The sequence below is a fragment of the Schistocerca cancellata genome, chromosome 10 (assembly GCF_023864275.1).
Source record: "Schistocerca cancellata isolate TAMUIC-IGC-003103 chromosome 10, iqSchCanc2.1, whole genome shotgun sequence".
Classification (NCBI taxonomy): Eukaryota; Metazoa; Arthropoda; class Insecta; order Orthoptera; family Acrididae; genus Schistocerca; species Schistocerca cancellata.
Window position 1 is genome coordinate 39,222,327 of NC_064635.1, and position 144,179 is coordinate 39,366,505.

The window sequence follows — 144,179 nt, forward strand, 5'->3', positions numbered from 1 at the left end:
TAGCCTTAATAAGCACTTCAAAAGCTGAATTAATCAGGATGATGCAAAATTATTACAAAATAGCTGAGATAACTGGACTTCATGTGAATGAAGAAAAGACAGAATATCTAGTCATAAGTAAAAAACTCCAAAAGAATACACCACTGACCGTAAATGGTCTCACTTTCAAGGCAGTTGACCACTTCATGTACTTAGGGAGTCTTTTTAGCAGAGACAATAGAGCAGAAATAGAAATAGACGCCCGTCTAGCAGCAGCTAATAGAACTTTTTACAGCTGTATCAAAATTTTAAGGATGAGATCACTTAGTACTGAATTCAAAATCCGTTTTTATCAGTCAACTATTGTACCAGTAGCATTATATGGATGTGAAGCTATTACATTCAGGAAAAAAGATGAAGAAAAACTGTTGATATTTGAAAGAAAAATACTAAGAAAAATATTTGGACCAATCTTCGATGAAAATGTCATGGAGTGGAGGATAAGGAAAAATGAAGAACTACGGGAGCTGTACAAACATAGTACCATTGTGGAAATGTTAAAGAAGAGAAGACTGAACTGGGCAGGTCATGTAGCAAGGATGCCGGAGAACAGACTACCCAAAATAGCATCCACTAAGAAATTAGAAGGAAAGAGAAGAAGAGGAAGACCTCGAATTAGGTGGATGGAGAATATCCGGGAAGATGCAGCTAGGATGGGCATCAACTCTGATTGGACAACAATTTCCCTGGATAGAAATAATTGGAAGAGGCTCGTAGAGCAGGTGTATGGTCGATAAGGCCTTAGCCACGTGTAAAGGAAAGGAGACTTCTCTTTGCCAGAATGCCTTTTTTTGCCATAGCGAGTCTGCTTTTGATGTCCTCTTTGCTCCGTCCGTCATTGGTTATTTTACTGCCAAGGTAGCAGAATTCCTTTACTTCATTGACTTTGTGACCATCAATCCTGATGTTAAGTTTCTCGCTGTTCTCATTTCTACTACTTCTCATTACCTTCGTCTTTCTCCGATTTACTCTCAAACCATACTGTGTACTCATTAGACTGTTCATTCCGTTCAGCAGATCATTTAATTCTTCTTCACTTTCACTCAGGATAGCAATGTCATCAGCGAATCGTATCATTATATCCTTTCACCTTGTATTTTAATTCCACTCCTGAACCTTTCTTTTATTTCCATCATTGCTTCCTCGATGTACAGATTGAAGAATAGGGGCGAAAGGCTACAGCCTTGTCTTACACCTTTCTTAATACGAGCACTTCGTTCTTGATCGTCCACTCTTATTATTCCCTCTTGGTTGTTGCACATATTGTATATGACCCGTCTCTCCCTATAGCTTACCCCTACTTTTTTCAGAATCTCGAACAGCTCGCACCATTTTATATTGTCGAACGCTGTTTCCAGGTCGACAAATCCTACGAAAGTGTCTTGATTTTTCTTTAGCCTTACTTCCATTATTAGCCGTAACGTCAGAATTGCCTCTCACGTCCCTTTACTTTTCCTAAAGCCAAACTGATCGTCACCTAGCGCATTCTCAATTTTCTTTTCCATTCTTCTGTATATTATTCTTGTAAGCAGCTTCGATGCATGAGCTGTTAAGCTAATTGTGCGATAATTCTCGCACTTGTCAGCTCTTGCCGTCTTCGGATTTGTGTGGATGATGCTTTTCCGAAAGTCAGATGGTATATCGCCAGACTCATATATTCTACACACCAACATGAATAGTTGTTTTGTTGCCACTTCCCCCAATGATTTTAGAAATTCTGATGGAATGTTATCTGTCCCTTATGACTTATTTGACCGTAAGTCCTCCAATGCTCTTTTATATTCCGATTCTAACACTGGATCCCCTATCTCTTCTGAATCGACTCCTGTTTCTTCTTCTATCACATCAGACAAATCTTCACCCTCTAAGAGGCTTTCAGTGTATTCTTTCCACCTATCTGCTCTCTCCTCTGCATTTAACAGTGGAATTCCCGTAGCACTCTTAATGTTACCACCGTTGCTTTTAATGTCCTGGGGCTACTCTGTAGCAATTATGGATGTGTGGGGTGTCGCATTGCCTGCTGGAATTGTCCAAGTTTTTCGGAATGAGCAATGGATGTAGGTGCTCAGACAGGATGCTTACGTACGTGTCACCTGTCAGAATCGTATCTAGACTGTGAGGGGTCCATTATCACTCCACTGCATACGCCCCATACCATTACAGAGCCTCAACCAGCTTCAACAGTCCCCTGCTGACACGCAGGGTCTATGGATTCGTGAGGTTGTCTCAATACCCAGATATGTCCATCTGCTCGATACAGTTTGTGACGAGACTCGTCCGACCAGGCAACGTGTTTCCAGTCATCAACAGTCTTGACGGGTCCAGGCGTGGCGTAAGAGGAGGAGGAGATTAGTGTTTAACGTCCCGTCGACAACGAGGTCATTAGAGACGGAGCGCAAGCTCGGGTGAAGGAAGGATGGGGAAGGAAATCGGCCGTGCCCTTTCAAAGGAACCATCCCGGCATTTGCCTGAAGCGATTTAGGGAAATCACGGAAAACCTAAATCAGGATGGCCGGAGACGGGATTGAACCGTCGTCCTCCCGAATGCGAGTCCAGTGCGCTAACCACTGCGCCACCTCGCTCGGTGCGTGGCGTAAGGCTTTGTGTCGTGTCATCAAGAGCACACTAGTGGGCCTTCGGCTACGAAAGCCCATATCGATGACGTTTCGTTGAATGGATCGGCGTAGCATTGACATTTGCAGCAATTTACTTAAGGGTAGAACTTCTCTCATGTTGAAAGATTCTCGTCAGTGCTGGTCCCGTTTTTGCAGGATCTTTTTCCCGCCGCAGCGATATCGGAGATTTGATATTTTAGAGAATTCCTTATATTCACGTTACACTCGTGAAACGGTCGTACCGGAAAATCCTCACTTCCTCGCTAACTCGGAGATGCTGTGTCCCTTCGTTCGTGCGCGGACTGTAACACCACGTTCAAACTTACTTAAATCTTGATAACCTGCCATTGTAGCAGCAGATCTATTAACTGTGTCGGACACTTATTATTTTGTATAGGAGGGTTCCGAACGCAACGAAATATCCTGCCGGTTTACATATCTCCGTATTTGAATGCGCACGCCTATACCAATTTCTTTGGCTCTTCAGTGTATCTACACCATGGAAAACCATTAAACAAAACCACAATTCTATTTAGATCAGTACAAGGGGTCTTACTTACGCAACATGTGCAATACGTCGTAAGTGATGTGGCATACAATCGAAAAGTCATCCCACATATCAAGCCATACGTGAAATGTTACACTAAAATCCAGTCTAAGAATGAAAACATCCACATAGACGCTCATAAACACGTCTTAACAAGCATGAACGGCAACACTTCCACGTCGGTCTCAGCCTGAAGTCAGCTGTCATGATTTCCACAAATGGGAAAGAAACCTGAGAATCTTTTAGATGACGATCAGTTTGGTCCTAGGAAACTTTGGGGTTGATACAGTGAAAGCAAGACTGAGGAATAATCAAGACAAGTTAACAGGATTTCTCGGCCTGGAAAAAGCATTCGACAGTGTAGAATGGTGCAAGAAGATAAAAATTCTGCGAAAAATACGGCCGCGCTACAGCGAAGTACGGGTAATATACAATATGAACAAGAATCCAGAGAGAAAGATAAGGCTGGAAGGCGAAGAGGAAAGTGCTGGGATAAAAAAGTGTGTAAGAAAATTTAGTCATCGAGGAGCCATTATGGAAAGAAGAAAGGCTCAGGAGTGGAATAAAAATGCAAGGTGTAAGGATTCGCTGATGACATCGCTCTCCCCGGTGAGAGTGAAGAGGAACTGCGTGATCTGCTGAATGCAATGAACAGTCTAATGAGTACAGAGTATGGACTGAAAGTAAATCGAAGAAAGACGAATGTAATGAGACGTAGCAGAAATGAGAACAGCGAGATACTTAACATCAGGACTGATGGTCACGAAGTTAAGGAATTCTGCTACCTGGGCAACAAAATAAACATTGACGGAGCAAGGAGATCCTCAAAAGCACACTAGTACTGGCAAAACGGGCATTCTTGGCGAAGAGAAGTCTACTCTTATCAAACATAGGCCTTAGTCTGAGGAAGAAACTTCTGAGAATGCACGTTTGGAGTACAGCATGGCACAGAAGTGAAACACATACGTTTGGAGTACAGCATTGCATAGAAGTGAAACACGCACTGTGGGAAAATCGGAGCTGAAGAGATTCGAAGCATTAGAGATGTGCTGTTACAGCTAATGATTGAGGAGGTTCTGCGCAGAACCGAAGAAGAAAGGAATATGTGGAATACACTGATAAGGAGAAGGAACAGGATGGTAGGACATCTGTTAAGACATAAGGGAATAACTTCCACCGTTCTCAAGGGAGCTTTAGAGAGTAAAAACTATAAAGGAAGACAAAGATTTGGGTACATACAGAAAATAATTGAGGAAGTACGTTGCAAGTGCTGCTCTGAGATGAGAAAGTTGACACAAGAGAGAAATTCGTGGTGGGCCGCATCAAACCAGTTAGAAGACTGGTTTCTAGTGAGAATATATTCAAAGATAACATGGGTAATTGTCGATATCGTATATCTTTGTGTAGTTCATGCTCAACTTGAGTTCCAATAACTGTAAGTTGATCTACCAATAACTACGCGGCCGTATGTCAGGTTACGAGACCGGCCCCTCTACTTCTCAATGAAGTAGCTCCTCAGTTTGCCTCACAAGGGCTGAGTGCACCCCGCTTGCCAACAACACTTGGCTTACCGGATGGTCACCCATCCAAGTGCTAGCCCAACCCGACAGCGCTTAATGTCGGTGATCTGACGGGAACCGGTGTTACCACAAGGTTCAAGAACGACTTAGCGTTTTAATAATATACTACGTAAATAATCTTAGTTTTTTCCCAAGGATGAGAGAGTCTTTAAAATGTTCAAAAAATGGTTCAGATGGCTCTGAGCACTATGCGACTTAACTTCTGAGGTCATCAGTCGCCTAGAACTTAGAACTAATTAATCCTAACTAACCTAAGGAAATCACACACATCCATGCCGGAGGCAGGTTTCGAGCCTGCGACCGTGGCGGTCGCTCGGGCCCAGACTGTAGCGCCTAGAACCGCACGGCCACTCCGGCCGGCAGTCTAAAATGTAATACATGTATTATTGGTATAGAAACACATCATTGTAGTGTGTGTGGGTGTGGTATGAGGTTTACGGGCGCTAAACAGCGTGGTCATCAGCGCCCACCCATCATTGTAGTCAAATAAGGTAAATGTGTGCAACGCTTGCTATACACTCATTCATATAAATGCGGTAGTATGACTGTAGAAGGAGCCTTTCACTTCTTTTAAACGTCCTTTACATTTTGCATTTAATGGTTTCAATACAGTGGCGGCAAATGACTTTTTTCGACAGGGAACTTTGAGTATGCCCCAAGAGGTAACGTCACGAAATGGCAACGTTGTCAGTCCTCTATCTTTTGGAGATGTGTTCACTTAGACAGCGTGGTCGGTGTTTCCTCTTTGAATATACAGGGTGAGTCACGTAACGTTACCGCTGGATATATTTCGTAAACCACATCAAATACTGACGAATCGATTCCACAGACCGAACGTGAGGAGAGGGGCTAGTGTAATTGATTAATACAAACCATAAAAAATGCACGAATGTATGTTTTTTAACACAAACCTACGTTTATTTAAATGGAACCCCGTTAGTTTTGTTAGCACATCTGAACATATAAACAAATACGTAATCAGTGCCGTTTGTTGCATTGTAAAATGTTAATTACATCCGGAGATACTGTAACCTAAAGTTGACGCTTGAGTACCACACCTCCGCTGTTCGATCGTGTGTATCGGAGAGCACTGCAACATACATCGCGTTTCTACAGAATGATCTGCCAACGTTGCTCGAAAATGTCCCACTGGAAACGCGTCGACGTATGTGGTATCAGCATGATGGTGCACCTGCACATTCCGCAATTAACACTAGGCTGACCCTTGACAGGATGTTCGACGGGCGTTTCATAGGACGTGGAGGACGCATAAATTGGGCAGCCCATTCTCGTGATCTTACACCTCTGGACTTCTTTCTGTGGGGTACGTTAAAGGAGAATGTGTACAGTGACGTGCTTACAACCCCAGAGGATATGAAACAACGTATTGTGGCAGCCTGCGGCGACATTACACCAGGTGTACTGCGGCGTGTACGACATTCATTACGCCAGAGATTGCAATTGTGTGCAGCAAATGATGGCCACCACATTGAACATCTATTGGCCTGACATGTCGATACACACTCTATTCCACTCCGTAATTGAAAACGGAAACCACGTGTGTACGTGTACCTCACCCCTCATGGTAATGTACATGTGCGTCAGTGAAAAAGACCAATAAAAAGGTGTTAGCATGTGGACGTAATGTGCTGTTCCAGTCTCTTCTGTACCCAAGGTCCATCACCGTTCCCTTTGGATCACTACGTAATTCGGTACTCTCCGATACACACGATCGAACAGCGGATGAGTGGTACTCAAGCGTCAACTTTAGGTTACAATATCTCCGGATGTAATTAACATTTTACAATGCAACAAACGGCACTGATTACGTATTTGTTTATATGTTCAGATGTGCTAACAAAACTAACGGGGTTCCATTTAGAAAAACGTAGGTTTGTGTTAAAAAACATACTTCCGTGCATTTTTTTAATGGTTTGTATTAACCAATTACACTAGCCCCTCTCCTCACGCTCGGTCTGTGGAATCGATTCGTCAGTATTTGATGTGGTTTACGAAATATATCCAGCGATAACGTTAGTTGACTCACCCTGCATATCGGGAAGTGAGGACTTACGTGAGGAGCCGCACGGACCAAAATGGAGACTGCGGCTTTCCTTGACGGAAGAACAGCTTCTGGGTACGGTCACGAGTGCCAAACATTCCGTCGCTTCCTGCAAGCTGAAGTCCGCTCTTCGTTCTGCCACAGCTTGCTTGTGTCTCACAACTGAGCCGCAGTTCTGTCGACGCGTAATGGCTGAGTAGTGATGCGCCTGTCGGGTCAGATGTGTGTGCTGTTGCTGGTGCTGCAAGCTTCGGCAGACAGCACTTTGGTCCTCCAGTGTTTCTGCCACCATCCCGAACTCCTGAGCGACCGCGGCATTATCACTACGGAAGCGGACTCTGACGTCAGGAGTTACTGTGACGGTAAGTACCCTTTGTTTCTGCAGGTGCCGTGTTCCTACTCTAGACAACTCTCTGCACTTTTCTTTTTCGGGGGCATCTTCCCTCTGACTGATTTGACGCGTTACGTACAACTTCTTCGGAGCTTACTACGCACCAATTGCGCAATGCGTGTGATTTATTTAACACATGTATCGGGACTACGTTATCGCTTTATGAAGTACTAAGGGTGATTTTTTCCACCGTGTACAAACTCTAGGGACTGATCGACGAAAGATGAAACGTCCCCTTAGAACATTTATACACGACTGTGCTTAAACTGACACACAATATTTTTTTAGCGCAACGCAAACTGACTTTCAGAAATCCCTACAAGGGAACTCCGCCATCTCTCTCCCCACATCCACCACTGCTGGCGGCTCACCTCCAACTGCACAACGCTACGCGCTGTTCACATCCAGCTGCCGCTGCCCCAACACTACAATGGCAGACAACAATGCAAACTAGCCACAGACTGCACACAGCACAGCCAGTGATTTTCATATAGAGCGCTACGTAACGTTGCCAATAAGAAAACATAAACAGCCTACTTACATAAAGAAAACATAAACAGCCTACTTACATAGCCCCCATGCTCCCCACAAAAAATTTTACAAATTGTTTTGGCCAGTGGCCAATAATGATTTGATAAAATTTTTCATAATAACAATAACAAAGATATCAAATGCACACACTTATTAATACAATGGTGGTCAAAAGCTACTGGATAACAGCATTGCTGGTTCTAAGGACAATTCCAAAAACTTTGTGAGTGCACAAGTGGTGGTTATGGACTTGCTATATTAACTGCAAGACTCTTCAATGGTCATAGTGCACCCGCACAGTCACAACAGATGGCTGCTGGCCATCTCTACAAGGACTACAGTGGGTCTGCATCTCTGATGACCCACCAATACCATTATCTCTACAAGGACTACAGTGGGTCTGCACCTCTGGTGGCCCACCAATACCACAATCTCTACCAGGACTACAGTGGGCCCGTCCACAATTTCTACAAGGACTGCAGTGGGTCTGCACCTCTGGTGGCCCACCAATACCATACTCTCTACCAGGACTACAATGGGTCTGCTCTGTGATGACCTACCTACCAATCTTCTTCAAAACGTCGAATGACTCTGCTGTGGGTTTGCTCTGTTGTGGCCCATTACCTGTCAGCATGTCAAGAGTCAGCACTGTCTTTCAGTTGGAAGGACAACACTACTTCTTCAAGACTGCATGGAAATCCACTACTTCCCTGTGCATTGTCTTTTACTGCTCAGACTTAAGGTAAATACAGTGTTTGTTCTCAAAAAGATATATATATATATATATATATATATATATATATATATATATATATATATATATATATTGTGTGTCAGTTTAAGCACAGTCGTGTAGAAATGTTCTAAGGGGACGTTTCAAAGAATACGAACCAAAAATGGTTTACTGGAGTTATGTCCGGAAATGCATGGTTCCCGTGCTAGAGACCATTTATTTAATTATACTTTGTTCCAGAGTCTGCTGTCTAAAACGCGCTCTACCACGCAACCACAGTTGCTGTATGCGTGCTTTCCTCCTAGGTGGTGGTACTGCTCCTCATGCATCATGCCCTAGCGCCCTATCCTGCCATAGTCATTGGTAATGTTGTGTCCGATTCACTTCTCTTGTTGACTCACCTTGTGGTGGATGTGATACAGCATTCTACACAATGGGTCCGTATTCGAATAGAGAGCTTGCCGACATGGTGTTTTTGCTTACGGAAAGGCACATGGCAAGGGGTGGCTGGCAGCAAAGCTGTGTAGGAAGGCGTATCCCCGCCTACAACCACCACAGCATTCAATGTTTGCAACAGTGTTTCGCCATTTGTTTGAGACAAGGTCGTTTGAAAAAGCAGGAAATCATGAGGAACGTACCCGAAATGTTCGGACACCAGACTTAGAGGAAAATGTGATTAAGGGGCTCCGGAACGCCCTATACTTGCAATGTTAAAATAACGCTTATAAATTACATCTTTCCTCACAAAGTATTTGAGGTAGGAAGTTGAACTTTTTACAGATTATTTATTGGAATATGGGCTACAACTTAACACAGGGATTTTACAAAATTATAGTTCAGTTATTAAAGATGATTTTTTTTTCAATTGTAATGAAAATTCACAAATTTTTTTTGCAATTTTTTATTTATATATTCAAAAATATACAGTTTATTGGAAAAAGGCTGTGTTAAATTATGCAGAAGGTACTGTGTAACATTTACTAAAAGTTTGAAACACATATGTTCGGAAGATCCTTAGAAAACATGTAATTAGTATGAGAAAATAAAAGTTTTGGGAATCGAGCGACAAAGATTGGATTAACTTTTTAGTGCATTCCAGGTCCATAGGATGGATTATCTTCATCCTCTGTAAACTCCTCCTCCAGCTTCCTCTTGTTCCTCCTCCTGTTTACTCTTGCTTATATTTCTAGACTCTTTACAGCCCTGTCTGCAGCCCGAAGGCGTTCCTTGTCTAAAGCAAGCATCGCTCGTACCATGTTAGAATGTTATTATTGACAGTAATAATACATACCTTTGGCTTTCCAACATTTCTCCTTTTCTTAAAAGCCTTCAGAGGATTTCTAATAACTTTACTTTTACTCATTATTATACTTCAACAAAACAGAGACTCAAGAAACAGAATTAATTACGAATATTTTCGAGATAACGACAGAGTAAATAAACATGAAACAATCGACAATCACACCAGCGATATATATTGAACCATCACAGGTTAGCCACAACACATACTTTATCTCACATCACTAAAATGTACCTGATGAACACGGACGTTAATAATAACACCATTTGAAAGCAGTTTAACAGCGCCACATTGGGTCACGCCCATGTAGAACACATTTCAAAAAAAATTTAAAAATAGTTGTAGTCTTCGGAATTGAATAAATTATATATCTATTAAAAGGTAATAGTCTGCAGATTCAGAAAACGCAAAAAAGTAAAAATTGAACTTTTCATGATTTTGAGCCTTTCCGGAGCCCCTTAAGAGTTTGGAAGGCGACCGCCGTTTCAGTGCTAGGCAGTTGGCGCGCTATTACGAGGTGAACCAGACGACCGTGTGGAACATTCTCCATGACAATTGTTAATACCGTCATCACTCACAGCGTGTGCAGGGCTTACTAGCGACAGACGTTCCACATCGAGCGTAGTTTTGTCACTGGTTTCTTCACCAGGCAACCACGATTCAGGGATTTGTATCATCCATCCTATTCAAAGATGAGGTCACCTTTACGTCGAGTGGTATCTTCAACTTTCGTAACGGTCACCTTTGGGGTAGCATGCAGAACCACTGCGGTATGGTGACACGAACCATCAGCATCGGTACAGCCGGCATGTGTGGGGAGGGATAATTGGTGTAAGTATTTTGGGGCCAGTCTTCCTTACACGTCACCTAACAGGCCGGAACTATCGGCGTTTCCTGTGGGTGACTTTCCCTCCCCTGCTGGGAGAAGTTCCATTGATTGTTCAAAGCGTTTTGTGGCTGCTACATGATGGTGCTCCAACCCACATCGCCGTAAACGTCCGGACGCATCTCAAGTGTGCCTTCCCTGGTCGATGGATCGGACGAGGTAGTCCACTTGCATGGCCTGGTCGTTCATCAGATCTCAACCTGTGCGATTTCTGGTTATGGGGCCATATCCAAAGTACATTTCAGATGAATTACGACCCGTGGCTCTACCCTTCATTCGATCCCTGCGAAACACTACATTTCAGCAGGATAGTGCACGACCGCGTGTTGCAGCTCCTGTACGGGCCTTTCTGGATACAGAAAATGATCGACTGCTGCCCTGGCCAGCACATTCTCCAGATCTCTCACCAACTGAAAACGTCTGGTCAATTGTCGCCGAGCAACTGGCACAATACGCCAGTCACTACTCTTGATTAACTGTGGTATCGTGTTGAAGCTGCATGGGCAGCTGTACCTGTACACGCCATCCAGGCTCTGTTTGACTCAATTCCCAGGCGCATCAAGGCCGTTATTAGGGCCAGAGGTGGTTGTTCTGGGTACTGATTTCTCAGGATCTATGCACCCAAATTGCGTGAAAGTGTAATCACATGTCAGTTCTAGTATAACATATTTGTCCAATGAATAACCGTTTATCATCTGCATTTCTTGTTGGTGTAGCAATCTTAATGGCCAGTAGTATATTAGTATGACGTACCCTCGACCACATAGACATAGTTCTTCGTTGGTGTTCATCTGCTTGCCAAAAAACAAACTTGCGCAGAAAATCGTGTCACCCTCTCGCACAGAAATCGCCCACGGGACTTTCAGTGGCACTCTTGTTTCTAGCTGCTGCCGGCATGATCATCAGCTTGAATCGCAACACGACATGTGATGACGTCATGCGCAACAGAACTTTCAGCACCACTGCCGGAGAGCTGGTGAGAAGAATCGTGCAGAAAGTCATCAGGAAGCCTCGGAAGGACGCATCGGTCCCAGGTCGTGACGTCTGTCATGCTCTGCTATCGAAAATGAAACCTGTTTCCAAACCTAAAGTCAGAACGTTGCTGTGCGAATCTGCGACTACCGAACAAATAGTCCCCTTCGTCCACTGGTAAGTGTTTGTGCAATTCTTTAAAAACAAATCATTGTTTATTTATTACTTTTAGATTACCTGTTGTTGTGGTCTTCAGTCCTAAGACTTTTACCACTACTCTCTAGGCTAATATATTTATTTAATGCTTAATTATCCTGATCAGATTAGGGCCTTAAGGCACCCTCTTACATATGACCAGGAACAACACATACCAAAGACTTCACAAAAACAGTTTACAGTAATGATAGACATAATATTAATAACGATAGTAGTAATAGTTGACACTATCAGTAATAATTATCAATAATAATGATAATGATAGTGATAATAATAATAACAGTGAATGCCATAAGGAATAATTTAGGTTATTTTAGTACATTTGAGTCCATGATTAGATTTATCACGAGTGAAAAGAGTATAGATGGAGAAGATTGAAATGACAGTGAAAATAGGAAACAATAAAATACAAATACAGAACACTGCTAACAAAAGGGGAAGAGGGGGTGGGAGTTGTGGGGTAGAGAGAATTTGTGAGAATAAGTTGCCCATCTGAGTATGCGATAAGAAGCTGTTGTGATAGAAGGTGGACTATTAGCTGTCTTTTGAAGGGGGAAGGTATTTGGTTTCTCTGATATTTTGTGGAAGATGGTTTCAGGGTCGGGTTCATGATACAGAGAATGATTTAGAGAATATGGTAGTGTTATGCGCTGATACATAGAGGATTTTATTGTGTTGAGAGCGGGTGATTCTGCTCTGCTGTTCAGATGGTAGCGTAAAAGTTGTCGATAAATAAGAGGGAGTGCAGTGATTGACAAGATGATAGAGCAAGCATAGGGTGTGATAGTCTCTGCGCTTATCGGAACATAGCCAAGATAATTGTTTGTAGGCAGGAGTGATATGGTCGAGAAAGAGAATGTGACAAATGTATCGTGCACAAGCGTTCATCGCCAGTTGCAGCGTTAGTTTTCGTATGAAAGTCCTTGGAGAACAGCATCACCATAGTCGAGTATAGTGAGTATAAGTGACTCTATAAGCTTCTTTTTAATTCGAGAGGAATCAATTTCTTATACACTCCTGGAAATTGAAATAAGAACACCGTGAATTCATTGTCCCAGGAAGGGGAAACTTTATTGACACATTCCTGGGGTCAGATACATCACATGATCACACTGACAGAACCACAGCACAATGTCGGCACTAGTACAGTGTATATCCACCTTTCGCAGCAATGCAGGCTGCTATTCTCCCATGGAGACGATCGTAGAGATGCTGGATGTAGTCCTGTGGAACGGCTTGCCATGCCATTTCCACCTGGCGCCTCAATTGGACCAGCGTTCGTGCTGGACGTGCAGACCGCGTGAGACGACGCTTCATCCAGTCCCAAACATGCTCAATGGGGGGACAGATCCGGAGATCTTGCTGGCCAGGGTAGTTGACTTACACCTTCTAGAGCACGTTGGGTGGCACGGGATACATGCGGACGTGCATTGTCCTGTTGGAACAGCAAGTTCCCTTGCCGGTCTAGGAATGGTAGAACGATGGGTTCGATGACGGTTTGGATGTACCGTGCACTATTCAGTGTCCCCTCGACGATCACCAGTGGTGTACGGCCAGTGTAGGAGATCGCTCCCCACACCATGATGCCGGGTGTTGGCCCTGTGTGCCTCGGTCGTATGCAGTCCTGATTGTGGCGCTCACCTGCACGGCGCCAAACACGCATACGACCATCATTGGCACCAAGGCAGAAGCGACTCTCATCGCTGAAGACGACACGTCTCCATTCGTCCCTCCATTCACGCCTGTCGCGACACCACTGGAGGCGGGCTGCACGATGTTGGGGCGTGAGCGGAAGACGGCCTAACGGTGTGCGGGACCGTAGCCCAGCTTCATGGAGACGGTTGCGAATGGTCCTCGCCGATACCCCAGGAGCAACAGTGTCCCTAATTTGCTGGGAAGTGGCGGTGCGGTCCCCTACGGCACTGCGTAGGATCCTACGGTCTTGGCGTGCATCCGTGCGTCGCTGCGGTCCGGTCCCAGGTCGACGGGCACGTGCACCTTCCGCCGACCACTGGCGACAACATCGTTGTACTGTGGAGATTTCACGCCCCACGTGTTGAGCAATTCGGCGGTACGTCCACCCGGCCTCCCGCATGCCCACTATACGCCCTCGCCCAAAGTCCGTCAACTGCACATACGGTTCACGTCCACGCTGTCGCGGCATGCTACCAGTGTTAAAGACTGCGATGGAGCTCCGTATGCCACGGCAAACTGGCTGACACTGACGGCGGCGGTGCACAAATGCTGCGCAGCTAGCGCCATTCGACGGCCAACACCGCGGTTCCTGGTGTGTCCGCCGTGCCGTGCGTGTGATCATTGCTTGTACAGCCCTCTCGCAGTGTCCGGAGCAAGTATGGTGGGTCTGACACACCGGTGTCAATGTGTTCTTTTTTCCATTTCCAGGAGTGTATTTCTCTAGAGAGTGAAGTGACTCTGGCACCTTCTCATAGACTGCAATTGCGTATTCACTCCAGTCTAGGGGAGATGGTCCAGAATTATTCCCAAGTTTTTTGCAGAAGAAGAAAAGCTTATTTCTCTGCCGTTTAGGATTAATGGTGGTAGAGGTTTCTGTATTGAAAGGTAGTCTTTTATGAGCGACTAATATTGCTTGTGTTTTAGATGGGTTAAGTTTCAAACCTAATTGCAGAGCCCAGAGCAAGTAATATATGGTATGCAAGTCTCTCCATCTCAGTGAAACTGCGACAAGATTCCACTGAACTTACTTAGCATAGTCAAGCCTTGATCAATCTCTGCAATTATTATTGTTTAAACCTTTGCCCCGCACCTAGCCATTACACAGTGTCATATTACTGTTTCTAAGACTCATTTTTTAGAGGTCTGTGCACCCTAGGCCTCTAGCTTCGGCTCTAGAGATAGCGTCTTTGACTAATAATCAAAAATTCTGTGTCTCGGGTTCGAACTGAGCCAATGCTTAAACTTTTAATTAAATTCATCAGCAATGATGCCCGAAGAGTTCCTGTATATCGAGTCACCTTCGCACTACCAACGGTCTTGTCAAGAAGGCTGTAGGAGCGGACAGAATTTCAGGACAACTTCTTGGCCTCGGGTGAGAACATGTCCCTAAAAGGCGGAAGAATTAGCGACAATCAATGGCATGATGATGTAGAAGGCATCCAAGACAGACAGGAAATGTGGTCTGTGATTGAAAGGAGTCATTGCTAACTCTCCACTGGCAAAAGATTCTGGACTAATCACCCGTCTGGATTTCTGGCAGGGGATTAAAAAGGGGAAATGACTCTGAAGAAAACATCGAAAAACCAACAAAAAAGACGTTCTACAATCGGGGCGTCGAACGTCAAAAATTTGAACGTGCTAGGGAAGCTAGAAAATCCGCAAGGGGAAGTGCTAAGGCTCAATCTAAATGTAGAGGGAATCAGTGAAGTGAGGTGGAAAGAATATGAGAATTTCTGGTCAGATGGTCAGACAAATGTTGGATAATATCAACAGCTGTAGGAGGAGGAGATTAGTGTTTAACGTCCCGTCGACAACGAGGTCATTAGAGACGGAGCATAAGCTCGGATTAGGGAAGGATGGGGAAGGAAATCGGCCGTGCCCTTTGAAAGGAACCATCCCGGCATTTGCGTGAAATGATCTAGGGAAATCACGGAAAACCTAAATCTGGATGGCCGGAGGCGGGATTGAACCGTCGTACTCCCGAATGCGAGTCCAGTGTGCTAACCACTGCGCCACCTCGCTCGGTCAACAGCTGTAGAAAATGTTTTAACGGGAGTAGAATTCGTTATGAATAGGAAGGTGGGGCAGAGAGTGAGTTACTGTGAACAGTTCAGTGATAGGTTTGTCCTCATCACAGTCGCCAGCACACCGACGACAACAACAATAATACAGAGATATATGCCAGGACCACAAGCAGAAGATCATGAGAGAGAGGAGAAAGTAGATGAAGACATTTAACGGGTAATGTACGTGAAAGGAGATGATGTTCAAATAGTCGTGGGGCACTGGAGCAGTGTTGTAGGAGAAGGAAGAATTTGGGGCTGGTAGTAGAAGTAAGAGAGGAGAAAGACTAAATCAGTTCTGCAGTAAATTTCAGCTTGTACGGTCGCAGGTTCGAATCCTGCCTCGGGCATGGATGTGTGTGGTGTCCTTAGGTTAGTTAGGTTTAAGTAGTTCTAAGTCTAGGGGACTGATGACCTTAGATGTTAAGTCCCATAGCGCTCAGAGCCATTTGAACCATTTTGGCAAATGGTGGATCAGTCACAAGGCCTACTGCTAACTTCTCGATGTTAACTGCCTTGCAAGGTATCGCTAATGTATGACACCACAGTAACACATCTGCTGAATTTAGTCAGCTGCACTAAGGCACTTATTGCACATGCTGCAGAGGGTGTGTTTAAAAGCTGGCCTCAGAATGGTGGGGCTGTCAGATCGATTACTGCCAACTTCTCAGTGTGAACTATCTGGTGGGCTATCGAAAGCGCATGAAAACACGAGTAACATATCTGTTGGACTAAGTTGGCTACATGGTGGCACTAGCTGTGGTACGAAGGATGTGTCTCAGAGCTGGCTGTGGCTTGGTTGGGCAGTCATGAGTCACTGGCAACGTCTGCATGTGGAATTACTGGTATGGTGTTGATAGTGGTGAGGTCTGTTAGATTAAGTCGGCTTTGGTGCTAGCGCCACATGCTGCAGAGAGTGTGACTCAGAGCTGGGCATGGAATGGCGGGGAAGTCGCATCAGTAACTGGCATCCTCCCTAAGTGGGCTACCTAACATGGTATCGATAGTGTACGAAACCACAGTAACATATCTATTGGATTATGTCAGTTGCATGGTGACACTAGCTGTGTGTGCTGCACAAGGTATATCTTGGAGCTGGCCATGGATTAGCTGGGTAGTCACACGAGTTACTGCCAACTTCTCTATGTAGACTGCCGGGTGTGGTATCAATCGTTTATGACACCACAGTAACAAATTTGTTGGAAATCAGTTTCGTTGTGATGCTAGTTGCCCATGTCTGGGAGCTGGCTATAGGTTGGCAGCCCAGTCCCATAAGCTATGATGAACGTCTTGATGTTGATAGCCTGCCGTGGTACCAGTAGCTTACGACACACTGTACCACTAGCTATACTTTTTCTTTTACTTTTTTCTTTTAATTGTAAAGATCATCAGCTACTTAGTACCAGCAAGCAGTCGAGTTGACATGGTCCATTAGTTTTCTTTGTGTCCTTGCATTACACACATTAAAATATCGTGCTACCCTTTATTAGACAATTCGTGTTTTAAAATATGTAATGGGTTAATTCAGTAACAAGACTAATACAGTAGTGTTTGGTACACATTTGAGAAAGTTGTAAAACCAGTGTTCTTAGTTACATCAATGATCCAAAACGTTATGGCCACATACCACCATGAAATTGAATGCCACCTAGTGGCGCGATAAGGGAAATGTGGGGGCGTGCTGGAAGGCAATGCCTTCCAAATTTTTATGTGAAAGCTCTTAAAGCTTTTCAAATAAAACCAACGTTTCTGACATTATGCCTCATGTCTTCATATTTATTTCCCTACATAGTTACCGTGGCGATGATCACATTTCTCCCGATGAGATACCAGTTTGTTGATACCATCACTGCGGAAGCTGTTGACGGAGCCATAACTTCCATCGCTCCATCACTGTCATACTGAAGTCTTCGAAGATGTTTCTTAAGATTCGAAAACACGTCAGTGGCTCGAAGACTTCTAAATACGAGGGCAGTTCAATAAGTAATGCAACACATTTTTTTTCTGAAACAGGGGTTGTTTTATTCAGCATTGAAATACACCAGGTTATTCCCCAATCTTTTAGCTACACAACACTATTTTTCAACGTAATCTCCATTCAATGCTACGGCCTTACGCCACCTTGAAATGAGGGCCTGTATGCCTGCACGGTACCATTCCACTGGTCGATGTCGGAGCCAACGTCGTACTCCCATCAATAACTTCTTCATCATCCGCGTAGTGCCTCCCACGGATTGCGTCCTTCGTTGGGCCAAACATATGGAAATCCGACGGTGCGAGATCGGGGCTGTAGGGTGCATGAGGAAGAACAGTCCACTGAAGTTTTGTGAGCTCCTCTCGGGTGCGAAGACTTGTGCGAGGTCTTGTGTTGTCATGAAGAAGGAGAAGTTCGTTCAGATTTTTGTGCCTACGAACACGCTGAAGTCGTTCCTTCAATTTCTGAAGAGTAGCACAATACAGTTCAGAGTTGATCGTTTGACCATGGGGAAGGACATCGAACAGAATAACCCCTTCAGCGTCCCAGAAGACTGTAACCATGACTTTACCGGCTGAGGGTATGGCTTTAAACTTTTTCTCGGTAGGGGAGTGGGTGTGGCGCCACTCCATTGATTGCCGTTTTGTTTCAGGTTCGAAGTGATGAACCCATGTTTCATCGCCTGTAACAATCTTTGACAAGAAATTGTCACCCTCTGCCACATGACGAGCAAGCAATTCCGCACAGATGGTTCTCCTTTGCTCTTTATGGTGTTCGGTTAGACAACGAGGGACCCAGCGGGAACAAACCTTTGAATATCCCAACTGGTGAACAATTGTGACAGCACTACCAACTGAGATGTCAAGTTGAGCACTGATTGTTTGATGGTGATCCGTCGATCATCTCGAACGAGTGTGTTCGCACGCTCCGCCATTGCAGGAGTCACAGTTGTGCACGGCCGGCCCGCACGCGGGAGATCAGACAGTCTCGCTTGACCTTGCGGCGATGATGACACACGCTTTGCCCAACGACTCACCGTGCTTTTGTCCACTGCCAGATCACCGTAGACATTCTGCAAGCGCCTACGAATATCTGAGATGCCCTGGTTTTCCGCCAAAAGAAACTCGATCACTGCCCGTTGTTTGCAACGCACATCCGTTACAGACGCCATTTTAACAGCTCCGTACAGCGCTGCCACCTGTCGGAAGTCAATGAAACTATACGAGACGAAGCGGGAATGTTTTAAAATATTCCACAAGAAATTTCCGGTTTTTTCAACCAAAATTGGCCGAGAAAAAAAAATGTGTTGCATTACTTATTGAACTGCCCTCGTAATAAAACACGTTGTCCTCGACGGTGAGTTATCGTCAGGAGTCTCTGTGTACATAAATGATATGGTGGACTGGATGAGCAGCAATCTGCGACAGTTTTCTGATAACGATGTGGTGCACGGAAAAGTGTAAGCTTCGAGTGACTCTAGAAGGATGCAAGATGACCTAGACGGAACTTCTAGCTGTTTGGAATGGATGACAGCTTCTTCTAAATACACTCCTGGAAATGGAAAAAAGAACACATTGACACCGGTGTGTCAGACCCACCATACTTGCTCCGGACACTGCGAGAGGGCTGTACAAGCAATGATCACACGCACGGCACAGCGGATACACCAGGAACCGCGGTGTTGGCCGTCGAATGGCGCTAGCTGCGCAGCATTTGTGCACCGCCGCCGTCAGTGTCAGCCAGTTTGCCGTGGCATACGGAGCTCCATCGCAGTCTTTAACACTGGTAGCATGCCGCGACAGCGTGGACGTGAACCGTATGTGCAGTTGACGGACTTTGAGCGAGGGCGTATAGTGGGCATGCGGGAGGCCGGGTGGACGTACCGCCGAATTGCTCAACACGTGGGGCGTGAGGTCTCCACAGTACATCGATGTTGTCGCCAGTGGCCGGCGGAAGGTGCACGTGCCCGTCGACCTGGGACCGGACCGCAGCGACGCACGGATGCACGCCAAGACCGTAGCATCCTATGCAGTGCCGTAGGGGACCGCACCGCCACTTCCCAGCAAATTAGGGACACTGTTGCTCCTGGGGTATCGGCGAGGACCATTCGCAACCGTCTCCATGAAGCTGGGCTACGGTCCCGCACACCGTTAGGCCGTCTTCCGCTCACGCCCCAACATCGTGCAGCCCGCCTCCAGTGGTGTCGCGACAGGTGTGAATGGAGGGACGAATGGAGACGTGTCGTCTTTAGCGATGAGAGTCGCTTCTGCCTTGGTGCCAATGATGGTCGTATGCGTGTTTGGCGCCGTGCAGGTGAGCTCCACAATCAGGACTGCATACGACCGAGGCACACAGGGCCAACACCCGGCATCATGGTGTGGGGAGCGATCTCCTACACTGGCCGTACACCACTGGTGATTGTCGAGGGGACACTGAATAGTGCACGGTACATCCAAACCGTCATCGAACCCATCGTTCTACCATTCCTAGACTGGCAAGGGAACTTGCTGTTCCAACAGGACAATGCACGTCCGCATGTATCCCGTGCCACCCAACGTGCTCTAGAAGGTGTAAGTCAACTACCCTGGCCAGCAAGATCTCCGGATCTGTCCCCCATTGAGCATATTTGGGACTGGATGAAGCGTCGTCTCACGCGGTCTGCACGTCCAGCACGAACGCTGGTCCAACTGAGGCGCCAGGTGGAAATGGCATGGCAAGCCGTTCCACAGGACTACCTCCAGCATCTCTACGATCGTCTCCATGGGAGAATAGCAGCCTGCATTGCTGCGAAAGGTGGATATACACTGTACTAGTGCCGACATTGTGCATGCTCTGTTGCCTGTGTCTATGTGCCTGTGGTTCTGTCAGTGTGATCATGTGATGTATCTGACCCCAGGAATGTGTCAATAAAGTTTCCCCTTCCTGGGACAATGAATTCACGGTGTTCTTATTTCAATTTCCAGGAGTGTATGAAAAAAAAGTGCGTTGTTGTAAATGAGCACGAAAAACTTTCTCATAATGCTCGACTACAGAATTAGTAATGTGCTGCGTGACATAGTTGTCTTGATGACACATCTAGGCGTAACGTTATTCCGTATGCTCGGACCCCCGTTAAGACTCTGTAATTGGACATCGTGCCAAACGCTTTTCGGAAATCTAGGAATACAGAACCCGTCTGTTGCTCTCCATCCAGTGTTCGCAGGATATCAAACGAGAAGGATATCAAACGAGAAAAGGGCAAGCTGAGTTTCGCATGGGCGGTGCTATTTAAAATTTGCCCTGATTTGGGTGGAGAAGATATTCGAACTCAATGTACTCAAGAATTTTGCAGTGAACCATTGGTAAGGATGTTGGTCAGCAATTTTAGGGATCCGTTGTTTTATCTTTCCCATATGTAGGAGTCAACTGAGCTTTTTTCCAGCCGCGTGGGACATCGCATTGGGCGTAATATTCGCGGTAAATGGAAACTAAGTACGGAACCAATAGCGTAGAGTACTCTCTGGAAAACCGAAATGGGATTCCATCCATCTCGCTAGCTTTTAGTGGTGTGAATATTCTTCATGTGTTCTTTCAATTGTATATAGAGACCTGAAGATGGTCGGTGCATTGAAACTTATTGTTAAAAAAAAAAATACCAGCAACACTTTGCGTCAAATCACGACGTTTTTCAAGTGTTGAAACTTGTTTATGCCAGCAGAAATTGAGTCACATTTATTTTCCTGTTAGAACAGTGTCTTATTTATGAATATATTGCTACAGGTTGTGTGTTAAAACCAGCAACATATTAGAGGTGTTGGCATTTGCTATTGTACGTTGATGCTTTTCTAAAGGCATTAATAATGTCTGTAATAAATTTTATTGTTCCTGATGTGATTTTTAAGTTCTGTCCTCGCACTCCTGGAGACTAAATCGTAGTACAAATTTTAAAATGATTGCCACATTTTCAGCTAACTTTCTCTCATTGCTCGTTAGCCTCTGCTTACAGGGGCTGGCATAGATATCAGTAGTTCGCCAAGTCCTTTCTCACCCAAGCCACTTTTGACTAGAATGCTAGTAGCGTCATGCTAGGAAATATTTTCTTTTTTGTTTTTAAGGACAAACAAGACAGAATGGGACGAGCAGGACCTTAAAAATGATGACCGAAGAAATTGTCTTGTCGAGCGAGTGCTGGATATCAACAGCCGCATTTCAGAAGCCATTACAAACAACGTTATGTGTTACTATCTGAACAAGGCGGAATTCGACCAGGGCGAAAGTACGATTGCCGCTGGTGAGTATATTCCTACATGATAAAACTTTCTAAGTGTGTGAACTGGTGGCTTATTGTTTACCTAACCAAAGCTGTTCTGAAGCCAATGTTTCCTCTGGGCATCAGGGTGCCTCACTAGGCATGATGCGTGGGAGCCGGCACGTGCGTGCATTCCTTCAAATTCTGAACTGACTTGCCCAGCCATTTAAAATGGAAATTTTCGGTTCGGCATGGACTCAGAACCACAGTCCAACACGGCATTTTCTTATTTAGAAATAATGGCCAGATGAGTACGAAGTGACAATAAACACGAAAAATCATCGGACAGAGCAGAACTGACGTACATATGGATGTGTAAACTGACACTTATACTTTTGACACACTTGTGGTTTTTTGTCCTATCATTGAGGTTCTTCCCTTCCTTTCATTCCTTCCTTCCCCTTCACCATTGTGTTCCATGTCGGAGTGGCATTCTCCAAAATAAAATATGTATATTCTACTCCTGTGGGGTTCCTAAAGCTGTTCCTATCTTCCTGTGGTTCCTCTTGCATTTCTAATTCTTTTCATGGCCTCTGTACACTATCTAACCAAGCAGTCTTCGATATTCTCCCTCTCTTTCTTCCCTACGTTTTCGCTGGCTAACTGCCATCTGTCAGTTGCATTACATGTCCAAACCAGTTAATCTGACATTCTTGTATTCTATCTGCGATGCTTTCTATAGTGTGGATCACTTCCCTGCAGTTGTATTTCTTATGTCGCCACTCCGAGGCATCCTACATTATTTTCTGAGGTAGTTCATTTCTACAACTCTCAGTCTGTTTCTGTGTTTATCCACTCACCTCCCAGTACTCGCATCTGTAAGTTGTTATTTGCCCTGCAGTACTTATACGATCTTCTTGAGTTTCAGTTTATCCTGTAAGACCATAACAAAGAGTTTAGCTTATGGATTGCTGTTTAGCCGTGGACTACCTGTTGCTGTATTTCCCAATTACTTGTTCCATCTTCCGATAGGATGCTGCCCAAATACTTAAATATTTCACGTGCCTTGAAGTGCTAGCCACGCATTATTACGCTTCTACATTTTCTCCACTGTACAGGTATGCTGTCATTTGAAAATTTAGACTGCAAATTCGAAGGAGAAATAGATAAAGAACAGAGTTGTTCAAGTTAGATTACTTTGAACAGAAGATAACTTCAGAGTTCTAGAATGAAATTTTCATTCTACAGCGGAGTGTGTGCTGATATGAAACTTCCTGGTAGATTAAAACTCTGAGCTGGACCGAGACTCGAACTCCGGACCTTTGCCTTTCGCGGGCAAGTGCTCTACCAACTGAGCTACCCAAGCACGACTCACGCTCCGTCATCAAAACTTTGGTTCCGCCAGTATCTCGTCTCCTACCTTCCAAACTTCACAGAAACTCTCCTGCGAACCTTGCAGAACTAGCACTCCTGGAAGAAAGGATATTGTGGAGAGATGGCTTAGCCACAGCCTGGGGGATGTTTCTAGAATGAAATTTTCACTCTACAGCGGAGAGTGCGCTGATATGAAACTTCCTGGCAGATTAAAACTGTGGGCCGGACCGAGACTCGAACTCGGGACCTTTGTGCTCTACCAACTGAGCTACCCAAGCACGACTCCACGCCCCGTCCTCACAACTTTAGTTCCGCCAGTACCTTGTCCCCTACCTTCCAAATTTCAGGCTGTGGCTAAGCCATGTCTCCGCAATATCCTTTCTTCCAGGAGCGCTAGTTCTGCAAGGTTCGCAGGAGAGCTTCTGTGAAGTTTGGAAGGTAGGAGACGAGGTACTGGCGGAATTAAAGTTGTGAGGACGAGGAGTGAGTCGTGATTGGGTAGCTCAGTTAGTAGAGCACTTGTCCGCGAAAGGCAGAGGTCCCGAGTTCGAGACTCGGTCCGGCCCACAGTTTTAATCTGCAGGTAGTTTCATATCAGCGCACTCTCCGCTGTAGAGTGGAAATTTGATTCTAGAAACATCCTCCAGGCTGTGGCTAAACCATGTCTCCACAAAATTTTTTCTTACAGGAGTGCTAGCTCTGCAAGGTTCGCAGGAGATCTTCTGTAAAGTTTGGAAGGTAGGAGACGAGGTACTGGCGGAACTTAAGTTGTGAGTTATTTTGAACTACATAAGTAAGAAAACATGACGTTAAACACACAGTTGTAAGCAAGTATGGGCAGTTCAAAGAGCTCATCCATTGGTTGATATTGCCATGGTGTCCTTGAGATGCCAGTTTCCATAGATTGTTTGACGTGTCAGCACGTGACAGTAGTTGGATTCAAATGATATCTAAATAGGCTTTGAAAGGGCATTTTTCAGCGGATACTGACTGCAGGAGTGTTTTCCATTTCTCGATTAACACTGACCACAGTCAAAGGAGATGGCTTAATCTGCATGCTTCGATCATTTCCTTGAATTCTCCAGGTGTTTCCATCAGCGGCTTTGCGCTCTGTAATCCAGAATTTAAGAGTATTTCTTTCCAGATCGTAACTAATCTGTGCACCAAATTCGGGTGAAATTGTTACAGGGGTTAAAGATGAACTTTTTCCAGTGGCTTTGGACGTGTGCACAAATTTCAGATACATTTCACATACATTTCAATTATATTTCACCTGTATCTCTATCAAATTTCGCCCTGTGTTCTCATTTGAACAGCTCGGTGTTTATGATGTAATGTCTCCCTGACTATGTTGTGCAGATGCATCCAGTGTTATAACCGCTACTGTCTGCGAAACATGTGAGTGGAGTTAGTAGCAACGAAGTAATAAATTCAGACATCTTGCATGATGCTGAACTACCTGTCATACAAAGATACATTTTTCTAGTTACATTCAGCGGCATGTGTGGGCACTGTCTGCGAAATGTGGTGCAAGTAGAATTACTGGTAAAGAAGTAATGAATTAAAACGTCGTACACGATGCCGCAGTTTTTCGCACATCTCACTATTTGACATATTTCCTGAACTACGTCTCCTACAATGACATAATTCTTCGGCTCGCAAATACTGTTAATAGCATAGAAATAATAAATTAACACATAATTTCTGCCTGGCAATTTTAGTGCATAAACAATGCAATTGCAGTAAGTGATAAACTTCTCCCTTTGATCATTTTGTGGGAGTTATCAGCGAAAAACATTTTCGTAGATATTTGACATTATGTACAAACTTCGTTGTAGTTGCATGTCACTAAGTTCTCTCATTCCCAAATAATGGAGACTAAATTATGGGCATTTGCACACTGTGGACTACATTGCTTTTCCATACCCACCCCACGCCTTTGATAGGTAGGAGTTTTTTACACCCACAGAGTTGATTTCCAACCAATAAGAGATATGCATATAAGTTTGATTGAAATCGATCCAAAAATACACGCACACACACACACACACACACACACACACACACACACACACACATATATATATATATATATATATATATATATATATATATATATATATATCTCCTGGAAATTGAAATAAGAACACCGTGAATTCATTGTCCCAGGAAGGGGAAACTTTATTGACACATTCCTGGGGTCAGATACATCACATGATCACACTAACAGAACCACAGGCACATAGACACAGACAACAGAGCATGCACAATGTCGGCACTAGTACAGTGTATATCCACCTTTCGCAGCAATGCAGGCTGCTATTCTCCCATGGAGACGATCGTAGAGATGCTGGATGTAGTCCTGTGGAACGACTTGCCATGCCATTTCCACCTGGCGCCTCAGTTGGACCAGCGTTCGTGCTGGACGTGCAGACCGCGTGAGACGACGCTTCATCCAGTCCCAAACATGCTCAATGGGGGACAGATCCGGAGACCTTGCTGGCCAGGGTAGTTGACTTACACCTTCTAGAGCACGTTGGGTGGCACGGGATACATGCGGACGTGCATTGTCCTGTTGGAACAGCAAGTTCCCTTGCCGGTCTAGGAATGGTAGAACGATGGGTTCGATGACGGTTTGGATGTACCGTGCACTATTCAGTGTCCCCTCGACGATCACCAGTGGTGTACGGCCAGTGTAGGAGATCGCTCCCCACACCATGATGCCGGGTGTTGGCCCTGTGTGCCTCGGTCGTATGCAGTCCTGATTGTGGCGCTCACCTGCACGGCGCCAAACACGCATACGACCATCATTGGCACCAAGGCAGAAGCGACTCTCATCGCTGAAGACGACACGTCTCCATTCGTCCCTCCATTCACGCCTGTCGCGACACCACTGGAGGCGGGCTGCACGATGTTGGGGCGTGAGCGGAAGACGGCCTAACGGTGTGCGGGACCGTAGCCCAGCTTCATTGAGACGGTTGCGAATGGTTCTCGCCGATACCCCAGGAGCAACAGTGTCCCTAATTTGCTGGGAAGTGGCGGTGCAGTCCCCTACGGCACTGCGTAGGATCCTACGATCTTGGCGTGCATCCGTGCGTCGCTGCGGTCCGGTCCCAGGTCGACGGGCACGGGCACCTTCCGCCGACCACTGGCGACAACATCGATGTACTGTGGAGACCTCACGCCCCACGTGTTGAGCAATTCGGCGGTACGTCCACCCGGCCTCCCGCATACCCACTATACGCCCTCGCTCAAAGTCCGTCAACTGCACATACGGTTCACGTCCACGCTGTCGCGGCATGCTACCAGTGTTAAAGACTGCGATGGAGCTCCGTATGCCACGGCAAACTGGCTGACACTGACGGCGGCGGTGCACAAACGCTGCGCAGCTAGCGCCATTCGACGGCCAACACCGCGGTTCCTGGTGTGTCCGCTGTGCCGTGCGTGTGATCATTGCTTGTACAGCCCTCTCGCAGTGCCCGGAGCAAGTATGGTGGGTCTGACACACCGGTGTCAATGTGTTCTTTTTTCCATTTCCAGGAGTGTATATACTACAGGCCATTAAAATTGCTACACCAGGTCGAAATGCAGATGATAAACGGGTATTCATTGGACAAATGTATTATACTAGAATAGAACTGACATGTGATTACATTTTCACGCAATTTGGGTGCGTAGATCCTGAGAAATCAGTACCTAGAACAACCACCTCTGGCCGTAATAACGGCCTTGATACGCCTGGGCATTGAGTAAAACAGAGCTTGGATGGTGTGTACATGTACAGCTGCCCACGCAGCTTCAACGCAATACCACAGTTCATCAAGAGTAGTGACTGGCGTATTGTGACGAACCAGTTGCACGGCCAACATTGACCAGACGTTTTCAGTTGGTGAGAGAGCTGGAGAATGTGCTGGCAAGGGCAGCAGTCGAACATTTTCTGTATCCAGAAAGGCCCGTACAGGACCTGCAACATGCGGTCGTGCATTATCCTGCTGAAATGTAGGGTTTCGCAGGGATCGAATGAAGGGTAGAGCCACGGGTCGTAACACATCTTAAACGTCCACTGTTCAAAGTGCCGTCAATGCGAACAAGAGGTGACCGAGACGTGTAACCAGTGGCACCCTATGCCATCACGCCGAGTGATACGCTAGTATGGTGATGAGGAATACACGCTTCCAATGTGCGTTCACTGCGATGTCGCCAAACACGGATGCGACCATCATGATGTTGTAAACAGAACCTGGATTTATCCGAAAAAATGACGTTGTGCCATTCGTGCACCCGGGTTCGTCGTCGAGTACACCATCGCAAGCGCTCCTGTCTGTGACGCAGCGTCAAGGGTAACCGCAGCCATGGTCTCCGAGCTGATAGTCCATGCTGCTGCAATCGTCGTCGAACTGTTCGTGCAGATGGTTGTTGTCTTGCAAACGTCCCCATCTGTTGACTCAGGGATTGAGACGTGGCTGCACGATCCGTTACAGCCATGCGGATAAGATGCCTGTCATCTCGACTGCTAGTGATACGAGGCCGTTGGGATCGAGCACGGCGTTCCGTATTACCCTCCTGAACCCAGCGATTCCATATTCTGCTAACAGTTATTGGATCTCCACCAACGCGAGTAGCAATGTTGCGATAAGATAAACCGCAATCGCGATAGGGTACAATGCGACCTTTATCAAAGTCGGAAACGTGATGGTACGCATTTCTCCTCCGTACACGAGGCATCACAACAACGTTTCACCAGGCAACGCCGGTCAACTGCTGTTTGTGTATGAGAAATCGGTTGGAAACTTTCCTCATGTCACCGGCGCCAACCTTGTGTGATTGCTCTGAAAAGCTAATCATTTGCATGTCACAGCATCTTCTTCCTGTCGGTTAAATTTCGCGTCTGTAGTACGTCATCTTCGTGGTATAGCAATTTTAATGGCCAGTAATGTATATATATATACGAGGGTAATCCCAAAAGTAAGGTCTCCTATTTTTATATAAGTACATAGACCTGTTCATTTTTACAATGGTTTACATCAGTCTGCACTTGAACATTTAGCTATTTTTCGACACAATCACCATTTCTGTCTATGCATTTTTGTAGACGCTGTGGCAGTTTTTGTACGCCCATGTCATACCAGCTCGCCGCCATGCTGTTCAGAAAGTTATGAACCTCTTTTTTCACCTCGTCGTCGGAGCTGAATCGCTTGGACCACAATTAACGCTGACAGGTACTTTAAGACTCTGAAATATCTGTTGTCTGACTAGATATCCCTGTCTTCTGCCCATTTCACTTCAGTGACTCCCACTTTATCTAGACTGAGCCGTTGCATTTCCATTTACAGATTTTTTTTAGGTTACCTGCCACGTTCAGGCTTCTAACTCCACGCTCCATCTCGTAGAGTGTTATCCCGTCTTTGATTATTTCATCTTTTTCTAATGGTCACCTCCCCCTTGGAAGGCTGCAATCGAAGATCCGAATGGGGGACTAACATGGAATCTTTTGCGAACGGAGAGCTCATCATGACAGTTCTTCAATTGCAGGCCACATACCCTGTGGATACACATTACGTGTCTTTAATGCAATGGCTTCTGCATCCTCATGACTTTGATCATTGATGTTTCTTCCGACTTTTAAGGGCAGTTTCCCACCCCAAAGATAAGAGAGTGCCTCTTTCCGCTCCTCCTCGAAGGCGCTGGCAGAATGAGGGTGACTTCTTATGCCGGAAGTCTTCGGCCACCAGTGCTGTTGATATTTATTAAAATTTAAGCAACGGCAGGATTCGAAACCTGGATTTATCATGTTCTGATTACTAATGAAAGACGCTACCTCTAGACCATGAGTTACGAAAGTGGAGCTATTTGTGATACTACTCCTAGTAAACTGAAGACAAGGGAAAACAAATAGGTGTCTATCTGCAATGGCTTTGCAAAACATGTATCCCTTCAAATATAGTAACCAATGAGGCCTACTTTAAGCAGCAACTTTCGAAGTATTCCTTCACTATCCATGATCTCGCATCGAGCGAATATATATATTCTGAATGCACTGCGACAAAGTTCACAAATGAAGTGACATCATTTCTTCTTCCCTTCATAAGTCAGGCCTTCAGTTAAAACACTGAAGAACTCTGTCTAGGGTGTTACAGGAGGAATGGTCAGTATTCAAGGATAAGATAGGAACTATCATTTATTGCAAAAACAGTCTAGTAAACATGGGCTCTAAAATGCATACTTAACAGCTACGCATTTTTATGGCACTGTAAATACGAATAGCCTTGCATAGGAATGTAATTTTTGTCTTATTCAGCCATGTAAATTGATGGAGAGTTGTATAATGAGTAACCGGAAAGACAAAGATTTTATTTTGAGCACCAACAGATTCACAGAATATACAGGATGTCTCAGGAGGAATGACCAGTATTCAGTGATATGCCAGGAATGATTATTTGAAGTAAAACAGGGCTTTAAACTGCATACCTTAAGAGCTATGAGCACTTGTACGTATTTTCTACGTCAAAGGAAGGAGGAGAGGACGAGACGGACTAGTAGTAGACTGGAATGTAAACATAGGTAGACAGTGCTGGGTACTCAGCTAGTATATGAACCAATCTGGAAGTGATTTGGGGGTAAACAGGATGCGAAACGGCAGCAGCAATGATTGTGACCAGACTGGGCTTGAAGCTGAGCTCAGCTTGGATGATATACAGGGAGGTTCATTGATAGTGACCGAGCCAAATATCTCACGAAATAAACATCAAACGAAAAAACTACAAAGAATGAAACTCGTCTAGCTTGAAGGGGGAACCCAGATGGCGCTTTGGTTCGCCCCCTAGATGGCGCTGCCATAGGTCAAACGAATATCAACTGTGTTTTTTTTTCAATAGGAACCCTAATTTTTTATTACATATTCGTGTAGTACGTAAAGAAATATGAATGTTTTAGTTGGACCACTTTTTTCGCTTTGTGATAGATGGCTCTGTAATAGTCACAAACGTTCAAGTACGTGGAGTAACGTAATATTCAGCCAGTGCGGACGTTATTTGCTTCGTGATACATTACCCGTGTTAAAATGGACCGTTTACCAACTGCGGAAAAAGTCGATATCGTGTTGATGTACGGCTATTGTGATCGAATTGCCGGCGTGTGCTATGTATGCTGCTCGGTATCCTGGATGACAAGTGTCCGGACCGTCCGCCGGATAGTTACGTTATTTAAGGAAACAGGAAGTGTTCAGCCACATGTGAAACGTCAACCACGACCTGCAACAAATAATGATGCCCAAGTAGTTGGTTCCCGGGTTCGATTCCCGGCGGGATCAGGGATTTTCTCTGCCTCGTGATGACTGGGTGTTGTGTGATGTCCTTAGGTTAGTTAGGTTTAAGTAGTTCTAAGTTCTAGGGGACTGATGACCACAGATGTTAAGTCCCATAGTGCTCAGAGCCATTTTGAACCAAGTAGTTCTTTTAGCTGCTGTCGCGGCTAATCCGCACATCTGTAGCAGACAAATTGCGCGAGAATCGGCAATCTCAAAAACGTCGGTGTTGAGAATGCTATATCAACATCGATTGAACCCGTACCATATTTCTATGCACCAAGAATTTCATGGCGACGACTTTGAACGTCGAGTACAGTTCTGCCACTGGGCACAAGAGAAATTACGGGGCGATGACAGATTTTTCTATTTAGCGACGAAGCGTCATTCACCAACAGCCGTAACGTAAACCGGCATAATATGCACTATTGGGCAACGGAAAATCCACGATGGCTGCGACAAGTGGAACATCAGTGACCTTGGCGGGTTAATGTATGGTGCGGCATTATGGGAGGAAGGATAATTGGACCCCCATTTTATCGATGGTAATCTAAATAGTGAAATGTATGCTGATTTACTACGTAATGTTCTACCGGTGTTACTACAAGATGTTTCACTGCATGACAGAATGGCGATGTACTTCCAACATGATGGATGTCCGGCACATAGCTCGCGTGCGGTTGAAGCGGTATTGAATAGCATATTTGATGACAGGTGGATTGGTCGTCGAAACACCATACCATGGCCCGCACGATCACCGGATCTGACGTCCCCGGATTTTTTTCTGTGGGGAAAGTTGAAGTATATTTCCTATAGAGATCCACCGACAACGCCTGACAACATGCGTCAGCGCATTGTCAATCCATGTGCGAACATTACGGAAGGCGAACTACTCGCTGTTGAGAGGAATGTCGTTACACGTATTGCCAAATGCACTGAGGTTGACGGACATCATTTTGAGCATTTATTGCATTAATGTTGTATTTACAGGTAATCATGCTGTAACAGCATGCTTTCTCAGAAATGATAAGTTCACAAAGGTACATGTATCACATTGGAACAACCGAAACAAAATGTTGAAACGTACCCTCGTCCTGTATTTTAATTTAAAAAACCTACCTGTTACCAACTGTTCGTCTAAAATTGTGAGCCATATGTTTGTGAGTATTACAGCGCCATCTACCACAAAGCGAAAAAAGTGGTCCAACAAAAATATTCATATTTCTTTACGTACCGCACGAATATGTAATAAAAATGGGGGTTCCTATTTAAAAAAAACACAGTTGATATCCGTTTGACCTATGGCAGCGCCATCTAGCGGGCCAGCCATAGCGCCATCTGGTTTCCCCCTTCAAGCTAGACAAGTTTCGTTCGTTGTTGTTTTTTCGTTTGACGCTTATTTCGTGAAATATTTGGCCCGGTCAAGATCAATGGACCACCAGGTATACCATTCTATACAGGCACATCTCTCTGCCAGAGTCCATCAGTCATAGTGGCTGGCATTGTTGTGTGCCAGTCTGTCTGTCCATAACCAAGTGTTTTCCGTGGGTAATAATTTGAAGAGTATGCTGAACTGGGCAACAGTCGAACACTCTGTGGGGATAGGCCGGCCGCTGTGGTCTAGCGGTTCTAGGCGCTCAGTCCGGAAACGCGCGACCGCTACGGTCGCAGGTTCGAATCCTGCCTCGGGCATGGATGTGTGTGATGTCCTTAGGTTAGTTAGGTTTAAGTAGTTCTACGTTCTAGGGGACTTATGACCACAGATGTGGGGAGAAGTCGGAAGTGGCCTTGCGTATTTTTGTCGAATAACAACGTCATGGGGACACCGTAGGCGTGCATCGTCCTTGGAACTAAACGTCAGCAGTGTAACTGCTGCTGTCCAAATAACTAGGTATGTGAACTAGAGACGAGGATGAAAATTAGATGCTGTGTGGCTAGAGCCTCCCGTCGGGTGGACCAGTCGCCTGCTGCAAGTCTTTTAAGTTGATGCCACATCGGCGACTTGGTCTTCGATGGGCATGAGATGATCATGAAGACAACGCAACACCCACTCCCTGGTAGGAGAAAATCTCTGATCCGGCTAGGAATCTAACCCGGGCCCCTTGTCGTCCCATTCCGTCGCGCTGACCACTCAACTATGGAGGCGACGAGGTGATTGTGTTGTATGTGCTGTGCACCTCATACCTTCATGGCAGGTTCTGGACTCACATAACGATGATGGATGCAATTTGGCCACGTTCATTCTCCTCAGAACCTCTACAAGTGGGTACGTCCGTCATGGAGCTCTACACAGAAATGGGCTTCTGCTACCGTCTCATGAAAATTCGGAACAGTGGTCGCTGTGCTGACTGTTCGTAATGCATTACCGAGCGAGGTGGCGCAGTGGTTAGCACACTGGACTCTATTCGGGAGAACGACGGTTCAATCCCGCGTCCGACAATCCTGATTTAGATTTTCCTTGATTTCCCTAAATCGCTTGAGGTAAATGCCGGAATGGTTCCTTTGAAAGGACACGGCCGTCTTCCTTCCCCATCCTTCCCTAATCCGATGAGACCGATGACCTCGCAGTCTGGTCTCCTCCCGAAATCAACCCAACTCATAATGCATTAGTTTATTCATGTTGAACTCGAAGGGGGCCATCTGTAGTGATAACTTAGTAGAAGAAGAACTTCTTAGCCCAGATAACTGTAGAAAACTTTATTGTAGATGACCAGTTTCGGCAAAACTATGTTACCATGTTCAGATTTTCATAAAGATTATTACAAACATCTTACGCCATCTAAACGCAAAATCTTTCCATTGAATTTCCAGCTACATAAAACATGAAATGGACGATGGATTGGCACGTCAAAATTAAAATTACTATGTACATCACAATTCCCCAAAACATAGTTCCCATAACACCACACATAATGCCGATCAGAAGACTAACTGTCACAAGCTCAACAGGTGTCGCTGCAGTATGTGGTTTACGTACGTGGAAAGTCAATGGGAAGGTCTTGTGTGTTTCTGACACAAGATGTTTGTATTAATCTATATGAAAATCTGAAAATAGTTTTATCGAAACTGGTTATCTACTATAAAGTTTTTATAGCGATCTCTTGCACTGTCTGTGTGGATACTCGTCTTACTGTGCAACAGGTCTACCAAAGAGACCGCTTACACTACGCTTGTCCGCCCTATTCTGGAGTACTGCTGTGCGGTGTGGGATCCGCATCAGGTGGGACTGACGGATGACATAGAAAAAGTGCAAAGAAGGGCAGCTCGTTTTGTATTATCGCGAAATAGGGGAGATAATGGCACAGACATGATACGTGAATTGGAGTGGCAATCATTAAATCAAAGGCGTTTTTCGTTGCGACGGAATCTCCTCATGAAATTTCAGTCACCAGTTTTCTCCTCCGATTGCGAAAACATTCTGTTGGCACCCACCTACATAGGGAGAAATGATCATCACGATAAAATAAGTGAAATCAGGGCTCGCACGGAAAAATTTAAGTGCTCGTTTTTCGCGTGTGCCGTTCGAGAGTGGAACGGTAGAGAGACAACATGAAGGTTGCAATGATACTTAAATTACGTAACCACTACGGCACCTCACCTCAACCTCTCGATACCAGCAATATTCTACTGTGTTTCTGTAAAATAGTTACCATATTTCTGTAACAACATTCAGATTTGATTTCATTAATGTAGAGGTACTTTGATACATCGATGTGTATATATTGCAATGATTATTCTTATGTGTATTCTTTCTTTTGTCTCTATGATCTTTGACGTACTTGTAACTCTGATTTTTGGGCGCCTAAGCGGTTATTTGAGAGTCAAGCTTTGGTCGTCATGTTAAAAAGACAGTCAGTTTATGAAATGTTAACTTTAACAGTGAGGAAGATATTTTCAAGGATGTTTTATATTGTGAAGTGATGTTTTGGAACGAGTTACGTGATATTGCAACAAAAGTAATAAAAAAGAAGTGTAACTTAAATCCGGTGTGCTGATTACTTTTTTACATCACCATTGTCCTCACTTGCAAAAGTTTATCTTCAAGAATGGTTTATGAAACACATCTATAAAACTTTTGAATATAGCAGAATAACACCTAGGCCTCTTTGCATCCGAGCTTGGAATCATCAGTACCTAGATTTTCGACGATTGAGCCATGAGTTCACAACGAGACCAGGGTGGGAAAGACGAAAAGATGAGTGCCTAGTTTAGCCATTATTTTTTAAAAAATGACTTTATTAACTGTGCTCTAATGACACCTGCCACATAGTATAACTTTGTTGTTGCCCGAAAATGCAATATTTAGCAGCGTGAGCAACACTACAATCATAATTGTTGACCTTTTTTGTGGTAGGGTTGTTAGAAGGTAGTTCATTGAACGCTCTGCCAGGCACTTTATTCTGAATATCAGAGTAATGACGTAGATGTAGATGTAGATGAGACTGTAAACAAGCGCTTCTACTGACACGAGGTGCGTGATGTGGCTGTACGATTCTGTACAGCAGAGTGGGCAATGTATTCCCTGGTGGTAGTCACGTTGAGATTAGATTCTGCATAGCCCTCCTGAACACATATTCCATACTAGCTATTATCCGCGGTTGCCCTCACATATTATAGCCTTCTTTACTGGCCAGAAGCCACCGTTCGGGAAGTTCTGGCGATTGGTGCAACTCTTTTTATCTGGCGCCACTTCGGCGACTTGAGCGTCGATGATAGTAAAATTATGATGATGACAAAATATGCATATCCAAGCGCGAACGGAAAAAGTTCGAGCCGGCCGGGAATCTAACCTAGGTCTCCACGGACAAAGAACGCTAACCGCATGATCACCAACAGTTGACACTTCTGATCACGCGTCTTAGAAACTAAAGTGACGCGTGACGCTCAGTGGCTAAAATGCAGTGAGTTTCCTGCTGATATTAGTATGGACGTACTGCTTAAACACATGGACCATTGTATAAGCATTGTATTCATTACATTCAATCGTATTGTACAGACTGGTCCGAGCACGGGGCTCACAACCCGAACCACACGCCACTGTTAAGCACTGATGAAGGACTGGGCCCTTACTTCGATTGCACATAATTCATTAAGGTCAATCCAACACATTTATTTCAAATAACATAAATGAAGTTACATTTGAATCTGTCTGACATTAAACAGGAATAAACAAAACAATTTCAATATCAGCTGATTTAGTGCGTGAAGCGCGAGTTAAGCCAATAACCAAATGAACTAAACAATTCTCCGTAATTAAAAAGAAAGAGAAAAACAAAATTGAATCAATACACCCCACTAACAAACATCCAAAAAACCTTACAATACTACTCAAAAGAATACACTGAAGTGTGGAGCAGTCATTCACCCGACAGAACACTTCAAAATGAGTTCAATAGCACAGCTGCGTGCCCCAGAAAAATGCAAGACATTAAATGAACTTCATTTGACGAATAACAAATACTCATTAACATTACTCCACTCCTGTTTGAACTGCAGTGTCCCAAAGAAACAGGCGCTTATTTTGAAAGAACAATTTTTTTTATATGTTTAAATTACAGCATTAAGGAATTACGAAAGATGTCCAATCGAAACCCCCCCCCCCCCCCCCCCTCCTTTCAGTTGAGGCACAAATCTTTCTTTTTTCTAGGCGGAGGCTGAGCCAGAAACACAGAATGCCACAAAAACACAGTTTTGCTGTGAAATCCTACAGGACACCCGGAAGCAGTAACAGACAAGTTGTCGGCACCCACAAGTAACACAGGCTAAGAGTCAGACTGGGAGTACATCCTACGAGAACTTGTTCACGCTATGCTCACCACAAACTGTAGACATTCCGGCCAAACATCCGCTTGCGGTGGTTGCCAGAAGGACGAAGCAACCAACAGGACCACGCCGTGCTTCTCACACAGGCACCTCAATCTGTACAAACATCTCGGCCAACACCAACCCCGGACTCCCCTCTAACTACGAGGCTTGGCACAGTTTGTATGAAATGCCTTCCAGGCAACCAGTAACCACCGCAGGAGTTTCACGATTAGCAAACAGCCCCAGCGTAACAGACATCACACATGTGCTTAACGCCCGAGCCACAAGTCCGCCAGTCTCACCCGCCGCCACAAACCGAATGCCTCTCGCCGTCCCGCGCGCCGCAGCCGAAAACGCAAAGATGCTCATGCCCGGGGACGCGCCAAAGATAACAAGCCGATCGGTGATGATCGACCAGCGGTCTGGCTCACAGACCATATCAAACAATGAAGGGATATTCAAAACATAAAGAAGGTCAAAAGCTGAAAACTATCTAGCTTTCTTGAAGAGTAATTATTGTTCTTTATTTCGGGTTATATTCTTCAAATAAACAAATGTGTTGTGCTAGTACTTTCACATTTATAACATTAGCATGGATTCGCATGAATGATGTGTGAGCCTTCGACCATAGATACTAGTAGACTGGCCTTGCTGTGCAGAAGCTATGGGGCTAATGTGGCTCCAACATAAACCACGTGACTGTTGGCAAAACGTGGCGGGATTTCAAATCAACGGTCTGTCATCCTATGTTTGTATCGGATTTTCCCCAATTTTCTCAATTGACTGCCAAACGCTTCCAACAAAAACTACTTTTTTATTTGTGAAAAATTATGCCAGAACTACATTTGACCTGGATTTGTTCAAAGTACCATTTATAAAATCTAACAAATACATCGAACGCCACTCTGGTGGGCAGCGGGACGAAATTACTATAAACTATCAATTATAGTAAAATGTCGTTAAAATTCTTTTAAACAGTAAGAGTGGGCTCGTGTCAAAACTTTAAACATTGTATTCGCCACGTTTCGAGCTCTAGTCACTTATAAAAGAAAATGGGCTATGGGAATTATGTCAACTATAAGTGTCAAAATTGTTTACTTTAGGAGCAGGTCCATTTTAGAGTATCAATTTTAGGTGCCCTTCAAAGGTTCAGTTCCCACTATTTTTACAAAAGTTTAAACTATCAGATTAAAAAAAATGATATTTTAGATGAAAGGTGAGACTTTGCAGTTTCAGAAAATAATTATGGAGCCTAGGTTTAAAAATGACAGACACTGTAAATACAAATTATGGATATACATTGTAAATAATAACTAACCTATCAAAACACTTCTCTGCGAAGTGCTTCGAGCAAAGACGCGTATATGCAAACGGCTTAAAGTTTTTCCGTTTCAGGGTCTGTATCCAAAGCTGCCTTCGGTTTTCATCCTTACGGAACCTATGAGTAGGAACGAGAAACGATTATACTTACTTCTGTAACCGAATTATCACAGATACTTTCCAAAATGTAATATGAGTCTGACTTTACAGCAAAACTTTAATTTACGTGATACTCTATTTCAAGTGTAAAAAACATATAAAAGTTACTTCAGCAGATTTCAATAAACGCATCTGCACTATCAAAGAAACACTTACACATGAAATGTAATGCCATTTCCCCGACAAAACGCTGAGTACAGCCATAAGCGCAACACGAAACAACCATGTTTTGCCAACATTCTTGTGACTTCAGCCCAGAGATGTTGGAGCCACGAAAATGACGTCAGGGCCAGTCTATTATATTTATGGTCGAAGGTGTGAGCACAACCAACACAAACAACAATATCGTGGGATGATAATCCCTAGTCGCAGTACGGCATGAACCACGACAGGTCACGAATTGTTCTTATACGGACGACGAGTGCAAGACTGTATTAATTACTATGGAGCAGCGTGAAGTACCAACTACACAATGATTTGCTTAGTATGCATGTATGTCTAAATTTACTCCAACTGCTCGCAGTTCATTCTGCACAATAGGTATCTTTGTTTCAGAGGTGAAGATACTGTCCGACGACTATCATCAGTACATGACCACACTGGTTCATCACCGCACCGAGTTAATATCATTTGGAATAAACAACACTATGCACAATTTTGTCCCGCTCGCCCTCGAAGGGATTGTAAGTACAAGTGGAGTATTCCGCTCCATGGCAAGTCTTGTGTTACTGTGGCACCTGAACCTTTAATATTAAGCAATAACAATGTTTATTTGTTTAAGAATTTACAGTTGAGCATATATTTATTCCTATTGCTAATATTAAGTAACTACCACCGCGCGGAAGGCGTCCAGCATTTGGTTAACAGCAGCCAACTTCTCATTCGACGGTGGCCACCCATCATGGCACATAGCACAAGGGCCAATAGACAGCAGAGGTTACGTTCTCCCGCCTCCGCAATAACCTATTAAAATAAAGTTCCCTCTCCTCCTTCCTTAACCCTCCGTTGTTCGCGCGGATAACACTCGTCATCCACGTGACTTTCCCGCTCAATTTTGTCTGACAGGGCAGGACTGAGTTCGCGCCATTTTCAGTACCTTTCTGTTAACTCTCCAGGTGTTAGCTCCAATCGTTGTTGGCTTTCAGTTACGAAAGATACATTGTTTATGAAACATTGTTGTAGCCTGGAGGACACTTGTCATCCGTGCGAGCTCTGCTGCCACAATCTGAAACAAAGTCTGTATTACTTTATTGCTTTCCTAGAATCAATCGATATTTTATGTGCTTAAATTTAGACGTATTGAAACTGATTGCAGTTACCTTCCCTGTTACTTAGTATTCTCTTTATATTTAGATTGTGGAAGAGATGTCAAACGCAAAATAACCTCGGACAGAGTTTAGTAGACATCCTAATGTATGATTGAATCTAATTACTTTTGAATACATTAAGGGATGATCAAAGTGTTACAAATATTTACTATTAAAACAGTCTTGATTACAAATTATTTATTACGGTAACCGGTTTCGACCACTACTGTGGTCATCTTCAGACCAATGAGTAAGACCCTCCTTCTGCTGGAGAACCACTACTAAGAGTTGTGATCAAGACTGTTTTTAATAGTAAATATGGTTGAAATTGTTTAACGAGCTGAGTGATGAAGATGCTCACAGTGGTAGCGCTGACCCAAAGACTGAGGATTCTGTTCATGAAATCGGTCATGATTCAGGAACAGAACAAGAAGTGTCAGAAAATGAGTAATATGAATCACAGGAAGAAGTAACTCAAGAGGATGCATTTTTTTAGGGAAAGATGGAATAACTAAACGGAGGAAAAATAAATATCCTACAAATGTTAGAAGCGGATCTTGTAATATTATTACGTATTTGTCTGGACCAAAAAATCAAGCTCTTATAAAAAAAGAGACAGAAATAGAAATTCAGAATTCGTTCTAGACAGAGGTAACAATCTAATTAACAATCGGGACAATGAATGCTAAAATATCGCTCGATATTTGTTGTAATGGGCTTGAAAAACAACAGCAAACGTATAATATGTGCCGTGCGGTGGTATAAGTTCTTTACCAAAGACTAAATGCCGTTAAAAGTCCATTCAAGTCACTCAGCATAGCTCACACGCACGGAAATCGTAATTCCGTGAAATAGTTATTTGGCACACTTTAACTATTAATTCACTATTATTGATAGCTAAAACAGCCTCTGCAATCCAGGAAACCTCTTTTGAAGTTCATTACATGATCGTATGCTATCGCGCTAAATAATAATCAAGTCTTTTCGCTATCTACACCAGAAATATTATTTTTACTTCTGAGCATACACAACGCTGGTAACATTTATTGTTGTCAAACTTCCAGTTAGCCTCGTGAAGACTTCATAAGAGATACGAGAATTTCCATTAAAGTTGCTTGACGATTTTTCCTGTACCTACAAACCTTGAAAATTAGGTACCCGCGTATTTCGTATCCCAAATATCATTATACTTCCTGTGTGAAATTCGTACTTACATTCAGTTACCAACTGACACATATCGCGCAAAACAAATTTGTAACCTTCTCCATTACACATCAGATACAACAGCGTGTACAATTCATCAATTCATTTTATATCAACACATTTTCAGTAAGTAAAATGTAGTCTCGACAATGCCTTTCAGGTAGTCTGCCGCCCAAAAGCCGGAGATTGGTTTCCAGTAGCGCTCGCTATACCCTCTGCTGAGTCGTCAGAATACCATTAGAACATCTTGTTTGAACTCGATCGTGGGTCATTAAACAAATAACAAACAAACGTTCCTAAAACTTCAATTGATATAAAGTCTACAATGGAAAATTATAACTCCTATTTATACTTGCCTGGCGTCGCTCAACGGGACTTATCAGTGTTTAGCACTATTTATCGTAAACACTACGCAAGTGTTTGAATATGTAACAAAAAGTTATCATGCGCTGTATATTCAGAATATTTCAAATAATCATCCTGTAACGCTGTTAATGGGGGACTTTATGAATATCAAACACTTCTCAGATGCCATGATGTTAAACTACGTTGCAATAAGCAAATAAAAGAACCAGTGCAACAAGAAGACTAAAACTACCCGACAATAAAAAAATCGGTGCCTTAATGTAAAAAGTAAATCTGCAGGTGTGGTATGTCATGAGGTCATGAAACATTGCCAAGTCGATTTTTTCACCAAAATATTTTAAAATGGCCGCTTATTTATAGTGAACAGTGCTCAGGCAACCAACTACAAATAAAAAAAAAAAAGAAAAAGAAAAGAAATGTGGTAATAGCCATCGGTTATAGCGAAACAAGACCTTGCCTAGTATGGCGGTGCGGGTCTCCCGCATCGTTCCCCTACGCTCTGTAAAGAAGCATGGGACTCCATGTCACATAGCGAAACAATGTCTGGTTTTCTGGATCGTAATAAAACTGAATTTGAAACTTTTCTTTACCAGCGAGAACTGGCAAATACAAGCTCCATAAATTCTGTCGACTTTTACGTCAAATTTGAAAGAAATGTAGCGTGTTTGAAATGCAGTATTTTACAACATTTTTTGATGTGAATAATGGTTACCGGAACAAACTAAAACAGACACCTGAAACATTAAGAGTCACAGGAGTGAACTAACAGATTTTTCTCCTGTAAATGAGAGTGAAAAAGGAGGACAGTGTATATGATCTATTAATCACTTGCATAAACATTTTTTCATGAATGTTTCATATCTCTACTCCAAATGTTCACTGACTCCTTCTTTCTTTGATCCATGGATATATGAGCAAAAAATACTTTTGGATGGAAGAGTGAGATTGGTGTGTATAATTTTTTACAGTTTACAGCAAGGCATTTCGCAGGTATTAGCCAATTTTTAATTTATTTCATGCAACCACTAATTTAAAATAGAAAGCAACGTGCTACTCTCATTAAAAAATAATGATAAAAGATACAGAATTGAAATGAAAACAAAAAAGAATTGTCAGTAGGGAGATTCGAATCATCACACATTGACGCTATGCATTAAGCCACTGGTGCTTTTGTTAATAAGGGCAATCAAAAATCATGCAATACCAAAAGTGATCTTTTCGAGTCTTTTTGAGAATCTCATCGTACTTCACAATTCATGTATGGAACAGAAGGAGTTGCCTAGAAGAAATGCTTCTAAATTTGAAACTAGCTATACTACCTGTTAAACATTTTATGTTATTGCGCAAAGGATCAAAACTTTATGTTGATGGGCAATGAACTCCTTCATGAGTCATTGAAAGCTTTATAACGTCTAACAAAAGTCATATTTTCTACTAGTGGTGTTCGTATGGACAGTGTTACTCTTCTCAGATTCTGATTTATTTATGACGAATTTCATTAGCGAATTATACTGTGTAGGTGCAGTTATAGTACCGAACCCACTGAAGAGGTACCTAGAACATATATAAAAGTCATTACTCGCAGGGTGAACAAGTGGCTTCAGCCCACAGTTTGCTCATGTAACCCCACCACATTATAGACCTCTTTGTCAATCACAAATCTTTTTAGAGTTCTAGAAATGTCTCCTCTGTTTTGAGGTTTCGTAGATTTATACCCAGTCCTTGTAATAATTTGATACTGATATATTGACACCCTGTTTCAAAAATCTGAAGCCTATTGAAATGAAAGGCACATCAGGTGTTTTCTGTTTCAAGATTTATAGTTATAGGATCAGTTAATGTGGTCACAATGATCTTTTATATATAAAGGGTGGTCCATTGATCGTGACCGGGCCAAATATCTCACGAAATAAGCGTCAAACGAAAAAACTACAAAGAACGAAACTTGTCTAGTTTGAAGGGGGAAACCAGTTAGCGCTATGGTTGGCCCGCTAGATGGCGCTGCCATAGGTCAAACGGATATCAATTGCGTTTTTTATAAATAGGAACCCACATTTTTTATTACATACTCATGTAGTACGTAAAGGAATATGATGTTTTAGTTGGACCACTTTTTTCGCTTTGTTACAGATGGAGCTGTAATAGTCACAAACACAAGGCTCACAATTTTAGATGAACAGTTGGTAACAGGTAGGTTTTTTTTTAAAATTAAAATACAGAACGTAAGTACGTTTGAACATTTTATTTCGGTTGTCCAATGTGATACATGTACCTTCGTGAAATCATTTCTGAGAACGCATGCTGTTACAGCGTGATTACCTGTAAATACCACATTAATGCAATAAATGCTCAAAATTATGTCCGTCAACCTCAATGCATTTGGCAGTACGTGTACGACATTCCTCTCAACAGCGAGTAGTTCGCCTTCCGTAATGTTCGCACATGGATTGACAATGCGCTGACGCATGTTGTCAGGCGTTGTCGGTGGATCACGATACCAAATATCCTTCAACTTTCTCCACAGAAAGAAATCCGGGGACGTCCGTGCTTCAACGACCAATCCACCTGTCATCAAATATGCTATTCAATACCCCTTCAACCGCACGCGAGCTATGTGCCGGACATCCATCATGTTCGAAGTTCATCGACATTCTGTCATGCAGTGAACCATCTTGTAGTAACATCGGTACAACATTACGTAGGAAATCAGCATACATTGTACCATTTAGATTGCCATCTATAAAATGGGGGCCAATTATCCTTCCTCCCATAATGTCGCACCATACATTAACCCGCCAAGGTCGCTGATGTTCCACTTGTCGCAGCCATCGTGGATTTTCCGTTGCCCAATAGTGCATATTATGCCGGTTTACGCTACCGCTGTTGGTGAATGACGCTTCGTCGCTAAATAGAACGCCTGCAAAAAATCTGTCATCGTCCCGCAATTTCTCTTGTGCCCAGTGGCAGAACTGTACTCGACGTTCAAAGTCGTCACCATGAAATTCTTGGTGCATAGAAATATGGTACGGGTACAATCGATGTTGACGTAGCATTCTCAGCACCGTAGTTTTTGAGATGCCCGATTCTCGCGCAATTTGTCTGCTACTGATGTGCGGATTAGCCGCGACAGCAGCTGAAACACCTAATTGGGCATCATCATTTGTTGCAGGTCGTGGTTGACGTTTCACATGTGGCTGAACACTTCCTGTTTCCTTAAATAACGTAACTATCCGGCGAACGGTCCGGACAGTTGGATGATGTCGTCCAGGATGCCGAGCAGCATACATAGCACACGCCCGTTGGGTATTTTGATCACAATAGCCATACATCAACACGATATCGACCTTTTCCGCGATTGGTAAACGGTCCATTTTAACACGGGTAATGTATCACGAAGCAAATACCGTCCGCTCTGGCGGAATGTTACGTGCTACCACGTACTTACACGTTTGTGACTATTACAGCGCCATCTATCACAAATCGAAAAAAGTGGTCCAACTAAAGCATTCATATTTCTTTACGTACTACACGAATATGTAATAAAAATGGGGGTTCCTAGTTTAAAAAAACGCAATTGATATCCGTTTGACCTATGGCAGCGCCATCTAGCGGGCCAACCATAGCGCCATCTGGTTTCCCCATTCAAGCTAGACGAGTTTCATTCTTTGTAGTTTTTTCATTTGATGCTTATTTCGTGAGATATTTGGCCCGGTCAATGGACCACCCTGTGTACATGGAATATTGAAAATTTCAGATCATTAAAAAGAGCTCTGTGGCATTGTTCTTTTTTAGTACGATCAAAATGGTTTTTCTTTGTACTATGAGTCTTATTTTCATTTTTGTCGTTGTAAAACTTCCGCATACTAGGCTTCCATACTGAACATGGTTGAATTACACCATAAAAAAAGGGCACAAGAGCTCTTGATATGCTTTTCTAGGGGATAACTAAAATTAACATATGTGTTGTTTCCAATTTAGCATACAATTTGAGCTGATTGAACAAACACGTCGTCAATAAGTAATCTCTTTCATTAATGCAGATTGTGGCAATTAGCCTTGCGCAGAACTATAAATGTTTCATCTTTCAGTCAGTAATACAAGTTTTTGTACACATATATCGTTCATTAATTTAGAAAAGAAATATATAGCTTCATTAGTGACATCTTGTACAAAATTTCCATTACCTATTCTAATTTTAGTCTGACACTCTGACCAGTGTCATAATGACTATATCTGTGTGCTTCAGCACATACACCACATATTCTCTCCTCGCCTATTTCTTCTTGTACCTTTCCATTTCATTCTTTGCCTGGTTTAGCTTTCTCTTTACAATATCTGTTGTTACATCCAGCCGACTACTTTTAAATTTACCATGTTAAACAATAGTAGAATGCCTTGACCCAAGACAGCCAATTTCAGATTAACCAGCCTCAATTAAAAGTCAATATGTGGTACCAAGTGTCCATTTATGAAGCTTGCAGCTTTCTTTCGGTGGGGAATTATCTTTCTGATGCAACGTTTCGTTACGCTACCCTATTTTCTTAATAAAAGAATCATGTTTAGTTACCTCACGAAAAAATTTTAAAGTGTATTTTGGAGTAGCATGCGAATTCCTTATTAGTTTCTTGTATGATATTCTTTGTAGGAAATTTTGGTGCATGTTGCGCAATCAAACATTGTTTGCTACTGAAACTTGTACAGTATTAGGCAGCTCCACTGTTTAAGTGGTTCAAATTACTATACAATTAGATGCAAACTTTTCGAAACAATTAACTTGAATCATTGCAAGACATCAGAAAACAATTTTTTAAATATTGTATTTACTTCGATACAATGTAATCCGGCTTCGTTGTTATCATCAGCGTAACAAAATTTGTTAAGCTGTTTTTAAAAGTATGTGTGAATTTTTTCCTTCTATTGCAACAATATATTACGTGTGTACGTGTGATTGCCAATAACGATATTTACCAGTGGGTCGCATTCCATCTTTCTCAATGTGCACTTTTTCATAAACTTTTTGATAAAGTGGAAACATTTCCTATTTCATCAAAAAATTTGACAATCTGATAAACTGTTTTACTCTTGCTCATATTAGTCGCAGCGCTCTAAAGACACAAATTTCAATGTCTGCTCCGCTAAATGTTAAATGGACACAGTAAGACCTGTATTTCTGTCTGTAGGGTAGAACATTGCCTAAAGAGCGGCTGCAGGTTTGGGTGAGGCAGATGGGAAAGCTTGCAGACTGGTTCCGTATGAGACTGAATGCAGTGGTGGAAGACATAGTTGCTATAAATGAGGAAATGGACAGAATGAAAGAGGACGCAGTCGACCCAAACCCGGAGCGTTACGCATTTCCGTGAGTATGAAAAGTCTTCCAGGTTTACATTCTCTTTACCAAAATAGCAATGAGTGTGTCATATTTATTTTCTCTTAGATTATTTTTTCCTTAGAGATGATCTCGGAAGATCTGCCATATGGGCGGAGTGAGTGTCTTTGTTTCAAGTAACTTGGCTGCATTATTAACCAACAGACTACTTTTCTGTGCTCAAAATATCGTTGGGATTGTTGTTATTCTGCATGTTTTTTTTTTTTTTTTTGGTCATCAGTCTACTGACTGGTTTGATGCGGCCCGCCACAAATTCCTTTCCTGTGCTAACCTCTTCATTTCAGAGTAGCACTTGCAACCTACGTCCTCAATTATTTGCTTGACGTATTCCAATCTCTGTCTTCCTCTACAGTTTTTGCCCTCTACAGCTCCCTCTAGTACCATGGAAGTCATTCCCTCATGTCTTAGCAGAAGTCCTATCACCCTGTCCCTTCTCCTTATCAGTGTTTTCCACATATTCCTTTCCTCTCCGATTCTCCGTAGAACCTCCTCATTCCTTACCTTATCAGTCCACCTAATTTTCAACATTCGTCTATAGCACCACATCTCAAATCCTTCGATTCTCTTCTGTTCCGGTTTTCCCACAGTCCATGTTTCACTACCATACAATGCTGTACTCCAGACGTACATCCTCAGAAATTTCTTCCTCAAATTAAGGCCGGTATTTGATATTAGTAGACTTCTCTTGGCCAGAAATGATTACACCATTATAATAGCATTTTCGATGAATATCTGTAATTTCTATATAATTAAACCTTAAAAATCATTACGTTTTAAGATTTGGTCACGTGATAGAAAACCCAAAGTTTTACTTGCCGTGAGTCAGAGACGTGAAAACTGTATTACTTGGCGAGTGCGTCGGAAGTACTGCGACACAGCAGATGGCAGATGTGGTTGACCGGATGCGGTTTTGAACCGTCGTCCGCCTGAGTGAGAGTCCAGTGTGCTAACCACTGCACCACTTCGCTCCGTGATCGGCTCCATCACGCAAACCACACAACCACAGGCTCTTATTTGATAATGCCTGGAATTGTGATGCACGGTACTCTGCGACCCCATTTCTATGTCCTGGCATCGGAGCCCATTGGCCATATCCTGGAAAAACTGATGTAAATTTCTAGAACGTCAAGGCGTCTGCTAGCAAATCTGCTTAAATAGCGAAGACGGATTTAAAAGTCTTCCTGCAGCGAATTGACGCATGGTGCAGGGAATGGCAATTGAATCTCAATGTAGACAAGTGTAATGTGCTGCGAATACACAGGAAAGATAGATCCTTTATCATTTAGCTACAAAATAGCAGGTCAGCAACTGGAAGCAGTTAATACCATAAATTATCTGGGAGTACGCATTAGGAGTGATTTAAAATGGAATGATCATATAATGTTGAACGTCGGTAAAGCAGATGCCAGACTGAGATTCATTGGAAGAATCCTAAGGAAATGCAATCCGAAAACAAAGGAAGTAGGTTGTTCGCCCACTGCTTGAATACTGCTCAGCAGTGTGGGATCCGTACCAGATAGGGTCGATAGAAGATATAGAGAAGATCCAACGGAGAGCAGCGCGCTTCGTTACAGGATCATTTAGTAATCGCGAAAGCGTTACGGAGATGATAGATAAACTCCAGTGGAAGACTCTGCAGGAGAGAAGCTCAGTAGCTCGGTACGGGCTTTTGTCAAAGTTTCGAGAACATACCTTCACCGAAGAGTCAAGCAGTATACTGCTCCCTCCTACGTATATCTCGCGAAGAGACCATGAGGATAAAATCAGAGAGATTAGAGCCCACACAGAGGGATACTGACAATCCTTCTTTCCACGAACAATACGAGACTCGAATAGAAGGGAGAACCGACAGAGGTACTCAAGGTACCCTCCGCCACACACCGTCAGGTGGCTTGCGGAGTATGGATGTAGATGTAGATGTAGATGTAGATGTAGATGTAGAACAAGTGATGCTGGCACATGTACAAAAAAAAAAAAAGAAAAGTCTTTTTATTTCGTTGACTCCTGGACAGCCATCAGAGATGACAAACTATACAATCTATAGTCCCTGAAAGCTTTAAATTCATCGGGAGGCTGACCAGCAAAGTGCACAGGTATCGTGCAACATTGCACACAGTGGCACCGCTTTATCTTTTCAGACAAGTGCCGTTGCTGCGTTCAGTTTCACTATGGATGTGTCCATAAGTGGAATCCGGGTAGCACCCATGATAGCAGACCGATCATCTTTGTAACGAGCACCACCTATCGTGGTGGTATGAGGTGCCACTGCGTACACAATCGGATCACCTGTAATTCACATATCCAGTAATTTGGATAGCGGCTGAATGGTCTGTCACCACACCACAGCCATTTCTCAGTCACACATGTTTGAAGCAGCATGGAATGACGTTCCAAAGTACATTATCTTATCAAAAATACCCCACCTCCCCACCCCCACTCCCGACACCCATTAGTGATCTCTATGATGAACTCTGCTGGAGACACTTTAAATGAATTGTCTCAATGCCTTTGGTGGTATGGCCCATTCTTCCTCAAGAGCCAGAACAAGACAAGTTCGTGATCTTGAATGTTGGGGTTTTAACCTCGATGTTCATAATCATCCCAATGGTTTTCCATAGCAGTTCAGGTCGGGATTCTGGTCATTTCATGACAGTCATTGCTGACGTTTCCATCTCCCGTCCACACAAAATTTTTGTGAAATTGGTTAAAGATACAGTATAGTATGACAATAACATATGGCATACAGATCACTTCTTACGCCTTCTGTCGCTTTTGTATTTCCAATTCTCGGTGACACGATTCCCCTACTTCATCAGATTTGCATGGTTTCGGTGCGGCTACACCAAAGACCTCCCTGTTGTGTATCAAACACCCTTGTGGTACAGCTTCTAAGAAGGGTAAACGTAAGAATGTTTCCATGAGAACTGTGACTAACCTGTTTTCATCATCATCCTGTGTAAACTGTTTATGCGCTGGCCACGCTGTTATTGCTCAGTTACATATTTTTTTGCCTCCGATAGTGTAGTCAAGTAAGTAATTTCTGTTAAAGAGCGTTTCATGTCATATTCTTGACTATTTGTCTCAAATAATACATTTGTGCACTAAATCATTCATACTTACGGTTTTCTAATCGTAAATTTGACGACTGATATCTCCTGTTCTAATAGTCCATAGCATCTGCGACTTTTACGCTGTATGTTGAAACGTCCCCTTTAGAACAACTTATACACGACTGTGCTGATAAACCTCTTACACTATTTGCTTTTCAAACAGCTGAGCAAAACTGAACGTACTCAAACATTCACTACAGTGACACACAATATTTTTAGCGCAACGCAATCTGACTATCAAAGATCCCTGCAAAAGAATGGCCCTGAGTAACATTAAACTACACCTTTCAAAAATCACTTACCTCACAAAAATTTTCATTACTCGAACTACTGCAATACAGCGAGCACCACTACTGCCAGCTAAATAAAAGATTCAAACTACGGAAGGCACTAACTACTGATAGGGATAGTTAGCAAATGAAAGATTTTAATAGAGAACAAACAATGTATTTACCTTAATATCATCACAAGTCATAATATATGTAATTTCAAAACTCCGCCATCTCTCTCCTCACATCCACCACTGCTGGCGGCTCACCTCTAACTGCGCAACGCTACGCGCTGTTAACATCCAGCTGCCCCTCGACAATGGCAGACAACAATGCAAACTAGCCACAGACTGCACACAGCACAGCCAGTGATTTTCATACAGAGAGCGCTACGTGGCGGCGGCGTTACCAATATAAGAACCTAAACAGCCTACTTACATAGCCCCCATGCTCCCCACAAAAAATTTTTACAAATGGTGTTGGGCACTGGCCAATACAGATTTGAAAAAAAATTTTTCACAATTACAGTAACAAAGATATAAAATGCACACACTTATTGATACAACGTTGGTCAAAAGCTAAAATTTTCTCACAGTCCATAAAGATAGTCCTGATCATTCATCATAATAGTAATTACAGTTTCTCATTAGTAAAAGAAATTGCACACAGAGGTAGTGGATTTCCATGCAGTCTTGAAGAAGTAGTGTTGTCCTTCCAACGGAAAGACAGTGCTGACTCTTGACATGCTGACAGGTAATGGGCCACAACAGAGCAAACCCACAGCAGAGTCATTCGACATTTTGAAGAAGATTGGTAGTTAGGTCATCACAGAGCAGACCCACTGCAGTCCTTGTAGAAATAATGGTATTGGTGAGTCAGCAAAGGTGTAGACCCACTGCAGTCCTTGTAGAGATGGCCAGCAGCCATCTGTTGTGACTGTGCAGGTGCACAATCACCATCGAAGAGTCTTGCGGACAATATGGCAAGTCCATAACCACCACTTGTGCACTCACAAACTTTTTGGAGTTGTCCTTAGAACCAGAAATGCTGTTATCCAGTCCCTTGCTGAATTAGTAACACACGTGCAAACACTAACAGTCCCAACTTCTCACATAGTGTCCATATAGTATGACCAACAGAAAAGTGTGCAGTGAAATGAATGCTTACAAGTTAATAATATGATGTACTGGTGTCAATTACAATTTTATGACGTAAGAATACAATTACAAAGGTACAAAATACATAATTAAAAACATAACAATACAGATAACATTTGTAGTAATATAGGCTCTTCAAAACAATAGAAATAAACATATACATCAGTGTTACAGGAATTATGACATAAGTAAATACATAAAAGATCAGAATAACTTGCGAAACATCAACTTCGCACATGAGCATTAAAACAAAAAAGAATAAATAATGTCTAAACATCTTTACGAGGTAAATAACATATTATTAATGCCAATTATATTTGAGGAGAACAGTATTCCTCATCATAGTGAATGTAGCTTAATATTAAAAGAAGAAAAAATTCTATGAAACTACACAGAGACAGGAAGAAAACAACTACACAAGGGTACACAAACAGATAGTGGGATAACACAAAAGGAAAGGACAGGGTTTGTTTTCATTGCAGTATTTTGCATGGATATCTCCCTTCGTTCATCATTATTCCCAAGAGTCCTATCTAAGCCTGCTTTCTGTATTCTGTTCACATCCTCTGTCAAAAATAGTTCTTCTCCACTGTACACTACTTTTTTGGCCAAACCATTTTCGTATAGCTTCTCAATGCATTTCTACCAATTCGTCATAACTCATTGTCTTATAGGCTACCCCCTCTTAAGCTAACTTAAATCTACTGAGCTCAGATGCTAAACTAAGGGATGAGGCAATGCAGCAGCATACAACAAATCAACACAAACAGCAATGACAAAAAAATGCCAATTTGCAAAGCAAGCAGCAGTAAATCTAAATTAACAGATAAAATGCAAAATTACAACTAATATGAGCCAATGTGCAGCAACAAGGAAAGCTTAACAGAGTAATACAAAGTTAAATTCAATAACACTATGCCTGGCAAACAGCAGCAACTTATACCTAAACATGACATAGCTCAAGCAGAAAAAATATTACAGTAAAAACAACAATGCAGACAAGGGAAATGTCTATTCACATCTTAATGTCTATGTAATTAAAGTGGTGCACCACAACAACTTATTGTAAAAAGAAATATTACCATGTACTTGAAAAGAAAATTATGTGTTACTGTTACTAGTTCCTTCTTATTGTTCTTTCCTTTCCAAGTGCTCCTTTTTTAAAGAATGTGGATCATAAAATAATTATTTAATAGATCTGTTGACAGAAAGTGTTCACATTAGCAAATGCAATTTATTTTATAAAAGCAATGCTGCAACACAGCTGGAAACCAGATATCAAATGAAATAAGCAATTACGCAAACCAATGCATAAAAATATCATTCAATAGTCATGTGACATTTCGTAAGTCAGTAGCTCTCAACTCTCATAGAAAGACACTTGTCATAATCAGGTGTGCAGATGTACGGATATTTCCCATCAATTCATAAGCATTTCAGTAATTAGCACAAAGTACGAGTAATCATATGTTTTCAGGTAATGAGCATGTAATATTTGCGATGCTTTCTACAAAGGAATGTCAATAGCAAGGTTAATGGAAGTAATGAGGGTGTCACATTTGCAATATTTTCTCTAAAGGAATGTCAATGGCGAGGATAAAGGCCTGCCTCTTTTCTTTTTTTTTCTACCTGTGCTTCCGGAAAGGCACACCATAATGGCTTGTTCTCCAGGTGTTTGACACAGCTGTGTGCCCACGACGCATTACGTGCAGGTGGTCACTTAACTTTCTTACGGAAATATTTACGACACCAGTTTCCGCTACAGTGACAGTCTCATATGAAAATTTCACAGGTCGAAAATTTACGTCACAAGTGTGTAGAAACAAAATCCTATGAATATAACAGTGTCCAAAAAAAATTTTCGCTGGCATTGTGATACATTCACGCATTTACACACACATTTCATAACTCTTAAAGTACGATTCTCGGTTTCCAACATCCTTTTTCACAAGTCAAGAGTCCTTAACTTCTTTCATTATTCATATACATATAAACACGTAATCATATTCCTCATACACTCCTGGAAATGGAAAAAAGAACACATTGACACCGGTGTGTCAGACCCACCATACTTGCTCCGGACACTGTGAGAGGGCTGTACAAGCAATGATCACACGCACGGCACAGCGGACACACCAGGAACCGCGGTGTTGGCCGTCGAATGGCGCTAGCTGCGCAGCATTTGTGCACCGCCGCCGTCAGTGTCAGCCAGTTTGCCGTGGCATACGGAGCTCCATCGCAGTCTTTAACACTGGTAGCATGCCGCAACAGCGTGGACGTGAACCGTATGTGCAGTTGACGGACTTTAAGCGAGGGCGTATAGTGGGCATGCGGGAGGCCGGGTGGACGTACCACCGAATTGCTCAACACGTGGGGCGTGAGGTCTCCACAGTACATCGATGTTGTCGCCAGTGGTCGGCGGAAGGTGCACGTGCCCGTCGACCTGGGACCGGACCGCAGCGATGCACGGATGCACGCCAAGACCGTAGGATCCTACGCAGTGCCGTAGGGGACCGCACCGCCACTTCCCAGCAAATTAGGGACACTGTTGCTCCTGGGGTATCGGCGAGGACCATTCGCAACCGTCTCCATGAAGCTGGGCTACGGTCCCGCACACCGTTAGGCCGTCTTCCGCTCACGCCCCAACATCGTGCAGCCCGCCTCCAGTGGTGTCGCGACAGGCGTGAATGGAGGGACGAATGGAGACGTGTCGTCTTCAGCGATGAGAGTCGCTTCTGCCTTGGTGCCAATGATGGTCGTATGCGTGTTTGGCGCCGTGCAGGTGAGCGCCACAATCAGGACTGCATACGACCGAGGCACACAGGGCCAACACCCGGCATCATGGTGTGGGGAGCCATCTCCTACACTGGCCGTACACCACTGGTGATCGTCGAGGGGACACTGAATAGAGCACGGTACATCCAAACCGTCATCGAACCCATCGTTCTGCCATTCCTAGACCAGCAAGGGAACTTGCTGTTCCAACAGGACAATGCACGTCCGCATGTATCCCGTGCCACCCAACGTGCTCTAGAATGTGTAAGTCAACTACCCTGGCCAGCAAGATCTCCGGATCTGTCCCCCATTGAGCATGTTTGGGACTGGATGAAGCGTCGTCTCATGCGGTCTGCACGTCCAGCACGAACGCTGGTCCAACTGAGGCGCCAGGTGGAAATGGCATGGCAAGCCATTCCACAGGACTACATCCAGCATCTCTACGATCGTCTCCATGGGAGAATAGCAGCCTGCATTGCTGCGAAAGGTGGATATACATTGTACTAGTGCCGACATTGTGCATGCTCTGTTGCCTGTGTCTATGTGCCTGTGGTTCTGTCAGTGTGATCATGTGATGTATCTGACCCCAGGAATGTGTCAATAAAGTTTCCCCTTCCTGGGACAATGAATTCACGGTGTTCTTATATCAATTTCCAGGAGTGTATATGGTGCTACGTAAGTAGGCTGTTTATGTTTTCTTTATGTAATTAGGCTGTTTAGGTTCTTATATTGGTAACGCCGCCGCCACGTAGCGCTCTCTGTATGAAAATGAAATCACTGGCTGTGCTGTGTGCAGTCTGTGGCTAGTTTGCATTGTTGTCTGCCATTGTAGAGGGGCAGCTGGATGTTAACAGCGCGTAGCGTTGCGCAGTTAGAGGTGAGCCGCCAGCAGTGGTGGATGTGAGGAGAGAGATGGCGGAGTTTTGAAATTACATATATTATGACTTGTGATGATATTAAGGTAAATACATTGTTTGTTCTCTATTAAAATCTTTAATTTGCTAACTATCCCTATCAGTAGTTAGTGCCTTCCGTAGTTTGAATCTTTTATTTAGCTGGCAGTAGTGGTGCTCACTGTATTGCAGTAGTTCGAGTAATGAAGATTTTTGTGAGGTAAGTGATTTTTGAAAGGTGTAGTTTAATGTTACTCAGGGCCATTTTTTTGCAGGGATCTTTGGTAGACAGATTGCGTTGCGCAAAAAAATATTGTGTGTCACTTTAGTGAATGTTTGAGTACGTTCAGTTTTGCTCAGCTGTTTGAAAAGCAAATAGTGTAAGAGGTTTATCAGCACAGTCGTGTATAAGTTGTTCTAAAGGGGACGTTTCAATGTATATTTTGTTGGAAAGTGCACCTGGTATGAATGTGATTCGCGCGACAACACATTGTGATTTTCCCTTGTCAGTTATTCCATACAATGTGCAAGTTCTATATAAGAGTCTGAATCGAGTGTATTCAAAAACTAGTTATTTCTCATTCAATTAGAGACACTCTTGAGGATGACATCGTGTTTTATTTTGCAGGCTAGCGCTGCTGAGTGAGCGATTACTGACTTATCATAGACGGCCATTTCCTCTTCAAGAGGCGTTTGGAAAGCAATGTGGAAAGCGGATACCCGAGGGGCCTGAAATGTTGCAGCTGATTGAGACACTGCACATGTATCTTATTATTAACTGGCTCCAGCTAATACCTTACAATCGAGGATTAACCCTATCCAGAGATTTTACAGTTAAAGGTGAGCATACGGTGGAATGAGTTCTTTTCCATTCAAGTCCTATTTGACGGTATCCGTTAAGCTACCAATACCGAGTATCAGGAGTTGAAGCTTTCCTATGAGAAGTTAAGGGTTCAAATGCAGCAATTGACGGAGGTAGTCCCGCGATCATTAATACGGAAGAGAAGAAGACGATTAGACGCAGGTGGGTGGTTATTAAATGCTGTGTTTGGAACAGCAGTCAACGTGGTTGTACTAAGCTTGAACGACACGACAGGTATCGTATAGGAGATGACACAAATAGCAATGATGGAACATGTAACCTCCCCCTCACTTACCGACCTTAATGACAGTGAAAAATGAAACCGCGTGTACCTAATGGGAGTTTTGGAAAAGCAATCGTCCCCGAAGTTAACCTGTCGGTAAAGAGGGAGGAAAGGGTTACATCTAAATGAAAGGAAATGTGCTAATGAAACTGGTGGAAATTAATTTTGAAAAGGGGTAAAGTTAATAAAGAAGGTAAATGTGCAGCCGTTACGTTAACAATTAACTAGCAGTAATTAGGTATTTCAGATTTGGGGGAAATTACGGTCGCCAGTCCTAAGGACAATTACTATAGTAACTGAAAAAGAAAGGTTATTACACATATAATTAGCACTAGAAGCGTGGCAACTGAAGGTTGACACGTGTAGTGTGAAAACTGAAAGTTTGTCAGAAGTAATAAATTTCACTACACCCTGACTTAATTTAGCAAAAGAATTAATAAAACCGGAAAATCGAAAATTAATTTAGTGACTGAAGTTAGTAGTGAGCTTTCTTTCTGAAGCACATCGAAATTCAGTAAAATACGGTTAGTCTTGGTCTACCTCAACAATCATTTCAAAAGCTACTTGAATCTACGCAATTTAGAAATAAGAGATTTAACTTTGAACTTGAATTAAATGATTCTGAACAATAGTAAAATTTAGTACGTACCAAGCTGAGCTGCAGTCACAGGTAAGCTAAAATACGGTAACAAAACTCGCACTCTTAATTTGTGCTTGTGTAATCTAAATATTGTGGCCAGCTATGAATACTTTAACTGAACTTTGAAATTAAAGCATTGAAATCGAATTATAGTACTTTAATGCTGGCGTTTGAATTTCAACGACACTCGGGTTCATTTTGGAAAAGGAAGGGACTCTGCTTGGTAATGCAATTGGGACAATGAGCAACAAAAGTTCATGCTAAGTTGCTGTAATTATAGTGACGAAAATGGAACAGTTTGAAAAGCTGAGGTCTGCCATACAGTTCTAAAACTTTACGTGCGTCCAGTCTTCCTTGTCGGTTGATTGAAGGTTTGAAGCCGTCGGTCGAGGAGGTGGCGACAGTCACTCATTGTCGGCCGTCGCTGTTGCAGAAGCTGGATGTTGGCGCGCCTTCTTCTCGACACGGTCACCAGACGAAACGGGCTCTTGATGTGCGCTAGTTAATGTTTCCCGTCCGCGACACCATGTCAGAAACTATCATCGCAAGTCGATCGCAATTACATGCTGCCAAACCCCGAAAGCGCGGCAACTCGCGGGAGCGTCACACAACACACCTGCTCCACTCGCTACTCCAGCCAGACTCCTTCTGCTCAGCCCGCGCTCCACGCGGCAGAGTTAACACTACCAAAGATCCTACACACTTTGATTCTTCACACGACCTATCGACGTAATCGTTCGATAGCAGTTTTCCCTAGGCAAGACCCAGCGTAAAAATACAAATAATATTTACGAAACAAACCAATTATACATCGACATAAATGCATAAATATACAAATAGTAAAACAATTACAATATACAAAGAGACAGAAATGTCATATCTTGAGGTAACAAAGCAAGGAAAGAAAATAATAGCACAATAGATGGAAATAGGAGGATATGCATTTCCGGCATTACACGTGCCCCACATTGTCTGAGGATGTTCGTGTAATGTAAACAGACTCAGAAAATGTCCCAAAAAAGAAACAGCGGAAATGCATATGCTCAAAACATCAAAATAATTTAGCATTCGTCTAATTAACCATAAACCAATTTTTAGACAATAATAATTGAGTGGAGGCACTCCTAATCTTATTCCACTCTGTCATCTTGCACAAAATAAAACAGGTTGACAACATATTAAAATTCATAGAAAACATAGGAAATGGTTTACCTATTCCAAAATCATTAAAATTCGTAACACTGTAAGAAATGGAATACTATTTGCAAAATTAATCAGAGTACATGGTCATAAAAAACAGGTATATCAAAATACGCAAACTAATGATTAATTACATAGAATACACATTTTTATGTAACCTTTTCATAATTAATTTTCTCGTCATGTCCAATTAACGCTAAACAAGAAAATAATATACAGCAGATCGAAAAAAACATAAATATTGACAGCAGAATTCTTTCACATCAGCTGTCCGGGAAGTAAAGCAACTCCACATTCCGTACTCGCGAGTACAAAGAATGCCGACAGCGGCACAAAAGCACAAAAAACAATTACAATATACAAAGAGACAGAAATGTCATATCTTGAGGTAACAAAGCAAGGAAAGAAAATAATAGCACAATAGATGGAAATAGGAGGATATGCATTTCCGGCGTTACAAACAGGGGACAATGAGTGTTACAAAACAGTGTGGAAACTAACAACAGAATTAGAACAGTACACACAGAGCACCGTAGATACCCTACATAGAGGCTGAAAATATGTGCAAAGTCACCAGAGTGCGCTTGATGAGAGAATGGTAGTAGCGAAGTTACTGAGGTCATTAGCAGACAGTTTGGGGGATGCAAGGATCGAAATTGAAGCGTTGCCATCAATGGGCAACTGAGAGCAACTTGCACAGGAATACAACAAGCACAAAGGGACTTTCCCACAGGGTTGCGCTACGTTGTACCTATAACAGAAAAAATATAATCTTTTTTCATCACACATCTGTTGTTAAAGTTAGCACTGACAAAGCTAATTTTTATATCATCATATAATTTTGGGTAGCAGGCGTAAATGCAAAATATCGATTTATACGATCCATGCATAAGGGAACAATTGACAGGAATGGGGGAAAGAAATACGGTAGAAGAAGAATGGGTAGCTTTGAGGGATGAAGTAGTGAAGGCAGCAGAGGATAAAGTAGGTAAAAAGACGAGGGCTAGTAGAAATCCTTGGGTAACAGAAGAAATATTGAATTTCATTCATGAAAGGAGAAAATATAAAAATGCAGTAAATAAAGCAGTCCATAAGGAATACAAACGTCTCAAAAATGAGATCGATAGGAAATACAAAATGGCTAAGCAGGGATGGCTAGAGGACAAATGTAAGGATGTAGAGGCTTATCTCACTAGGGAGAAGATAGATACCGCCTACAGGAAAATTAAAGAGACCTTTGGAGAAAAAAGAACCACTTATATGAATATCAAGAGCTCAGGTGGAAACCCAGTCCTAAGCAAATAAGGGAAAGCAGAAATCTAATACTTACAATTCCAAAGAAATAAGATGGTGGTAGGTGCGAATATTACCGAATTATCACCTTAATAAATCATCGTTATAAAATAATAACACCAATTGTTCGCAGAAGAATGCAAAAACTGACAGAATCCGACCTCGAGGAAGATCAGTTTGGATACTGGAGAAATATAGGAACACATGAGGCGACACTGACTCTACGACTTAGCTAGGTTAAGGAAAGGCAACCGTACGATTACAGCATTTGTTGACATAGAGAAAGCTTTTGATGATGTTGAATGGAAGACTTCCTTTGAAATTCTGTAGGTAACAAGGATAAAATACAGGGAGCGAAATGCTGTTTACAGGTTATACATAAACCAGATGGCATTTATAAGAATCGAGGTGTATGAAGGGGAAGCAGTATTTGAGAAGGGACCAAGACAAGCTGCAGCCTATCCCCGAAGTTATTCAATCTGTACACTGAGCAGACGGTAAAGGAAACTAAATAAAAATTTAGAGTATGAATTAAAGTTCAGAGAGAAGAAATAAAAAGTTTGAAGTATTCGCTGACATTGTAATTCTATCAGAGGCAGCGAGGCACTTGGAAGAGCAGTTGAATAAATGGACAGCGTCTTGAAAGTAGAATATAAGACGAACATCAACAACAAAATGGAATTATCTCAAATTAAATTAAATGATACTGAGAAAATTAGATCAGCAGACGAGACATTAACAGTAGTAGATTTCACTATCTGAGCAGTAAAATAACTGATGACGGCAGAATTAAAGCGGATATAAACTGTCGACTGGCAGTTGTAAGAAAAGCGTTTCTGAAGAAAAGGAATATGTTAACATCGAAAATAATTTTGAAATGTGGTACTAGTCTTCTGACTGGTTTGATGCTGCCATCCCGAATTCCCCTCCTGCCCCAAGCTCTTCATCTCAAAATGTCACTTTTCTCCACGACTTTTACAGCTTCTTCTAGCACCATGGAGGTTATTCCGTGATGTCTTAATACATGCCCTATCATTCTGTACCTTCTTCTGGTCACTCTTTTCTTCGCCAATTCTGTGGAGAAACTCCCCACTCCTTACCGTATCAGTCCACCTAATTTTCAACATTCTTCTGTAGCAACACATCTCAAATGCTTCGATTCTCTTCTCTTCTGGTTTTCCCACTGTCCATGATACATTACCGTACGATGCTGTGCCCCAAAAGTACATTCTCAGAAATTTCTTTCTCAAAGTAAGACCTATGTTTGATATCAGACTTCTCTTGGCCAGGAATGCCCGCTTTCCCTGTACTTCTTATGTCGTCCTTGCTTCGTCCGTCAAGGATTATTTAGTTCCCTACATAGCAGAATTTCTTAACTTCGTCTATTTCGTGATCATCAAATTTGATGTAAAGTTTCTCCCTAATCTCATTTCTACTGCTTTTTTGTACTTTGGTTTTTTACGGTTCACTCACTGAGGACAGCAATTTCATCAGCGAATCTTATCACTGTCATCCTTTCATCCTGAATTTCAATGCCACTCTTGAACCTTACTTTCATTTCCGTCATTCTTTCTTCGCAGTATAGATTGAACGGTGGAGGCGAAAGGTTACGCCCCTGCTTTACACCGTTCTTAATCCGAGCACATCGTTCTTGGTCACTTTAATCACTGTAATACCACCGGTCACTGTATTACAGTGTCTCAGAGCTCACGTGCCAAGATGTGGCAGATAGTTTTCCCTGTGCGCTGTTCGACAGCGGAACACTAGGGAAATACTCCGAAATTGGTTGTATTCGGACTCTGCTGAGCACTTAGGTGCGAATGAAGTAGTGAGGAAGTAGATGATGAAGAAGCTCTTAGGAAAATATGGCAAGTAGATCTTGAATATAAAAACAAAGAAAACTGAAAATATGATAGCAAGTGGTGACACAGAGCGTAAATTAGGTGCAGGAAATTTTGGTGTTGTATGTTTTTATTGTCTTAAATATCTAAGTGTGACTTCATCTGCCAGTGGAGATACTGAAGAAGATATCAACGCTAAGAGTGGACAAGAAAAACGTTTTATTCCGCCGTCAAATTCAATTCCCTGGAGTAAACTAACAATATTATATGGAAAACTACGTGGAAATCGTATGTATATATATATGTCAGAACTTTGGGAAATAAGAAAGAGAGCCGGCCGGGGTGGCCGAGCGGTTATAGGCGCTACAGTCTGGAACCGCGCGACCGCTACGGTCGCAGGTTCGAATCCTGCCTCGGGTATGGATGTGTGTGATGTCCTTAGGTTAGTTAGGTTTAAGTAGTTCTAAGTTCTAGGGGACTGATGACCTCAGAAGTTAAGTCCCATACTGCTCAGAGCCATTTGAACCATTTGAAATAAGAAAGAGAAAATAAAATCAAATGCTGTACCGTGGAAATGAATTACTGGAGACAAAATGGAGTGTTGGGCCACAACTAAAATGAACAAATAAAAAAAAGTTAGGGAAGTGGCAAGCAAGATAACTGAAGCTAACTATACGAGGAATTAACTACGGAAGAACCATTCAGAACGAAATAGTGATAATATATTACAAATAGAGGGAAAAGGGAAACGGGGTCGCCAATCTAGAAGGTGGGTAGCCTAGGCAACGTACCTGTGGGCTTCTGGAAACCCCAAGAGGGGACTGGACAGACAATAAACTGTGGAGCTTGAAAAGCGACAAAGGGCATTAGCTCCAAATCACTCGTAGATATGTATATATTCATACTTGAAAAGTAAATACACTCTGTTTTATTCTATAAAAATACGAGATGTCTACAAAAATGCCTTTTTTTGAAAGAACTTTATTTATGTGTCTACTGCAACGTTCTCCGTTCAAAATGATCCCAACAGATATAATACACTAATGCCACTACTTTTTACGATTCCTGAAACAGTCCTAATACTCGACCTTTGAGACAGATACTTCTCTCGGTGATGCTTTTTTAGTCTCATCTATGTTTGTAGAATGATTGTGCTTCAAGGTTTCCTTCACTTTCCTTAACAGAAGAGCACATGACGCTATATCTGCAGAATATAGGGACTAGTGCATCATTACAGTATTGATTTTGGCCAATAATCCACAAACAAGCAACGATCTGAAATATACAGGATGTAACAATAGCTATGGTGAAACTTCCAGAAAAACATCGTACATGCAGGAATAAAGCCTGTTAGATGGACATGGATCCAGAAACGCTCTACTTCATTCATTTTTTACTTCTCTTCATAATCATATTATTCATGGGCAACACAACTGATTTCATTCATACTTAACAAACAGGATGCAAAATGTTGTGAAGGAAGTCCCACAAGGTTCCGTTTATGGCCCACTTCTATTGCTTATTATAAACTGTCGAGAATCCTCACGAAATTTTGGAATCCGGCTATTAACAGAAATTGTGGAATCACATCATCAACAAAGACCTTCTGTCAACATTTGGGCTGTAAACCTTAGCGAGTGTTTCTTATCTCACCCAAGCCCAACGGAGAAACTGATTTCTTAGACGATACTCTACCTGTTCTGCTGGAACACGTGCCACTGCTAGCGCGACAAAGCTTGTACTTAACGCTGGAGTTTCTCGTTATTTCAGTGTTAATGTTTGTAGGCTTCTAAATGAGCGATTCCGTGATGGATGAGTGGTACAGGTGGCTTCTACTCTCTTCGGACCTAAACCCACGAAACTTCTACTTGTGAGCAGATTTTAAAGCTCTCGTGTACGGAACCCCGCTGCAAGATGAACTGGGTCTTGATAACCGTATTATGAAAGGCTGTGAAACAATACGCAATTCTCCAGGGATGCTTCAACGCATAAGAGATTTAAGGCGACATACGTTTGACCCATGTACTCTTGCAAACGGAGGACGTTTTGCATATTTAATACTGCGCCGATACGTTATTTTCCGCGTGTTTCCCACAATTAATGTGATGAAAGTTGTAGAAATTGTGCTCTAACACGGAAATGAAGCGTTTTCAAAACAATGTTCATATAATATATTTCCTTCCTCTACATAAGTGTGTCAGAGACTTGATTCTCGCAACATCCGAAATAATTTCATGGCATGAACAAATTGATATGCCAGCATCACCAGCGAGTTCTGTGATTGTGATTCGGCGAACGATCATTGGCATTTTCTTCACTTTTTTCCACGATTACATCGACTGATGATGTGCTGGAGCGTACAGTGCGGTCGTTGTCTTCAGAATCTTCACAGCCTTCCTTGAAACGCTTACACCAGTTGGAAACCCTAAGGTTAATAGTAGCGGACACATCAAAAGCAATGTTTAACGTTACTAAAAGTTTGCTTCCCTTTATTCCGTTCTTACAGCAAAATTTGTTGTAATTTCTTTCACTCATTTTTATGTGGCTAACACTTTTCACATGCTTCAGTTTACCAAAACAGCGACGAAAAGGAATTATGCGAATCCGACTTGTACAACACACGAGAATACAAAGTTCTCGTTAGTTTTTGAACAACCGTTGAATTTCGTTAGTTTTCCTTTTTGATGTAAGACTGGTATGAGTAGTAATGGAATAATAATTATGTGAGTAAACTGGATAATCATTTGATAAAGCTATAAATTATATAGAAATCATGGATGAAGGGCAACTGGCAGATTCCATATTCCTAGGTTCCCGGCAGGCATTTGACACGTTGCCACACTGCAGACTGTTAACGAAGGTACGAGCTCACGAAATAGGTTCCCAGATATGTGAATGACTCAAGGACTTCTAGAGTTCGTTTTTTTCGTATGGTTACAAACCACCGCAGCTGATTTCGTAAATTACACTGTAGGAATTATTGCAACGAGTCACAAGTTTTTTTGAAATGATTTTCTTGTACCATTACTAGTTTCGAGCTTGAGCCTATCGTCAGTTGGTAGCGTCGACTTCTTTGCAAATTTTACATTGCCGTGCTAAGGAATAACAAAGTTTTTGTTATTGCATAGTTTGGAGAAGGTTTTCCATTCGCCTCATAAAATTTAACAAAGTTTTTTTGGTTGTGTAGCTGTACATTGTAGTCACTTCTCAACAGAATATAAATAAATCATTTTGGACACTCAAGATAACTACAAGAACTAAAAACAATCAAACTATTAGCGCACAATATTCGTTGCAACCCTGACACTGTCACTAAGCTTCACAATAGAATTAAACATAATTACAGTAAGAAATAAAGCTCTAAGTCCACATCAAACATCACTTTTGCACAAATAGCTCTTCAAAACTCAGTGAAACATGTCTGCATACCGATCATTGGTAAAGTGTCTTATCGGATTCGAAACTTATTCCGTGCCAAAAATATGAAACTTAGATTTTCCACAAACAAGAAATTTAAAGACAAAATTGTTTCCAACTGAAACTGAAAAACTGAAGTACACGACAGGTATGGCATTTATAAACAAAAATTGTTCTGAAACTTCCTGGAAGATTAAGCCTGTGTGCCGGACCGAGACTCGAGGTCGGGACCTTTGCCATTCGCGGGCAAGTGCTCTACCATCTAAACCACACAAGCACGACTCACAGCCTGTCCTCACAGCTTTACTTCTGCCAGTACCTCGTCTCCTACCTTCCAAACTTTACAGAAGCTCTCCTGCGAACCTTGCAGAACTAGCACTCCTGGAAAAAGGATATTGCCGAGACATGGCTTAGCCACAAGCTGGGGGATGTTTCCAGAATGAGATTTTCACTCTGCAGCGGAATGTGCGCTGATATGAAACTTCCTGGCAGATTAAAACTGTGTGCCCGACCGAGAATCTAACTCGGGACCTTTGCGTTTCACGGGCAAGTGCTCTAGCAACTTTTTATTTTTTATTTTTTAGTACATTTTTTACGCTTCATCCATCTTTTTTTAGCGAACGATCACCTTAAGTGCTTTTTTAATTATTTTTTTGTGTTTTTGTTTTTTTTCCTTTCCTTTTCTTCTCTTATTTTAAAGCCCCTTAGAAAAATGGAATTAAAAAAAGAAAAAAAAGACTAAGTGCCTCCGTCACTTTTCATCCTATAACAAAAAAATCTGGTACTTTAGGCGTTGGCTCCTGACTAAACCTACCCCAGAGAGCTGCCTATATACCAGGGGAAATATGAGAAATCAAGGTTAGGGCTATGCTTACGAACAAAACAAAATCTTCCTTTTTCTTAATTTTGTTTTTTTTTTCCTTTTATTTTGTTTATTTTTGTTGTGTAATTGATCAGAGGCCTTCTGCGCCCCGCTGGTAATATGTTGAGTCACGTCTTCCCGAAATTGATGTGTTCCGTTCAATTGTTCAGAAATGTTCATTGGTTGAAACAGGAAACCTTCTTCTCTCTTGGCTTAACACATTCCAGCTGCGAGACGGGTCGTGGAAAGCACTCCCAAGGAAGTTCGAGAAAAATTGTCTGTATTTTGGGTGACGGACAACGACATCATGACGGCCATTGAGGTATGTCCAAAAATCGAGTACAGAGTCTACAGTTTGTCCAAATAGGTAGTGAATGGCATGTCCGCGAATCCAATTCACAGCATTGGTCTTTGTCCGAGGAAAATAGTCACGTTTTGGAAATAATAATGAAAGGGGAGTAATCCGATCCGGAATGTCCCGCATTAGAAAATCCACAACACGACGAATCAATTGCCGAACCTCCGCCGCCGGTCGGCAAACAAACCGATGTTCGTCATTGTCTGGCACTCCACACGTGGAACATAGAGGTGATTTGGCGAGGTGGATACGATGAAGGCGAGATTGGTTGATTTGCTTACCACTGACAGTTAGGTACCAGACAGATTGAACATTCGTGTCAAGGTAACAGGCCAACACCGCGCGCCATACACGACGCCAGTCAACCTGGGGGAACTTTTGTTCAGTCGGGTTAGGTGGACGACCTAATAGGAGGACATTGTATACTGTCTTTGTCTTGAGTAAAAGGTGTCTTGGTAAGGTGAGGCGTAGATAGCTGAGTTAAAGAAAGAAGTATCTTATATAATGGAACTGGTCCGGAATATCCGAGATCATCACTGGGGCTGACAGTGAGACCGGCGTATAGGCCGACAGGAGGAGACCAGTGAGGCTCGTTGGGCAACGTGTCCATACCGTCATCTGGGAGCTGACAAATAGGGCGCGAGCTCTATCCGGCACGTGAAGTAGACCAATCCCACCTCGTTCACGGGCAATTGTAAGGGTTGCATAGTTAACTCTGAACAACAGCCCAGAGCTGACGAAAGATGCCATCGCCGCCAACATGCGACGTGCCACAGTGAGCGGGAAAGGTAGAACTTGTGCTACATGGGGAACTCGGGATGCGATATATATATTGACATATCGAGCTCGTTGGAGAATATCTATGGATCGAAGGCGATGGTCCATAAGACCGGCTCTGATCATTAAAAGGAGGCGTCGGCAGTTGATGGTGGCTGAACGCCGGAGATCAGATGAAAAATCTATTTCCAAACAGCAAATGGTACCAACGGTGGTGAGAGGTCTAACGCACTCCACGGGAAGTCCCGTGCCAATGAACATAACTTGTGACTTACGTACGTTTAAAGAACTACCTGACGCCTCACCATTTTTTGGTCATCAGTCTACTGACTGGTTTGATGCGGCCCGCCACGAATTCCTTTCCTGTGCTAACCTCTTCATCTCAGAGTAGCACTTGCAACCTACGTCCTCAATTATTTGCTTGACGTATTCCAATCTCTGTCTTCCTCTACAGTTTTTGCCCTCTACAGCTCCCTCTAGTACCATGGAAGTCATTCCCTCATGTCTTAGCAGATGTCCTATCATCCTGTCCCTTCTCCTTATCAGTGTTTTCCACATATTCCTTTCCTCTCCGATTCTGCGTAGAACCTCCTCATTCCTTACCTTATCAGTCCACCTAATTTTCAACATTCGTCTATAGCACCACATCTCAAATGCTTCGATTCTCTTCTGTTCCGGTTTCCCCACAGTCCATGTTTCACTACCATACAATGCTGTACTCCAGACGTACATCCTCAGAAATTTCTTCCTCAAATTAAGGCCGGTATTTGATATTTGTAGACTTCTCTTTGCCATAGCGAGTCTGCTTTTGATGTCCTCCTTGCTCCGTCCGTCATTGGTTATTTTACTACCTAGGTAGCAGAATTCCTTAACTTCATTGACTTCGTGACCATCAATCCTGATGTTAAGTTTCTCGCTGTTCTCATTTCTACTACTTCTCATTACCTTCGTCTTTCTCCGATTTACTCTCAAACCATACTGTGTACTCATTAGACTGTTCATTCCGTTCAGCAGATCATTTAATTCTTCTTCACTTTCACTCAGGATAGCAATGTCATCAGCGAATCGTATCACTGATATCCTTTCACCTTGTATTTTAATTCCACTCCTGAACCTTTCTTCTATTTCCCTCATTCTTCCTCGATGTACAGATTGAAGAGTAGGGGCGAAAGGCTACAGCTTTGTCTTACACCCTTCTTAATACGAGCAGTTCTTTCTTGATCGTCCACTCTTATTATTCCCTCTTGGTTGTTGTACATATTGTATATGACCCGTCTCTCCCTATAGCTTACCCCTATTTTTTTCAGAATCTCGAACAGCTTGCAACATTTTATATTGTCGAACGCTTTTTGCAGGTCGACAAATCCTATTTTTCTTTAGCCTTGCTTCCATTATTAGCCGTAACGTCAGAATTGCCTCTCTCGTCCCTGTACTTTTCCTAAAGCCGAACTGATCGTCACCTAGCGCATTCTCAATTTTCTTTTCCATTCTTCTGTGTATTATTCTTGTAAGCAGCTTCGATGCATGAGCTGTTAAGCTGATTGTGCGATAATTCTCGCACTTGTCAGCTCTTGCCGTCTTCGGAATTGTGTGGATGATGCTTTTCCGAAAGTCAGATGGTGTATCGCCAGACTCATATATTCTACACACCAACGTGAATAGTCGTTTTGTTGCCACTTCCCCCAGTGATTTTAGAAATTCTGATGGAATGTTATCTATCCCTTCTGCCTTGTTTGACCGTAAGTCCTCCATAGCTCTTTTAAATTCCGATTCTAATACTGGATCCCCTATCTCTTCTAAATCGACTCCTGTTTCTTCTTCTATCACATCAGACAAATCTTCACCCTCATAGAGGCTTTCAATGTATTCTTTCCACCTATCTGCTCTCTCCTCTGCATTTAACAGTGGAATTCCCGATGCACTCTTAATGTTACCACCGTTGCTTTTAATGTCACCAAAGGTTGTTTTGACTTTCCTGTATGCTGAGTCTGTCGTTCCGACAATCATATCTTTTTCGATGTCTTCACATTATTCCTGCAGCCATTTCGTCTTAGCTTCCCTGCACTTCCTATTTATTTCATTCCTCAGCGACTTGTATTTCTATATTCCTGATATAGAAACATGTTTGTACTTCCTCCTTTCATCAATCAACTGAAGTATTTCTTCTGTTACCCATGGTTTCTTCGCAGCTACCTTCTTTGTACCTATGTTTTCCTTCCCAACTTCTGTGATGGCCCTTTTTAGAGATGTCCATTCCTCTTCAACTGTACTGCTTACTGCACTATTCCTTATTGCTGTATCTATAGCATTAGAGAACTTCAAACGTATCTCGTCATTCGTTAGTACTTCCGTATCCCACTTCTTTGCGTATTGATTCTTCCTGACTAATGTCTTGAACTTCAGCCTACTCTTCATCACTACTATATTGTGGTCTGAGTCTATATCTGCTCCTGGGTACACCTTAAAATCCAGTATCTGATTTCGGAATCTCTGTCTGACCATGATGTAATCTAATTGAAATCTTCCCGTATCTCCCGGCCTTTTCCAAGTATACCTCCTCCTCTTGTGTTTCTTGAACAGTGTATTCGCTATTACTAGCTGAAACTTGTTACAGAACTCAATTAGTCTTTCTCCTCTTTCATCCCTTGTCCCAAGCCCATATTCTCCTGTAACCTTTTCTTCTACTCCTTCCCCTACAACTGCATTCCAGTCGCCCATGACTATTAGATTTTAGTCCCCCTTTACATACTGCATTACCCTTCCAATATCCTCATACACTTTCTCTATCTGTTCATCTTCAGCTTGCGACGTCGGCATGTATACCTGAACTATCGTTGTCGGTGTTGGTCTGCTGTCGATTCTGATTAGGACAACCCAGTCACTGAACTGTTCACAGTACACACCCTCTACCCTACCTTCCTATTCATAACGAATTCTACACCTGTTATACGATTTTCTGCTGCTGTTGATATTACCCGATACTCATCTGACCAGAAATCCTTGTCTTCCTCCCACTTCACTTCACTGACCCCTACTATATCTTGATTGAGCCTTTGCATTTCCCTTTTCAGATTTACTAGTTTTCCTACCACGTTCAAGCTTCTGACATTCCACGGCCCGACTCGTAGAACGTTATCCTTTCGTTGATTATTCAATCTTTTTCTCATGGTAACCTCCCCCTTGGCAGTCCCCTCCCGGAGATCCGAATGGGGAACTATTCCGGAATCTTTTGCCAATGGAGAAATCATCATGACACTTCTTCAAATACAGGACACATGTCCTGTGGATACACGTTACGTGTCTTTAATGCAGTGGTTTCCATTGCCTTCTGCATCCTCATGTCGTTGATCATTGCTGATTCTTCCGCCTTTAGGGGCAATTTCCCACCCCTAGGACAAGAGAGTGCCCTGAACCTCTATCCGCTCCTCCGCCGTCTTTGACAAGGGCATTGGCAGAATGAGGCTGACTTCTTATGCCGGAAGTCTTCGGCCGCAAATGCTGATTATTTATCAAAATTTAGGCAGTGGCGGGGATCGAACCCGGGACCGAAAACGTTTTGATTATGAATCAAAGACGCTACCACTAGACCAGGGGTACATAAGTCGCTACCCACGTCAAAACAGCTCGAACATCGTCGGCATTACGTAAACAAATTACTGCATCGTCAGCATAGGCCGTGCAACAGAATCGGTAGCGATCTAGGGACAACACTACCAAACGTTGTCTTAGTCCACATAGCAAGGATTCCTAGGAAAAGGCTACAAAATCGCTGATAGGGGGCAACCTTGACGTACGGATCGACCTATTTTTATCGGAGGAGTCAGTTTGCCATTGTACATAATGCTGGATGAGGCCCACCGCAGAAGGCGCATCTCTACCGTGATAACGGTGACTGGGAAACCCATATGGTGGAGAACGTCCGTAAGGAACGTATGGTCAACCCTATCAAAAGCTTGACTAAAGTCCAAAGACACAAGTTCCCCAGAGAGGCGTTGTGCCTGGGTAACGGCGATCATATCCTTGTAGTGGCATAAAGCCGTGCAGATATTATTATCCCCTCCCAAAGATGCTTGGTCTGGCGACACAACAAATCGGGCAACGTTTTTAAGCCGTGCCGCCAAAAGGCGAGAGAAGATTTTCATATCACTGTTAAGGAGGGTGATGGACCGATAATCATATTGTTGCCACCATGCAGTTTATGTACAGGAATAATAATTCCTTCCTTGAATGCGTCCGGCACAGGTACGTCCGGAGACATCAGTTCCCGTCAGATGGAGGTGAAGGTGGACTCTAACAAATCCCGGAAGGTGCGATAAAATTCGATGGGAAGACCGTCGGGTCCTGGGGAGCGATTGATGGTTCCAGCCCGGATCGCATAGTGGACTTCATCATCAGTCACCTCTGACATCGCCGCATCTCCTGGGACACCACCGAAGTTGAGCTGTGAGACTTCCTCGATCAACTCTGGGGAATGTGGAATTGCGGCGTAGAGCTGCTGGTAGTGGGCGTGAAGTACGTTCCCTATTGCAGATTGGGTTACGTAGCCCCGGCCTTCTTGGTCCGTTAGGACGTGAATCAATTTTCGGCGTCGATTCTGTCGTTCTTGGATGATATGGTACATCGACGAATGTTCATGAGGGATGCGATCAGCAGCACGAGATCGTACTATTGCTCCGTCCAAATGCCTTCGCATGATATTGGAGATTTGGACCTTAGCAAGATTCATCCCTGTATGGCGCTCAGGGGAGGCTGGCATCTTGGAGCATTCTCGTAGGATCATGTAGTAAAAGTCCATAGTGCTCTTCCTGCAAGCGACAACATCTTTGCCATACCGGATCAAAGTTTTTCGAAGAGCAGGTTTTGCACACTGGATCCACCAGGATATGGTAGACGGATACGTGGGACGGCGTCTATTACATGTGATCCAAGGGTCTTCTATTAGAAGTCGACAGTCAGGTGAATTAAGAAATGCCATGTTCAGTTTACATAAACCACGTCCGTGCCATATTGCCTGTCTTGTGAGAACAACATCACAGAAGTAAGCCGCATGATCTGAGAAAGCAACAGGCCAGAATTCAGCCTGTCGAGTGTGTTGAATTAGGGATCGCGAGATGTAGATGCGATGCAGTCGGCTAGAGGAGTGCGCAGTGCCCAAAAGATCACCGTGAACATCTCTCCACGTGTCGACAAATTGTAGTCGCGCGACGACTGTTTCCAGAGCTGCGCATGGTGAATGACGCGGCAATTGATCCTGAGGTCGCTGGGTGCAGTTGAAGTCTCCACCCATGACCCAGTCATCGTGTGGTCCCATAGAAAGGGGTGTAGCTTCATCCGCGAAGAAGGCATTGCGTTCACGACGGTGGCTGGAGCCCGACGGCACATAAATTTTGACGATGCGTACACCAAAGAGAGTAAGGACCATACCTCCGTCGTTGGGGAGGTATAGGACATCTTCGGCAGGAAGACCTTCTCGTAAGGTGATGGCAACACCACTACCGGTGTCCGAAGCGGGAGGAAGATGCGCCGTGAAGCCATGCGGTAGTGAAAAATCGGCGACATGCACTGCCTGAAAGAGCGCAATATCTATGTCCGCATCATAAATCATATCGCGGAGTAGCGCGAGTTTGTGGGGCGCGCGAATGGTCGCGAGGTTAATCGTTGCGACACAATAATGCTGGTGTTGGAGTCTCACAGGCACAGGTGGGGCTCTTTCTTCAGGAGCGAGAGGTCGTCGATCTTGCCGGTCCGCTGAAGAGGCTGCTATTGTGGAGAGTTTGCGGGCACGGGCGCACCCGATGGGGGAGCCCCATCATCAGCACCGTCCACCCCAGTCCCTTCGATCTCCACGTCGTCTGCCCAGGAGACATACTGCGGTAGGACAACGGCTTCGCACATCATCCACGTGGAGAGGAGACGCAGGTTTCGGCTCAGCGGATAGGCTCTCTTCAACGTCGACCTGTGGGGGCGACGGCGCCCGTAAGGAGAGGTGTTCGTTGCCAGTGGTCGCCCTTGACGGGTCGTTCGTATCAGACTTTTGGTCATCAAAGAGCGGTTTCTCGTCTTCGGGTCTGCATCCCTGGTGTCCATCCGTAGAATGGATTCGTCATGGGGTGTACGGCTACGTTTCTTTCTCTCTCGTGTCGATCCTTGTTTTTGAACATGTCGTTCAGAGTCCGATTGCGGGTGGCTTTCGCCTGACTCCGGACCAGTATGAAGGAAAGCAGAAGTGGGTACCAATCCCGGATCAACGTCCATCTCAGTAGCATTTTCAGTCACAGTGCTGCGAAGATTCGGCAGGTCAGGATCTGGTTTCTGGGTCACCTCAGAAGGAGTCTCAGTAGCGGTTGCATCTACCTGATCAGACGACGTCAACGGAGCAGGAACAACCCGTGTAGAGGTGCTAGCTTCCTGGGTAACCTTGGCATATGTGACAGGGATCTGAGTGATCACCGCTAGGGACGCTTCCTCGCCGACCGGCGTCTGGATCAGGTGGCGTCCCATGCAGGCGGATCTGACGTGGCCTTCTTGTCCACAACCCGCACATGTTCGGGGCTGGCCGTCGCACATGGCTCGCAACGCGCCAATTGTCAGGTATGATGATATATGTTTTTTCAGTTCAATTCTGACCTGACGCACACCATTAAGGACGTGGTAGGTCGTGAAGGTTTGCCATTTTTCCTCTACGTTACCGATGACGTTACCGTATGGTTGTAAAGCAGAGACAACTTCGTCATTCGGCACTTCAAAAGGTAGTTCAAACACCCTAATCGTGTGTTGACCGTACTCTGCGAGTTCAAGTGTTACAGCTCCGACGTGAACTTAAGTCCATTGGCATGTCTGCGAATAACATCTTCACACACTTCAGTGTTTGTCATTTTAATATAAACGACACCACTCGTGATCGAAAAATGGGTTCCGAGAACGTGGTGAGGATCTGAATGAACTTCTTCACGTAGGAACGTTTCAACTTCATGTGCAGGTGGTCGCGCATGTTCAACTGGGATGGAAACTGTAAGGGTCGCACTGCGGTCAGCGCTCGACATGTTGTTCACGGTGGACGGACACAAGCCTTAAGGGGCTCCGGAAAGGCTCAAAATCATGAAAAGTTCAATTTTTACTTTTTTGCGTTTTCTGAATCTGCAGACTATTACCTTTTAATAGATATATAATTTATTCAATTCCGAAGACTACAGTTATTTTTAATTTTTTTTTGAAATCTGTTCTACATGGGCGTGACCCACTGTGGAGCTGTTAAACTGCTGTCAAATGGTGTTATTATTAACGTCCGTGTTCATCGGGTACATTTTAGAGATGTGAGATAAAGTATGTGTTGTGGCTAACCTGTGATGGTTCAATATATATCGCTGGTGTGATTGTCGATTGTTTCTTGTTTATTTACTCTGTCGTTATCTCGAAATATTCGTAATTAATTCTGTTTCTTGAGTCTCTGTTTTGTTGAAGTATAATAATGAGTAAAAGTAAAGTTATTAGAAATCCTCTGAAGGCTTTTAAGAAAAGGAGAAATGTTGGAAAGCCAAAGGTATGTGTTATTACTGTAAATAATAACATTCTAACATGGTACGAGCGATGCTCGCTTTAGACAAGGAACGCCTTCGGGCTGCAGACAGGGCTGTAAAGAGTCTAGAAATACAAGCAAGAGTACACAGGAGGAGGAACAAGAGGAAGCTGGAGGAGGAGTTTGCAGAGGATGAAGATAATCCATCCTATGGACCTGGAATGCACTAAAAAGTTAATCCAATCTTTGTCGCTCGATTCCCAAAACTTTTATTTTCTCATACTAATTACATGTTTTCTAAGGATCTTCCAAACATACACTCCTGGAAATTGAAATAAGAACACCGTGAATTCATTGTCCCAGGAAGGGGAAACTTTATTGACACATTCCTGGGGTCAGATACATCACATGATCACACTGACAGAACCACAGGCACATAGACACAGGCAACAGAGCATGCACAATGTCGGCACTAGTACAGTGTATATCCACCTTTCGCAGCAACGCAGGCTGCTATTCTCCCATGGAGACAATCGTAGAGATGCTGGATGTAGTCCTGTGGAACGGCTTGCCATGCCATTTCCACCTGGCGCCTCAGTTGGACCAGCGTTCGTGCTGGACGTGCAGACCGCGTGAGACGACGCTTCATCCAGTCCCAAACATGCTCAATGGGGGACAGATCCGGAGATCTTGCTGGCCAGGGTAGTTGACTTACACCTTCTAGAGCACGTTGGGTGGCACGGGATACATGCGGACGTGCATTGTCCTGTTGGAACAGCAAGTTCCCTTGCCGGTCTAGGAATGGTAGAACGATGGGTTCGATGACGGTTTGGATGTACCGTGCACTATTCAGTGTCCCCTCGACGATCACCGGTGGTGTACGCCAGTGTAGGAGATCGCTGCCCACATCATGATGCCGGGTGTTGGCCCTGTGTGCCTCGGTCGTATGCAGTCCTGATTGTGGCGCTCACCTGCACGGCGCCAAACACGCATACGACCATCATTGGCACCAAGGCAGAAGCGACTCTCATCGCTGAAGACGACACGTCTCCATTCGTCCCTCCATTCACGCCTGTCGCGACACCACTGGAGGCGGGCTGCACGATGTTGGGGCGTGAGCGGAAGACGGCCTAACGGTGTGCGGGACCGTAGCCCAGCTTCATGGAGACGGTTGCGAATGGTCCTCGCCGATACCCCAGGAGCAACAGTGTCCCCAATTTGCTGGGAAGTGGCGGTGCGGTCCCCTACGGCACTGCGTAGGATCCTACGGTCTTGGCGTGCACCCGTGCGTCGCTGCGGTCCGGTCCCAGGTCGACGGGCACGTGCACCTTCCGCCGACCACTGGCGACAACATCGATGTACTGTGGAGACCTCACGCCCCACGTGTTGAGCAATTCGGCGGTACGTCCACCCGGCCTCCCGCATGCCCACTATACGCCCTCGCTCAAAGTCCGTCAACTGCACATACGGTTCACGTCCACGCTGTCGCGGCATGCTACCAGTGTTAAAGACTGCGATGGAGCTCCGTATGCCACTGCAAACTGGCTGACACTGACGGCGGCGGTGCACAAATGCTGCGCAGCTAGCGCCATTCGACGGCCAACACCGCGGTTCCTGGTGTGTCCGCTGTGCCGTGCGTGTGATCATTGCTTGTAGAGCCCTCTCGCAGTGTCCGGAGCAAGTATGGTGGGTCTGACACACCGGTGTCAATGTGTTCTTTTTTCCATTTCCAGGAGTGTATTTGTTTCAAACTTTCAGTAAATGTTACACAGTACCTTCTGCATAATTTAACACAGCCTTTTTCCAAAAAACTGTATATTTTTGAGTATATAAATAAAAATTGCAAAATAATGTTGTGAATTTTCATTACAATAGAAAAAAATCATCCTTAATAACTGAACTGTTAAGTTGTAGCCCATATTCCAATAAATAATCTGTAAAAAGTTCAACTTCCTACCTCAAATACTTTGTGAGGAAAGATGTAATTTATAAGCGTTATTTTAACATTGCAAGTATAGGGCGTTCCGGAGCCCCTTAAAGCCACGACGCGGAAGTAAACAATGCCGGCGCGCGGGGCCGTCCGCACGCTTCCACGGCTGAGAGCCGACTACCAACTGAGCTGCCCAAGCACGACTCACGCCGCATCCTCACAGCTTTACTTCCGCCAGTACCTCGTCTCCTACCTTCCAAAGTTTACAGAAGCTCTCCTGCCAGGAAGTTTTATATCAGCGCACACTCCGCTGCAGAGTGAAAATCTCATTCTGGAAACATTCCCCAGGCTGTGACTAAGCCATGTCTCCTCAATACCCTTTCTTTCAAAAGTGCTAGTTCTGCAACGTTTACAGGAGAGCTTCTGCAAAAGTTGGAAGGTAGGAGACGAGGTAGTGACAGAAGTACAGCTGTGAGGATGCGGCGTGAGTCGCGCTTAGGTAGTTCAGTTGGTAGAGCAGTTGCCCACGAAAGGCAAAGGCCCCGAATTCGAGTCGCGGTCTGGCACACAGTTTTAATCTGCCAGGAAGTTTCATATCAGTGGACACTCCACTGCAGAGTGAAAATCTCATTCTGGAGTAATAGGGAAGTCGGATGGGTGACTTCGGATTATGGATAAAATTTTACGGAAGTGTAGCTCATTTGCAAAGAAGAATGCGCATAGGAAAACTAGTGCGACCCATACGTGTGTACTGCTCTAATGTTTGGGGTCCCCCTCAGTTCGAGTTAAAGGAAAGCATCAAAGCAATTCAGACGCGTACTGCTAGATTTGTTACCAGCAGCTTCGATCGATATGCGACTGTTATAGAAAGGCTTCGTGAACACAAACGGATTCGCTGAAGGGAAAACGGTGTTTCTATCGCGGGACACTATTGAGAAAACTAAGAGAATCGGCATTTGATGCTGACTGCAAAACTATTCTACTGCCCGAAACGCATAAGATATTTCGTGAAAGGACCGATAAGATATGATTTCTTTTCTGAGTCATCCTTCTTCTGACTGCTTTGATGCGGACTGCCAGGAATTCGTGTCCTGTGCCAACCTCTTTCTCTCGGCTATTCGCTGACTGTATTCCATCTCCCTCTACAGTTTTTACCCTCTCCCTCTCCATCCAGTACTTTAGAAGTCATTCCCTGATGCCTTAACACATGTCCTACCATCCAGTTCCTTCTTAATTTTCAGTGTTTTCCATATATTCCCTTCCCCGCCGATTCTGCGGGGAACTTCTTTATTCCTTACCTTATCAGTCCACCTAATTTTATTCTGTTGCACCAAATCTCAAATAGTCTGTTGTCTTCTGTTCCGCCGGCCAGTGTGGCCGAGCGGTTCTAGGCGCTACAGTCTGGAACCGCGCGACCGTTACGGTAGCAGGTTCGAATCCTGCTTCGGGCATGGATGTATGTGTGATGTCCTTAGGTTAGTTAGGTTTAAGTAGTTCTAAAAAGTTCTAGTGGACTGATGATCTCAGCAGTTACGTCCCATAGTGCTCAGAGCCATTTGAACCATTTTTTATTGTGTTCCGGCTTTCTCAAAGTCCATAGCTCAGTGCCACACAATGCTGTGTTCCAAATGCAAATTCTCAGAAATTTCGTCGTCAAATTAACACCAATGTTCGATACCAGTAGAGTTATCTTGGCCAGAAATGCCCTTTTCGCCAGTGCTAGGTCGCATTTAACGTCCTCCTTGCTCCGTCCTTCATGAGCTATTTTGCTAACTAGGCAGCAGACTTCCTTAACTTTATCTACTCATGATTACCAATTATGATGTTAAGTTTCTCGCTGTTGTCATTTCTGCTACTTCACGTTTCTTCCGTCTTTCGTCGACTTACTTACGATCCGAATTCAGTACTCAATACACCATACCATTCAAAATGGCTCTGAGCACTATGCGGCTTAACTTGTCATCAGTCGCCTAAAACTTAGAACTAATTGAACCTAACTAACCTAAGGACATCACACACATCAGTGCCCGAGGCAGGATTCGAACCTGCGACCGTAGCGGTCGCTCGGTTCCAGACTGCAGCGCCTAGAACCGCACGGTCACCCCGGCTGGCTCCATACCATTCAACATGTTGTGTAATTCTTCTTGAATTTCACTGAGGACAGCAATTTCAAAGAAGAGATAAGGGAAATTATAGCTTGTATGGAGGCACATAGACATTCGCTTTCTCCCTTGCTCTCTTTGCAAGTGAAACAGCAAAGGGAATGACTAGTAGTGGTGCAAGGTACCATGCTCCAGGCACCGTATGATGGCTTGCAGATTATACAGTACTGGCCATTAAAACTGCTACACCAAGAAGAAACGGGTATTCATTGGACAAATATATTATACTAGAACTCACATGTGATTACATTTTCACGCAATTCGGGTGCATAGGTCCTGAGAAATCAGTACCCAGAACAACCACCTCTGGCCGTAATAACGGCCTTGACACGCCTGGGCATTGAGTCAAACAGAGCTTGGATGGCGTGTACAGGTACAGCTGCCCATGCAGCTTCAACACGATACCACGGTTCATCAAGAGTAGTGACTGGCATAAAGTGACGAGCCAGTTGCTCGGCCACCATTGCCCAGACGTTTTCAATTGGTGCGAGATCTGGTGAATGTGCTGGCCAGGGCAGCAGTCGAACATTTTCTGTATCCAGAAAGGCCCGTACAGGACCTGCAACATGCGGTCCTGCATTATCCTGCTGAAATGTAGGGTTTCACAGGGATCGAATGAAGGGTAGAGCCGCGGGTCGTAACACATCTGAAATGTAACGTCCACTGTTCAAAGTGCCGTCAATGCGACCAAGAGGTGATCGAGACGTGTAACCAGTGGCACCACGTACCATCACGCCGGGTGATACGACAGTATGGCATTGACAAATACACGCTTCAAATGTGCGTTCACCACGTCGCCAAACACGGATGCGACCATCATGATGCTGTAAACAGAACATCGACTCATGCGAAAAAATGACGTTTTGCCTTTCGTGCACCCATTTTCGTCGTTGAGTACACCATCGCTGGCGCTTCTGTCGGTGATACAGCGTTAAAGGTAACCGCAGCCATGGTCTCCTAGCTGATAGCCCATGCTGCTGCAAACGTCGTCGAACTGTTCGTGCACATGTTTGTTGTCTTGCAAACGTCCCCATCTGTTTATTCAGGGATCGAGACGTGGCTGCACCATCCGTTACAGCCATGCGGTTAAGATGCCTGTCATCTCGACTTCTAGTGATACGAAGCCGTTGGGTTCCAGCACGGCGTTCCGTATTACCCTCCTGAACCCACCGATTCCATATTCTGCTAACAGTCATTGGATCTCGACCAACGCGAGCAGCAATGTCGCGATACGATAATCCGCAATCGCGATAGGCTACAATCCGACCTTTATCAAAGTCGTAAACGTGATGACACGCATTTCTCCTAATTACACGAGGCCAGGCAACGCCGGTCAACTGCTGTTTGTGTTCGAGAAATCGGTTCGAAACTTTCCTCATGTCAGTACGTTGTAGGTATCGTCACCGGCGCCAACCTTGTGTGAATGCTCTGAAAAGATAATCATGTGCATGTCACAGCATCTTCTTCCTGTCGGTTAAATTTCGCATCTGTAGCACGTGATCTTCATGGCGTAGCAATTTTAATGGCCAGTAATGTATATGTAGGCGTAGATGCAGATGTAGCTTTATTTTTAAAAATCATCAATGTCACTTTTTTTCAGGTGAAAAGTTGATACTGGGCGACCAGAGCAATGTTGTTGTGTCTGTGGATACGAGCTGTGTGCAGTTGATGGTGGACATGATAGCTCTGCCCACGTGTCCAATGGAGGATCTACCGCAGGGGACCGTCAACAGACACAGAGAATGTCGGACTCAGTTGACGAGCAACCTCGTCCACAGGGTCTCGCATATTCCAGTCACCAGTTACCTCGCCTACAAGCAGAGGGTGAACATAAATATCTGTCTGCTCTCGTGGATAGTGTCCAATGAAAGGAGCATCTGCCACGACGTCCACACCGGAATCGTCAAATCAGTGAACGATATGTACTGCGTACTTTCAAACTCGCGTGTGAAAGTTTGTGCACAGCTGAATGCCGAAGATGTCATCTGCTCGATTTCAAGATCGATGTTATGGCTGATGTGTCCGTCCTTCCACAGAGACAGCTTCGAGTCATTATTCCCACGCCGAGAAGACGTAATGGTGTTCTCCTTCGATACGGGTCCATATAAATGCGAACCGTACTGGCGGCCCTCAGAGTTTAGCAGTATCTACAGATGGAGAAGGAACGTAGCGAAATACTTGAGTCTCAAGACTGACTTCCTGCAGCCTTTAGAGGTTACACTAATTTCTGTGAATGTCATGTTTCGAGTTTTAACTGCGGGAGTGTATGGTTTTACCCCAAAACTACGTAACGTCCCCGGAAAGCTCTTGCTGTGCTTCCAGATCACGGGGTTGTTACAGATCGTCCTCTCCGAGATTGTCCACCGCCTTGCGAACGCCTTAGACCTCCCGACAGCAGTACAACTCGACAGCTCGCTCACGATTCTCACTTGCCTCTGGCTCAACTCGTTCTGTTACGAGATGTTGAACTGCGTTCGACAGCTCAGTCTTCCGGACCAACTGGGCCAGGGCGAAGCCCGTCGAATATTCCGAAAGCACTTCCTGTGCGTGTCCAGTCTCTGGACTACAGTTTCGACTGCAATGATCGTTCTAGAGCGTGTGGACGACACGTACATGTTCCATAGCAGGGTACTGTTCCTCGTCGCTGTCTGCTTATCGGTTCTCTTCAACTCAGTGGTACTCGTAATGATATGGGATCTATACCTTCGGAACCGGTCTTCCATGAAGCAGCTGGATGTTACTTCGAAACTGAAGTTGGGCAGCAAGAGACGGTTAGCCTTCCTCATAGCCAAGATGTGTATCTTCAGCGGGCTGGGCGTTTTTATTCGCGTGGCCTTCCACCAGGTTGAAGGACTTCCACAGGCCATTTACTATGTCCATCTGGTGAGCATGCTTCAGGGCCCTGCCTTTTTCGTTCTCATTGTCTGCAACGACACCACGCTCCCTCTCCTTAAGAACAGTCTATTACAGTGGTGGAAACCAGGTGTCCAGAGACCGGACCAAGAGCAGGGGTCTGCAGCAATGAGGAACTGGCAGAGGCGCAAGCGACTCATGGAGGCTGCCGCTGCAAATACTGCAGTGTGAGTCTGTATCATGGGTCTTCATTGCCACCTTTAGACCTACTGCATATGTTTGTATAACAGGTCGTGGTAACAAGACATTCTTAGAACTTCTTACATAATGTAATGGATAACAAAAATATGTTTCAGCAAAGTAATGATTATTAATAATAAAGCATTATGTTGCGAGGTGCCGGGGTGGCGAAGAGTTTGTACCTCTTTAATTCTGAAGAATTTTGCATGAGAATGATACATGTACCCGACGCCCTCCTTACCTACCACCTAATTAATTATGCGCACAACGTTAACAAAGGGAAATGATGGTGGACCCTGCTAGTTGGTAAAATAAGGAGTGCACACTCACAATAATTTATTAAAAATCGTAATCTAGTCAGAGAAAAAAGAAAGAGAACTTTATCATAATAATGGTCAGGTGAATACAGGGTTATAAATACAAAATCAAATAGGGGTAATGCAGGAGTAGGTTTAATAATGAATAAAAAAATAGGAGTACGGGTAAGCTACTACAAACAGCATAGTGAACGTATTATTGTGGCCAAGATAGACACGAAGCCCACGCCTACTACAGTAGTACAAGTTTATATGCCAACTAGCTCCGCAGATGACGAAGAAATTGATGAAATGTATGACGAGATAAAAGAAATTATTCATGTAGTGAAGGGAGATGAAACTTTGATAGTCATGGGTGACTGGAATTCGGGAGAGGAAAAGGGAGAGAAGGAAACATAGTAGGTCAATATGGATTGGGGCTAAGAAATGAAAAAGGAAGCCGCCTGGCAGAATTTTGCGTAGAACATAACTTAATCATAGCTAACACTTGGTTCAAAAATCATGAATGAAGGTTGTATACATGGAAGAACCCTGGAGATACTAAAAGGTATCAGATAGATTACATATAGTAAGACAGAGATTTAGGAACCAGGTTTTAAATTGTAAGTCATTTCCAGGGGCAGATGTGGACTCTGACCACAATCTATTGGCTATGAGCTGTAGATTAAAACTGAAGAAAGTGCAAAATGGTGGGAATTTAAGGAGATGGGACCTGGACAAACTGACTAAACCAGAGGTTGTACAGAGTTTCAGGGAGAGCATAAGGGAACAATTGACAGGAATGGGGGAAAGAAATACAGTAGAAGAAGAATGGGTAGCTTTGAGGGATGCAACAGCAAAGGCAGCAGAGGATCAAATAGGTAAAAAGGCGAGGGCAAGTAGAAACTCTTGGGTAACAGAAGAAATATTGAATTTAATTGATGAAAGGAGAAAATATAAAAATGCAGTAAATGAAGCAAGCAAAAAGGAATACAAACGTCTCAAAAATGAGATCGACAGGAAGTGCAAAATGGCTAAGCAGGCATGGCTAGAGGACAAATGTAAGGATGTAGAGGCTTATCTCACTAGGGGTAAGATAAATACCGCCTACAGGAAAATTAAAGAGATCTTTGGAGAAAGGAGAACCACTTGTATGAATATCAAAAGCTTTGATGGAAACCCAGTTCTAAGCAAAGAAGGGAAAGCAGAAAGGTGGAAGGAGTATATAGAGGGTCTATACAAAGGCGATGTACTTGAGGACAATATTATGGAAATGGAAGAGGATGTAGATGAAGATGAAATGGGAGATATGATACTGCGTGAAGAGTTTGACAGAGCACTGAAAGTCGAAACAAGGCCCCTGGAGTAGACAACATTCCATTAGAACTACTGACAGCCTTGCGAGAGCCAGTCCTGACTATACTCTACCATCTGGTGAGCAAGATGTATGAGTAGGCAAAATACCCTCAGACTTCAAGAAGAATATAATAATTCCAATCCCAAAGAAAGCAGGTGCTGACAGATGTAAAAATTACCGAACTATCAGTTTAATAAGTCACAGCTGCAAAATACTAACGCGAATTCTTTACGGACGAATGGAAAAACTGATAGAAGCCAACCTCGGGGAAGATCAATTTGGATTCAGTAGAAATGTTGGAACACGTGAGGGAATACTGACCTTACGACTTATCTTAGAAGAAAGATTCAGGAAAGGAAACTTACGTTTCTAGCATTTGTAGACTTAGAGAAAGCCTTTGACAATGTTGATTGGAATACTCTCTTTCAAATTCTGAAGGTGGCAGGGGTAAAATACAGGGAGCGAAAGGCTATTTACAATTTGTACAGATGTCATACGAGTCGAGGGGTATGAAAGGGAATCAGTGGTTGGGAAGGGAATGAGACAGGGTTGTAGCCTATCCCCGATGTTATTCAATCTGTATATTGAGCAAGCAATAAAGGAAACAAAGGAAAAATTCGGAGTAGGTATTAAAATCCACGGAGAAGAAATAAAAACTTTGAGGTTCGCCGATGACATTGTAATTCTGTCAGAGACAGCAAAGGACTTGGAAGAGCAGTTGAACGGAATGGACAGTGTCTTGAAAGGAGGGTATAAGATAAACATCAACAAAAGCAAAACGAGGATAATGGAATGTAGTCGAGTTAAGTCGGGTGATGCAGAGGGAATTAGATTAAGAAATGGGATACTTAAAGTAGTAAAGGAGTTTTGCTATTTGGGAAGCAAAATAACAGATGGTGGTCGAAGTAGAGAGGATATAAAATGTAGACTGGCAATGGCAAGGAAAGCGTTGCTGAAGAAGAAAAATTTGTTAACATCTACTATAGATTTAAATGTGAGGAAGTCGTTTCTGAAAGTATTTGTATGGAGTGTAGCCATGTATGGAGTGAAACATGGACGATAAATAGTTTAGACAAGAAGAGAATAGAAACTTTCGAAATGTGGTGCTACAGAAGAATGCTGAAGATTAGATGGGTAGATCACATAACTAATGAGGAGGTATTGAATAGAATTGGGGAGAAGAGGAGCTTGTGGCACAACTTGACTAGAAGGAGGGATCGGTTGGTAGGACATGTTCTGAGACATCGAGGTATCACCAATTTAGTATCGGAGGGCAGCGTGGAGGGTAAAAATCTTAGAGGGAGACCAAGAGATGAATACACTAAGCAGATTCAGAAGGATGTAGGCTGCAGTAGGTACTGGGAGATGGAGAAGCTTGCACAGGATAGAGTAGCATGGAGAGCTGCATCAAACCAGTCTCAGGACTGAAGACCGCAACAACAACAACATCATAATAAACAACAGGAAATGGGACTCTGCATATATCTACGAAATGAGAGTTGTTGTTGTTGTTGTGGTCTTATTATTCTTTATTATACATCAGAAAATAAAGGCAGATGATTATCGAGACAAACAGTAGGTTAAAGGATATGATATTCTGAACTATTATGAGAATAAGAGTAGGTTCGAGAACAAGGAATCCTACTCTCTGTGACGCAATAGCTTGACGATAATGACTGGAGGTCCTAATCAATCAAATATTATTCTCTCGATTATATTGCAGTATCGCAATTGCTAGTGACAGCTCACATAGAATCACATGGAGCAACAAGCAAGGTGGACTTGTGGTAAAGGGAGCGCGCGTGCTGCTGAGGACTTTACTATAAAATTAATCTCTCAGTATTCGGAGAAGTTCAGCCCCCAACCGGAAACGCTGTGTCCGCGTCCTCCAATGCTCGCCTCGCACAGGCCACACAGGGGAGTAAACCAACACGCAAAGGAATCAAGTGAAAAGTATTTTGAGCTCTCAGTACAAATACTCTCGTTACAACAACCTTATTCGGTGTGTTACCGCAGTGCAATGACATAGAACTTCAATAGAATTGACGAAAATGGGAGGCGACATACAAAAGAGGGCATGGAAACTCGCACTGTAAGGTACTCATTCTGTACTGTATGGTTGGAAATGAAGAACTAGCTTCGTAAGCTACAATCGCAGTGTAGACGCCTTTATTGTTCCACGATGACAGGTTTCAGTCCTGTGCTGCCATAATCTGGTCTAAGGGGGAAAATTAAGATTATGAGGAGTGAGGGGGAGGGAGGCCACAGTTAATTTCACTAATTTGATAAAATACAAAATTCCAGGAACCTTATGGAACCTGTCATAAAATTGCCATGTTACGTTACATGAAGGCAAAGTGTAAAAGGCATTCCGTATGCACCCATCTCTTGATAGAAACCCAGTTGATAACATGCATATAGATGATAAAATGCACACAGTTGATAAAATCCTCAAACCACCCATGGATATGACGAAGAAGGAGACTCTTCAATCTTCCCTTTCACCACCACAGTGCCGGCGCAGCGTTAACATAGAGGCGGCAGGGATTTCAGATCGATTCCGTATTTCTGGACTTCCGGAAGGCTTTTGAGACTGTACCACACAAGCGGGTGGTAGTGAAATTGCGTGCATATGGAATATCGTCCTAGCTATGTGACTGGATTTGTGATTTCCTGTCAGAGAGGTCACACAATTCGTAGTAATTGACGGACAGTCATCGAGTAAAACAGAAGTGATTTCTGGCGTTCCCCAAGGTAGTTTTATAGGCCCTCAGCTGTCCTTATCTATATAAACGATTTTGGAGACAATCTGAGCAGCCGTCTTCAGTTGTTTGCAGATGACGCTGTCGTTTATCGACTAATGAAGTCATCAGAAGATCAAAACAAACTGCAAAACGATTTGAAAAAGATAACTGGATGGTGCGAAAAGTAGCAGTTGAGCCTAATAACGAAAAGTGTGAGGTCATTCACATAAGTGCTAAAATGAACTCAAACTTCGGTTACACGATAAATCAGTCTAATCTAAAAGCTGTAAATTCAACTAAATACCTAGGTACTACAATTACGATCAACTTAAATTGGAAGGAACGCAAAGAAAATGTTGTGGGGAAGGCTAACCAAAGACTGCGTTTTATTGGCAGGACACTTAGAAATGTAACAGACCTACTAAGGAGACTGCCTACACTACGCTTGTCCGTTCTCTTTTAGAATACTGGTGCATGGTGTGAGATCCTTACCTGATAGGACTGACGGAAGACATCGACAAAGTTCAAAGAAAGGTAGCACGTTTTGTATTATCGCGAAATATGGGAGCGAGTGTCACAGAAATGATACAGGGTTTGGGCTAAACATCATTAAAAGAAAGACGTTTTTCGTTCCGACGGAATCTTCTCACGAAATTCCAATCACCAACTTTCTTTTCAGAATGGGAAAATATTTTTTTGACACCGACCTACGTAGGGAGGAACGATCACCACGATAAAATAAGGGAAATCAGAGCCCGTCCGGAAAGGTTTAGGTGTTCATTCTTTCCGTGTGCTATACGAGATTGGAATAATAGAGAATTGTGAAGGTTGTTTGGTGAACCCTCTGCCAGGCACTCTAATGTGACTTGCAGAGTATCCGTGTAGATGTAGATGTAGATGTAGGTGTAGATGATACAGATTTACGCGTCTCGCTGCTGGATGGTGTGCAAGCAATGAATAGCGTTGCACTATAAAGGTAAAGGTGGTAAAAATGGCCAAGATAGCAATTACAAATGCCAGCTGACTATACATACGAAGTTATCGCAGACTTAGGGGCGAATTAAAGTCTGTAGTACTTGCATACTGCGTGCTTTTTGACAGTGAGATTATGGGTGATACTTTACATGACCCCACCAGATCTGGTAGGTACAACACACGCATTCCCACCAGTACTGTTTCTTCTTATGTCATGTTGCTTCGTAAATGAAAGATGTAGGCTAATTTCTTAAAATTTTGATTATTATTATCTTCTTCTCACTATCGCTAAGCACATATATTTTATATGGAGCATACGCCCATGGTAATTTTGTCTGTATGGTCAATGACATCATAAATGTTATATCGGGTACTCTGAAATATCCCCCCTCATTTCTGGTGCACCGCCATTCACAGTTTGCAGCCACAGCATGTGATCATTTAGCTTGGACTACATTCGTCATACATACGCCATACTTTACAGTGAATCTACAGCCTCTATGTTTACATTCCGCCGGCAGCACAATGCTGTGTGACAATCTGGGGAGACTCGTGTTCGCTCCGATATGTACAGTTGATACGAGAATCTTATGAGCTGTGTGCATTTTGTCAAATTTGTGTATTTTATCAACTGGGTTTTCATCAGGAAATGTGTATGTTTGGAGTACCTTTTATGTTTTTATTTCTTGTAATATAAGATGGCGGATGACAATTTTATAACAAGTTCTGTAAGGTATGTGGAATTCTGTATTTTATATAATTGGCGAAATTAATTGTAATCTCCCTCCCCCACCCCTTCATGATCTTCATGTTTTCGCAAGAAATCTGATGATGGCAGCATAAGATTGTTGAAACCGGTCATCTTGCAACAATAAAAGCTTTCAAATGGCTCTAAGCACTATAGGACTTAACATCTGCCGGCCGAAGTGGCCGTGCGGTTAAAGGCGCTGCAGTCTTGAAGCGCAAGACCGCTACGGTCGGAGGTTCGAATCCTGCCTCGGGCATGGATGTTTGTGATGTCCTTAGGTTAGTTAGGTTTAACTAGTTCTAAGTTCTAGGGGACTAATGACCTCAGCAGTTGAGTCCCATAGTGCTCAGAGCCATTTGAACCATTTTGAACTTAACATCTGAGGTCATCAGTCCCCTAGACTTAGAAGTATTTAAACCTACCAGAGTGAGATTTTCACTCTGCAGCGGAGTGTGCGCTGATATGAAACTTGCTGGCAGATTAAAACTGTGTGCCGGACCGAAACTCGAACTCGGGACCTTTGCCTTTCGCGGGCAAGTGCTCTACCAACGTTTTTTTTTTTTTTTTAAATCTCATTTTGTTCGCTTTTGTTCGTTGCATCTGCTCGGGGCGGACGTATTAAAACACCCGTTTAAGTTCGTTGTCGATCCATTAACTCAGTTTTTTTTATTACAGAGGGCAGCTAACCCTCTGACCGAACCGTGCCGGCGACCAACTGAGCTTCCCAAGCACGACTCACGCCACCTACTCACAACTTTACTTCTGCCTGTACCTCGTCTCCTATCTTCCAAACATTTTTACGCAACATTTTACTTAAACCTAACTAATCTAAGGATATCACACACATCCATGCCAGAGGTAGCATTTGAACCTGTGACCGCAGCAGCAGCGCGATTCCGGACTGAAGCGCCTAGGACCGCTCGGCCACAGCTGCCGGCTATAAAAGCGTCCACAGTGCAATAGCGGCGTACGAAGTGTGTTCTTTATTTCCAATAAAATATTTCGCTGCGTACTGAATTAATTACATGGCCAGGGCGGCAGCGCCGTAGTGTTTACCCCCAAGAAGCAGCGAGTGGAGCTACAGGGTGGGGCAAATAAAAGCGGTCTAGACATTGGCGGTTTACATTGCCAACATTTTCAAATTATTTGTGGCAGCATAACAAGAAGATGAAAAGACATACAGTTACTTCCAACATGATGGAGCAATTGCCCATACAGCTGACCGAACGTTGAAGTATACAGGGTTATTACAAATGATTGAAGCGATTTCACAGCTCTACAATAACTTTATTATTTGAGATATTTTCACAATGCTTTGCACACACATACCAAAACTCAAAATGTTTTTTTAGGCATTCACAAATGTTCGATATGTGCCCCTTTAGTGATTCGGCAGACATCAAGCCGATAATCAAATTCCTCCCACTCTCGACGCAGCATGTCCCCATCAATGATTTCGAAAGCATCGTTGATGCGAGCTCGCAGTTCTGGCACGTTTCTTGGTAGAGGAGGTTTAAACACTGAATCTTTCACATAACCCCACAGAAAGAAATCGCATGGGGTTAAGTCGGGAGAGCGTGGAGGCCATGACATGAATTGCTGATCATGATCTCCACCACGACCGATCCATCGGTTTTCCAATCTCCTGTTTAAGAAATGCCGAACATCATGATGGAAGTGCGGTGGAGCACCATCCTGTTGAAAGATGAAGTCGGCGCTTTCGGCCTCCAGTTGTGGCATGAGCCAATTTTCCAGCATGTCCAGATACACGCGTTCAACCGTTTCTTCGCTCACTGCAGGCCGACCCGTTGATTTCCCCTTACAGAGGCATCCAGAAGCTTTAAACTGCGCATACCATCGCCGAATGGAGTTAGCAGTTGGTGGATCTTTGTTGAACTTCGTCCTGAAGTGTCGTTGCTCTGTTATGACTGACCGATGTGAGTGCATTTCAAGCACGACATACGCTTTCTCGGCTCCTGTCGCCATTTTGTCTCACTTCGCTCTCGAGCGCTCTGGCGGCAGAAACCTGAAGTGCGGCTTCAGCCGAAGAAAACTTTATGAGTTTTTCTACGTATCTGTAGTGTGTCGTGACCATATGTCAATGAATGGAGCTACAGTGAATTTATGAAATCGCTTCAGTCATTTGTAATAGCCCTGTATTTACACAGTCTACACGCCTGACAGAGTTGTTAGCAGAGGTAACTCTGGTCGCGGCCCTAGCTGGCCATCCAGGTCACCTGAACTGTCAGTGTGCGATTACTTTGTGTGGGGAGCCCTCAAGTCTAAGGTGTATCGCAACGCCGACCGGTGTGGCCGAGCGGTTCTAGGCGCTTCAGTCTGGAACCGCGTGACCGCTACGGTCGCAGGTTCGAATCCTGCCTCGGGCATGGATGTGTGTGATGTCCTTAGGTTAGTTAGGTTTAAGTACTTCTAAGTTCTAGGGGACTAATGACCACAGATGTTAAGTCCCATAGTGCTCAGAGCCATTTGAACCATTTTTTTTTTGTATTGCATCGGTCTACATAGTCTACAAGAGCTGCAGCAAAACATTTCGGATGAGAGTGCAGCAATTCCAGGAGTCCAGCAACTTGCTGACCAGGACCCAAAAGTGTCAAGAGATGAACGAATGGTGGTCACTTTCAACATTTGCTATAGTCAGGTTATTACTATGTTTCCTTTTTTTTCTCTGTTTCCTTGTATCCTGGAGCACTGTTCTCTGGGCCACTTTTACTTTCCCCATCCTGCATTATGTGGACACTAAACGCTGCAGTTTCAGATGGAGGGGTGTTTTGCACGATGACTGAGGAAAGGTGCCCTTAGATGGGCCTTAAATGATGGAAATATTTGGCTGCAATAGTCTTGCTATCAGCACTGCTGCAGTATGGCTGCACTAGGTGGCAGTATTATTGTACAATTGGGCAATATTGCTGTTTTGCAGGTAGTTCCCTACAATGCTGCCCAGCGGTTTTGCTGGTGTTATCCACCAACGCTGGAGAATATTTCGTACTGCAGGTCAGTACCTACATCTCTTATTCTCTGTATACACTGATTAAGCCAAAACATTACGACCACTGCCCACTGCGACGTTGCGTGGCTCCTGGCGAGCTTTCAGGCAAGTGACGCGATAACGAAAGTATGTAACCGGAGTAGACACGGATGGGGGATCATCATAGCGAAGATATGGGCTGCAAATGAGCAAATCCATTGAGATTAGCGTCTTTGACAAAGGGAAGGACGAATATCTCGAAAACGGCGATGGTGGTCGAATGTTCATCTACATTTACACCTACATCCATACTCCACAAGCCACCTGACGGTGTGTCGCGGAGTGTACCTTGAGTATCTCTAGCCCTTCTATTCCAGTCTAGTATTGTTCGTGGAAAGAAAGAGTGTCGGTATGCATCTGTGTGGGCTGTAATCTCTCTGATTTTATCCTCATGGTCTCTTAGCGAGATATGCGTAGGAGGGAGCAATATACTGCTTGAATCCTCGGTGAAGGTATGTTCTCGAAACTTCAACAAAACCCCGTAGCGAGCTACTGAGCGTCTCTCTTGCAGAGTTTTCCACTGGAGCTTATCTATCATCTCCATGACGCTCTCGCGATTACTAAGTGATTCTGTAAAGAAGCGCGATGCTCTCCGTTGGATCTTCTCCATCTCTTCTATCAACCCTATCTGGTACGGATCCCACACTGCTGAGCAGTATTCAAGCAGTGGGCGAACAGGTGTACTGTAAACTACTTCCTTTGTTTTCTGACTGTATTTTCTTAGGATTCTTCCAATGAATATCAGTCCGGTATCTGCTTTACCGACGATTAATTTTGTATGGTCATTTCATTTTAAATCACTCCTAATGCCTACTCCCATATAATTTATGGAATTAACTGCTTCCAGTTGCTGACCTGCTATTTTGTAGCTAAATGGTAAAGGATCTTTCTTTCTATGTATTCGCAGCACATTACACTTGTCTACATTGAGATTCAATTGCCATTCCCTGCACCATGCATCAATTCGTTGCAGATCTTCCTGCATTTCAGTACAATTTTCCACTGTTACAACTTCTCGATATACTACAGCATCATCCGCAAAAATCCTCGGTGAGCCTCTGATGTTATCCACAAGGTCATTTATATATATTATGAATAGAAACGGTTCTACGACACTTCCCTGCAGCACACCTGAAATGACTCTCCATTCAGAATGACATGCTGCGTTCTGTTATGTAGGAACTCTTCAATCCAATCCCACAACTGGTGTAATAGTCCATATCTCTTACATTGTTCATTAAACGACTGTGGGGAACTGTATCAAACGCCTTGCGGAAGTCAAGAAACACGGCATCTACCTGGGAACCCTTGTCTATGGCCCTCTGAGTCTCGTGGACGAATAGCGCAAGCTGGGTTTCACACGATCGTCTTTTTCGAAACTTATGCTTATTCCTACAGAGTAGGTTTCTAGTCTTCAGAAAAGTCATTATACTCGAACATAATACGCGTTTTAAAATTCTACAACTGATTACGTTAGAGATATAGATCTATAGTTCTGCACATCTGTTCGACGTCCCTTCTTGTAAACGGGGATGACCTGTGCCCTTTTCTTTCGTATCTACAGAATGGATAGAAGGACAATGAAACTATCACTAGGTGCTAAATGGTTGGACGTCCACGACGCTTCACAGAACGTGGGGTTCGGAGGCTTTGTAAAGTAGGATAGATGGTGATTTGTGACATCTGTGCTGAACGAGTACAATGCTGGTGCAAGCACAAGTATTTGAGAGCACACCGTTCACCATACACTGTTGAGCATGGCGTCTTACACCAGACCAGCCCTACGTGTTCACATGTTGACCCGATGACATCGTCAATTACGACTGCAGTGGGCACGGGACCGTCGGGATTTGACCGTCAGTCTGTGGAAACGTGTCGGCTAAATCACATTTTTGCTGCACTAGGTCCATGGTCGTCTGCACAAACGCTCTAATCGAGGTCAACGGCGGCTCAAAACATGCAGTACACTACGGACACAGGCTGCTGAGAGCAGTAGTATGCTATGGGAGACATTCTCCTGGGGCCGGCAGTTGTGGCCGAGCGGTTCTAGTTGCTTCAGTCTGGAACCGCGCGCCGCTACGGTCGCAGGTTCGAATCTTGCCTCGGGCATGGATGTGTGTGCTGTCCTTAGGTTAGTTAGGTTTAAGTAGTTCCAGGAGACTGATGACGTCAGATGTTGTCTCAAAGTACGTCGTCACAGATTATCAGGGCACAAACACATGCGAGTTTTGTGCACAAACAACATACGACGCCAGTACTTTGGCGTCTGTTCTGCACGGTTTCTGACCCACCTAAACGGGAGTCCATGGTGTCGTGGTGTGCCATCTATCACAAAGTGAAAAAAGTGGTCCAACTAAAACATTCATATTTCTTTACGTACTACACGAATATTTAATAAAAATGGGGGTTCCTATTTTTAAAAAAACGCAGTTGATATCCGTTTGACCTATGGCAGCGCCATGTAGCGGGCCAATCATAGCGCCATATGGTTTCCCCCTTCAAGCTAGACAAGTTTCGTTCTTTGTAGTTTTTTCATTTGACGCTTATTTCGTGTGATATTTGGCCCGGTCACTATCAATAGACCACCCTGTAGTAACGACATAGAAGACAATCTGAGAAGCCCTCTTAGATTATTTGCGGGTGATGCTATCATTTACCGTCTTGTAAAGTCATCAGATGACCAAAATGAATGTCCGGCTCGATAGCTGAATGGTCAGAGTGACGGACTGCCGTCCTAAGTGGCCCGGGTTCGATTCCCGGGTGGGTCGGGGATTTTCTCTGCTCAGGGACTGGGTGTTGTGTTGTCTTCATCATCATTTCATCAACATCCGGCGCGCAGGTCGCCCAATGTGGCGTCGAATGTAATAAGACCTGCCCCGTTAGGGGCCTCCCGGCCAACAACGCCAAACGCTCATTTCATTTCCATACTAAAATGAATTGCAAAATGATTTAGATAAGATATCTGTGTGGTGCGAAAATTGGAAGTTGACCCTGAATAAAGAAAAGAAGTTATTCACATGAGCTCTAAATTTCGATCACGCGGTAAGTCACACAAATATGAAGGCTGTAAATTCAAATAATACTTAGGAATTACAATTACAAAAAACCTAAGTTGGAACGATCACATAGATAAAGTTGTACGCAGAGCAAACCAACGACTGCGATTCATTGGCAAAATACTTAGAAGGTGCAACAGATCTATTAAACAGACTGCTTACACTACACTTGTCCACCCTATTCTGGAGTATTGTTGTGCGGTGTGGGATCCGCATCAGATGGGAGTGACAGATGACATCGAAAAAGTACAAAGTAGGGCGGCTCATCGGCTCGTTTTGTATTACCGCGAAATAGGGGAGATAGTGTCACAGACATGATACGTGAATTGGAGTGGCAATCATTAAAATAAAGGCGTTTTTGTTGCGACGGGATCTTCTCATGAAATCACCACTCCTCCGATTGGGAAAATATTCTGTTGGCACCTACCTACATAGGGAGAAATGATCATCACGATAAAATAAGAGAAATCAGGTCTCTGACAGAAAAATTTAATTGCTCGTTTTTGCCGTTCGCCGTTCGAGATTGGAACTGTAGACAGACAGCATGAAGGTGCTTCATTGAACTCTCTGCCAGGCACTTTATTGTGAATAGCAGAGTAATCACGTAGCTGTAGATGTAGATGTAAGTGCTGCCTGGCACTTGGAAGGGTGACCATCAAGTCTGCGGATCGCTGTTGGCAAGCGGGTTGCGCTCAGCACTTGTGAGGCAAACTGTGGAGCTACTTGATTAAGAAGTAGCGGCTCCTGTCTCGTAAACTGACATACGGCCGGGAGAGCGGTGTGCTGACCACATGCCCCTCCATATCCGCATCCAGTGACGCCTGTGGGCTGAGGATGACACGGTGACCGGTCGGTACCGTTGGGCCTTCATGATCTTCATGGCATGTTCTGGCGAAGTTTAGTTTTTTTATGTAAGTGATAAAACTCTGACTCAGGAACTCTTGACAGTGAAGTTGGAACGTGTTAAAAAAAAGAAAAAAGAAGAGGGGGACCATTGAGTGAGTGTTATTGATGTGGAGAACCTAGAAAAGGCAAAGTGTAAGTGAAATCCTGTATGTGGCAAGTGCTGCAATAGGTAACCGGAATATTTCGCCGACTGGGACGCATAAGATGATGGAGAACACTTTGGCTACCTGGGCTGAATCCTGTGAGCACCTGGCTGGCTTCGGATGTTTGTGTGGACGACGGATGTTCTCGGAAGGTCCTGCAATGCAGTCCATACAAACGTGATTACGTGAGTATTTTGGATATCCACTCTACGCCAGTACCGACGAATTGTCTACGCCCTTGCGTGGCGCAAACCTTACGACTGTCTCATTTGTACAACGCAGACTTGGCCGCTCGCGGAAAGCGGGGCAGACTGTTGCCTACACGACAGAATTATGAAAATCCAAATGATATAATGAAAACGAACAGCAAATACAAACTTAATACAGAGACGAACTGTGTCTTATGCAAATGTTCGTAACATGTTACATTTTCCTGGCAGTTCTTGTGCTGAAACTTCCTGGCAGATAAAAACTGTGTGCCGGAACGAGACTCGAACTCGGGATCTTTGCCTTTCGCGGGCAAGTGCTCTACCAACTGAGCTACCCAAGCACGACTCACGCCTCGTCTCCTACCTTCCAAACTTTACAGAAGCTCTCCTGCGAACCTTGCAGAACTAGCACTCCTGAACGAAAGGATATTGCGGAGACATGGCGTAGCCACAGCCTGGGGGATGTTTCCAGAATGAGATTTTCACTCTGCGGAGTGTGCGCTGATATGAAACTTCCTGGCAGATTAAAACTGTGTGTCTTATCGAGACTCGAACTCGGGACCTTTGCCTTTCGCGGGCAAGGTTCGCAGGAGAGCTTCTGTATAGTTCTGAGAGTAGGAGACGAGGTACTGGCAGAAGTAAAGCTGTGAGGAGGGGGCGTGAGTCGTGCTTGGGTAGCTCAGTTGGTAGAGCACTTGCCCACGAAAGGCAAAGGTCCCGAGTTCGAGTTTCGGTCCGGCACACAGTTTTAATCTGCCAGTAAGTTTCATATCAGCGCACACTCCGCTGCAGAGTGAAAATCTCATTCTGGAAACATCCCCCAGGCTGTGGCTAAGCCATGTCTCCGCAATATCCTTTCTTTCAGGAGTGCTAGTTCTGCAAGGTTCGCAGGAGAGCTTCTGTAAAGTTCAGAGGGTAGGGGGCGAGGTACTGGCAGAAGTAAAGCTGTGAGGAGGGGGCGTGAGTCGTGCTTGGGTAGCTCAGTTGGTAGAGCACTTGCCCGCAAAAGGCAAAGGTCCCGAGTTCGAGTCTCGGTCCGGAACACAATTTTAATCTGCCAGGAAGTGTCATATCTGCGCACACTCCGCTGCAGGGTGAAAATCTCATTCTAGTTCTTGTGCTGCTCGACTAAAAGAAGCCCGCGTCCCTGAATAAAAGAGGGCGGATTGCTGCGATATAGTAGAATTTCTTAAAATCGCTTAGGTGTTTTCAGTATATACAGGGTGATCCATTGATTGTGACCGCACCAAATATCTCACGAAATTAGCATCAAACGAAAAAACTACAAAGAACGAAACTCGTCTAGCTTGAAGAGGGAAACGAAATGGCGCTATGGTTGGCCCGCTAGATGGCGCTGCCATAGGTCAAACGGGTATCAACTGCGTTTTTTTAAATAGCAACACCCTTCTTTAATTACATATTCGTGTAGTACGTAAAGAAATAATGTTTTAGTTGGACAATTTTTTTCGCTTTGTGACAGATGGCGCTGTAATTGTCACAAACGTTTAAGTACGTGGTATCACGTAACATTCGCCAGTGCGGACGGTATTTGCTTCGTGATACATTACCCGTGTTAATATGGACCGTTTACCAGTTGCGGAAAATGTCGACATCGTGTTGATGTATGGCTATTGTGATCAAAATGCGCAACGGGCGTGTGCTATGTATGCTGCTCGGTATCCTGGACGACCTCATCCAAGTGTCCGGACCGTTCGCCGGATTGTTACGCTATTTAAGGAAAAGGAAGTGTTCAGCCACATGTGAAACGTAAACCACGACCTGCAAGAAATGATGATGCCCAAATAGGTGTTTTAGCTGCTGTCGCTGCTAATACGCACGTCAGTAGCAGACAAATTGTTCGAGAATCGGGAATCTCAAAAACGTCAGTGTTGAGAATGCTACATCAACATCGATTGTACCCGTGCCATCTTTCAATGCACCAGGAATTGCATGGCAACGGCTGTGAACGTCGTGTACAGTTCTGCCACTGGGCACAAGAGAAATTACAGGACGATGACAGATTGTTTGCACGGATTCTATTTAGCGACGAGGCGTCATTCACCAAGAACGGTAGCGTAAACCAGCGTAATATGCACTGTTGGGCAACGGAAAATCCACGATGGCTGCGACAAATGGAACATGAGCGATCTTGGCGGGTGAATGTATGGTGCGGCATTATGGGAGGAAGGATAATTCGCCCCCATTTTATCGATGGTAATCTAAATGGTGCAATGTATGCTGATTTCCTACGTAATGTTCTACCGATGTTACTGCAAGATGTTTCAGTGCATGACAGAATGGCGACGTACTTCCAACATGATGGATGTCTGGCACATAGCTCGCATGCGATTGAAGCGGTATTGAATGGCATATTTCATGAAAGGTGGATTGGTCGTCGAAGCACCATACCATGGCCCGCACGTTCACCGGATCTGACGTCCCCGGATTTCTTTCTGTGGGGAAAGTTGAAGGATATTTGCTATCGTGATCCACCGACAACGCCTGACAACATGCGTCAGCGCATTGTCAATGCATGTGCGAACATTACGGAAGGCGAACTACTGCTACACCATATCAGTGTATTACGTGTTATGTGAGTTCAGGAACAAAAGGAATGAACAGACAGTATTCAGTGAGTTGTTGAATGACGTTGTCCAAGCTCTGGTGATAAATTGTGCCACATCATGCAAGGGGACTGTTTAATCTCAGAATTCCTGCGGCTGTTCGGGAAGTAATGTCCGACGAGTCACGAAATGGAAACGACAGCGAAAATCCGATGTAGCTTAGCACAGTTGTTGGACTGTGTCTATGCCTGTCGATCTCGTAAGGTCCCTCTTTTCAGTTCTGAGCCCACCATGTAAAGATGCCTGTAACAGTAGTGTTTACAGCAAAGTACGAGTGCCCACTCGGAAGGTTCTCCTGATTCCGTGCAACCCCACATAGCGTACCTGTCTTGCGTTGCATTTTTCATGACAGATCTCAGCCACGTAACGCAGGGGCAAATGAGGACGTCACCTCTGCAGCGTTTTCGATGGGAAAATACAGCCTGGATTTGGCTCGCACTGATGTTCGTCTCTCCTTACATGAACCGCTGGCTATGAAGACGATATTTTGGGACAGAGAACGAGCTGTGGACCAGCGTAGAGAAGTGACGGAAAGCACAGGCGGCTGCGTTCTATGACGAGGGTATTGGAACGTTGGTACATCACTACGAAACAAGTCGTAGCAGCAACTATGTAGCGATGTAGCTGTAAGGTGTAGCCAACTATTGCAAAAGCCGGCCGGTGTGGCCGTGCGGTTAAAGGCGCTTCAGTCTGGAACCGAGTGACCACTACGGTCGCAGGTTCGAATCCTCCCTCGGGCATGGATGTGTGTGATGTCCTTAGGTTAGTTAGGTTTAAGTAGTTCTAAGTTCTAGGGGACTGATGACCACATATGTTAAGTCCCATAGTGCTCAGAGCCATTTTTGAACTATTGCAAAATAAGAATAAATTGATTTTCGCTGTGGTATTCATTTCTTACTTTCCAGATAGCCCACATATTATCATTACAGCTTCCAGACGTCTGAGATATTCCCCATCACCTTTTTTCCCTACGAAGTACTGTCTTACACTCTCTTGCCTCGTAGCCGTCTTGGTAAACGGATGGAATAAAAAGTGGTGTCTTACAATGTTATTTTAAATAAGATGAATTACACTAATATGAATATTAATATGAATGTTTACTGTATTCATTTGCATTATTTAATTTTCTCCTTGTCTCGTCTGACAATTTTTAACGTTTTCCAGCAAATATTCATTGTTAGTCGTCTTAATACGATGATGCAATGCATGGATCAGAAAACAAACCAACCTCCATTCGGTTGCACGATAGCGAATTCCGATACCGATTTATGAGCGTCATTTTTTCTTTTTTTTTTTTTTTTTTTTTTTTGCAAAGTTAATTCTGACGCACAAACCTCTTCCCATGTACATGCATCTCCGCATTAAGATAGGCCTAGTGAAAAATACTCAGTATTGAAGAAGACTCAGTATAATGTCGTTTATTGAAACCGAACTACACTTCTCGAAATATCACTATATACACACAAAGAAAACAAATAACATGTAGACGACTATTCATTAAGACCGTCGGTGAGGTCTGTCGGAGCTGGTCCTAGCTCGGCGAGGAACTGGCTGTACTGCTGCTGCGGTGGTCTTATAAAGCTGGCAGAGTTCGGCGGAGTACTCCAATTTTCCCTGTGTCTGTCAGGCGCCTCTGCAGAAAAAGGTTCGCATTAGTCTCTACCAAGTTCTGTTTATTTTGAAGAATTGTTTTTCTCTTGGTTGCGCCTGCAAGTGCTTGTCTATGTTACATGGTACACAGGGGTGTCTTGAGTGTAGTCTGCCTGGCAGGGGCCGTCTGTGGCAGACGTAACACGTACAACATAGGCTCCGCCCATTTCCGTTGTTATTATATCATTACAGTCGCCCTTTCTGTCTTTTGCTTGTAATATCTACTACAACGAATTTTAACAGCTTACCAAACGGAAAGAGCGATTGTACTATCCGTGGTTATTATTCGGTAGTAAAGGAAAATAACAGCACTTTGGTCCTGTTTGGACGCATTTCAGTACCATAGTCCACGTTGCCGCGTTTATCGTAAGGACGTCGGAGAGACGCGAAAGCTACAATAATCCCTTTCCTACATGTCGATGATTATGTACCTCGATCGGAGCGCGCTGCCTTGGATATACGCTGCAGCAACGCCCACAGACATGGACATCCAGAGGAACATTGCATCGTAATTCGGAATAGCAAAGACACTGCAACATTGTGCTGTAAAAGCGTTCATTCTAGCAACTTCCAGACAGATGGCAATATTGTTAATTTTATGGAACGTTAGCCAATATACTCCCAAACTTATTAAGTGAGCAGAAGTAGCAGCAGCATAGTACAATTTAAGGAGGAGAATATGTTGTAGATTTTGATTTTGTTGATAAATATGTTGGATACTAGTCTCTGCTTTTTGAGACTTTCCTGTTCGGAAAGTTGACATAATCCGATCCGTACTACTTAGAGTTACTAGTCAAATTCATTTACAACGTAATTTATGTGGATGTGAATAGAAGTTTTTTGTAAGGAATGCCGTTTGCTCGGGGATGACGGCTCTTACTAATACGCTTTGCTACCCTGCTTCTGCCATCTGTTGGTCATCGTTTGCGCTAAAGCAGGCTGGCCGCAGCCATTGCCAGCAGCTCCTGCCGTCTACCGGCTGCTGGTGACACTACTTGCTCCGAGCCGTCGCCTCCGGTGCTGAAGTATCTCCAACTGTTCCCCACTCGCGGCGCTGCTATCGTCTTGTTTACCAACATCGTTCGGCTACAGAAGACACTCTTTTGTAAGGACAGAAATAGGACAAATTGCATTCTTGTACTCAAACACACGCATATCCAAAAATATTACAGCTAAAATTGTAAAACTTGAGGCTATTATGTACAACATAATACTTGATATTCTGTGCAATTTTCGTTTGAAAATGCCCATCGACACACATTTTATACGGATTTGAACTTCTAATCACCATTGTGAGTGCTGAGTTTCTCCTGTCGTGTACAACTTTCAAATAATTTCCGGGAATTCAGACAGGTAACACTTTCAGCGACCGCCGGTATTTCGGCGGGAGAATACCCCGCCATTTTCAAGGCAAACTGCAACGGACAGGCGACGTACACGCGAATTTAAAACCTCGGTTCTCGGAGTGAAGTAGGAAAGATAACACACACACAGAACACTCGTGCCACCAAAGATGACCACAGTCAGAGCTATAGATAGTGAGAGTACGAATTCGCAGGTGAGGGAGCATCTTCGACCATGGATACTAGTAGACTGGCCTTGCTGTGCAGAAGCTATAGGGCTGGTGTGGCTCCAACAGAAACCACGTGACTATTGGCAAAATGTGGCGGGATTTCAAATCAGCGGTCTGCCATCCTATGTTTGTATCGTATTTTACCCACATTTTTCAATTGACTGCCAAACGCTTCCAACAAAAATTACTTTCTTATTTGCGAAAAATTATGTCAGAACTATATTTGATCTGGATTTGTTCACAGTACCATTTATAAAATCTAACAAATACATCGAACGCCCCTCTGGTGGGCAGTGGGACGAAATTACTATGAACTATCAATTAAAGTAAAATGTCGTTAAAATTCTTTTGAACAGTAAGAGTGGGCTCGTGTCAAAACTTTAAATATTGGATTCGCCGCGTTTTGAGCTCTAGTCACTTATAAAAGAAAATGGGATATGGGAATTATGTCAACTATAGGTGCCAAAATTGTCGACTTTAGGAACAGGTCCATTTTAGAGTAGCGATTTTACGTGCACTTCAAAGGTTCAGTTCCTACTATTTTTACAAAAGTTTAAACTATCAGTTTAAAAAAATTGGTATTTTAGATGAAAGGTGAGACTTTGAAGTTTCAGAAAATAATTTTGGAGCCTACATTTATTTAATAGTATTAGAAAGTAGAAAAAAATTCTCTTCATCTGTCGACTATAGGTGCTCTTACCTTATTATAATCTCACTTGTATATACAAAAAGGCGCGTATGTGCAGATGGCTTAAAGTTTTTCCGTTTCAGGGCCTGTATCCAAAGCTGCCTTCGGTTTTCATCCTTAGGGAACCTATGAGTAGGGACGAGAAACAGTTATACTTACTTCTGTAACCGAACTATACAGATACTTTCCAACATGTAATATGAATCTGACTTTACAGGCATCACTTTCAACGCTTTAATTGACGTGATACTCTATTTCAAGTGTAAAAAAAACATATAAAAGTCACTTTAGCAGATTTCAATAAACGCATCTGCACTATCATAGAAACACACGTGAAATGTAATGCCATTTCCCCTGACAAAACGCTGAGTACAGCCATAAGCGCAACACGAAACAACCATGTTTTGCCAACATTCACGTGACTTTAGCTCAGAGATGTTGGAGCCAGGAAAATGACGTCAGGGCCAGTCTATTATATTTATGGTCGAAGGGTAGCATTGACTCTGTCCCTCTGTTTTTTGACAAGGGAGAGAGCCGGATTCCAAACAGAGTTTAAACAGAAACCTCCATCCCTGTTAACGAGGTTGCTCGCTAATTTAATATCAACTGCCTCCTTAATAACACTGTCCCAACAGCTGGACGTGCATGCCAATATCTCGGTGTTATTATGTAACATGGAGTAACCAGTATCCAAGCAATGTTCGGCAATAGCAGATCTACTTGGTTGCTGACCTCCATCTAAAATTAGAACGCTTTTGAGTTCTGTTAAGGATGATCTTGGACTGCGTAAGGCGGGTGTATATCGTATTCCTATCAAGACAGTGGAGGACCGATGTACTGAGCATAAACGATTACAGCAGCCAAGTAGATCTGCTATTGCCGAACATTGCTTGGATACTGGTCACTCCATGTTATATAATAACACCGAGATATTGGCATGTACGTCCAGCTATTGGGACAGTGTTATTAAGGAGGCAGTTGAGGTTAAATTAGCGAGCAACCTCGTTAACAGGGATGGTTTTTTTTGTTTAAACTCTGTTTGGAATCCGGCTCTCTCCCTTGTCAAAAAACAGAGGGACAGAGTCAATGCTACCTCGCCTGCGTAGTCACAGAATCTATAGCTCTGACTGTGGTCATCTTTGGTGGCACTAGTGTTCAGTGTGTGTGTTATTTTTCCTGCTTCAGTCTGAGAACCGAAGCTTTAAATTTGCATGTACGTCGCTTGTCCGTTGCAGTTTGGCCTTGAAAATGGCAGGTGTACTCCCGCCGAAATATCGGCTGTCACTGAAAGAGTTACCTGGCTGAATTCCCGGCAATTATTTGAAAGTTTAATTACCATTGTTTACGTCTGCGTAAGAGGTTAATAAAGAGCGAGGCACAGATTTTTATTTAATGCCATAGTTGCTTTGAAATTAATTTTTGCAATTTTTCCTACTGGTGCCTGAACTTTGTACAGTCGCACGTCATCAGAGCTTCTGAATGCCGCTCGGTACAGTTGGCCCTTCATGCTCTGTCCTGGTGGAGTTTAGTTTTAGTTTTTATCGAAACGAGTACACTAGCACTTCTAATAATTTCAAACACGATTTTCTCGAAACGTATTGAGAGCTGGGTCTTCCAGTTTACATATGTTGAAGTCCAACTCGTCAGTATCGATCACATATGTATGGAAAGACTCGCAAGGCGCCCTTTTGAGCCATTCTCTGCGTCCTTCCACGTGACAGGCGCTGCAAAATAGTGCGATAAAGGCAGCGATCATCTCTATATCTGACAAGAATTGCTGTATCATCTCACCGCTTAACGCCTGCTGTTCACACAACGCTGCTAACTTTTCTGTACTGCGTGGGGCCTCTGTGCCCCTTGGATACGATAGTAATGGTTCAAATGGCTCTGAGCACTATGGGACTTAACATCTATGGTCATCAGTCCCCGAGAACTTAGAACTACTTAAACCTAACTAACCTATGGACAGCACACAACACCCAGCCATCACGAGGCAGAGAAAATCCCTGACCCCGCAGGGAATCGAACCCGGGAACCCGGGCGTGGGAAGCGAGAACGCTACCGCACGACCACGAGATGCGGGCACGATAGTAATATCTGATGCATGTGATGTGCTTTAACCCTTTCGTGAGCCGTGGGAAACATGCTTCCCACTACAATGAACTCGCTCCTAGTCCCGTGGGATTCACAGTTCCCACCTCTGTACGGTGCTACCACCTAGTGAACAGTATAGGGTACTACTTCCAATCGAAAGTTTCCGCCGTTTTTTTTTTTTTTTGCTGTACCTTCGCGCAGAGGCATTGTATAGCTGAGTGTTGCTCTGTAGAGGAGCCCTTCAGTGCTGTTTCCGTCACATTTTGTGATTTTTTTTCCCTCAGAGCTACAGTATAATGTAAATACTTTTGATTTACCCAATTTTATGAAGGAAAGCGTAAAATTGGAACGAGGAGAATTCCAGTTTGAAACAAAAGGAGCCATTTCCGTAGTAAAATGGATGGATAACCGTCCAGTCACTTTCCTGTCCTCAGTTCATGACCCATGAGAAACAGCCACTGTGAAAAGGAAAATACAAGGATGGTACTAGTACAGAGATTTCTTGTCCTGAAGTTGTGGCAGATTACAACAAAATAATGGGTGGTGTCGACAAGTTTGATCAATTACGAGAAAGGTATGCTATTGGCAGACGTTCTGTAAAATGGTGGCACAGAATATTTTGTTTCCTGATGGACGTTGCTGCAGTGAACAGTTTTATCCTGTGGAAAATAAGTAAAAGAGAAAGTGGACAGCATGATCAGCTCACATACAGGATCCATCTATCCAGACAATTGATCGCTGACTTCTCATCCAAAAAAAGGCGTGGACAAAAACCTGTCTTTCTGGCAAAAAGAGGTAAAGTACCCGAAGATTTTCGTCATGTGGCTGTAGGGGAGCATCGACCCATTTTAGGAGAAGCCTACTGGACGTGCCGTCATTATAGTACCAAAGCTGCGGAAAAGAGCACTCGCTGTGTTTGTACATATTGTCAAATACCACTTTGCATAGACCCATGTTTCAGAAAATTTCATGGCAAATAATTGTGAACAATCATTGTAACAAGAGAAGTAGATTTATCAAATAAATATGACATGCATTGAAAAAGTTGTTTTTGTCATTTAACTCCAAGGAAGGGCAGTGTGAAGAATACTTCCCCCTTGTTGTGTGAACCAACTTTCACAGTTGGAGCAAATTTGATATTCTGTATGATAAATATACCTATCTGTTAACTACTATCTGCTCGCCATTCATTAAAAAAAAAAACTGCTCAATAATTTTGACCACGAAAGGGTTAATGTCTAAAGAGATAGTATTAGTTCAAATATTAAGATGTTCGCAGACCTAGCAGTAAGTATATATGAGTAAATTCTGCTTGGTAATACCCAATTCTAGGGGAACGAACTGCCTACTGGCGTGTCAGAAGAAGGAATGTAAATGGATGTGGAAGGTGTAGGATACCCACCACTAAAGTTAGTCTGAGAGAGATTTGAACGTTTCAAGATCAAGTAAGGTAGAAAGTACAGATTACGTTCCTACGAAAATTTTAAAATAATCGAGGGAAGCGGCAACCAAACGTCTATTCAAGCTGCTGTGTAGAATCTATGAGGCTGATAACATACCATTACACTTTCGGGAAGAATATCATCCACACAATTTAGAAGATAGCAAAAGCGGACAAGAGCGAGAACTATCGCGCAATCAGCTTAACATATCATGCATCCAAGTTGTCGGCAGGAATAATGTACATGAAAACGGAAAAAGAAACAGAAGACCTCTGAGGCAACCATCAGTTTGACATTAGGAAAGATAAAGGCACCAGCGAGGCAGTCCTGAAGTAGCGTTGGACGATGGAGACAAGAATTGAAAAAATCGAGAGGTATTATATGATCTGTCAACCTAGAAAGAGAGTTCGATAGTGTAAAATTGTGCGAAATGTTTCAAATTATCGTAAAAAATTAATGGCCAAATACAAGTAGGAATCGCGATCTGAGGTTTCCGTACAAACATAATTATGGATGCAGACAGTTCATTCAACACGGGAATTCTGAATGTCAACGAGTTTTGCCAGTTATCCATCAGTAATGGCAATATATTGGTCCCCAGAATTCCAAGGATTTCGAAATGTTTTAAGGTTAAATTTTTTAGGATATTTCGCATTTGCCATGACAAAAAAGACGTTTGTTACGTATGATATAATTACGAATAAACGATTTTCGGAATTTCCTTGACTTATAGTGTGAAACCTTGCTTACTGTCAAATCTCATCATTCCAGGTCATGGGGAACACTCTGTAGGGATTAATGTGTGAGTTCGCGAGCATCATAATATTTACTTTCTTATTTACTGCTTATTTAACCTGATCAGTTTACAGCATTGCCCTCTCTTACATCTGTCCAGGAGTAACACATACCAAATTACAAAATCTTCCGATAATAATAATAATAACTGACACTAATACCTACAATAATGAAATGTGTGATGCAACTGTCGTATCTTTTGATTCTATTGAGTTAGGAACTCACGGTTTCTACACAGCCAAGGGAGCAAAGGCCTTAGTATGTGATGCAAGTTTCAATTTTATATCGCTTCCTGTTTCTGAAAAAAACGGGTCTTAATAGACGGACAGACATTCAAACTGATAACAAATGAGGCAGAAAAATATTTTTTCATGTGATATAACTAAATTTCGCGATTTTCATATTTTTTCGTTCATTTCTACTGCCTAACCTTACGTCTTCCCAAATTTCATTATTCTAGGTAAACAAGACGTACCATATAGGTTTTAATTAGTGAGTTTGCGAGTGCCAAAATATGTGACATAAATGACTGATTGCACTGAGCGAAGCAGAAGAAATGAATTAAATTGTGTACTGTGGCTCGGAGTCGAACTCGGGTTCTCTTGCTAGCTAGGCAGAAATACTAACCACTACACCACCACAGGACAATGGTCAACATTGCTGCACAACTACCTAAGTTGAGTGTCCTCCCGAACACTTCATATCTTCTGCTTATTTTCCCTTACATTATCACTACTGCCAGGGCGCTCCGACATTGGAATAGCAATCCAGCGTTGGACGTAATGGGAAAGTCTTGTACCATAGGTGATCTTACAGATCTTATAAATTAATGTTTCACTGAGACATTACGTCCAACGCTGGATTGGGAAAGTCCTGTACCGTAGGTGATCTTACAGATCTTATAATTTAATATTCCCCTGAGACATTACGTCCAACGCTGGATTGCTATTCCAATGTCAGAGTGCCCTGGCAGTAATGACAATGTAAGGGAAAATAAGCAGGAGATACGAATTGAAGTTGGGGTTGGGCAGGGCACTCAACTTAGGTAGTTCGGACAGCAATGTTGACCATTGTTCTGTGGTAGCAGCAAGAAGATCCGGGTTCGAGTCCCCGCCACAGCAGAAATTTTAATTCATTTCTTCAGCTCCGGTCATTATCGTAGATGATAAAGAGACTTACATATCTCAGGGAAACATTTAATTATAATGATTGCATAGACTTGGAAACTTAAATTTTTTACTCCACCAAGGGAGCAAAGGCTTTAGTGCGTGACATAAATGTACAATTGATACCCATACCCGTTTCTGAGAAAAAAAATCGTCTAAACAGTCAGACAGACGAACCAAAGAGTGATCCTGGAAGGTTCCGTTTTTACCGATTGAGGTGTAACATACAGGTAAAGATAATATGCGATACGTATAAGTGCGAGTAAAGGATATCAGGAGTGGAAAATGAATAAATAAGTTATCAGGTTAGAAAGGGTGTGAGACAAGTATGCACTTTTTCTCGTGTACTGTTCAATCTTTGTGTCGAATTCACAGTAACAAAAATAAAAGAGAGGTTCACGATTGCTTTGAAATTCAGTGTGATAAAGTAGCAGTGATGCTATGCGATGACACATAGCTATCTTCATTGGCAGCGGGTGAAAATTACAGAAGTTACTGAATGGAATGAAGATTCTACTCAGTAGACGCTATGGGTTGAGCGTAAACCTGGGGAGAACAAAATCTATGAGGAGTAGCAGGAATGAGATTAGTGAGAACCTATGAAAAGTGAAGAATATGAAACAGGAGGATTTCTGTTACGTAGAAAGCAAAATAACGCGTGAAGGAGGACACAACGCATGACAGAAGGTATTAAAAATTAGACCAGACCAGGCAACGACGACATCCCAGGCTGAAAGAAGTCTGCTATAATACAGTTGGCGAAAGGAAATCCCTGACAGCTTGTCAGCACTGTTGCCAGATTTCAACTGCGAAGCGCATACAGCTGCAGAACGTAACAGTGGCTGTCTATAGACCTGTGGCAACACCGAGGCTTTGCCGTAGAGACGTATGCAATATCTGGTTACGCGATTGGCTGCAGCAGACACGCAAATTAGACCGCTGCAACTGACGGGGATCTTCTCTCGCTGACTGCACTGTGATATTTTATGGCTCCTGTATATGGTCAAACTTATTTGACAGTTTCACTCTTTTCTATCCACCGGTTTGTGAAATAAGTTCACGGAGCGACAGAAAAATTTGATTATTCATCCTCACTTTTGAAGCAACCGCTGTTCGTGTCGTCTTTTATACCGTGAGGTAATAGTCTGGATATAGCTCAGAGCCATTTGAGCCAATAGTCTGGATATACCCCTAAATAAGTCTAACGCTGTGAGGAATCACAATGGAGTGAGGAATGTGTAGGTGAGTGCGCAACTATGGTGACAAAGGCTGCCATTCAGAAATTCGCCGTCTTGGTTTTGGGATACGTGTTTCAAATGCAAAGGGGGTCAGTGGCTCATTACGAGGTGCATTCAAGTTCTAAGGCCTCCGATTTTTTTTCTAATTAACTACTCACCCGAAGTCGATGAAACTGGCGTTACTTCTCGACGTAATCGTACACATTTTTCACAGCGCTGACGCCATGATTCCATGGTAGCGGCGAAGGCATCTTTGGAAGTCTGTTTTGACCAGTGGAAAATCGCTGAGGCAATAACAGCACGGTTGGTGAACGTGCGGCCACGGAGAGTGTCTTTCATTGTTGGAAAAAAGCCAAAAGTCACTAGGAGCCAGGTCAGGTGAGTAGGGAGCATGAGGAATCACTTCAAAGTTGTTATCACGAAGAAACTGTTGCGTAAAGTTAGCTCGTTGTGCGGGTGCATTGTCTTGGTGAAACAGCACACGCGCAGCCCTTCCCGGACGTTTTTGTTGCAGTGCAGGAAGGAATTTGTTCTTCAAAGCATTTTCGTAGGATGCACCTGTTACCGTAGTGCCCTTTGGAACGCAGTGGGTAAGGATTACGCCCTCGCTGTCCCAGAACAGGGACACCATCATTTTTTCAGCACTGGCGGTTACCCGAAATTTTTTTGGTGGCAGTGAATCTGTGTGCTTCCATTTAGCTGACTGGCGCTTTGTTTCTGGATTGAAAAATGGCATCCACGTCTCATCCATTGTCACAACCGACGAAAAGTAAGTCCCATTCATGCTGTCGTTGCACGTCAACATTGCTTGGCAACATGCCACACGGGCAGCCATGTGATCGTCTGTCAGCATTCGTGGCACCCACCCAGATGACACTTTTCGCATTTTCAGGTCGTCATGCAGGATTGTGTGCACAGAACCCACAGAAATGCCAACTCTGGAGGCGATCTGTTCAAAAGTAATTCGGCAATCCCCCAAAACAATTCTCTCCACTTTCTCGATCATGTCGTCAGACCGGCTTGTGCGAGCCCGAGGTTGTTTCGGTTTGTTGTCACACAATGTTCTGCCTTCATTAAACTGTCGCACCCATGAACGCACTTTCGACACATCCATAACTCCATCACCACGTGTCTCCTTCAACTGTCGATGAATTTCAGTTGGTTTCACACGACGCAAATTCAGAAAACGAATTATTGCACGCTGTTCAAGTAAGGAAAACGTCGCCATTTTAAGTATTTAAAACAGTTGTCATTCTCGCCGCTGGCAGTAAAATTCCATCTGCCGTACGGTGGTGCCATCTCTGGGTCGTATTGACAATGAACACGACCTCATTTTAAAACAATGCGCATGCTTCTATCTCTTTCCAGTCCGGAGAAAAAAATCAGAGGCCTTAGAACTTGAATGCACCTCGTATTTTGAACTGGCTGTTTAGCAGGAATACACATGTGAAATACGTTTTAAGATATCTTTATTTGTGTAGGAGTTTGACGTGTTAAAGTTTAGGACACTTGTCAGAGTAGCCATTACAGCATGTACTAAATACGACCTCAACTGCGCTGGACACACAAAGGGAGCCTTTTTCGCCAGTCCTGCTACACATGTCGCAAGATCTGTGGGCCAAAAGACATTCCCGCCTGCATTAGTACGCCGGCAAAGATGGGCTACATTGTTGATTTTTACCTCATACACATCTGAATTCAAATAAAAGTGAAGAGGTGTAAGATCAGGGGGCCGTGGCGGGCATTCGACAGGACACCTCCTACCTATCCAACGATCTCCAGACTGGTCATCCAGAAACTGACTTCAGTAGCATAGTGGGGAGGATCACCGTCTTGTTGAAAGAAACTTGGGAAATTACCCTGCGGATTCAACAGCGTTGCAAGCACATAACCAGGGAGCTTGTTAAGATACCTTTCCCCTTCAAGGTTCCATCAGTAAACACCAGACCCATGATTCTCGTGTCCCAAATCCAGCGCCAAACCATCACTTTTTCACCACCACCCTGACGGGTTTGTACCTGACCAATAGCGATGCTTCTGTTTGTTTACTTCTCATTGCACATAAAATTATCCTCGTCACTGAACAACAGCTGTCGTAAGAAGTTTGGATTCCTGTTACACTGAACCAGAGCCCATTCTGTAAACTGCACTCACCTGCCAGGGTCGTCCTCCGAGAGGTGATGCTGCTTCTGTAACTTGTGCTGGTGGCATTGGTGTGTGTGTGTGTGTATGTATGTGTGTGTGTGTGTGTGTGTGTGTGTGTGTGTGTGTGTGTGTGTTTGTTTGTTTGTGTGTGTGTGTGTGTGTGTTTGTGTGTGCAACACACACAAGGTTGAACATCAAGTGACACCAGATGCTGCTGATGACCGCCGCGTGACTTGTCCACTATGGAACCTGCTGCAGGAAATTTGTCCAAATATTTGGATACTGTCATATGTGAAATGTCATTTCTCTAAGGATGCCGGAAACTGAAGTCAGCAGCAATCACTCTGGTACTTCTTCCACCACCACCACTGCTATGTGAGTGCCATTGTGGATCACCTGCAACAATAAACAGAAGTGATCACCTACTCGCATTTTAAAAGTTTACCAGGTCATAGCTGCTTCCTCGGAATGCCATTATTTTCGTTTTGTTGCTAGAGATTTTGAAGTTGTACTGCTTGCAAATTTCGTTCAGCTAGTATAATGATCTTTGGAGGTCATCTTCATTGTTTTGATGATAACAAACAAACAAAAGTATATGCAGGTATTCCTCAAGGAAAAAAAGTTCAAATGTGTGTGAAATCTTATCGGACTTAACTGCTAAGGTCATCAGTCCCTAAGCTTACGCACTACTTAACCTAAATTATCGAAAGGAGAAACACAACACACCCATGCCCGAGGAAGGACTCGAACCTCCGCCGGGACCAGCCGCCCAGTCCATGACTGCAGCTCCTGAGACCGCTCGGCTAATCCCGGGCGGCAGGTATTCCTCATTCGTTGTCTTAATTCCTTTGTATACATTTCCATTTGCGAAGAATGAAGTCGATGTAAATATTAAAAAGGGTAGGTGATAGTCGACAGTCTTGTGAAATGAATTTAGGTCGTTCATGTACAGACAACATGCCTGTAATCAAAACATTATAAAAACCACTGAGAAATTAATATAGAGACCCATGTGGCATTTATCGACCTTGAGAAGGCTTTGGACCATGTAAGACTATGGAAGATTATGTCTGAATGAATGTGGATATCATTATACCCTAACAGAGGTAGTGAAAAGTTTACACATTTTACTTCCTTATTTTCCCGATTTACATTGTATATCACGTTTACATTTTATATTGCGTTTACAGATATCAAGTAGCATTCAGTACACCCAGGCAGCCCGCAGCACAGCAGGAGGCATTGCTGGGAGTAAGATTTCAGTTCCCACGCTGGCTGAAGTAACCGCTGCACCATTTGGTGCTGTCGGTAGACGATGGGATGAGGTGCAGTGGCTACCTGTGAGGAAGACAGTTACATCAGCGCACGATACGTAGGGAAACCGCAGCCATACTGGAGTGAAGCAGTGATTTCCTTTAATAAATATTTTCCAATAAAAGCCGCTTGTTTCACTACAGATATTAGGAGCTGCCTACTGGCCATAAATGTTTTTATAACATTACGATGCAGGAAAGTAGTAATTTCGATAAAGAGATTAATATTGTTTAAAATAACGAAGTTGTCCGAAGAGTTACAATGTTTCACGATTATAAGTATGAGGTGTAGACTGCGCACCACGGTCGCCAGTACCCGATAGTTCTGTCATAAGACCATGCTCTCAGGACATAGCTAGTTTTGAGTTACAAGTGATGGTTTGTTCCATTGTTGTCAGATAACGGGCTTGTCGTAAATAGAAACTTCGTAAGGGGATCCAAGAACATTAGTTCAACTATAAGGGACGTTCCAAAAGAAACGAGCAGGAGGCATAATTACAGAAACCAGTACCTGTGTGTTAGAAGTATTGACCCTGGCTGTTGAGACACAAGGTGGTGAATGGCTGTCTCATAATATTCCCGGGGCTGCGAGGTTAACCAGTTCCGCACATACAGCTGGACATCGTCGTCCAAGGTGAATCGTTTTTTTCCTCAGAGCCTTTTTAAGGAGACCAAATATGGCGTAATCGCAGAGAGAGAGGTCCAGACTGTACTGAGGGTGGCCGAGAACCTCCCATTTGAATTTCCGCAGGAGTGTCGAGACTGTGTTGGCCGTATGAGGCTTTGCATTGTCGTGGAGCAGAATGACCCCACAGGTGAGATTGCCTCTACGTTTTGATTTGATCGCTTGGCGACGGGTGGTCAAGACCGGGCATTCACTTTTTTCCCATGCTGCAGGAAATGAATCAGAAGGAGGCCATCTTGGTCAAAGAAGAACTTCAGCGTAACTATTCCTGCACTCGTGTGGATGGCCTTGGCTTTTTTGGTGATTGTGACCCTGGATGCTTCCACTGGAGACGTTGTCGTTCTGATTCTGGTTCGAAGTGATGACACCATGACTCATCTCCAACCACCACTCGCGCCAGGAATGCATTCCCTTCCCGAGCATAGCGTTGCAGATGAATAAGACGGTGGGTCATTCGACATGCTCCTCGGTGCGGTTGAAGACTGTGGGGCACCCATTGGTCACACATTTTGCGCATATGCAGTCGTATTCTGATGATGATGTGAACACTTCCGACGCCCAATCCGACCACGGCGGCTATGGCTTTTGTTGTGTTGGTAGAAGAGCCAATACCATGTTCTACATCTACATCTACATTTATACTCCGCAAGCCACCCAACGGTGTGTGGCGGAGGGCACTTTACGTGCCACTGTCATTATCTCCCTTTCCTGTTCCAGTCGCGTATGGTTCGCGGGAAGAACGACTGTCTGAAAACCTCTGTGCGCGCTCTAATCTCTCTAATTTTACATTCGTGATCTCCTCGGGAGGTATAAGTAGGGGGAAGCAATATATTCGATACCTCATCCAGAAACGCACCCTCTCGAAACCTGGCGAGCAAGCTACACCGCGATGCAGAGCGCCTCTCTTGCAGAGTCTGCCACTTGAGTTTGTTAAACATCTCCGTAACGCTATCACGGTTACCAAATAACCCTGTGACGAAACGCGCCGCTCTTCTTTGGATCTTCTCTATCTCCTCCGTCAACCCGATCTGGTACGGATCCCACACTGATGAGCAATACTCAAGTATAGGTCGAACGAGTGTTTTGTAAGCCACCTCCTTTGTTGATGGACTACATTTTCTAAGGACTCTCCCAATGAATCTCAACCTGGTACCCGCCTTACCAACAATTAATTTTATATGATCATTCCACTTCAAATCGTCCCGCACGCATACTCCCAGATATTTTACAGAAGTAACTGCTACCAGTGTTTGTTCCGCTATCATATAATCATACAATAAAGGATCCTAGTGGAGGCCGAAATGCACGCGTTTTAGCTCACGCAGGCTGGCGTGAGGAGGGAAGAAATATACTGATGTGAGGTCTGGAACATGACCAGGAATTAGAATTCAGAAAGCGGACGTAATTAGTTTGATACTTAACTTCAATCCATTAATGATGAACGTCGCTCTTGACGGTGCATGAGTCACAATATTATCTGTTCAGAATACATAGTAACTGAATATGGCGCCTTGCTAGGTCGTTGCAAATGACGTAGCTGAAGGCTATGCTAACCTGTCATTTCTGTAAATGAGAGCGTATGTAGACAGTGAACCATCGCTAGCAAAGTCGGCTGTACCACTGGGGCGAGTTCTATGGAGTCTCTGTAGTCTAGACCTGCCGTGTGGCGGCGCTCGGTCTGCAATCACTGATAGTGGCGACACGCGGGTCCGACGTATACGATTTAAAGGCTACCACCTAGCAAGTGTGGTGTCTGGCGGTGGCACCACAGATTTCATTGTCACTCGGCGGTCCTGGGCAATGAGTGCATCCACCAGCTGGACGATGTCATCCGTAATGCAGTGTGGTGCTCCAGGCCCTGCATCATCGGCTAACGACACCCGTCCTTCCTTGGAGCGCTTGTGCCATGCCTTGACCCTTGCAAGGGACATGCATTGTTCGCTGTATACTTGTGATATTCGTCGATGAATGTCCGTTCCTTCTACTCCTTCCGCTGTCGGAAAAACGAACAACACCTATTTGCTCTTCGTTTGACGCCTCCGTGGCACTGTTTGCAATGCGACTGGCAGCGTTGGACGATTGATGCATGCTGCTGCTAGCTCTGTATAGTCACATGACGTGCACGCGTGCCCTCTAGCGACGGGCTGTGAACTTCCACCTCTGGTCGGAACCATACTTGTTTACACACGCCACGATATTACCCTCCCGTCACTGGTTTGCTCATTCCACACTCCTTCTCGTTTGTTTTTAACGCCTCTTTACCCTCCCGTCACTGGTTTGCTCATTCCACACTCCTGCTCGTTTGTTTTTTAACGCCTCTTATTATATAGCTTCCCGCTTTCATCGTTTAGAAATCGCGGGATATAGAACTGCATTTTTCCAAAGGATCAGATGGTACTGATACTGCTTCTGCGAGAGGCATCAATTAAAAGACCTTTACGGAAGAACAGTTAGGAGTAAATGATACGCGACGACCCACTGAGATAATTCAAGCACGAGTTGTGTTAACCTTTGTAAGTCGCGGCCGGAAAAGTACGGCCCAACTGTACGCTTATTATGCCATCCTCTACGGACTCATTAACCAAACTGAGACACTTGTAGAGGATTGGTAGAAAGGGGGGTAGGGGGAATCTTACATGTTGAACCGCTTACCACATCGCCGGTGGTGTGGCGGTGGACAACTTTGTAATCTTAAGTAGAAACATCCCATTTTTATTGTAAAATCACATTCTACGGGAAGGAATAAGTAACTTCTGGGTGTAACAATTTTACCGTTGCGCAATAGATGGCCCTGTAATTGACGAATAACAGTTGAGTTCCAAAACGGTGTTACGTCGAGAAAACGCATTGGATCTGCTGGTTGTCCAGCATATTGTTCCGTAGCAGCACGGGAAGTATTGACTGGCGTGAACAGTTAAACGTGGATCGGAATAGGTGGTCCATTGTCTTGGCCTGCTAGATCGGTACATCTTACTTCATCTGACTTTTGTTCGTGGGATTACTTGAAGAGTGAAGTTCTTTAATGATGGGCCAACAACTCGAGAAACACGATTCAGCATATCACCACAACATGTCAGCAGATTATATCGGGAACACCTCGTAGTTGTGTCGAATCATTCTACGCGCGGATAAATAAGTACACCAGCGTGGGCGGCGATATTTTGAGAACTCACTGTGAAATAATTCTTAGAAAGAAGCATTCCGATTTTGAGAAGTGAGAGTACACATATAAAAAAATTGATGGGAGGTGAGAGGAAGCACCTCAAATAAGCTTTATTCACAAGTAATAAACACGTCTGGTTTTTGTTTTCTGATCGAATATATTTTTGTGGAGATAATACACTTTCTGAACTCAGTTGTGTTATTTGTCGATTAGAGTCTATTAGAGCCACGCAACGACAAATGTTATGTGCAACAGCTACATACACTATGTGGTCAAAAGTATCCGGACACCTGGCTGAAAATGACTTACAAGTTCATAGCGCCCTCCATCGGTAGTGCTGGACTTCAGTATGGTGTTGGTCCACCGTTATCCTTGATGACAGCTTCCACTATCGCAGGCATACGTTCAGTCAGGTACTGGAAGATTTCTTCGGGAATGGCAGCTCATTCTTCACGGAGTGCTGCACGGAGTCGGTGAGGCCTGGCACGAAGTCAGTGTTCAAAAACATTCGAAAGGTGTTCCATACTATTCAGGTCAGGACTCTGTGGAGGCCAGTCCATTACAGGGATGTTATTGTCGTGAAACCACTCAAACACAGGCCGTGCATTATGAACAGGTGCTCGATCGTGTTGAAAGATGCAATCGCCATCCCCGAATTGCTCTTCAGCAGTGGGAAGCAAGAAGGTGCTTAAAACATCCATTTAGGCCTGTGCTGTCATAGTGCCACGCAAAACAACAAGGGGTGCAAGCCCCCTCCATGAAAAACACGACCATACCATAACACCATCGCCTCCTAATTTTACTGTTCGCACTACATACGCTGGCAGATGACGTTCACCGGGCATTCGCCATACCCACACACTGCTATCGGATCACCACATTATGTACTGTGATTCGTCACTCCACGCAACGTTTTTCCACTGTTCAATCGTCCAATGTTGAAGCTTCGTACACTAGGGCGTCGTTTGGCATTTACCGTCGTTATGTGGGGCTTATGAGCAAGCGTTCGACCATGAAATCAAAATTTCTCACCTCCCGTCTAATTGTCATAGCACTTGTTGTGGATCCCGAGGCAGATTGGGATTCCTGTGTGATGGTCTGGATAGGTGTCTGCGTATTACACATTACGACCCTCTTCAACTGTCACCTTTCTCTGTCAGTCAAGAAACGAGATCGGCCTGTAGGGTTTTGTGCTGTACGTGTCCCTTCACGTTTCCACTTAACTATCACATCGGAAACAGTGGACCTACGGATGTTAAGGAGTGTGGAAACCTCGTGTACAGACATATGACACAAGTGACACCCAATCACCTGACCACGTTCGAAGTCCGTGATTTCCTCGGAGCGCCCCGTTCTGCTCTCTCACGATGTCTAATGACTGCTGAGGTCGCTGATATGGAGTACCTGGCAGTAGATGGCAGCACAATGCACCTAATATGAAGAACCTATCTTTCTGGGGGTGTCTGGATACTTTTGCTAACATAGTGTATTTTTTCGGTAGTATCCTAGTCAACAGTGACTCCTGGATGTTCTTATTTAAGAGTCAAACATGCCTACAGCTGCGCCCTGTGTGTGCGGGGTAGGGGTGTCAACGTTGTTATCAATGGATAGCATTTTGAAAAATATTGAAAACGTAGTTTTCCTTTTCTTACCCAATTTGTGCTGTTTGAGACATTTTCGTTGTCTTGAGATAAAAAAGTCACTCAAAGTTACAAATTGTGTCGGGGACACTTTATTTATTACAGCAGCCTTATGCGTGTGGTTTATACAGCAGTTTCAAAATCTACGTGGAAAATATACATAGTACAATTAGTAATACAAAAGGTCACATTATATCCACAACAGAACTCGAACATTTATGAAGAAATATTACCATGTATAAAAGTCTTCATTTTAAATGTTTTGCATATACTAAACATATTGGTATATAATACCTAGTAATTTTTTGTGAGGAACACACAACTGCAAACTAATTTCTGATACTGCTTGTGGTTTTAAGTGATTTGGCGTCTAATGCATCAATGGATTTATATACTGAATATTACGGCTCAGTTCTCTCTCTCTCTCTCTCTGACTCTCTCGCTCCCTTTGTGCCTCTATAAACACAGATGATTTTTGTAATAATACCTATTTCCCCTTTCTTCCGTAGTGCCACCCCCAAACCCTTCCATTCCTTCTCCCTACCTAAACGATAAACTATTTCGTTTACCACCATTTACTTTTCCTTCTTTTAAATCTACACATGTGCATTATAACATATATTCAAACACATACGTTTACTGTCCGCCGCTCGTGGTCTCGCGGTAGCGTTCTCGCTCCCCGAGCACGGGGTCCCGGGTTCGATTCCCGGCCGGGTCAGGGATTTTCACCTGCGTCGAGATGACTGGGTGTTTGTGTTGTCCTCATCATTTCATCATCATCCAGGAAAGTGGCGAAATTGGACTGAGCAAAGATTGGGACACTGTACGGGCGCTGATAACCACGCAGTTGAGCGCCCCACAAACCAAACATCATCATCACATACGTTTACTCTTATATATGTTCCTAATTTCAATATACGTGCTGGTGTTATATTTAATCTCGAAGAGTAATTTATTTTTATGCATTATAAATGATAATACCATGCTACATCGTGATACACTGTGTATATTTCCCATTTATCCTTGGAAATTGATGTATAATCGAAATGAGTAAGGCAGCTTTAATCAAAAAACTACTGGATATTCTGACTGTAACATGCCCGCTACGTCTCATACTGCATTTCTGTAGACCATTAACAAAAAAAAAAAAAAAAAAAAAAAAAAAAAAAAAAAAAAAAAAAAAAATTGCCCAATGAGGTAATTTCAATTCAGGGCATAGTTAGGATATACATCTGCACGTTCGAATTTCAAGCAAGACAGGCGTTAGCTTTTTATAAAAAATTGTCTATATGGGCGAAACCGGAATATATTGCTTCCAAAAACTTTCTCCTCATATAACACATACTTCAGGTCTCGTGTTCAATTGCTGAGCAAAACTGACTGTTGTTTGGTCCCGTGTTGCGCATGTGAACAATGCCGTGGAATAAAACTTTAAACTTCCTGCAACGGAAAATTTGAAATAAAGAAAATGAATCTAATAAAATTCGAAAAGTTACTTATTATGTGCTCACTGAAAACTATGGACAATGCGTGATAAGAGGTGCAATGTTAGACTAAGAAGATCCACAAAAATAAATTACGGCTCTACTCGGAAGAAACTAACTGTTTGAAATTACCAGCACCGTTCACGAAAATTAATGTGCTTGCTAGTACATCAGACAATCCTGACTATACACTGTTTACACAAGACTGCAAGCTGAGAAGCCGGCCGGTGTGGCCGAGCGGTTCTAGGCGCTACAGTCTGGAACCGCGCGACCGCTACGGTCGCAGGTTCGAATCCTGCCTTGGGCATGGGTGTGTGTGCTGTTCTTAGGTTAGTTAGGTTTAAGTAGTTCTAAGTTCTAGGGGACTGATGACCTCAGATGTTAAGTCCCATAGTGCTCAGAGCCATTGTTTTTAGCAAGCTGAGAACTGCCCTCAAAGAAGGAGTTACCAACCCCTTGCTCAAAATGCTGTTTTTGTGTCTGGAGTACTTACGTTCTCGGAAGCAAATACAAATCAGCAGAGGCAGCAGTTGAAGGTAAATAATGGACTCTAATTTTTTTTGTCGGAAACAATCTGTTGCTTTGCGTGGCGTCAGGTGCAATTCACACAGGATAAAATTTCAAAACTTTACCATGAATCAGACAGGTGAGTTTTACTTTAAAGACAATCGTTCTTGAGAAATCAAACTCTGATTATTGACAAAAAGACAGTACAACACGAGGAGACCTAATTACAAAATCCTCTCATTACAAAAATTACAAACATACCTTCTAAGGTCTTCAAAACAAGAAAGTATTAAACGAATTTCCATCGCCATAATAAAGTACTCCATTAAGCTTCTCCTAAATTTACAATAACAGATCTCAGTCACTGAAAAACTGAACTGTTTGCTAGTATGGTTCAGATGAGGTCTCAGCCCTGCACAAGAGAGTGACTAGCAAGTCAACCGCAGATAAAATGAAACACAGAGTCATGGATTTTATTCACTACTCATGCAGGGTGCTCATTCATCTTTGCCCCAGTACACTAAATGTGAATTATGTACAATATCAGAAAACATATGATAATCTTTCAAAGGGTGCCTACAATCCGTAATACGTAACTCAAAGCCCACTGCAAGTGTCAGGGATTATAGTGTCCCTTTTGAAATATTCAAGCCGATATATTTGAGGTAAATATTAAAAGGACTCTGAATAAATTTACATGGACATAAACGACATATTAATTATGAAAATGTATTAAATTAGTTTCAAAGAAAGACTATATCGATTGCAATGTTATAAAAAGATATTATTTATATTATATGAGGTCGTACTGCACAACGTTCTCGAAACTAACATTATTATCTTTGTCATCATATATAAGAGAAAAAAGATATTTAAAATCACTTCGGATCAGATCATTTCTGCTGCTGTATGTAAGGAACGCTTACGGTAGCTTTTGTTCTTTTTGTTCTCGTACGTAGCGAATAATTCAAGTGTGTATTCTGTGCTTTGTGGAAATATATTTATAAAAAGTGAGGGCATTCTGTTACTTAAAGAACCCATGCAAACAGTTCTTTCTGAATAAATAATTGCAAGAAGTTATTTAGCATTTTTTCAGTACCTACGAAGCGAGCAGCGGTGATCTTTGACTGGCAAGAATTGGCCGCCATTACGCGACGTATTTAAATTTATATTTCTGTGTAACATAGTACCACAGCCGGAGCAGAAAGAATCATTTCAAGTTATTCAATTAACTAAAGTGCAAAGCTTCACTAATTTTATTTCGTCCAAAAATGCATACTTCCAAAGATACGTTTTATTCTAGGTCAGTGAACATAGCCTGCATCACATTTCGAAGAAGGCATTGGAAATAATTCATTTGAAACATAACTTGATATTTATCTTTGGCCACCTACAAATCACTATATATATATATATATATATATATATCTTTCTTACATTATCGCTTTTTTGTGTCACTTAATAATAATTATACGTAATAACCGCAGAAAGGAATACAAACGTCTCAAAAATGAGATCGACAGGAAATGCAAAATGGCTAAGCAGGCATGGCTAGAGAACAAATGTAAGGATGAAGAGACTTATCTCACTAGGGGTAAGATAGATACTGCCTACAGGAAAATTAAAGAGACATTCGGAGAAAAGAGAACCACTTGTATGAATATCAAGAGCTCAGAGGGAAATACAGTTCTAAGCAAAGAGGGGAAAGCAGAAAGGTGGAAGGAGTATATAGACGGTCTATACAAGGGCAATGTACTTTAGGACAATATTATGGAAATGGAGGAGGATTTAGATGAAGATGAAATAGGAGATGTGATACTGCGTGAAGAGTTTGACAGAGCACTGAAAGACCTGAGTCGAAACAAGGCACTGGAAGTAGACATCATTCCATTAGAACTACTGACAGCCTTGGGAGAGCAAGTCGTGACAAAACTCTATCATCTTGTGGGCAAAATGTATGAGACAGGCATCTCCCCTATGTTATTCAATCTGTATATTGAGCAAGCAATAAAGGAAACAAAAGAAAAATTCGCAGTATGTATTAAAATCCATGGAGAAGAAATAAAAACTTTGAGGTTTGCCGATGACATTGTAATTCTGTGAGAGACAGCAAAGGACTTGAAAGAGCAGTTGAACGGAATGGACAGAGACTTGAAAGGAGGATATAAGATGAACATCAACAAAAGCTAAACGAGGATAATGGTATGTAGTCGAGTTAACTCGGGTGATGCTGAGGGAATTAGATTAGGGAATGAGACACTTAAAGTAGTAAAGGAGTTTTGCTATTTGGGGAGCAAAATAACCTATTATGGTCGAAGTAGAAAGGATATCAAATGTAGACTGGCAACGGCAAGAAAAGAGTTTCTGAAGAAGTAAATTTGGTAACATCCAGTATAGATTTAAGTGTCAAGAAGACATTTCTGAAAGTATTTGTATGGAGTGTAGCCATGTATGGAAGTGAAACGCGGACGATAAATAGTTTAAACAAGAAGAGAAGAGAAGGTTTTGAAATGTGGTGCTACAGAAGAATGGACAAGATTACATGGGTAGATCACATAACTAATAAGGAGGTATTGAACAGAAATGGGGAGGAGTTTGTGGCACAACTTGACTAGAAGAAGGGATCGGTTGGTAGGACATGTTCTGAGTCATCAAGGGATCACCAGTTTAGTATTGGAGGGAAGTGAGGAGGGTAAAAATCGTAGAGGGAGACCACGAAAAGAATACACTAAGCAGATTCAGAAGGATGTAGGTTGCAGTAGGTACTGGGAGATGAATAAGCTTGCACAGGATAGGGTAGTATGAAGAGCTGCATCAAACCAGTCTCAGGACTGAAGACCACAACAACAACAACAACAACAACCACAGAAAGGAAGGGATAATATAGGATCCTTCTTCGCCGACTCTTCTGCCGGATTATCCCCTTATGTCTACTGCTTATGCACGGAATCATGGCAGTTTAGAAGTGTAATTTCCGCGAGACTATGTGTCTCTGCTAATTCCCTCAGATGCACTTGTACCACCACCACACGGCAGCCGCGTTAGACCAGTTTCGTTAGCGGCAGAACTTCGTGTGCAACGCATCTTTAAGCTGGCCCAAGATACGGCGGATACCAGGCCAGACTGCGAGATCAGCTCTGGCCTTTGAGTCTACCTGCCCTCGCAAGCCACAGACCCTTAAGGGCCGCCAGAAGGGCGACCGCCGTTTCCTCGGCCGCGTTCTTCGCTCCCCATCGCGGCCGCGCCTTCCTTCCGCCTAAGTGAGTGCAAACACTCCGCGTTGGCGAAGTAATTAAAATTTTAATCTTCTTCGCCTGTCTCCTCGCCAGTTCCGCTGCCGGCGCGTGGCGCCCTTGGAGATAATGTAACCAGGCGTAAAGCGCTAAGAGGGGCTCCACAGGCCGCACGGGGCAAAACTCCTTTCGCACTCAGGCGCAGTCCGCAAACACGAATTGGAAGGAATTACAGCAGGTCGCTGCCCGATAACGTCGCATTGCAGGTTGGTGGAAGCACAGTTTGAACTGCATTCCTTCAGCACCACTCCGGCACAACGAAGAGTGTAACTATCTTTGCAGTAAGCTCGCCGTTACAAAAAGGTACGGCCAAACTTTCAGGAAACACCCTATATATATATTACGATGATATATATATATATATATATATATATATATATATATACACTCCTGGAAATTGAAATAAGAACACCGTGAATTCATTGTCCCAGGAAGGGGAAACTTTATTGATACATTCCTGGGGTCAGATACATCACATGATCACACTGACAGAACCACAGGCACATAGACACAGGCAACAGAGCATGCACAATGTTGGCACTAGTACAGTGTATATCCACCTTTCGCAGCAATGCAGGCTGCTATTCTCCCATGGAGACGATCGTAGAGATGCTGGATGTAGTCCTGTGGAACGGCTTGCCATGCCATTTCCACCTGGCGCCTCAGTTGGACCAGCGTTCGTGCTGGACGTGCAGACCGCGTGAGACGACGCTTCATCCAGTCCCAAACATGCTCAATGGGGGACAGATCCGGAGATCTTGCTGGCCAGGGTAGTTGACTTACACCTTCTAGAGCACGTTGGGTGGCACGGGATACATGCGGACGTGCATTGTCCTGTTGGAACAGCAAGTTCCCTTGCCGGTCTAGGAATGGTAGAACGATGGGTTCGATGACGGTTTGGATGTACCGTGCACTATTCAGTGCCCCTCGACGATCACCAGTGGTGTACGGCCAGTGTAGGAGATCGCTCCCCACACCATGATGCCGGGTGTTGGCCCTGTGTGCCTCGGTCATATGCAGTCCTGATTGTGGCGCTCACTTGCACGGCGCCAAACACGCATACGACCATCATTGGCACCAAGGCAGAAGCGACTGTCATCGCTGAAGACGACACGTCTCCATTCGTCCCTCCATTCACGCCTGTCGCGACACCACTGGAGGCGGGCTGCACGATGTTGGGGCGTGAGCGGAAGACGGCCTAACGGTGTGCGGGACCGTAGCCCAGCTTCATGGAGACGGTTGCGAATGGTCCTCGCCGATACCCCAGGAGCAACAGTGTCCCTAATTTGCTGGGAAGTGGCGGTGCGGTCCCCTACGGCACTGCGTAGGATCCTACGGTCTTGGCGTGCATCCGTGCGTCGCTGCGGTCCGGTCCCAGGTCGACGGGCACGTGCACCTTCCGCCGACCACTGGCGACAACATCGATGTACTGTGGAGACCTCACGCCCCACGTGTTGAGCAATTCGGCGGTACGTCCACCCGGCCTCCCGCATGCCCACTATACGCCCTCGCTCAAAGTCCGTCAACTGCACATACGGTTCACGGCCACGCTGTCGCGGCATGCTACCAGTGTTAAAGACTGCGATGGAGCTCCGTATGCCACGGCAAACTGGCTGAAACTGACGGCGGCGGTGCACAAATGCTGCGCAGCTAGCGCCATTCGACGGCCAACACCGCGGTTCCTGGTGTGTCCGCTGTGTCGTGCGTGTGATCATTGCTTGTACAGCCCTCTCGCAGTGTCCGGAGCAAGTATGGTGAGTCTGACACACCGGTGTCAATGTGTTCTTTTTTCCATTTCCAGGAGTGTATATATATATATATGATGATGATGATGAGGTCCCATAATCTGTAACAGAGAGTAGGGGACGATGCGGGAGACCCGCACCGCCGTACTAGGCAAGGTCCTAATGGAGGTGGTTTGCCGTTTCCTTCCTCCGATCGTAATAGAGATGAATGATGATGATGATGAAGACGACACAACAACACCCAGTCATCTCGAGGTATATATATATATATATATAGGGTGAGTCACCTAACATTACCGCTCGATATATTTCGTAAACCACATCAAATACTGACGAATCGATTCCACAGACCGAACGTGAGGAGAGGGGCTAGTGTAATTGGTTAATACAAACCATAAAAAAATGCACGGAAGTATGTTTTTTAACACAAACCTACGTTTTTTTAAATGGAACCCCGTTAGTTTTGTTAGCACATCTGAACATATAAATAAATACGTAATCAGTGCCGTTTGTTGCATTGTAAAATGTTAATTACATCAGGAGATATTGTAACCTAAAGTTGACGCTTGAGTACCACTCCTCCGCTGTTCGATCGTGTGTATCGGAGAGCATCGAATTACGTAGGGATCTAAAGGGAACGGTGGTGGACCTTAGGTACAGAACAGACTGGAACAGCACATTACGTCCACATGCTAACACCTTTTTATTGGTCTTTCTCACTGACGCACATGTACATTACCATGAGGGGTGAGAAACACGTTTGAGGGGCGTTTCATAGGACGTGAAGGACGCATAACTTGGCCAGCCCGTTCTCCTGATTTTACACCTCTGGACTTCTTTCTGTGGGGTACGTTAAAGGAGAATGTGTACCGTGATGTGCCTACGCCCCAAAGGATATGAAACAACGTATTGTGGCAGCCTGCGGCGACATTACACCAGATGTACTGCGGCGTGTACGACATTCGTTACGCCAGAGATTGCAATTGTGTGCAGGAAATAATGGCCACCACATTGAACATCTATTGGCATGACATGTCTGGACACACTCTGTAATTGAAAACGGAAACCACGTGTGTACGTGTACCTCACCCCTCATGGTAATGTACATGTGCGTCAGTGAAAAAGACCAATAAAAAGGTGTCCCAGTCCCTTCTGTGCCTAAGGTCCATCACCGTTCCCTTTGGATCCCTACGTAATTCGGTGCTCTCCGATACACACGATCGAACAGCGGAGGAGTGTTACTCAAGCGTCAACTTTAGGTTACAATATCTCCGTATGTAATTAACATTTTTCAATGCAACAAACGGCACTGATTACGTATTTGTTTATATGTTCAGATGTGCTAACAAAACAAACGGGGTTCCATTTAAAAAAACGTAGGTTTGTGTTAAAAAACATACTTCCGTGCATTTTTTTATGGTTTGTATTAACCAATTACACTAGCCCCTCTCCTCACGTTCGGTCTGTGGAATCGATTCGTCAGTATTTGATGTGGTTTACGAAATATATCCAGCGGAAATGGAAAAAAGAACACATTGACACCGGTGGGTCAGACCCACCATGTTGGTCGCAGCATAAGTCACCCCTTTTTTTGCCAAAGTGAGATTCAATCCGGAATAGTGAAGATCATCCTTTCTTCTAGTGTTGTGGTCATGCACTTCGATGTTATTTTTGAACTGGGATGGGTTATTAATGACCAATTTTATAAGGGAATCTATCGTATGTATTGCGAATGTACTGTGTATATCCCGAGTTCCTTAAATAAATGTCTGCAAGTTGATCTTGGGTGAGCTCCAGCTATTACTCTGATTACATGCTTTTGTGCCAGTGAATACTTTCTCTCTTAATGATGAATTGCCCCAAAATTCGATGCCATATGAAAGCAGTGAATAAAAATAGGCATAGAAGTGTAATTTACTGATAAGTTTATCACCAGAATTTGCAATAACCCTAATAGCATAAGTAGTTGAACCTAACTTTCAGCCGATCAACAATGTGAATCTTCCAGTTCAATTTCTCATCAATGCACACACCCAGAAATTTTGAGTGTTCTGCCTTAGCAACGGACTTCTGTTTATAGTCTATATTTATCAATGGTGTTGTGCCAGTTATCGTACAGAATTGTATAAATTGTGTTTCCTCAAAATTTAGTGAGAGTCCATTTGCAGAGAACCACTTCATAATTTTCTGAAATACATTATTTGCAATTGCCTCAGCTGATTCTTGCTTGTTGGCTGTGATTACTATACTTGTATCATCAGCAAAAAGAACTAGCTTTGCATCTTCATGAATATAGAGTGGCAAGTCGTTAATAGATATGAAGAACAAAAAGGGACCCAAGATTGAACCCTGTGGGACACTATTCTCGATACCTCCCCAGTTAGAGCACTGTACTGGTTTTTGCAGACTATCATTACTGTTAATTTCAATCCTCTCCATTCTTCCAGTTAAGTATAAATTAAACCATTTGTGCACTGTCCCACTCATACCACAATACTTAAGCTTATCTAGAAGAATTTCGTGATCCACACAATCATAAGCCTTTGAGAGATCACAGAATATTGCAATGGGTGATGTTTGGTTGTTCCGTGCAGTTCTGAATAACTGGTATTTTTCGGTATTTTTTGGTCTCGATTGTAGTAGGTGTTTTTATGTTTTAGTAATACTCGAGAAAAAATTCGAAATATCGATTAGCCATTGCAACAGTGCTAAATATTTTCGTTTTGAATTAAACCTTATTTTAAAGGAAGGAGTAAGTTTTATTCGCAATTTGCATTGGTTTGAAACATTGCGTTAGTACAGAAAATGTGAAAAGCCATCAGCGGTATTTTAATTACAATGCTGACAGAAACGAGTAACAGACACATGGCATGAGGCTTGCTACAGTATTGCTGAGACAATAACGCCCTTGCTGCCGTGTGTCGGGGCTCAAGGTAGGCGTGCGTGTGCAGTGTGCAAGACCTGCCGCCACCTGGTCTGCCACTGTAGTTTTTCGTTGTCGTCGTTGGGCAAACCTTGTACAGGAGAATGGCGCCAACCCTAGTATGGAAATACTTTTACCAAGTCACATAGCAATGAAGTACAACGCTTCGCTTGCTTTAAAGGATTTAAGTATCATTTATATGAAATAATAGAATAGGAAGGAAGTTATGGAACAATAATAAATTAAATACTTAACATTTCATTCACAGTGTAGTATTACACCGGTTATGTGTGGGAAAGAATGTTTGTATACTGTTCCACTCCCGAAAAACAAAACAGGTGATGGCTGCTGGGGAACTTCCCTAGAACCTTACAACTAACATTTAGTTCTATATAAGAGATAAAGACACTTTGATGCTGAGCAGCCAGTGAAATATCTTGTCAAGAATACTTTGCCACCAAGTTAAATTAAAATTTACAATCGTTGTACTTAATAGGCAGTTTCTTCAAGTGTAGTTTTCTGTTATATCAGAAGTCTTTTCCAAGTAATGCATTTTATAGAACTGGAAAACATATTAAAATTTCATAGCTTGTACTTCTGATAGCGAATCTACAAAAGCAAGATGTAAAACATTCACGCTTTATATAAGTGATGGACTGCCAGCTCCATTAGCAGCGCCTCGCGTAGGAGCTGTGCGGTCTTAGCTGCCTTGTCACGGTCCGCGCGGCTCCCCCCGTCTGCGGTTCGAGTCTCCCCTTGGGCATGGGTATGTGTGTTGTCCTTAGTGTAAGCTAGTTTGAGTTAGACTAGGTAGTGCGCAAGCTTAGAGACCGAAGACCTCAGCAGGTTAGTCCCATAAGACCTTACCACAAATTTCCAATTTCCCTTCAGCAACTGACTTACCTTCAGCTCTGTAAAATTATGTTAAGGAATAGATGAAACTTATTGCTCACCATTATTACTGAAATGCATAATACTGATGGCAGCGAAACTTCAGGGAAATTGCTGTCAGCGCTGAAAACAAAATGTATGTTGCGCAGAACTGACTGATACCAATGACATAGTGGTTCTCGCTTGTAAAGACATGAGTATTTGAAAATATTGGTATGGAATCTGGGATAATTTTAGAAAGTTTAAGCAGAATAAACTTATAATTGCTTACAAAATATAATTGAACCATAACAGCACTCACAGCATATCTGCATATAGCACGTTGTACAGAAGACCACAAGAAGTGAGATGTTGAGAGAAAAGAAAATCTATCGATTCCACTAATTTTTTAGAAAAGCGCATGTAGTAGGAGTGCAACGAGTTTAAGTACCCTAATATTTAGATCGATTAATGGATTTAGTTCCGTGCTTCGAACATCACGCACTCTACAGAGATATGAACGTAATATCTCAACATGGGAACTACTCAAAAAAGTTCTAATAATCCAGTGAATATTACCTCTGCAAGCCATGTAGTAACAATAAACAAATATATTAATAGGGCAAACACGGGGGGATGAACAAAAGGCTGTGGCTTCAATTTTACTCAAACCCTACACCACTATAAGAGAACAGCAAATAATTTCGCAACTGACAATTATGAAAGTGACAGACCATTTTCAAGATTTAGTTCTTACTTCAGTTTCAAGAAGATTAAAGATATCCAACAGGTCCCTTGCTACTCCCTCTAAAACTTCTACTTTTAATTTGGGATGGTAATTAAATGGAATAATAATTTTACATGCCAGAACCAAAAGTATGCTTCTTCATATTGTGCAGTGTGCTGCTTGTGACTGTGCGAAGCCAGAATAAACGTGTAAATGAAATGAATAACCAAATATATATATATACTTATCTCAAAGTAAATGAGAATTGTGAGAACAGCGTTATGAGCATTTCCTATGAAAGAGGAAGCATTCATATTCTTCAACAATATAGGTAAACAAACTGTTGACGTCCTTGTGATTGATTCAGATTTGACTTTTCTCATTCTTGATATTTGCTTTGTCCATACTGAGAAGTAATCTGAATCGAAAGTGTTGATTTTTTCCCATTGTGAGACTATGAACCTAGCACTTGTTTGAATTTGCACATGGCGCGAACTTAAAAGATGGCGCTCTTAAATACATCAGTGTTACCCGGATTTTGCTTTCATACCCAAACGAGATACGTTTGAAGTTCTCTAACGCTATAGATACAGCAATAAGGAATAGCGCAGTAGGCAGTACAGTTGAAGAGGAATGGACATCTCTAAAAAGGGCCATCAGAGAAGTTGGGAAGGAAAAAATAGGTACAAAGAAGGTAGCGGTAACAGAAGAAATACTTCAGTTTATTGATGAAAGGAGGAAGTACAAACATGTTCCGGGAAAATCAGGAATACAGAAATACAAGTCGCTGAGGAATGAAATAAATAGGAAGTGCAGGGAAGCTAAGACGAAGTGGCTGCAGGAAAAATGTGAAGACATCGAAAAGGATATGATTGTCGGAAGGACAGACTCAGCATATAGGAAAGTCAAAATAACCTTTGGTGACATTAAAAGCAACGGTGGTAACATTAAGAGTGCAACGGGAATTACACTGTTAGATGCAGAGAAGAGAGCAGATAGGTGGGAAGAATACATTGAAAGCCTCTATGAGGGTGAAGATTTGTCTGATGTGATAGAAGAAGAAACAGGAGTCGAATTAGAAGAGATAGGGGATCCAGTATTAGAATCGGAATTTAAAAGAGCTTTGGAGGACTTACAGTCAAATAAGGCAGAAGGGATAGATAACATTCCATCAGAATTTCTAAAATCATTGGGGGAAGTGGCAACAAAACGATTCACATTGGTGTGTAGAATATATGAGTCTGGCGATATACCATCTGACTTTCGGAAAAGCATCATCCACACAATTCCGAAGACGGCAAGAGCTGACAAGTGCGAGAATTATCGCACAATCAGCTTAACAGCTCATGCATCGAAGCTGCTTACAAGAATAATATACAGAAGAATGGAAAAGAAAATTGAGAATGCGCTAGGTGACGATCCGTTCGGCTTTAGGAAAAGTAAAGGGACGAGAGAGGCAATTCTGACGTTACGGCTAATAATGGAAGCAAGGCTAAAGAAAAATCAAGACACATTCATAGGATTTGTCGACCTGGAAAAAGCGTTCGACAATATAAAATGGTGCAAGCTGTTCGAGATTCTGAAAAATGTAGGGGTAAGCTATAGGGAGAGATGGGCCATATACAATATGTACAACAACCAAGAGTGAATAATAAGAGTGGACGATCCTGAACGAAGTGCTCGTATTAAGAAGGGTGTAAGACAAGGCTGTAGCCTTTCGCCCCTACTCTTCAATCTGTACATCGAGGAAGCAATGATGGAAATAAAAGAAAGGTTCAGGAGTGGAATTAAAATACACGGTGAAAGGATATCAATGATACGATTCGCTGATGACATTGCTATCCTGAGTGAAAGTGAAGAAGAATTAAATGATCTGCTGAACGGAATGAACAGTCTAATGAGTACGCAGTAGGGTTTGAGAGTAAATCGGAGAAAGACGAAGGTAATGAGAAGTAGTAGAAATGAGAACAGCGAGAAACTTAACATCAGGATTGATGGTCACGAAGTCAATGAAGTTAAAGAATTCTGCTACCTAGGCAGTAAAATAACCAATGACCGACGGAGCAAGGAGGACATCAAAAGCAGACTCGCTATGGCAAAAAAGGCATTTCTGGCCAAGAGAAGTCTACTAATATCAAATACCGGCCTTAATTTGAGGAAGAAATTTGTGAGGATGTACGTCTGGAGTACAGCATTGTATGGTAGTGAAACATGGACTGTGGGAAAACCGGAACAGAAGAGAATGGAAGCATTTGATGTGGTGCTATAGACGAATGTTGAAAATTAGGTGGACTGATAAGGTAACAAATGAGGAGGTTCTACGCAGAATCGGAGAGGAAAGGAATATGTGGAAAACACTGATAAGGCGAAGGGACAGGATGATAGGACATCTGCTAAGACATGAGGAATGACTTCCATGGTACTAGAGGGAGCTGTAGAGGGCAAAAACTGTAGAGGAAGACAGAGATTGGAATACGTCAAGCAAATAATTGAGGACGTAGGTTGAAAGTGCTACTCTGAGATGAAGAGGTTAGCACAGGAAAGGAATTCGTGGCGGGCCGCATCAAACCAGTAAGTAGACTGATGACAAAAAAAAAAAAAAATACCCAAACTTCTTACGATCTCAAGTGTCCTGCTGAAATTAGGTATTCTTATTTATGTGATTTTAAAACAGATGTAGTTTAGAGAAAGGTCTGATGATTTCAGAATAGTCAGACAGATGCGACGGTAAAAATAATGAAATTAACAACATTTTATTTATTCTGTTTCACTGGCTATAATTAGTCTTTACATGTCTCAGAACACATATCACGTGAATTGGCCAGACTATAAGATTTGAAAAATTATGGTAAAATGGCAATGGTTAACTAATTTTCACATAACCCTAATTTTTAAATACTAGATATTGAAAAATGCAAATGGAAACTGTAAGGATTACTACTACAGTGCCGTTTCAATCCCTGATAAATTTTATAAATGTTTTAAATTGATGTGAAATGTTATAGCATTACATACAAAACAATTTTTATTAAAGTACTGAAACTGAAAACTTATTTCGGATATCTTGTTTCCTACATGAATTACCTATGTCTAAATAATCGTAAGCTAAACAATAACAAGTGTAAATAAAGAATTTCTCAGGCCTCAGAAATTGTAAACATACGACTTCAGCGCAAATGATGTATTTGATTGCCCATGGAGAATGTACCATAAAACAAATTTTTAGGTTGAAATAAAGATAACATGGTGACCTGTTCCGTTCAAAATTGCTGTGAGTGCGTGAGCGCTGATGAGTGAGTCTAACGTTATCGGCAATTTTTATCAGCACGCACAGACGACGTGCGTGGGATGTGTTGCCATCTTTCGGACAATGAGAAACGTCTTATTAACGGAATGAGACACATGGGAGCAACATAGCGAGAGATGAGATCACACAGGCAACTGGCTGGAATGAAAAGACTCCAGAACGAGTGACGAGAAGTAAACTCAGGAAGGCACTGTGCTAACACCCAAACCTCTAGAAGTCAGACAGCCAAATCACTACCAAACGTTGTACATCGACAGAGCGTAAACCAAAACTCTGATACAGCTTGTCTTACTTGCTGTCATCGAGGAGAACGTGCGTCAACGGTAAGTAAGAGGGTTATTCTGAAAGTAAGGAACGATCGGTCGCGAAATGGAAACCACAGAGAAAATCTGAGGGTCTGGTGAGAAACTTCGCCTGAAGCTATGCAGCCCACATTAGATAACTGTCGTGCACTTTCTTCTTCAACACAACTCTCAGCCGCACTCTGCAGGGGCAATGAAAATGCTCCTGCATCGTTTTCAGTTGGAAATGTTTGATTACCCAAAATACAGCCAGTCATTGTCTCCCTCTGAGTTTCATCTCTGCTCACATGAAACGCTGGCTATGAGGACATTTTGATACAGCATAGAGAATTGGCGAAAAGCACTGGCGGCTACCTTCTATAATAACTTTACGACAAACGTCTAAGTCGGATCGGCGACTATGGAGATAAGTAGATGGAAATCGTAGCTAACTGTTGCAAGCCGGTCGCTGTGACGGGGCGGTTCTAGGCACTTCAGTCGTGAACCGCGCGACCGCTACGGTCGCAGGTTCGAATCCTGACTCGGGAATGGATGTGTGTGATGTCCTTGGGTTAGTTAGGTTTAAGTAGTTCTAAGTTCTAGGGGACTGATGACGTCAGATGTTAAGTTTCATAGTGCTCAGAGCCATTTGAACCATTTTTTTAACTGTTGCAAATAAAACAGTTTTCATTTTCACTGTGGTTTCCATTTCGCAACCTATCGTTCCTTACTTTCCGAATAGCCCACGTAATAAGTGGCACATCACCTATGGGAGCACAAGAAAAGCACTGCTACGAGCTTCTATCGTGTGGAGCTCTCGTTGGGGAAGTCGGTAGCGCGTTAGGTCGTCGTACTAAGCGTCCAGTGAAGGTCGGGTAAGCACTAAGGACAACTCAAGAACTGGAAGGCGATCAACTCCAACAGACTACAATCTATATTTGGAGAGAGGATCGGCGAAATAGATGTTAGGAAACTGCATATGAGGCCAGAATGTCTGTCACTTCAGTTTACAGAACGTAACTAAACAATTAAAGGCGAGAGAAGCTGCTGCCAGATGCATGCTTTGAGTGAAGAGTAGAAAGCATGACGCAAAAGAATCGAGGAAGACTTGCTTCATTCTTGTCGAACAGGAGGCGATCAGTTTCTGAAAAGGATTGTTGCACTCGACGATACGCGCATACGACACTTTGAACCGGATCTGAGGCCTCAGTAGTCACAGTGGAGAAGCTCCGACCCTTCATAACCTTAAAAATTCCGCCACCGCCAACAATTAAGGCGAAATTGATGATGATACTACGTGTGACATGAATGGAGTCACAGCTACACATAGAATACCCCAGGGAACGTCTGTAACATGTGTGTAGTACAAGCTGTCTCTGCAAAACACATTGAGCACGAAAATTCGTCAAACAGGACTAGCAGATGGTGTCCTTATTTTGCACGATAGTGCAAGGCCACATAATGCCCTAGCAGTCAGACAAGTGACCGAACCACCCACGCAGTCCTGCCTTAAGCCCACCAGGCTATATTTTGTTTCCCAAACTGAACGAAGTACTCGGCGGAAAACTTTCAATACAACTGACGAAGCTTCCCAGTGGCGTGAACCGCGTAACAGACAGCTCAACAATGAATGTGTCCAACCCGGAATACAGAAATTGCCAGAGCGATGGGAAGCTGTCATAAGCAAGAACGGAGATTGCTTTGAGGATCTATAAAGGCACTCTGCGAAATAAATTCTTGTCTTCAATTCTATCTTAAAGTATGCGGAACTTATGAGATGATTGTCGTAGAATTAAACAATATTAAATTTAAAGCCGAAAGCCGAAAGCACCAGCAAAACCAACTGAATGAAAACTGTTTTCATAAAACGCAGGACACTGGATAGAATATGAGGCAGGCGGATTTTAGTTAACCTTAACATTAGCTGCTTAGAATACTACTTTTAACACTATCAAAAACCTTAAAAGATTGCAAAACGTGAGAGAAAAGAATTAAGCAGGAAAACTGTAAAAGAATGTAAACAGAAAGCGCCTCTTACGGACATCGGAGGACATCGAGCTGCCCAGTAACGTGGAGAATAAAAAACATATACGGTAGATGTCCCTGAGACATACTGAGAGTCACATTTATCTACATAATTATGTAGGCCGAAGCAATGAATTAAAAATTGTACCAGCGCTTGGATCGCGGGAGTTAGAATGTGTAGTGAGGTGATTGATTTAGCACTGCAATTCGTGTAGCTGTGTTAAGAGCAGTAGCAGTGTCAATGTGGTATACCACCCAGTGCATCTGCCGAGTAAGCACGAGACTTTGTTTAGAGTTCCAGTGTTGGTACCAATTAATAACAATTTCACAAATTTAATATACGTTCGCCACAATCCGCAAAGACGGGCAACGCATCAAATACACTCCTGGAAATTGAAAGAAGAACACATTGACACCGGTGTGTCAGACCCACCATACTTGCTCCGGACACTGCGAGAGGGCTGTACAAGCAATGATCACACGCACGGCACAGCGGACACACCAGGAACCGCGGTGTTGGCCGTCGAATGGCGCTAGCTGCGCAGCATTTGTGCACCGCCGCCGTCAGTGTCAGCCAGTTTGCCGTGGCATACGGAGCTCCATCGCAGTCTTTAACACTGGTAGCATGCCGCGACAGCGTGGACGTGAACCGTATGTGCAGTTGACGGACTTTGAGCGAGGGCGTATAGTGGGCATGCGGGAGGCCGGGTGGACGTACCGCCGAATTGCTCAACACGTGGGGCGTGAGGTCTCCACAGTACATCGATGTTGTCGCCAGTGGTCGGCGGAAGGTGCACGTGCCCGTCGACCTGGGACCGGACCGCAGCGACGCACGGATGCACGCCAAGACCGTAGGATCCTATGCAGTGCCGTAGGGGACCGCACCGCCACTTCCCAGCAAATTAGGGACACTGTTGCTCCTGGGGTATCGGCGAGGGCCATTCGCAACCGTCTCCATAAAGCTGGGCTACGGTCCCGCACACCGTTAGGCCGTCTTCCGCTCACGCCCCAACATCGTGCAGCCCGCCTCCAGTGGTGTCGCACAGGCGTGAATGGAGGGACGAATGGAGACGTGTCGTCTTCAGCTATGAGAGTCGCTTCTGCCTTGGTGCCAATGATGGTCGTATGCGTGTTTGGCGCCGTGCAGGTGAGCGCCACAATCAGGACTGCATACGACCGAGGCACACAGGGCCAACACCCGGCATCATGGTGTGGGGAGCGATCTCCTACACTGGCCGTACACCACTGGTGATCGTCGAGGGGACACTGAATAGTGCACGGTACATCCAAACCGTCATCGAACCCATCGTTCTACCATTCCTAGACCGGCAAGGGAACGTGCTGTTCCAACAGGACAATGCACGTCCGCTTGTATCCCGTGCCACCCAACGTGCTCTAGAAGGTGTAAGTCAACTACCCTGGCCAGCAAGATCTCCGGATCTGTCCCCCATTGAGCATGTTTGGGACTGGATGAAGCGTCGTCTCACGCGGTCTGCACGTCCAGCACGAACGCTGGTCCAACTGAGGCGCCAGGTGGAAATGGCATGGCACGCCGTTCCACAGGACTACATCCAGCATCTCTACGATCGTCTCCATGGGAGAATAGCAGCCTGCATTGCTGCGAAAGGTGGATATACACTGTACTAGTGCTGACATTGTGCATGGTCTGTTGCCTGTGTCTATGTGCCTGTGGTTCTGTCAGTGTGATCATGTGATGTATCTGACCCCAGGAATGTGTCAATAAAGTTTCCCCTTCCTGGGACAATGAATTCACGGTGTTCTTATTTCAATTTCCAAGAGTGTACAAACGAGTGCCATTGCATTAGAAGACCAGACCAAGAACGCGCTAGAGGAAACAGAAGACGCAAAATTAAGTAATGTTACCAGTGGACCTCACTGTAGTCCACAATATAGCCGGTCAACAGTTCCACATGCAGACCTCTTCCCTCAGTGGTCGCGAAGATGACAGTCAAGACCCTATTTGGTGTGATGACACTGGTAATTGCGCGCGGGCAGTTCAGCAATGTTCGACTAATACAGAGGGCTCACGCTTCTTCAGTCAATACGGACCTCCAACTGCCAATCTCACGATCCACTGGAACAAATCATTGGAGTCTGTGCCGTTTACCGCTGGACTCACTGCGCAGATCATGCGGTAGAGCCAGAGTCATCTGGGACGCTGAGTGTGCTTTCCAACCGTGAGTGTCGCTTCTGTCTTTTCGCGGTCATCTCGACGTCAGCGTCCTTAGACGCCCAGTGAAAGGTCAACAGAAGGAGCGATTTTTCAGCCCATATGCCTCCAATTCCTGCAGTCTTAGTGAGCGGAGCTATTGGAAAAAAAACCTATTTTTTAATAGTGTTTTTGTAGGCTGAAGCGACAAGTGAAAATTTGTACCTAGGCTAGGATCCGTATCTGGGTCTCTGGCTCACTGTGCTGATAAGTTAACCACTACACCCCCGTGGCTGTGCACACCTCCATAGACTACCCTAGCACGCCTCATTCCTCAATAGAAATTCCCATTCATGCCTCAGCCCACTTTGATATTTCCCCCAAACTCGAATAGCATTGCCGAAGCTCTCCAGATATATGGGAATACCAAGAGGGATGAGGTGTGTATGGGAATTTGTATAGAGCAGAGAGGTTTGCTGGGGTGGTCCATGCCATTGTGCAATGTGCCAGGATGACGTAGCGGTTAGTGCATCTGTCTAGAGAAAGGGAGACCCAAGTTCGATTCCTACCTTTGGAACAAATTTTCACTCATCGCTTCAGTGTGCATATATGCACCATTGAAGTTTGACACGGAAAAAGGCCTCGAGAACCATAATAGTTTCATTTCATTAAAGCACCTATCCTGGATTTCGTTCGATGCTGTGGTGCCATCCCAATACAGCTGGAGAGCCTTCCAAATGCTGTTCGAGTCTGGAGGAGTACCAGGTGGGAGAATACCAGGATGCAGCACACTCGCAAATTTAGAGGAAGAATAAGAGAGGCAAGGATTATGTAGGAAACACTGATAAGGAGAAGGGACAGGATGATAGGACATCTGTTAAGACAGGAGGGAATGACTTCCATGGTACTAGAGGGAGCTGTAGAGGGCAAAAACTGTAGAGGAAGACAGAGACTGGAATACATCCAGAAAATAATTGAGGACGTAGGTTGCAAGTGCTACTCTGAGATGAAGAGGTTCGCACAGGAGAGGACTTCGTGGCCGGCCGCATCAAACCAGTCAGAAGACTGGTGACGATAGGAAAAAGAAAGATACAAGTTTTTTCGGAAGTTGACGTCAGGGGCAGAATTTAGCACCGCCAGGGACGCATACAGAACTGTTTTTCTGTTTGGAGCACAAGGATTAGAATCGTGAACATGTCCTCGTAGGCGTTGTGAGTACAATTTAAAATAGAGATACACACACACACACACACACACACACACACACACACACACACACACACACACTCTGACTCACACACGTACCTACACATACAGGTTGTCTCACCTACGGTTTTCACCAGCATGAACGTACTGCAAGAACTTAGGAAACCAAATACTATGCGAAATTTTAAAACGTAAACAAACACTATTTTTAACACAAACTTGTGTATTTTTAAATGTAAACCCCCTATTATTTCGTATCCAATACAGCTAGCACACGTCCTGAGACTCAAGCGTGCACCTCACTCTGGCTGTGTCCGTGGGTCACACAATGAAAAGGTATGCACAACCCACAAAAATAAACAAGTAACACGTCCAACGCATAGTTAGGTTTTTCTAACTGTAAATGTATGTTTATTCTAGCGAAATGACAACTAGAGCTACAATTACAGATAACACACTTGAATTCTCTTTGCTAAACACCGCTCTGTCGCCCACAGATACTGTGTTGTTGTGCATTACATCCAGCATAGAAAATACACCCACATCTTGACCAATGAAAATGTGTCAAGTCAACATATGATCGAAGTGCCCTCCGTTTGCATCAATACACGTTTGCAGACGGGTAACGAGAGTATTTCACAGATTGTAGGGTTTCTACAGATATTGCCGCACACGCCTCAGTAATAAGATGTTGCAAATCCTCTAATGTCGTTGGGGCTTCTTGATATTGGGGGTTCCCCGGCCGATGTGTCCGAGCGGTTCTAGGCGCTTCTGTCTGGAACCGCCCGACCGCTACGGTCGCAGGTTCGAATCCTGCCTCGGTCATGGATGTGTGTGATGTCCTTAGGTTAGTTAGTTTTAAGTAGTTCACGTTCTATGGGACTGATGACCTCAGATGTTGAGTCCCATAGGGCTCAGACCGTACTGACCATCGCACTGTACCTCCGCGCCCCATCCACCTATTTGGAAATGTCGCGTCTAAAACGGCTCTGTCAACTTTTGCATTGTGTGCGGGACATCTATCATGTTGGAACCAAATTTATAGACGACTTTCCAATCCTAGATCCTCCATGAGCAGAGCTAGTGTACATTGAAGAAATGATGCAGATCGCTGTCCATTCAGTGCTACACGGTAAAAATATGGACCTACAACACAGTTAGCAATGATACCGCACCAAACGTTGACACTCCACTGTTGTTGATGAGCAACTTACCGAATCCAGTGGGGATTTTGCACGGACCAGTAGTGCATGTTGCGCAGATTCACATTACCACGATCTGTAAGTGAAGCCTCGTCCGTAAATAATGTATTGCTTAGGAATACTGGATTACTTTGCATCTGCTGAAGTGCATAACGACAGAATGCAATGTGGGATTCAAAGATATTCCCGTACAGTTCTTGGTGCAGTGAAATATGGAACGGATGAAACCGATGGTGTTGAACACACTACTGTGGATTATTCCTACACATCGTGCAGTTTCTTGTACACACACCTGAGGATTGTGCGCTACAGCAGCCAGAACAGCAGTTTCGTTTCCATTGCCAGTCGCTGGCGTTGTACGTCGACGTTGTGTGGGAGCGCAGCTTCCTGTTTCCGTGAGTGTCTTGCAGAGGTTGCCAATGATTCGACGTGACGGACACCACCGAACTGGGTCGCGTTCAGCATACGCAGTCACAGCTGCGGTTCCATTTGTGTGACATTCGCCATAAATTAAAATAATATCTAGTTTTTCTTCATTACTGAAGGCCGGCAAATCGACTAGACGACGGCAAATGCAACAAGCCACAAGAAAACAGGTTTTAATATGGCAACATATGTGAATTACGTTACAGTATGAGAGCAGTTCAGAAGGCCGGATTAGGAGAGACTTGTACACAGAACGTAGAGCGTGCCGTGGTGATATTGGTATGTTTACTGCAGGATACAGGCACCAGTGCAGGCAACCCCTGCTCTGAGCACAGTACTACATGCGATGCATTACGTCAGAAACTGTGACGCCGTTGCTGTCCTTTACAAGCCACGTATTTCAGAACTTATGAGGTTTAGAAACGTGAAACCAAGTGTGTTACCACTAATTGTACCTCTTGTTGTCATTTCGCAACAATAAAAATTATGCGCAGGGCATCCATCATTCTGATACCGTATTATTTGACACTATACCGGCTCAAAAGTAAGGTGCAGCTCAAGAAGGGGCTAAACTATCCCCCTTTAGGAGTGCCGCCAATGAAATATGGGTCAATGATGTGTCGTCATACAATACCACACCATACATCAACACTCCACTGACGTGGTACGTCAATCACACCACGATTACCGGCAGCGTGAGGTGCACGCTTGAGTCTCAGGACGTGCGCTAGCTGTGTGCTTCATTTATTTCAAGCGTCAACTTCGCTTCGCAATTTCTTGGGGTGTAAATGACGTATTGAAATGCAACCAACGCCATTATTTTTGTGATTTTTCAAGCTATTGATTGCAAACGAAATAATAGGGGGAGTTCATTTAACACCCTGTATGAGTCTTCTGTTAACTTGCGCTCCGGAAGCCTATCAGTCTGTCTTGGGTGCTGTTATGGCAATCAGACAAGCCGCTCGCAAAACTGTCGAGACATTTACAGTGTATACGACAGTCGACAAAGTGAACATCGTGTATGACGAATGTCTCCAACTTACTAGAGCAGCGGTGAGGTTGCGTGGTGAAGTGTATCTAGATAGTGCCAAACACACACGGTCTGTCTTTGTAAACATTATAAAAAAAAGGTTCCAGAAACTGAACGTGATGAGAATAACATATGCCAAAGAAAAGAAGAGCTACAGATGAAAGAAATGAAACTAACATTTTGACAGCAGTATCACACAATGCAAACGTCACTAACAGAAATTCTGGTCGTATGTAAAGTACACAAGCGGAAAGACGCACTCAATACCTTCGCTGCGCAGTGCCGATGGTACTGTTACCGACGACTGTGCCGCTAAAGCGGAGTTATTGAACGCAGTTTTCCGAAATTCCTTCATCAGGGAAGACGAATGGAATATTGCAGAATTTGAAACATGAACAGCTGCTAGCATGAGTTTCTTAGGGGTTGCGAAACAACACAAATCGTTTGACACGGGCAAGTCTTCAGGTCCAGATTGTATACCCATTAGGTTCATTTCAGATTACGCTGATACAATAGCTCACTACTTAACAATCATATATAACCGCTCGCTCACCGATTGATCTGTACCTACAGATTGGAAAATTGCGCAGGTCGCACCAGTGTTTAAGACGGGTAGTAGGAGTAATCCATCGAACTACAGACCTATATCATTGACGTCGGTTTGCAGTTGGGGTTTGGAGCATATACTGTATTCAATCATTATGAATCACCTCGAAGGGGACGACCTATTGATACGTAATAAGCATGGTTTCAGAAAACATAGTTCTTGTGCAACGCAGCTAGCTCTTTATTCGCACGAAGTAATAGCCACTATCGATAGGGGATCTCAAGTTGATTCCGTATTTCTAGATTTCCGGAAAGCTTTTGACACCGTTCCTCACAAGCGACTTCTAATCAAGCTGCGGGCGTATGGGGTATCGTCTCAGTTGTGCGACTGGATTCGTGATTTCCTGTCAGGAAGGTCGCAGTTCGTAGTAATAGACGGCAAATCATCGAGTAAAACTGATCAGGTGTTCCCCAGGGAAGCGTTCTGGTACCTCTGCTGTTCCTGATCTATATAAATGACCTGGGTGACAATCTGAGCAGTTTTCTTAGGTTGTTCGCAGATGATGCTGTAATTTACCGTCTAGTAAGGTCATCCGAAGACCAGTATCAGTTGCAAAGCGATTTAGAAAAGAATGCTGTATGGTGTGGCAGGTGCCAGTTGACGCTAAATAACGAGCCGGCCGGAGTGGCCGAGCGGTTAAAGGCGCTACAATCTGGAACCGCACGACCGCTACGGTCCCAGGTTCGAATCCTGCCTCGGGCATGGATGTGTGTGATGTCCTTAGGTTAGTTAGGTTTAAGTAGTTCTAAGTTCTAGGGGACTTATGACCACAGGAGTTGGGTCCCATAGTGCTAGGAGCCATTTGAACCATTTGATCCACATGAGTTCCAAAAGAAATCAGTTGGAATTCGATTACTCGATAAATAGTAAATTCTCAAGGCAGTCTATTCAACTAAGTACCTGGGTGTTAAAATTACGAACAACTACAGTTGGAAAGACCACATAGGTAATATTGTGGGGAAGGCGAGTCAAAGGTTGCGTTTCATTGGCAGGACACTTAGAAGATGCAACAAGTCCACTAAAGAGACAGCTTACACTACACTCGTTCGTCCTCTGTTAGAATACTGCTGCACGGAATGGGATCTTTACCAGGTGGGATTGACGGAGGTCATCGAAAGGGTGCAAAAAAGGGCTGCTCGTTTTGTATTATCACGTAATAAGGGAGAGAGTGTGGCAGATACGATACGCGAGTTGGGATGGAAGTCATTAAAGCAAAGACGTTATTCGTCGCGGCGAGATCTATTTACGAAATTTCAGTTACCAACTACCTCTTCCGAATGCGAAAATATTTTGTTGAGCCCAACCTACATAGGAAGGAATGATCATCAAAATAAATTAAGAGAAATCAGAGCTCGAACAGAAAGGTTTAGGTGTTCGTTTTTCCCGCGTGCTGTTCGGGAGTGGAATGGTAGAGAGATAGTATGATTGTGGTTCGATGAACCCTCTGCCAGCAGAGTAATCATGTAGATGTAGATGAGCAGGCAATCTAGAGAGGGGTCAATCAGGTGAGGGTTCTGCAAACACTGCGTTCCACCGCATATCATCTTCTTCATATTTCGTTGCATGTACAGCTTCACGGCAATAACTTCCAAAATTGGTTTCATGTCAATAACTCCGAAAACTGGTTACACTTCTCCGAATGTTTTGTACGAAAAGCGGTGCGGCATAGCTACGCAAAATTTTATTTAAGGAAGAAGCATATTTACAAACCATGGACGAGCTAATCTTTGCCATTTGCACTAATCCTCAGTTGAAAATATGTGTGACTTCAAAAAGTGGAAAAAGATAATGCTCTTGGTCTATAAACGTTCGGTGCGTGTTTTTCAACACCCTCATCATTGGTCCACGTTTTATTGACGGGAATCTAAATACTTCCAAGTATCTCGAATTCCTGAGATGTGCTACTGGTGCAGTTATTGGAAGATATCCCACTGGAGTTAACGCAGTCAGTGTGGTACCAACATGACGGATGTCCCTCCCATTCCACACGTGTAAGGACAGACCGTCGTAAGAGAATGTTTGGAGAGCATTCGAAAGCAGGGAACGCAAATTGATCTGCACACTCACTAAACATTTCACTCATATAGTTTTATCTGTGGTGAAAATTAAAACAAGATACACGCACGAATCCTGATGGCATGAAACGCCTCATAACAGTGACCTGCGCTGCTGTTTACTCCACGTGAAAATTAAAGTATAGTATCGTTTCTCCAAAATCACTTTGTAGCGTGCAGCAATGTCCAAGGTCAATTTTTTGAGCACTTGTTATGAAATACTTTCCGGGTTGTGAGGTCGTGGTCCAAGAACTTTTCTGCTCCTTACGTTTCGTCCAGGACGGCGCTGGACTTCCTCAGAGGCGCTGCTCCGCTGAGTCTTGCCGACTGACTGGTCGGGTGTCTGAGAGCGACTTATATATTGTGAGAAAGGGGGGCGTGGTTCAGGTGACACGTGATGAGCAGTGGTAATCCATAGCAAAGATAAGGTTGACTATCGATTACCACTTTGTCAAAGATAAAAATTGTTAGCAATTTTGTAGAGCCACTGTCCATATATCGCTAAGTTTCATAGCTTCCTCTTTCCTATTAAAATTATCGTTATGTTTACAAATTTCGATAGCTTCTCTATAAAGCCGTGGATAGTAATTTAACGTTGTAGATAAAACTTCGGTATCCGAAAACTTCACTTGGTGGTTGCCTGGTTGAAGAGCATGTTCCGCTACAGCTGACTTTTCTATTTTTCCAAGTCAACAAAGACTTTTATGCTCTTTCAGTTGCGTGTTTACGCTTCTTTTGGTGGTACCAATGTAAACTTTACCACAGGTACATGGAATTTTATACACACCACATGTCGACAGGGGAGGGCGTTTATCCTTCACAGATCGTAGTACTTGACTTATTTTCTTTGTTGGTTTAAAGATCGGTTTTATGTCATGTTTTCGTAAAATCTTACCGATCCGATCTGTTACTTTTTTAATAAAAGGGAGAACTACTGTATTTTTCTGTCGTTGTGGTTACTCAAGAAAAGAGATAAATAGAATTTTGCGTCCAAGGAACAGAAACCCAAAAGATAAGAATGAACCACAACGAAATTTATAAACATAACGATAATTTTAATAGGAAAGAGGAGGCTATGAAACTTAGCGATATATGGACAGTGGCTCTACAAAATTGCTAACAATTTTTATCTTTGACAAGATGGTAATCGATAGTCAACCTTATCTTTGCTATGGATTACCACTGCTCATCACGTGTCACCTGAACCACGCCCCCCTTTCTCACAATATATAAGTCGCTCTCAGACACCCGACCAGTCAGTCGGCAAGACTCAGCGGAGCAGCGCCTCTGAGGAAGTCCAGCGCCGTCCTGGACGAAACGTAAGGAGCAGAAAAGTTCTTGGACCACGACCTCACATCCCGGAAAGTATATCAACAGCCATGTCACCCGGTCGTGAAAGCCTTCATTCTACTTGTTATGAAATCTGTGGTAATAAACATGAAAACCGTACCCGCGTTAGGTTCTTGTTTACATATGTTTCAATGAGATAGGCGTTTGTGGAACCTCTTCTCCTGACGCGGAGACAGTGGTTTGAGTCGCTGTTGCCCCTGATACTATTTGATCAAGTCCCATACACGTCATGTCGTTTAAGTTCTCTTAGAAGCTTCTTTCAAATGTCACAAATGCAATGCCGTTTGTGAAAAGTGCAACACCGAGAAGGAATTACCCGAATAGCGCCACACTTGGTGGAAGTGGCGACGGGTGTGCAAGCAATACGTGGTACGTTTTGCAGCGAGATGGGGTATACGTAGACCGAGCAAAGCTGTCCGTGTCGGTCTGACAGGGTCGGTGTCACGCAAAGTGTAGTCGGTGCAGAGCTGTCACACGAGGCGGAAACAATACAGTGAGAGCCAGTATGCGTCGTCGACGTCAGAGGGAGCCGTATGGGCACGTGAGCGAGTTCGAACGGGGCAGAATGATAGGTCTCCGGGAAACGGGGTTGTCATACCGTGACATTTCGGCTCGCATAGGGCATGCTGCTACGACAGTGATGCGTGTGTGGAAGCAGTGGATAGAGGAAGGTCGTACGCAGCGACGAGCGGGAACTGGAGCACAGAACATGACCACACCACGGGATGACCGTCATCTAGTATGCACAGTGTTGGCTCGTCGCTGGAGCAGGTGTGAACTTG

At 43.7% G+C, this 144,179-nt stretch overlaps 1 protein-coding gene and 2 non-coding genes across 3 annotated transcripts; 2 read left to right on the forward strand and 1 right to left on the reverse strand.

Moving 5' to 3' along the window:
• Positions 1–2,548: 2,548 nt before the first annotated feature.
• Trnaa-cgc (transfer RNA alanine (anticodon CGC)) lies at positions 2,549–2,621 on the reverse strand. The gene has a single exon. It is a non-coding gene; the product is annotated as a tRNA-Ala (tRNA).
• A 4,400-nt stretch (positions 2,622–7,021) lies between these two features.
• Positions 7,022–80,609, forward strand: LOC126106681 (uncharacterized). Its single transcript, XM_049913048.1, has 7 exons — positions 7,022–7,205; positions 11,569–11,833; positions 21,700–21,875; positions 38,350–38,477; positions 45,851–46,026; positions 54,889–55,100; positions 79,002–80,609. The coding sequence occupies exons 1-7, from the start codon at positions 7,046–7,048 to the stop codon at positions 80,483–80,485; spliced, it is 2,601 nt and encodes an 866-aa protein (XP_049769005.1). The 5' UTR covers positions 7,022–7,045; the 3' UTR covers positions 80,486–80,609.
• Positions 80,610–94,943: 14,334 nt separating this feature from the next.
• Trnal-caa (transfer RNA leucine (anticodon CAA)) lies at positions 94,944–95,018 on the forward strand. The gene has a single exon. It is a non-coding gene; the product is annotated as a tRNA-Leu (tRNA).
• The last annotated feature ends 49,161 nt before the right edge of the window (positions 95,019–144,179 follow it).

What these genes read in the sequence shown, in the direction of transcription:
- LOC126106681 (XM_049913048.1), top strand. Translation starts at nt 7,046, where the DNA reads ATGCGCCTGTCGGGTCAGATGTGTGTGCTGTTGCTGGTGCTGCAAGCT. An exon ending in CGTCAGGAGTTACTGTGACG is followed by an intron (nt 7,206 to 11,568) that starts GTAAGTACCCTT and finishes TCTTGTTTCTAG; the next exon opens with CTGCTGCCGGCATGATCATC. An exon ending in CAGAGATTTTACAGTTAAAG is followed by an intron (nt 55,101 to 79,001) that starts GTGAGCATACGG and finishes ACTTTTTTTCAG; the next exon opens with GTGAAAAGTTGATACTGGGC.